Genomic DNA, 130933 nt, shown 5'->3' on the forward strand with positions numbered 1-130933 from the left:
AACGACAGCGAGTGCGAGAGCAATTTCAGCCTCCCTGCTCGAGAGTCAAAACCCCACTCAGATGCTCCTGTGGTAAGATTCTTAAATTCTGATTTCTCTTCTAGTTTCTGTGCATTGGTGAGACATGATGTTCAAACCTATTTATTTTACCTGAGTTGTGTTTTTTCCTTTTGCCTAATTTATAACTTTTCTTCTGTTTGCTCTGCAGTTTGGACAGCACATGTTAAAATCAACTGGAAAGAAAAAACTCGTCTAGGTGGTGGACAGGTTAGCTGCTATACAGTGTGGTGATGTCACTCACAGATATGCCTTATCCTCTGAACTGAATGCTAAAGCAGTGTCTTGTGTGTAAATACGAACCGGCACATAGCTAGCAAAACACTAAGTGGTCAGTCTGTTTTTTTTTTTTTTCTTCGTTTCTTTGCTGCATAAAACACCAGCAGCATAGCATATCTATGTAATCTGTGGGTATTATACTGTCAAAGTAGGCTATGTATCAGTGTACTAGTTCTTTGTAGTACTTTTTCTTATTTATGCCAAGTCTTTCCAAAGTTTTGACCAAGAGTGTTTGATGTACTTTTATGTACATTTGTATGTACTTTTGTGATTTTATTTGTGTTTTATGTTTTATCTGTTCAGTCACAGTTCAGATTAAGGTTAAGGGAAAGTAATGACAGAACACCTACCAAAGTGTGTGGATTGTGCTGATGAACACCCTTGGTGTATATATAAAAATGGAACTATGAAACTAACACTATGGAACATGTTGCCTCTTGATTTAGTTATGTGGCAGAGAATGAGCACTTTCTACAATTTTGTTTGCTACAGTTCAGAGCTGTTTGTAAGCTTAGTCTTAATTTATGTTGGGATTTTATTTATATTTTAGTTATTAATAATTTAGTCTTTTATTAAGTTGTCACTTGAATTATGTAGTAGCTGCTTGTTTCAAGTTGGGAAAATTGTTCCTTTTAAATGCTTTAAATTAGGATAATTATTTTGTACTGTGTTATTTACACTAACAATAACATCTAGCATCACAAGTTAATGAGATTTGTATGTTCTTTTATTTTTTGTTTTGCCTTGTTTTCTCAGTATAGCAGATGTGCACGTCTTGTAGAGGTTTAGGTTGATTATGTAATTACAACATGCTATTGGTATGCTATAAATCATTCATTGTCTCAGACAGTTCCTTTGTGGCTGAATGCTGAAGACCCCAGTGTGTTATAGTAAACAAGATGGGTAAAATTATTAATGCCATCTTTGCATTAAAAACTAAAATATAAATCCCTAGATAATATATAGAGCAATAAGTTCATGTGCACACATCAGAAAAAATGCTCCAATTCTGTTTTCTTGCCAAATCCAATATATATTTTTTTAAATCATTTATTTAAATATATAATATTAATATAATATAATATTATAATAATAATATTACATTGGCAAATATAATAATATTTGCCAATGTGTCTTAGCAGTTCATGCTCCTATACTGATGTGCATAAAATTAAAAAAAGGGCAAGACAGGACAACCATATTCCCACACAGATGAAATGTTGTCTCTGCCTTTAACTCATTTATGCAGTGAACAAACACACATGCACACTAGTGAACATGCACCCAGGGAGCACTGAGGGAGCAGGGCCCAACAGTGGCAGTTTGCCAAATCCAGGCATCAGACCCACAACTTCATCTTCTGTGGCACTGTGCTCTAAGTGTTGAGTCACTACTGCTCCAGTTTGTCGTTTGTGTAAAGTTTTGATTTTTATCTTTATTAGCATTACTGGAGTAATCAGGGAGTTCCAGAAGCACAACTTGCTATTTAAAAGGCACATAGTTCTACCCAGAAATTTTGTTTGTGTCTTTACTTTCTTTAAACTTTTTTTTTATATATATTTTCTTTTGATGCTGCAGCAATGTCCTGTGACCCCGATCAGGCATTATACTGGGCATACATTATGGAAGTAGAGAAACAGTGCATTTTACTCAAGCCCTTCTATTTTTTGTTGAAAATAAATACCCTAAGTATTTGGGAAAGTTTTCCCCTTCAGACAAATTAAATACATTTTAGAATAAAGGCCCAAATCAGAATGAAAAATATCAGGTTCGGTTTGTTGTGATATTTACACTACCACACATGATGTCACAATATGATTGGATTTGTTTTTCATTGACTCCAATCAGGTGGGTCTCGTCAAGCCCCAGGTACTAAACTTTCTCTGGTCCTGTGGTGATTTTATTGCCCCTGGATGCAAGACTGTGACACAGAATGTGTCTTCAGTTATTAGGTTATTTTCAGACTACAGGCTATTCGGATTTGTTGCTGAAATCAGACCTGTTGCAATGACTGTCCACACTTGTTTGCAAGTGATCAGATCAGACTTGCATGTCCAGACCACAACTTTTGATGCTCGTTTTGGATGCCCGAACTTCCACCTGTCTGGATTTGGTGTACTTGTGTTTGTCCTGTTGTGACGGACTCAAAAGACACATTTAAAGTTCGATTTAAGAAGCCAAACAGGATGCATCTGTAGAAATCACATTATAGTCGATAGTAGATTTCAAATCACCTTTAAAGGTTTTGCAAATATTACATTTTATCTGGTTTCTGGCTGTCCAAACATTTTTTTTAAATCAATCTGTATAAAATCCAAATATACCAAAAATTCGATTCTGTAGCACCATAGCCTGGTAGTTGAGCATGTGTGCATGCAGTAAATGTGCAGTGTGCTATGTCTCTAAAAAGGAGAGTTTTAAAGTGTATGTGAATGAATTTCCATGGGGACATTAAGGAGTTTGGCTGTTTGCTGCAGTCATCGTGAAGAAGGCCAGTCCTGAAACAAGCCCAGTAAAGCTGCACAGCCTGCTGCTCTCATCACTGAAGCATTAAAGAGCAAGTTTGCACCACCTCAGTCCTCACCGATGTGTATTTAATACTCCCTGTGTTTGTTTGCTTGTCTGTTATGCTTTCATGCACTCACATGTGGACTGCTGTTTGTCTTGTTACTGTTGCTTATGCCTGTATGTGTTCCCTTTCTTTTGATTGTTTTTTTTTCAGTTTTTACATCCCTCTTCTTCCACTTTATAAAAACAATTTGAGATAAATAATTACGCTGTAGTACATTGTAATATAATTATGCAATTGGTACTTTCAGAACTGTTATTGTAAAACTGCAAAATGATCCGGTACTTAAGAGTGTGTTTGATGCCTTAGTAATTCATTAGACTAACCTGAGGAACAAAGAGGAGAATTAAGGGTAACAAGTTGTTTTGGTTAAATGCATGTTTAATGTATGAAACTACATGGACATATATATTTCTTGTTAGTCAATGCTGTCAAACTGGAAGATTTTTAGATTTTTGTTTGTTTTTTTTGTAAATAAATTTGATAAATGTTTGTTTGTAAACCGAGTATTGATTACCATGTGTTTACATGTTTGTTTTAGGTTGTACATCTATTATTTGCCAGTAGAGGGAAAACTCATGTCTGGGTAAGAGGTACAACCTACATCATCCAATTGCACACTCGGAGAGCCAACCGCAGTTTTAGACCTGCAGTTCTAGACAAGCCGCAATTTTAGACATGCGCCACTGGCATCCCATGATCAGAGATTTATCATATTAAGAATTTAAATGTGCTTCAAGATGTTTAAAGTATTTTATGTTTTTTGTTGTTTGCCTAATTTATTTTGAGAAACCACATATTCAAATTCAAAATGGCAGCTTTACATAAAAAGACCTAACTTTGTTTTCAGTGGAAGTCAAGGTAAAGATTTTTTCAGCATGTTTTGTCCGGGGTTTGATGAATGTCTGGAAAACTTCACCTGCCTGACAGCACTGTGCCAGCGAGTTTCGAGGAGGAGGAAGAATGCTACATGGTTGTTTTTCAGGGGTTGGCATAGTTTGGATTATATTTGGATTATGCAGTGGATTATAATGCACACTTCAGTAAACGTTTATTTTCTGGTCTATTTTCATACACAAGGTGCACTTAATTATAAGGTGATTATAATGCTAATACTGCTGGAGAACTAAACTGAAACTCTTTTGTAACGCTGTACAGAATGTCTTTACTGCTCCTGCAAAAAATACGGTAGTTCCAGTGAAGGAAAATCTTCGGCTCAGAGTGGAAACAAACTTGATTTGTTTTTTAGATCTGTTTTGTTTATGTGACTTTCCACAAAGGATCAGAATAAATTTGCATGTGCAGACCTCATCAACATATCTGCATGGTTTGCTGTAGTTAGGTCAGTAATTAACCTTTGGCCCTCTTATTGGACCCCCACAAAATTGAGACTGAGGTGCATCTGTACAAAACTAATGATCACATTTCAACATCCTTTAAATAATGTTCGGATTTAGTTGGCAGTAATTGCATCTTGTATGGTTTGTAGCTGTGAAAACTTCCAAAAATCAACCTAATTTCAGATTTAGGCTGGTAGTCTGAACATAGCCTAAAATGCTTTAGCATGTCAAGACCTTTTGAACAGTTGCAGGCATCCAACTTCTGGAAAGTTTAGGGAAGGCCTGTTTTTGTTCTAGACTGACTGGATCCCATGCACCAGGCATGGTCCATAAAGATGTGGGTCTGTTCCTGAAGTACTTGTTATTTCCACATGTCGATGTCTAGCTGTCCCAATACATTTGTCCATATAAGGTAGACACACCTCTGACAGCCTGATGTAACTGTGTAAGAAGTTGGCACCAGATCTTTACACCTCTGTAAAGTGTAGTTACCTCTGTTATTTGAAGTTGCTGTCAATCAGAGTTGATGTATGTATCACATCCAACAGATGATCGATTGGGTTTAGAGCTGTGACATTTGGCCTAAGCAACACTTTAAATTCTTATGTTTCTAAAACCATGGTCAAGCATTGTGTGCAGTGTGACAGGGAGAATTATCCTGCTGAGGGAGTGTGCCTTTTCTGCCTGTATTGTTTAGATAGGTGGCAAGTGTCTAATTGAAGTCCAAATGTGCACACTCGCTCTACTGGTTTATCTTCTTCTTGATAATTGCTGCACAGAATCCAGTGCTACACAGTGTTGTCTTGGTATGTTACATTTGTAAGACAAAAATTAGAGTGCTTGAATGTGTCTAGGTGTTGCACCATACACACAGCTGTGTATATGTGTTGCTCAGTAGAATGTTTAATTCCACTGATCAATAATAAAAAAAAGAGACAGTCTAGAACTTACATCCTGTAAAACACAGATTCAATTGGCTTTGCTTTACTTTTCAGGGCCAATAGGATCTAACAAAATGTGACAATAAATGGTTAAATGTGAATTTATTATTGTCCACCATAATTATTTGGTAAAAGGGAGCTAAAATAAGCCATTCGCGAGTATCTTGTTCAAAAGTTCCAGTTACAGGTTAAATACAGCAGCTTCAGTAACGGCAGTTGCATCATTTAAGGTGAAATTAAACATTTAGTAGCTTCCAAGGTGTACTTTTAGCAATTTCTATGCTTGATGTGAAGAAAAGGGCCATGTTACAGGGCTGCGAAATGTTAGATAAATCTGACTTTGTAATACATCTTCTTTTTCGTCATATAGACATAAAAACACAAACATTTTGACCACATTTTACTGTATGTATATTCAATCTGCGTGTGAAAGATTAATGTGTTTATGAAAATAACATTTGGTTGAAATGTTAGAAAAACTAAACAAAATGAAACACAAGAACAGGTTTTTATTCTCTTTGACACATTTTCACCATTGCATAATTAAATAAACTAAATGTATTTTTTCTTGCTTCTCTAAGAAAACATATTTTTTTGGTATTCGAATGTGACTATTGTGTATATGCAGATATTGTGACTAAGATGCTGAAATGATATTTTGTGTAGTATACAATATATTGTGATATGCTGTGGCAATTTGTAACCAAGTTTAACCATCCCCTCAGTCCCAACAATAATAAGGACACCGTACATAAAATGAAGAGGTGGGGCTAAATAGTAGGGGCAAGGGGTAAAATGTGATGGGGCCATAAAGTACATCTTGTAACTGGGTTTCTGGGTATTTTGGATGAATCTGGTTTGCACTTAACATGTCTATATTTGAGGAGCATTATGGAATAAATAAGGACTGTATAAGAAACATTCACACACTTTATAAGGAAAAGCATATGGTAATGAAACGTGTCAGTGTTCTTCATGCATGTGTAATTTGCTTTCTAATTTTAAACTTGTGTTATAGTAAGTGCACTGGACAGCTCTTACTACAGAAGCAGAACCTTTAAGTCAGGTATAGCAAGCATTCTTTCACTCAATTTACCCTGAAGGGAAGGAAAGCGTGAGCAGAAACTGAATGTGTCGCTTGTATTTTCCTGGAACAATTTAAAAAATATGAAATTGCATGGTTGTTTATTATTCTGAGAATGAAAGAATGCAGTACCTACAATTGTGGGCATAAATGTCATGGCAATAATGGACTTTCAGTACTTTTACCATTTGTGAAAGGAAAAAGTGTACAAGTTTTTATTTGTGTTATATGTCTAGGTTCATTATACAAATATTGTCAACAAATAAAAGGTACATGAAATATTCAGTCATTTGTCACTTAGCACCTTGACCAGAGATGTGGCAGAATTCTGGTTGGAAATTCATGTATTGGTAGAATAGCTATAGTTCAATTTAATTAGTTTGTTTCTACTTGGAGTCATAAATGAATAAATTCTGAGGTAATTATCCTTATTCCATTGACATTGTGCAATGCACTATTTTTTTTACTGGCAGAAAAACAGCTCCAGACCATGTTGCTAGCACCCCCGTGCTTAACAGCTGGCACAGTGTTCTTGGCAGTTGAATGTCTAGCCTTCACCTCATCTGACCATATCTTTTCTCCACAAAGCCTTTTCTTTAAAATTCTTACAATTCTTTATTGTTTTTTGTTTAAGATATTGGCATCGTTGTTCCTAATCCCAGAAAAAGAACAAAGAAATTACTGGAAGCCCAATGTTCATGTTAACATCCGACCAAACAAAATTACTGCTGATGTCCACTTCGAGGGGTGGGGCTTCCTCTCTAGCATGCTGAGCCTCCTCCTTTTCTCTTGGCAAAGCCTAGAAACTGATTGGCTCTTTTTACTGATCTGTACATGGACAATAGGTTGAATATTACAAGAACTCCTATTCATTTTTAGTCAATGAATGATTATAAAACATGTTTGGAATCAAATGCAACAGATCACAGATTATTGTCTCCGACATCTCTATACATTCAATTAAAGATTTATATGTAAAATTAGTTATCTACACCAACCCAAATACCACTGAAGCACACATTTTACTACATGAGTTCAGATCACTTTAAGAAAGGACAGCCCATAACCAAAGAGCATCCTCATAAATAGAAAGGAATTCTAAACTGTGGGACTGTTTCTTTTACTTTTGATTTGATCGATTTGAAAAAGGGCATCACATCTTCACAGCAAAATGCATCTAAAAATGTAAGTTATATAATGTATTTCTAATCATTTCTGTTAAAATTGTTTAGTCTTTTGATGATCTTAGATAAAACTGGTTTATTGTACTGTGTTTAGCAAATACATTTTAGTGGAGTGTTGGATGTGTTGAACACAGGGTTACAGAGTGTGCACACAACAGAAGGATGTTTTTTGCTTTTTTATTATTTTATTGAGTATTATATTATTAATGCACCCATTGGTTGACAAAGTGCACAAATTAGGATAATTACAATAACTGAATTAAAGTAAAGATACTGAAGCACTAAATCCTCCCTTTAGATCTCCACTTGCATAAAAGTGCAAAATGATTTTTCTTTCTGTAAATACAGTGTAAGGCAACATTTTGGGCACCCCTGGTTACAACTAATGATACTGTAAACACTTAAGCAAGTTGAAGATGGATTTGTCTACTAAAATCATTAGGGTAAGAATGGCAAGTTTGAAAATTTGAGGTTGTCATTGTGAATTATGCGGTAATTTTATGGATTTTGAGGTAGTTATTGTGGGTTTTGAGGTAGATATTGTGGATTTTAAGGTAGTCTTTTGTTGGTTGTGAGGTAGTGTATTGTGGATTTTGAGATTGTTATTGTGTATTTTCAGGCAGCCTTTTGTGGATTTTAAGAAAGTATATTGTGAATTTCGAGGTTGTTATTGTGTATTTTTGGGCAGTTTTTATGGATTTTAAGGTAGACTTGTGTGGGGATTGAGGTAGTATATTGTGGATTTTAAGGTAGTATATTGTGGGTTTTGAGGTAGTGTATTGTGGGGATTGAGGTAGTATATTGTGGGGATTGAGGTAGTATATTGTGGGGATTGAGGTAGTATATTGTGGGGATTGAGGTAGTATATTGTGTATATTTGCTGGAATTTTATTGAATGTAATACTTCCTCTATGCTTAAAACAGGTCTGAGACTTCAAAGGAATCAGAGCCGATACTTTTCAAGATACTCCTCTTCCTTTGTCACTCTAAAAGTGTACAAAATCTGCCTCTTTGAGATGTTTTCATCTTCAACTTGATTAACTGTTCACAGTAACAGTGATTTTGACCAGTGATGCCCACACTTTTTCATGCCACCATATATGTGTGCTTCTGTTAATACATTACAACGACAGTTACTATTACCTTACTAACCTGTTTCATTTACAATACCTTTACAGGGACGGAGTTTCCTTTACAATCGCAGGTTTTAATGTGAAAGCAGATACGATGACTTTCTCTGCAATTGGTCTTGCATTAGTCATTGGGGCCTTTTTAATCCATGCGTTAATGGAGAAGTGTAAGTATATATGTAAATATTAAGCAGCCCACTGGCAGCAGATTTCATTTCTGTGCACATTTGAGTTTAATGGAAGGTGTGCAAGTAAGAAACCCCGCTGTTAAATGAATAAAAATAAACATTAATAAATCTAGTAATAAACAATAGTGATTTATTTGGGCAAATATTTGAATGCATCTGTCCAAAGTGCATTGTTCCAGAAATCTGGCAAATTTTAATCTTGTCCTGATATTTAACATGCCCTGGCCCGTCAACAACCAATATGCCATTTTAAAGCTTAGAATCTCTGCTTTTCAGTTATCTAGCCTATTCAGCTGTATTTCCTTTAATAAAATAAACATTTAGGGCGAAATATGCCTTGTTTATTAGAATTATGATTCATAATTTCCCTATTTGCGTTTTTCATACGGTTCCTGAATTAGAGCCGAAAGAGTGCTTATACTTTTAGCGCAGCTTTAAAAACAAACTCTTTGATCAGCCGGGGTCACTTCAGGACACGCGCTTACAAGCCCAGCCCCCACCCCGCGCTCACCTTACACTCCTGTCTTAAACACACCTCTCCACAAACCAGCAGATCCAACAAACCAGTCACCAGTAATTCTCATTTATCTCCAATCAGTGATTGAAGAAATTTAACAACTTCTCTTTAAGCTACCTGTATATAACTTATATAGATGGAAAGCTTAAAGTCTTGTCTGATCAAATATTTGTCGGCCGACTCTGTCGGCCAATCAGCCAATCAGGCGGCGAGTTCTGCAGGGGGAGAATGGAGGTGGGGGCTTATTACCCGACACTCAGAGAGAGAAGAGCTGACTTCTGGAGGGAAGTAGGGGCCTTTTAAAGAAACAATATGCACAATATCTCTTCTTTAGGAGTAAAATATACAAAAACACCTTCTTTGCTGCAAAATAAGTTATAAAATTAGTAGTTTTCATTCCTAGAAAGTTTCCAGTCCTTCGGAGAAAAATAAAGTACCATTCCAGGTTTAAATGTCTACATTATCTGACCAGTAAAAGGGAGCAGTTTCAAATTTAACATGGTGATTCTAAACACTTTATAGCAAAATATTAAGCTGCAAAAAAACTTTATCCATATACATATTTTATTTTATGCATCTGAAAATAAAAAATAAAAATAGAAAATCTGAAAAGCGCCTAAAAATGTTCCTGTTTTTTTTTACCATATTTTGACCACTACATGTTCAATTGAATAATTTTAAGTGTTTTCAATTAATTCTGTAAAGGCTTACAAGTAATATTAATTCATACAATTGCCTCTGAATTATTTAACATTAGAATAAAAAGCCTTAAAATTTGAGTATGTAATTTCAGGCGAAAATTGGTAAAATTAGGCTTGGAGCTTAAGAGGTTAAGGGCAGTAAAGTTTTCCTCCTTAAACACTTGTTTGATCTCTTTCTGATAGTAGATGCTGTACTTGGCATCATCTAAGGCAAGAGCTTTATTGCTTAGAAAAAATGTGGCCCCTTACAGCTAATTTTAATATCAGACAAAGATAACCTGAGTAAAAATTAAAAGCAGTTTTTGTATTTAGAGACTGATGAGACCCAAGTTGATCTATTTACGTCAATAACTAAGAGAAAACCAATCTAAAGTCAGAGATTTAATAAAAGACTCTTTCATCATCTGCACCTGATTCTAGTTTAGTCATTTCAAGTAGTAATATATGTGGGGTTGTCCTATGTTTTTTTGGTTATATTTCAGTTATATTTGTGTAGTATTATAATATGTATAAATCCATCTCATTTTTTTATGATCAGGGTGGCATGGTACCACTGAGCACGAGACAAAAACAACTTCTGGACAGGATGCCAGTCCAACTCAGGGTAAAGCAAACACAACTTCCTATTTACATATTCACATTCTATATTCCAGTATTAAATTTGGTAAATACAATATACACAATTAATTAACATCTACTATAAGAGCTTTAACTGACTGCCTCCCACCTCTAATCCTCAGATCCAAAATCTGCAGACAATTCGGCAAGATCTGTAACTTCAATTTTCATAATTATTCTTATGTACCCTGTGAAGCTGTGTACATCAGCATGTCATGCCACTAAGAAGTAAGTGACACTTTATACACCTATACATGTTCATACATCGCAGATATCAGATACTATGCCCAAGTGCTTGTTTCAGGAAAAAAGTTACATTTTAGTCCCAAGTAATAATACAGCCTAAAGATTGAACCGATTCAGTGACATCCACAAATATTAGCAGCTTTGTAAAAAAAAAAAAAAAGCTAAAAATCACCAAAAAAAAAAGTTCTTATTAGTTTTGTACTTGTGTGCTCTCAGTCTAAGAATTGTAAATTATCCTAACCCTGACACAAAACATGGAAAAGGTTAAAAAGTGATCAGAATGATTTTTAAAGTAAGTTTCTGCAGATAAAGAAAGTTGTTGGCAAATGTTTCAGCACTCCATGTCAAATATAATACTGTCAAAGTTTCACATACAGGTGTATGCACTTTAAAGAGTGGTTCTCTTTCTAAATGTTTCTCTTCCAGCTTGTTTGTCCACAGAGAGAACCTTAACCCAGCAGACGAGGTCATCAGAGAACTGAAGACGAAGCTCCCGAAATTTTACAAATCATAACTGTGTGCCTCATTTGATCACTTGCCTACTTGGCTGCCTCTGGGTGTAATGCTGTAATGTGGGACAGCTATACACCATTAAGTGATGGTCTTTCTCAAATAAATGAAAGCCAATAAAACAATGGCTTAAGACAAGCAAAGCAAAAGTGTTACTGATTTTTCCGTTGTCATTGCATTGGAACAATGATGATCTCCAACAGCAAAAGTAACTCATTTATGCACATCGATTTACGTTAAAAAAACATTGAATAAATAATATGGTTTTATATGTAGGTCTGTCGCCTTTATTAAAATGGTACTTACATTGAAATATATCTTGCTTGTATTCTGTTCTTATAGTTTTTACTGTTTGTTCTGTGCTCTCTCTGTGTGTCTCTTTTTTATGCCCCATTGTTACAAACAGATAGATTAAAGATTTAAACAGACAATAGATACTATTTCCCATGGTCTACGTGTATTTTGGAGGGGCTAAAAACATTAACAATAAGAGTACATTCATTTACAGTACTTAGAACATCTAAAATGTCTAAACTAATTAATAATTGGCACAAGTTAAGACAATTCTCTATACAAAATGACAGTTATTACAACATTGTTTATTAATGTCAATTTTATTTAACTAGTGTCAATTAATAATTAGTTAAGACATTACTTAACCAGTTAACAATGTTTATTGCTGTCATAAGCACTGTTATTTGTGACCCTTTTTATAAAGTGTTACCGGATGTTTAGTGGGATCTACAGCCCCTCTAAACAACTCTATGGCCAATAGCCAGAGCCTGGTAAGAAAACTCTTCTCTGCTGGTAAACCTTCATAAGACTCTCTACAGGACCTTTAGCAATGATTCTGTGTAACACTAAACAGAGCTACAATCACTAAACTAGATTTGTTTTGACACCGGTCAGTGTACATGTAAACACATAAGAGTATAAATATAATATAAATATAAATCCCAAAAGCTAAAGAAACCTCACACAAGTTTTTACATACAAAATGGTGTGCTTTTACGCACATAGTCACAGAAAGTGACAGCAAGAGATCTGAAAATACCTTTTAAAAAATAAATAAAAGAAATAAAAAGAAAACAAAAAAATAACAAACACATTTAAGATAAATGTATGTATAGAATAATTGATCACAAATTGTTTTTCCAATCCATTAAAACATCAGAAATGCACACATTTGTCCCTCCATCTTCCACAGCAGATAAAACTTCCACTTCAACTGCTTGGAGATGCTGTTCATGATTCTCCTTGTAACAGCGAGTAGGAGAGAAACTCTGATATATCTATACACAAGTTTTTACGCACGGAATGTGCTTTTACGCACGGCGCACATTTTTACGCACAGAATGTGCTTTTACGCAAAGCGCAAATTTTTACGCACAGAATGCGTTTTTACGCACGGCGCAAGTTTTATTAACGGAATGCGCTTTACGCATCTGGTGCGTTTTTACATTTAGAACTAATCTCTATTTTATCTTTGTGTGGTAGTATGCTGATAAACGTGTTGATACATGCTTCCCCAGCAACAAGTGGAGAGTCTTACATTACCTAAGATCTAATGCATCAGTTGCATCAGATTAATGGTGTTGAATTTATATATTTATTTATAGACGACATGTTTTAGTCAATGAATCTAATTTGGATATCATTGTAGCTATGGAAAAAAAATATACAAAGTAGAAACTTCCCATCCCTTCTTCACATTTCAGTGGGAGCCACTGTGAAAAATGTGTGGCATTTCTATTGCTCAGTTTATCACAAAATGTGATGCAATTTATTACAAAACTGATACAGCGTAAAGAATATGGAAGCCCATTTCCGCCACCTGAAGAAAAAAAAACGTCCTCAACTAAGTCATAATTATGAGATAGAAAAGTCATAATTATGAGATAGAAAAGTCATAATTATGAGATACTAAGTCATAAATATGAGATAGTAAGTCATATTTATGAGATAAAGTCATAATTATGAGATACTAAGTCATAATGAGATAGAGTCATAATTATGAGATAGTAAGTCATAATTATGAGATAGAAAGTCATAATTATGAGATAGAAAGTCATAATTATGAGATAGAAAGTCATAATTATGAGATGACTTTTTATCTCATAAATGACTTACTATCTCATAATTATGACTTTTTATCTCATAATTATGACTTACTATCTCATAATTATGACTTACTATCCCATAATTATGACTTAGTTGAGGACGTTTTTTTTTTTCTTCAGGTGGCGGAAATGGGCTTCCATATGAAGAACTACTGTCAGATGTCAAAAATAAACAAGCAGCTTTAACCACACTGTCTTAGCTAAAACATCTCATCACTCAACACTTTTTGTCTAAACATTACCTCCTTAAATCTGCTTTCACACTGAACGTGGAATTTCCTGCTGGCTTTCAAACAGGTTTTCAATAAAGATGCGCAGCGCAGACGCAGAACTCCTCTGCCTGAATCTGCGCACGAGGCACAGCGCTAAATGGAGTCATGCAGGTTGTTCTGTCGAGTTGTGCTACTTAGCGGCTCTGCGCATGCGCAAAACTCTATTTATTGTTGTTTTTTTTCATGTATTTTTCTTGTAGAGGTGAGTAACCTAGGTCCAGACAGTAAAAACCCATCCCAGGCTTTTGTTTCAACTGCCTGGGCGGCTCTGCTGCAGCTCAGCTTATATCTCAGAGACGTCCAGGCAGTTAAAACAAAACCCTGGGATGGATTTTAACTTTTAGGACCTGGGTTACCCAACTCAAGTTTTTCCTGATAATTTAGTTTTTTTTTTTTTTTCTTTCCTGGGTGTATTGTACAATCTGGACACAGTCTTCGCTTGCTTGAGTGTTACAAGCTTGTAAAAAAAGTAATAAAACATATAATAAAAAAACTATAACATGTTTTTAATCACTTATATTACCTTAACTTTTTCCTGACACAGGATGATTTGGGCTATTCAAATATTTTCACTCCCTCCAGGAAATACACAACACTTTAGTTCTTCAGTCACTGATGGATTTAATGGAACTCTTTGGGCTTGCACTTTACTCCTCTTATTCCACCGTCGAACTGTTTAAATACACAGCGTACAAAAAACAAGCACACGTTACACTAAACATACAGCAGAAAACGAAAGTAAAAAATGCGCACGTCTGAATACACATTAATACACATACCTCGCTGGCTGCACACAACCAAGAGGGAATGAGTTGCCACAGAAACATCTGTACGTGTGATGTAGTGTCACCTTGAACCGTCTTTTAACTTTCTTTTACTCCCTTAACGGAGTTTGAGGAACTTCTGCAGACTCGCATGTGTCCAGTGTAGACTAACAGCATTAACATAAAGTCCGTGTGCAACACAGGTCGTAACTTAGTTCCTACTCCATGACTACAATAAAAAATATTAATTAAATAAAGAAATAAATATTTTAACAAAACAGAACAAACAAATGACGTAAACTATATTTATGGCAGTTAAACTCCCACCAAATCACTATTTTGTGATTTTCTTCTTTTAAACATTACTTTAACACAGTTTAAAGTACTTACAAAGAACTTAAAGTACTTAAGTTCAAGTTTACATAAACTACATATAAGTATTTATGATCATCTGTGCCACTTCACATCATCTAGGACTCTGCTTCAAGCAATACAACAATCTTTTGCACAGGTCTATCAAGATAGACTGGCTTAGAAGTGCGCTTTCCCTGACCATCTAAGGTAGAGTCACTAATCAACAGTTTGACCTTTCTGACCCTTTCGTCAGTGCTTGGGTACACTTCTGTTACTTTAGCCAATCTCCATTGGTTTCGTGGAGAATTGTCCTCTTGAAGGATAACTATGTCATTAACCTTAGTATTTCTCCTCTCCTTTTGCCATATTAGTCTTTGCTGAAGATTAAGGAGATACTCCTTCCTCCACCTTGTCCAGAATTCGTTTGACAAGAATTGCACTTGGCGCCATCTCTTGCGGAGGTATAGATCCTGACTTACAAATTGACCAGGAGGGGGTGCTATTATGTCAGACTTCATCATGAGAATGTGATTTGGCGTAAGAGGTTCAAGACTTCTTGGATCATTTAAGTGCTCTGTAGTCAGAGGTCTGCTGTTCACAATGGCCATCACTTCATATAGGAAAGTTCTCAGTGAAGTACTGTCAAGTCTCTTAGCAGACTGATCAAGGATTCCTGTTAGGACATTTCTTATTGTTCTTATTTGTCTCTCCCATACACCTCCCATATGGCTTGATGATGGGACATTCATTATGAACTCACATCCATGTGTCTTCAACTGTTCATGGTTCAAGTCCTTCATTGCATTCAGGAACTCTCTTTTAGCTCCAACAAAGTTGGTCCCCTGATCACATCTCAGTTGTCTGACATGTCCGCGGATTGCAATAAATGTGCGCAATGCATTGATAAATGCATCCGTGGTAAGGTCATCAATCATTTCAATATGTATGGCTCTGGAACACATACAAGTAAAGAGAAGGCCATACTTCTTCAGCTCCTTTCTGGCTTCCTTCACATAGAATGGTCCAAAGCAGTCTATTCCACAGTATGTGAAAGGAGGTGTCATTTCCATCCTTTCTTCTGGCAAATCTGCCATCTTAGGATCTTGTGTGCTCCTTCTATACCTTCTGCATGATACACACTTGTAGATGTGTGAGGCAACTGCATTGCTGCATCCAATGACCCATATTCCATTGGATCGCAACTCATTGATAGTTATTCCTCTACCTTGATGGTGCACCTTCTCATGGTAGTGCTTGATAAGTAAAGAGGACACATGGCTTGTTTTTGGCAGTATAGCAGGGTGCTTAACATGAGGATGGAGGCTCGATCTTGTCAACCGTCCTCCAACCCTGAGAACACCATTTTCATCCAAAAATGGACTCAATGTGTAGAGCTTGTTTGCTTTGTCTTTGGGTTTTATTTCTTTGCTTTGCTGTATACTGTAGATTTCACTGCTGAATGCTTCTTTTTGGACCAACTTGATTATGAACTGTTCAGCTTCATGTCTTTCCTCAACACTTGTAGTTTCATTTAGTTTAGGTTTGAGACCCTTGATGTGTTTAGCGAGGCGCTTAAGACAAGCAATGGCCTTAACAGCTCTTCTCCATTCAGAAAACTTTGACAGGCGGCCTAACAATGTCCTAACTTCCTCTGCCTTTGTGTTTAGAACTTGGTGTTGAGTCCTTCGAAGTTCTGGATCATTGTCGTTGACCTCTCCCACCTTTCCATCTCCTAAAGGTAGCTCTCTTTTCCACAGAAAGTTTGGTCCAGTGAACCAGTTTGAAGTCACAAGCTGATCTGCTGCTAGGCCTCTCGAAGCATAATCCGCAGGATTGTTTTCTGAACATACAAAGTGCCATTGCTTGGGATCTGTAACAGACTTGATACTTTGGATTCTGTTTGCTACAAACACATGGAAACGTCTGGCATCGTTGTTTATATATCCAAGAATGACCTTTGAGTCAGTCCAGAAATATTCTTGCAGATTATCTATTTCAAGCTCATTTCTGAGCATGGCACTTGTTCTTGCTGCTACCACGGCTGCAGATAACTCAAGCCGTGGTATTGTAGTTATCTTTGTGGGGGCAACACGTGCCTTTCCCATAACTAGTGAGCAGTGGACGTCTCCATTGGTGTTAACTGCTCTGAGATAAGTGCACTCCCCGTAAGCTTTGAGGCTGGCGTCGGAGAAGTGGTGAAGCTCGTACTGCATGACATTTGTGAAGTTTGCTGGTATGAAGCACCTTCTAATTGTTACATTAGACAGTTTTTGAAGATCTTGCAACCATGCTTCCCACTGTTGTTTGAGCTTGTCTGGAAGTGACTCGTCCCAGTCAACCTTGTCTCTGCAGAGTTGTTGTAGGATCTGCTTTCCACCAAGAATAAAGGGGGCTACAAACCCTAATGGGTCATAGATGGAAGCTACTGTAGCTAGCACACCTCTTCTGGTCATAGGGTGTTCCTTGATAGTGACTCTGAACTGGAATTCGTCAGAGGATACGCACCAGTGAACGCCCAGAGCTCTTTCCATGAGCGGTTCTCCCAAAGTCATGTTGAGATCCTTGACTCCTTCAGCACGCTCTTCCTCTGGTATCGATTCCAACACTTTCTGGCTGTTTGAAATGAATTTATGCAGCCTAAGCTTGCCTTTGCTGCAGAGCGATCTAGCTTCTCTGACAAGCTGGATTGCTTCAGCATCAGACGATAAACTTCCAAGACCATCGTCAACATAAAAATTCCTTTGGATGAATTTAAAGGTACTTGGGTGAAACTGATCCTGACCTTCAGTGGCTAGATGTTTAAGACCAAAATTAGCACAGCCAGGTGAGGAGGCTGCACCAAAAAGATGGACTTTCATCCGAAAAATTGATGGTGGAGACCCTAAATCCCCGTTCTCCCACCATAAGAACCTCAGGTAGTCTTGGTCTTCAGGCGTTACATGAAATTGATGGAACATTCGTTCTATATCACACATAACAGCAACTGTTCCCTTGCGAAATCTACAAAGTACTCCGACTAAGGTGTTTGTGAGATCTGGCCCAGTAAGAAGGTGGTCATTCAGCGATGTATCTTGGAACCTTGCAGAACAATCGAAGACCACACGTATCTTTCCGGGCTTTTGAGGGTGGTACACCCCATGGTGTGGAATGTACCAGACTGGTTGATTGTTGAGCTCTTCTTTAGGAACCTTTTCTGCATCACCATGAGCAATGATGTCTTTCATGAAGTTCACATAGTCTGAACAGTATCTCTGGTCTCTTTTGAGCTTCCGTTCTAAGCCCATTAGACGCCGGACAGCACACAGTTTGTTGTCGGGTAGATTTGGTCTGTCTTGTTTAAAGGGTAAGGGCATTTCATAATGACCATCTTGTTTATGCCTGATTCCTTTCTTCAGTTTAGCTAAGAAGTGGAGATCTTCCTGCGAGAGTGTTGCGTCTTCTCCACTTCTTTCACTGAAATCAGATTCCAGCATCTTCATTACATCACTGGGAGTGATAAGCTCCTTAATTTGTGTCTTGCAGACATGGTGAACTTCACGTTTGAGCTTGACCTGAGGTTTGAGTTCAGGGATCACTTGCCTTACAATGATGCGATGACTCACTCCAATTGCATCTCTGTACTGCTCATATGGGTCACCGTAACCCACTATGCTCCAACCTAAGTCGGTTTTCTGTGCAAAGGGTTGGTTTTCTTCCCCACATACAACTTCTCTTGGCATTAGAGCTTGTGGACAATTGTATCCAATCAGCATACCAATTTCACATTCTCTTTCCGGAGCAATGTGTTCTGCGAGATGTTCCAGGTGAGGCCATGCCTTGGCAGTCTCTGGAGTTGGTATGTGTGTTCGATGAGCAGGGATGAATTCACGTGTGTACATTGTTGGCACTGTGATCTTCCTAGAGGAAAACAAACCTCTTATTTGCAGGCCTTTGAGTCTTTTACAGGATATGATCGTCCCCTTTGACGACATTGTAGATAGTTTCAGTTTCACTTGTTCTGTGTTTGTCTTTAGAGCATCTGCCACATCCTCAAGAATGAACGAAGAATCACTTTGTGAATCTAGCAAAGCATATACCAGAACCTCCTTGTCTGAATCACTTGGTGCTGACACATAGACTGGCACTATTGCTGAAGTCTGGGTGCTACTGCCATCTTGTACAACTCTGTTGGACGTGGTTTCCTTGACGATGTCTTGTACTTGTTTCGGGTGTGACTTTCTTTCTTTACTGTAACGTGTTTCCTTACAATGATCTCTGTTTGGTTCTTTTTCTTGTTTTGAACGGTCTTCATGTAGACATGTGGGGTGTCTTTTTGAACAGGAGTCACAGACCATCCGGTTACTGCAGCTCTTGGATTGATGTCCAGGGCTTAAATAGCCTCAGCCAACACTTTCACAAATTTCCCCATATCATCTTGGAGCACACCTTTTGGGTTCTCTTCTCTTAGTTGTTGTGGGTGCTGCTCCACAGGGTTCTCCTTGTTAATATCTCACACCACTGTAGGTAGTTCCGAGTTCTGTGGTGCATGGACTGAACAGTCATTTTCATCATAGACTTGAAGCCTTGCTCTGGCTGCTTTCAACCTTTTCAGCTCCTCCAAGCGCTCAAGCTCTCTTTTTAGGCTTTCTACAGACTGTTTTCTTAAAACATTCTCTTCTTGTTGTTTCTTTAAGAGCGCAGCTTCTTTTCTCTCTATTTCTGTTCTGCGCTCAGTTTCTTCCTTTTCTACTTGAAGACGTCGGTTTAATGCAGCTGCTTCTTGCTCTGCAACTATCAACTTATCCTCAGCTTCAAGTTTTTGCAGTTTCTCTTGGTGATAATTTTGCTCAGCCATAATTTCCAATACAGCACGTGTAGCTTCATACTCAGCAGCAGCATCTTGTCTTTTGATTGATGACACATTAGAGGGAGTGGACTTTGATTTAGAACAATTAGAAGCAGAGGGTGAAACACTTGAAGTAGAAGACGCAAATACAGATTTAGAATCGGGCCAAGTCAGTTTCTCCTCTGTTCCTTGAATTTGAGACTGAGCGTTATGTACTACAATTTGGGTGAGTGATGTACAATTATCCATCCTGCGACGCATGTCATGAGAAGGGCTATCAATCCTACTGTGTTCATCATAAATAGTGTTCAGCACAGATAATTCCCTTTGTATACTACTGACGTGTTCTTTTAGGATGTAACTGGGATCCTGGTTTATTACAGACCTTTTAGCTACCTTAGCTAAAGCCTTCCAGCGTTCATAAATGCTGTCAAAGCGAAGTTGTAGCTCTTTCAATTTTTCTTTGTGAAAGTCTTTTCCTTTTTCTGTTAATGTGCGATCTCTGTCACCCCTACGGTGCTCTGCAGGCTGTTCCACATGTTCTACACTAGCTACCACACTTTGACTTTCTTTACTTGCTTGTGACATCGTAAATTACTTGAAAACTACCAGTACATAATCACAGTAAGCAGTGTAGTTACCCTTTGAATATGTGCAAGTGAACTATTCAGACTAAATTAGGTCACTATTTTTTTTGTAAAATAAGAAAAAAATTAAATATTACTGTCAGTTACACTAAACAAGGTGCTTACAATCAATAAACCTTCATGAAATAAAATGGATCATAAATAGAAACCTAAACCTTCTGAAAATTCAAATGTCAGCGTACTTAAATATGAAACGTTGACAAAATCCGTTTCACAGTAAATCAATAAACCTTCTTCAAGTGCATGCCAAAATAACTACATAATGTCCATTCACATGTGAAACACTGTATTGTCAATAGGCTACACACAGTTCCTTGTAGTTTCCAGCCTTGTGTCACTCTTCAGAACACAAACTTTAGTATCTGACTTACAGACATCTTCGCGGAGAAACTAATGAACTGGTGTCCATAACGTTAAACAGTGACTTATCGTTACGTAGCGGTCCGGCACGTGCTGGTTAGCGAAGCTTCACGCAGGGTCGAGTTCGACTTTCACTCCCTCCAGGAAATACACAACACTTTAGTTCTTCAGTCACTGATGGATTTAATGGAACTCTTTGGGCTTGCACTTTACTCCTCTTATTCCACCGTCGAACTGTTTAAATACACAGCGTACAAAAAACAAGCACACGTTACACTAAACATACAGCAGAAAACGAAAGTAAAAAATGCGCACGTCTGAATACACATTAATACACATACCTCGCTGGCTGCACACAACCAAGAGGGAATGAGTTGCCACAGAAACATCTGTACGTGTGATGTAGTGTCACCTTGAACCGTCTTTTAACTTTCTTTTACTCCCTTAACGGAGTTTGAGGAACTTCTGCAGACTCGCATGTGTCCAGTGTAGACTAACAGCATTAACATAAAGTCCGTGTGCAACACAGGTCGTAACTTAGTTCCTACTCCATGACTACAATAAAAAATATTAATTAAATAAAGAAATAAATATTTTAACAAAACAGAACAAACAAATTACGTAAACTATATTTATGGCAGTTAAAAATATCATAACGATACTGCTACTGCATGCAGCATGTTTTAGTAATGTGATTTTTTTACTCGACAGAGCACCGGAGCAGCAGGCGCATTTACATTATTTAAAAATGTATTAGAGACAGCAGCTAACGTGCTGTCTTATAGCAGTAGACATACATAGACGCTCCCGCGAGAGCACCTCCTACTTTTGCGCCCAACCAGCACAATATAAGCTGTTTTCACAATAAACACAACCGCATTTATTGTGGAAAAAAAACATTTTTTTTATTGTAGGTTTAATATATAATTAAAACTAACAGCAGTGTGGAATGTTCTAATGCATAAATAAAAAAGGGCCCCACATTTACATTGAACTGTCCAGCGTGTCAGAATTCAGATTTATTAATGTGTTTATCAACATACAACATACAACATATAAGTATATTATATAATACTTGCCCAAAAGGACACTTGAAAATCCACAAAGGGAGATGGAAATGTGGAAATGCCCCTCAAAAAAGTAACACTTGGAGTTGCACAAAAACACACACACAGACACTTGGTGATGCAAAAAAGGACATTTGAACATGGACAGTATAACACATGGAGATGCCCAAAAGAAACATATGGAGATGTCCAAAGGACACATTGAGATGCACAAAGGGACACATGGAGATGCACAAAAGGGCACATGGAGATGCCAAAAAACATACACTTGGATATGTCCAAAAACACACTTGGAGATGCCCAAAAAGGCACTTCGAGATGCCCAAAGGAAAACTTGGAGATGCCCAAAAAGGGACTTAGACATGCTCACTTGGAGAATTGGACACTCTGAGATGCCCAAAAGAACACTTTGAGATGCTCAAAGGAACACTTGGAGATGCCCAAAGGGACACTTGGAGATGCCCAAAGGGACACTTGGAGATGCCCAAAGGGACACTTGGAGATGCCCAAAGGGACACTTGGAGATGCCCAAAGGGACATTTGGAGATGCCCGAGCGGACATTTGGAAATGCCCAAAAGAACACTTTGAGATTCTCAAAGGAACACTTGGATATGTCCAAAATGACACTTAGAGATGTCCAAAAAGACACTTGGAGAAGCCCAAAGGGACACTTGGAGATGCCCAAAGGGACATTTGGAGATGCCCGAGCGGACATTTGGAAATGCCCAAAAGAACACTTTGAGATGCTGAAAGGAACACTTGGATATGTCCAAAATGACACTTGGAGATACACAAAGGGACACCTGGAGATGCCCAAAAAGACACTTGGAAATGTCCAAAAAGACACTTGGAGATACCCAAAGGAACACTTGGAGATGTCTAAGATGACACTTGGAGATGCCCAAAGGAACACTTGGAGATGCACAAAGGAACACTTGGAGATGCACAAAGGAACACATAGAGATGCCCAAAAAGGCACTTGGAGATGCCCAAAAAGGCACTTGGAGATGCCCAAAAAGGCACTTGGAGATGCCCAAAAAGGCACTTGGAGATGCTCAAAAGGACACTTGGGGATGCCAAAAGGGACACTTAGGGTGCTTTCACACCTGCCTCGTTTGGTCCGGACTTTTCAGTTTGGTCCGAACCAAAGTAGGTGTGAAAGGGGCCGCGAACCACGGTCCGGACCAAAGGACCAGATTTTGGTCCGACCAAGAGAAGTGGTCTCGGTCTGGATCTTCTGAACCATGGTCCGGTTAGCCTGCAGTGTGAAAGCGCTTTTCTGGATGGTTCAAACTTTTGGACTAATTACAGGAAGCTGAGCAGACGTTCCTCAACAACGGCAGCAGAAGAAGAAAAATAACCATCTACTACTGACTGCAGCCTGCGAGAAGGCGAAGTTGGAAGTCTAGCGCATCCAGTCCCACCCACTTTGTCCACGCCATGCCTTGTCAGTCTCGCAAGCTTGGAGTGTATAAACAGTATTTAAGCCGGACGACGCGACACATTATGGCCGTTTCTCAATACACAAGTACACAAGTCTGTACTCCCGTACTTGGCAAGTATGGACTTGGGAAGTTCGGATCGCGAGTGCGGACTCCCGAGGACGGGAGGAAGCGGGACGGTTCTTCTGTAATTGGAGAAGCTGTGTACTTGATGACGTCACCCTCTTAGAGAAGCAGAAAGCGTTGTTCCGCAAACAGAGGAGCACATTTTTACCACAGCCGCTTTCTTAACAAATAAACCACATATCTAAATTCTAAACCCCTACATTCTCGCCTAAAAATAACTTAAAACATTGTTTTAGCACACAGCAGTACTGTTTTGAAAACGTACAGGTGCTTACAGTTATGTACCTTCTCCTCCTGCATTACGCTGATACTCCTGCGAGGTGCATTCTGGGTTATCAGGCTGTAAGAAGTCCACACAAGTCACCTTCCATGCATCCTCGATAAAGTGGGAGGAGCAAGAACACATCCGGGTATTAGTTGTGTACTTGGCTAACTGCAATCTTCTGAATGGAACAGTAACGTTACTTGGGCTGCGACTGATGACGTTTCCCGAGTCCACAAGAACACAAGTACAGACAAGAACGCAGATTGAGAAACGGCCTATGTTTAAAGTCCGCTAACTGCCCTGTACATTGTTTACTTCCGTTCAGAGGCGGAGCTAAGACATGATGCTGACAAAGTGGGCGGGACTGGACGGCATGAAGCTAACAAAGCGGGCGGAGCTGGACGCACTGGACGTCCGCCTTCCTGCAGGCTGCAGTCAGTACCCTCTCAAAATAACCGGAAAAGCAGGAATAATGAGCCGTGGATACAGTTGCTTCAGGACAAGCACATTCGTTTGGCGAATTTAAACTAACCTGGAGTACTGTACCTGAAGTTGCTGCTGCTGGCATTAAAACCACAACAGCAGCAACACTACTATGGAGACGAAATGAATCATTTTATCCTGATCCTGGAAAGGCTTCCCACCGAATGAACCACCTGCTGAATTGTCAACACGCCAACGTCAGATGCATGTCCTTCTGAAGGTGCTTGCACACTGCACGCGGTAGGTGCGGCGCGGTACGCTGACCCCCATAGGATTCAATAGTGTCTAGAGCGGTAGAGCGGTGCGTCGCTGCCGCGGAGCAGAGCGGAAAGCGGCGCGTTTCCCCGCCCATAACCACGCCTCCACCGCGCTACCGCTTACCGCGGGCAAAGTTCAACATGGTTCAACTTTGACCTCGCGGCAAGCGGTACCTCGGCAGAAAACGCATGACGTGAACTCACGCGACTAGAGAGAAACTGTAGTCCAAACAACAATAAACGTGCGCGAGAGACTAATAATAGCGATTAGTGAATCCCCTCAGCTGTACATCACTTCCCTACACTCATATAGAGATAACAGGAGGAAGAGAAGAATCAGAGCTTTGTTCTGAGGCTGAGAAACATATACAGATCCACAGAGGCTGTAGAGACTCAAAACTACAAAACACCGCTCACAGAGGTGATGGGTTTTAGAAAACTCCGCCTATTATCAGCAGGAGACGCTTGGCGTCAGCAGCAGCGCAACGCACCCGCAACTGACCAGCGTAGAGCAGAGCGGCAGCACAGCGGAATGCCGCGCGGCATACCGCGTTCAGTGTGCAAGCACCTTGACGGTACGCGTCCACTGGCACTTTCTTCAACGCAGGTCGCCGTGCCGGATGTCTCGGCCTGCTGCGTGTGGACGTGTCTGTGACTACTACAAACTACTACAAAAACATACCAATAAGGTACTCATTCACACTCACCCGAGACCCCCACACACTCTGCAACCCTCCACCATGCAAAATTCCACCTATTAATTTCCTTGTAAATAACAAGTGAGGGGTCATAAAGCTCAGGGAAGCCAGAGACTGCTGTTATCAGCTTCTCCTCCATTTTGAATTGCGCCTTTTCTGTGTGTGACGCTCTACGTGACGTAGCCTACTCTGCTCTGATTGGCCGGACGCAGCGCGGCGGCCGGATTCATTTGAATAACATTTGATAACATTTGAAAGTTGAGATCTGATCAACTTTCCTGCCGGAGGGCGGGGCTGCTCTCAACGCAACGCAACCCAGCATGCATCGCGGCATGCGGCGGCTCTCTCCATTGAAATGAATAGGGTGCGTCGGTGCTTAAGTGCCAGTGGACGCGCGCCCAATACCAATCAGCGTCAAGTTAAGGAAAACGCAGCGATACGTAACGGTACGCGTCCACTGGCACTTAAGCCCCGACGCATCCCATTCATTTCAATGGAGAGAGCCGCCGCATGCCGCGGTGCATACTGGGTTGCGTTGCGTTGAGCGCAGCCCCCCCCTCCGGCAGGAAAGTTGAACAGATCTCAACTTTATTCAAATGAATCCGGCCGCCGCGCTGCGTCCAGCCAATCAAGGAACAGCAGGCTGCCACACCACACACAGACGAGCCTCACACACACAGAACAGGCGCCTTTTAAACACAGAAGAGAGGCTTAAAATGGCGGAATATGGATTTATACAACTATAGATCACAGTGAAGTTGACTAAAAAGGTAAAATATTAAACTTATGATTGACTACATCTGTTGCTTCATTTGAATTCAAAAACGTTACGGACACGCCCACACGCGGCGAGCCAAGAGATCCGGCACAGCGACCTGCGTTTAAGAAAAGTGCCAGTGGACACGTACTGATGATGAAAGGATGTAGGAGTATCACACAAGGGTCTTTGGTGCGCTCCCTAAACTGCAGTGTGAAAACAAAAATAAGCGGACCAAATATATACAATGTAGCAAATGTAGCGGACTTCAGATCGTCGCCACATAGAAGACACACACACACAGGGACTGGAGGTCTGAAGATTTATTTTCTGCACAAAATATAGCATGGGGCACAGTTAGCACATGCAGCAAGCAGCAGCTCTCTCATCAGCCCCCGTTCAAGCATCCACTATGCTTCTCCTCATAACAATTATATATATAAAATCACATAAGCATATATATATATATATATATATATATATATATATATATATATATATATATATATATATTCAAGACAAAAGAAATGCAAAATAGTTCAATAAAAAATTATAATATGACTAACACTGGGGTGTAATACTACATTAAACAGCACAGAGCAAAGATGCAGGACAGAGAACTTTGGAGTAATACTACACTGTGTTCCAAATTATTATGCAAATAATATTTTCTCAGATTTTCCAAAATTACCTATATGAATTGCAGTCATTGTCATTTTCTAGTCATCGACTATTAGAGTACAATTGAAAGGTTTTTGAACAAACTGCCAATGATAACAGTATATTTAAAAAAAAAATTAAACACTCAAAATGCACTCAAAATGCATGTTCCAAATTATTATGCACAGCAGAGTTTTCAACCTTTTTATTTTTATAAAGAACAAAAAATTGGTCATTTATGAAATTATAAGCATTAGCAGGTTATTACAAACTGAAATCAAACAGTTTTCCAGTCAAAACTTTATTCTAGGAGATGTTACAATTGCACATAGGACCCCTTGTTCGAAAGGATCTTCTGAACTCTCTTGTCCATTGAATTTGTCAGATTTTGGGTGGTATCTGCTTAAATTGTTTTGCATGCGGACAGAATACCCTCCCAGAGCTGTTGCTTAGATGTGAACTGCTTCCCGCATCATAGACACTCCTTTTGATGATGCTCCAGAGGTTCTCAATAGGGTTGAGGTCAGGGGAGCATGGCGGCCACACCATAAGTTTGTCCCCTTTTATGCCCACAGCAGCCAGAGATGCAGATGTGTTCTTTGCAGCATGAGACGGTGCATTATCATGCATGAAAATGATCTTTCTGCGGAATGCACGATTCTTCTTCTTGAACCATGGCAGGAAGTGCTGTTTGAGAAACTTCACATACATTATGGAGGTCATCTTTACCCCTTCAGGGATCCTAAAGGGCCCGACAATCTCTCTCCCCATGATTCCAGCCCAAAACATTACTCCACCTCCTCCTTTTTGGAGCCATAGCCTTTTTTGCATGGGGTGTCCATCAACCAGCCATCCACCACTCCATCCATCTGGACCATCGAGTGTTGCACGGCACTCATCGGTGAAAAAAACAGTTTTGAAGTCAGTCTTCATGTATTGTTTGGCCCACTGGAGCCATTTCTGATTGTGTGCATTGGGTAGAGGAGGTCGACAGGATGGAAGGACCCTGCATCTTGTTATTCGGGGGATGTTGGAGGCACCAGCAGCTTCAAAAACTTGTCTGCTGCAATGACAAGGCATTTTTGCAGCTGCTCGTTTAACTTGACAGAATTGCCTGTTGGAAAGAGTCCTCAATTTTCCTTTATCAGCACGCACACGTGTGTGCTCTAAATCAGCTACATACTTCTTGATTGTGCGATGATCACAATGAAGTGTCTTGGCAATGTTGATTTTAGTCATGCCTTGACCTAAACACTCCACAATTTGTTGCTTCTCAGCAGCCGACACATCCTTTTTCTTTCCCATTTTGGCTGAAAATGTAGGCTGCTTAATAATGTGGGACAGGATTCTTAAGTAGTCTTGCCTTTAATTGGACACACCTGCCAAACTAATTAGCACAGGTGTCTGCAATTGCTTTCAGTGATATAAAGAGCCCTGACACACATCACCATCGATGAGTTTAACTGACAAACAAAAAAAATCTTACCTTATCACTCCTAAACACTTTTTGCATAATAATTTGGAACACAGTGTATGTGATCCAGCACAGAGCTAGGATGCAGGACAGACAAGCTTGATTTTTTTTTACTCTAAACCTTATATATAGGATAAAAATATGTATATAGTATTTATAAAAATATATATAATATTAATATAAAATAGTTACTGTAAAAGGCTAAACATCTGATCGTATAGTGGCTTATTATAATATTTTAGAACCAACAAGACCTCAAAATATTCAGTAGAACTCATTAAATTGCACAAAACATGAACATACCTGCACAAAATATAACATGGGGCACAGTTAGCACATGCAGCAAGCAGCAGCTCTCTCATCAGCCCCTACATACACATAGTGGGGAAAAAAGGCTGAACTAAACTTCTCTAAAGTCACCAAAACTCGGTTTTCACACGTTTATATCAGCTCAGATTTCTTACACACAGTCCTAAGCACTTGCTTTATAGTACAGGTTTATAATTATTTCATTTTAGAGATTTATTAAAACTATGGGATCAGAGCCACAGAAACCCGTTCAAGCATCCACTATGCTTCTGCTAAAAATAGCGCGAAAGCTCGCATGTGCTTGCTGCAGGTGTAGCGCTAATTAGGGCCCCAGCTACAACAAGGTAAGGAGGAACCAAAATTATCTACTAATAAACAAACATACAACATATAAAACCTGTTTTTACCGCAATTTTGCTTCAGATAATTAGTTTCAGTTTAGTTCAAAAGGTTTTAGTGGAGTTCACATTAAAAATATATATATATTTTAATAAAAAAAAATACAAATAAAATAATTTATCAGTTACACAAACTCATGAACCTTGGTTCGGACCACGGTCCGGACTTTCAGGTGTGAAAGCACCCTAAGAGATGCCCAGAGGAACACTTGGAGATGCCCAAAAGACACACTTTGAGATGCCCAAAAAGACACTTGGAGATTCCCAAAAAAACCTCAGAGACGGCCAAAAAGACATTTGGAGATGCTCAAAAAGACACTTTCAGATGCCTAAAGAGACTTATATATAACATTTAATATTGCAAATTTAAATATCAGTCAAAGACAACACAATAAACATAAAATGCAGTTTTTAAAATGTTTTTTATTATTAAGGGAGAAAAAAAATCCAAATCTACATGGCCCTGTGTGAAAAAGTGTTTGTCCCCTAAACCTAATAACTGGTTGGGCCACTCTTAGCAACGAAAACTTATGTATTTAGGCTCCAATCATCTTTAGAGAATTATTGTAACTCAGCCACATTGGAGAGTTTTCGAAGATGAATCGCTTTTTTAGGGTCATGCCAAAGCCTCTCAGCAGGATTCAAGTCAGGACTAAGTATTCACAGACCATCACACTACCACCACTATGTTTTACTGAAGGTATGATCTTTTTCTGAAATGCGGTGTAACTTTTACGCCAGATGTATTGGGACACACCTTCCAAAAAAGTTAAACTTATGTCTCATCATGAATATTTAATAACACATTCTTTTCTAAAACGTCTTACTTGCATTGACAGAAGCAACACTGTCTTAAATAAGTAAGTTATAGTAATACAGCTCTGGAAAAAATGAGAGACCATTTAAAAATTTTAAAACCTCTGAAATACAATCAAGAGGAAGCTGGATAAGCCATCAAATCAAGCTGAAGTGCTTTAATTTTTGCACCAGGAGTGGCATAAAGTTATCCAAAGCAGTGTGTAAGACTGGTGGAGGAGAACATGCCAAGATGCTTTCTGAACTTAATATCTGAACTTTTAAAACTTTATGAATATGAACTTGTTTTCTTTGCATCATTCGAGGTCTGGATCATTTCTCATTTTCTGCAAATAAATGCTCTAAATGACAATATTTTTATTTGGAATTTGGGAGAAATATTGTCTGTAGTTTATAGAATAAAACAATAATGTTCATTTTACTCAAACATATACCTGTAAATAGTAAAATCAGAGAAACTGATTTAGAAACTGAAGTGGTCTCTTTAATTTTTTCCAGAGCTGTATGTAAGAAAAGTGGATGCTTGACTGAAGTATTACCACCAACTGCCCACAGGAGGCGGTATTAAACAAAGGCAACCTTTTAAAGAAAATGCAACATAACTCATTCATATCATTCAACAGCTTGAAACATCGTGTCAATTTTTATTCATCAAAAATGCAACTGAAACGAGCACGTATCAAAAGTCTGTACGACAAAAGCCTTTACAAAATGGCTTGACACTGAAGTCTTCTCCCCAAAATGGCTGTTACAACAAATTGTAAACAGTTTTGAATCAACAGTCTTACAGCACTTACAACAAAAATACAGATCAGCTAAAATAAGAAAAAAGCACCTGCTCTCTTTCAAACTAGAAAGAGGAGCACAAAAACACAACTGCGCCATCTGTACAGAGTAAAAAAAATACAATACACAATAAACAGAAACAATGGAATGTTCAATGTTAAAATGAAATCAACTCATCTTCTACTTATTAAAAAAAAGAACAAAATAAACCTTTTCATTTTTTTCCTCCCACAACAGAAGGCAAAGGGCTGAACTATGCATTAAACACATATGATGCACTTTAATGAAAAATACAAGCTGGTTTGGTCACTTAGCTTTGTGCATAGTTTTAAGGCATTGTTTTAGCAGTCTTCTGGATAGAGAAAGTGAGAGCAAGAGAGTGAGAGAGAGAGAGAGAGAGAGAGAGGACAAGAGAAAGAGCATGAGAGAGAAAAAGAGTGATTGCAGATTGAGAGACATTCTGAAAGGGAGTCTGTGTGTCTTATCTTTTACAAAATGATGGGGAAGGGGACAGCTACCTATAAAGGCACCTTTTAGCTTCCTCATTTCTCCCAGCTAATAGATAAACAGGTTGGCGAGACCCTGAGCGAAATCCATGGAGATTCTGGTCAGCTACATGTCCTGTGTCAGGATTCTTGTTCCAGGGTTCAGGAGGGTTTTCCCGTCGCAACGTGAAAGGAGTGGTGGTGGAGGGAAGCTGGTTCCTTTCACAGCGGAAGCTGCATGTCCAGAGTGGCACCTTTTTATTTCCTGGAGTGCAGGGAGAAAGAGAGGGAGAGAGAGGGGAAGAGAGAGGGGAAGAGAGAGACAGAGGGAGCAAGAGAAAGAGGAAGGGAGAGAGGGATAGAGAGACACAACAGAGCACAGAATGGCGTTTTATATGGCATCTGGTGTGTCAGACTGACGGAGGTTCAGTCCCATCGTTTTTTTTTTGTTGTTGTTGTTTTAGTTTTTTTGTGTTTTTTGTTCAATACATCAGCAGTAGGACAACAGTTCAAAAACATGTAAAAGTGGTTCTTCACATCTGTGCTTAAAGGCAAAAAAAAAAAAAAAAAAAAAAAGAAAAAAATCACAGAACCAACATGTTTCATTTATAACAATGACAACAAAAAAAGACATCTGTAAACAGTCTTCATAGAGGCAGCAAATCGACTGGGCTCTTCACATTTGTCTTTTTTCAGTTGTGTACACAAGGAGGAAGATTCATTTGCGGAAAAAATTAAACAAAAAACACTGACACATTCATCTTTGCACACACACTTATCGCACGCATACTTGTCGCACACACACAGTCTCTTGGTGCAGTCTTTAAAAATAAACAGCAAAAAATCCCACAACTCTCATGAATACTCTTGGTGTTTTCAAATCAAATGTGGTGAAAATGGCACTTTTAACCCAGCAGAAGGGATTCTTCCACTTTAGCTAATTCCCCAGTCTCTAGCAAAATGGCCAAGTTCTCGTTTTGCAGTTCGTAACACTCCCCCAGAAAAAAGTTAAATAAATAAAACTCAATAACATAAAAAAAAAAGAAGAAAAAAAAAAAAACGCAGCAGTAGCCAAATGAGGTATCCATGTATTGCTCTATGTCGAAGGGAAAATAAGGGAATAAAACTTAAATAAATTAAATAAATCAGTGGTTGGTTTGAGATGGGAGGCGAGCAACTCATATGTGGTTTAAGGTATCAGGCTGGGTGGGGGCAGCGGGAGTGGTCCTGTCCCCGCAGTGGGTGGGCGAGGGAGTGTCAGGATTGCAGGCTTCCCTGAGGTAAGGCTCTGGAGCTGGGCTCCGGTTCACTCTCCGGCTCCTCAGAGCTGCCCGACGCCTCGGGCTGCATGGCATTCCAGCTGGCTTTGTTCAGGCACAGGTGTCCCAGCATGGTCTGAGAGAGCCGCGTGTCCGAGAAACGAGCCCACTCGGCAAACAGAGGCTCCACCACGTAGGTCATGAAACCTGGAGGAGAGACGAGAGAAAGAGAAAGAAATTAAAGTATTTTTTAATCCACTTACACTGTGTCAGAAACTACACATGCAAGTTTGAGTGACCTAAGTGACATGTAGCACTATTAGATTTTACTAAGCTAACACATGTCTATAAGCTTCCGAAATGTTAGCTAAATTAGCTTCATAGCTCTAGTGAATGAAAAACTTTTTATTATTCTACTATATTTTAAAACAAGTGCCAGACTCAGAATAAGGACAAATGCTCTGTACAGACCGGTTTAAAATGTTTCTCAATCCTGGTCCTGGCACCCCCTGTCCCATACATACAGAATTAGGTTTTGTGGGTGAAGGAAAAGCAAAAAATCAGATAATTTACTAGCCTTCTTTCCGAGAAAAAGGGTGCGTTAAACCAGGGAACCAGAACCATGATTGAGAAACATTATTGCAAGAAATATTTGATAAATAGGGCTGACTACCAGCTCAGTTACGTAGAGTTATATCACTATACACATATTATCATTGCTCGGTAGCACCATTTTAACTACTTAAAACATACTCTTGCGTAGAAAACTGGCTTGTAGTCAAAAAATCCAGGGGCCTCATTTATAAAGCTTGGTGTAGCTTCTGAAGTGAAAGTGTGCATGCACAGGAAATTGCGTATGATTTTTAAAATTGTGCGTACGCATACCTGAACGCTGTTTCGTCTTTATAAATCACAACCTGCTTATAAATGAGCCTGCCTCCGTACCGCCCACATTTACCCACAAAAAGGTCTATGCAAATCACTCAATAAATATTTTAATGTGGGATTCCACATTCATCTTGGGCGGGATAACGGAGGAACGCACCGCAAAGAAGTGAACTAATAATAATAAACTACAATGATAATACAAACCAGAGATAAAACAAATCAGATAATACAAATAAAATTTAATTAAACTACAAGAGAAATACAAAAAATATATATGTAAACAAATATGTTTTATATTTTATTAGATTTTAACTTAATCTTTATTTTTGCAGTATTAATGAATATGCGTGAGGAAGGTTTACGCATTACCTGCAATTCCGTGCTTTACCACATGATGTCACTAATTCCCACTAATTCTCCACAATCTTCTGAAGGGATACGCACGCCTCAAACCTTGCGCTCGTTTTCACGCGTATTATTTTATAAGTCACAATTTTTGCGTCAGATCTTGCGCATGCACATTTCAGGCATGTTTTTATGTGTACGCACCCTTTATAAATGAGGCCCCAGGTCACTGATGATTGACATTAAAGTTTTGTTATGTCCATCCACAAGTCACCAAATCTGTAAGCTGACTCAAGCCCATATCTCTGAATACAAATGCAACTACAATCTGGTTGCTGCCATATATCCTTCTAAAATTATCTACACTGATTAACATTTGTGTTTATCTTTATAAACTCTGAACTGGCAACATATTCCTTACTCATTTCTTTTACTGTTGCTTTACGTTACTTCTTTTCTTGGCATATCCATTTTTGATAAGATCCCCAGACTTCAGAAATACATGTACAGTAAGAAGCCAAAACAAAAATGACAGCACAGAGAGCAGTGATAAATTATACAATCTCAGTTTATCATCACAGCTATATCTCTGGCCAGTCAGAAAACATCTGTAACATCTGACAATTACAGGGTTGGAGGTTTCAGACAGTTGGTGTGGGAGCCAAGTGCCTGATAAACAAGCCAGAGAAGAAGGTTATTTGGATCACAGGAGATAAGTTTAGTGAAGGACAGTGATACCACATCTCCTTGGCCTTAGGAAAGATCGTTTGCGGTTTGTCTCCATCAAAAAAAATTAAACCTTGGTGGAAATAGTTTGTGGCAATGTATTCCTGCACTCTGTCATGATGCTTGGGTTCACAGAGTGAAAACTCTTAACACAGCCAAGAACACTCTGCTTGTCCTGAATGTGTGAGAGTTGACACCAGTAGTCCAGGAAACCAGACTTACCAATCTGAACATCGGCTATGGAGTTGTTCTCGCTGTCACACAGTGGGCTGACTTCAAGTTTGTGCTTCTTCTCAATGTCTCCTGAACATGTGGAGAGACAAAGGAGAACACATTAGAATGATCATATTATCACATGATTTTACAGTTACCAAGAGAACAATGACTGTTACGTCATACCCAGTTCTATTTAAATATGGTCTATAAATCAAGAAAACTATTTACTGAGGCATAAATAAAATGCCCCCTGATCTGATCTGGGCACTTCGATACTGTTGGCAGATGCTAATTTAATCTCTGTGTTTCACATAACAGTCAAACAACTAGCAAACACAAATAAATATCACTTTATTTTAGTCAACACTTTATATAATGACTTAAAATAACATAGGGGTTCTACAGCTCAGCAGTCAGAGCACTGTGCCATCGACAACAACAAGGTTGCGGGTTCAATTCCTGGTTTTGGCGGGCCCTGGGTTAAGCGAGCCTCCACTGTTGGTCCACTGTGCCCACTGCTCTGGGCACGTATTCTCACAACATCACAATATCACTGTGTGTCTTCTGAGCGAGCTCACTAGTTTGTATGCATTTGCTCACTGCATGGATGGGTCCCCTTTTTTATGCAGCAGGTTAGTTCTGCTATTAAAATGTACACAACTGTGTAACTGCTGCACAATTGAAGGTATAATTAGAGAGTTAAAATTAAAAGCCAACTTTATACTTTTTTTGGATGCTAACTGGTAACATCACTTTGTTTGGTTTTCTCAAATAAATTCACAAATAAATACTGTTGAGGGCAGTTTTCAGAAAGCCTTTCCCTACTGTGGAAGATGGTAGCTAAGAATCTGTAAATGGTGCTTAGAGGAAGCCAGAGGCCACTCTGCTACAACAAAACCAAGGATTGAAAATAGTTGTGCTGTTAAAGTTGCTACCAAATGCATTTAAAAATGTCTGGATCTAATTTCATGTCTAATTTAATTTATTAGTCATTTACAATTTATTTATGGATTAAAAACATTCTACTAAAACTGCCATTGTGTTGTCTGGAATGCTTCTATAATGAAACAACCCATATAATTTTAATACACAGTCCAATCAGTTTCTACACTCATTTATTTTTATTATTTGTTTTTTAGCTTTACTGAGTATATAGGAGCACTGTCATTTTATAATAAGAGTACAGACCACCTCTTTCTCTGCATACTTTATTAGCCTCTTTTTAATCTGTGCTTCCATTGTCAAAACCACAGAACAAGGATTTTTGGGGTCGTTCTCAGCACACAAGGATGTAGTCATCATTTTCTGACTAGATTGTTTAGTATTTTAATGTACAACACTATTTAAGGCTGAAAGGTTTGTGACCACACTTTATTTTGATGGTTCTCTCTTGTTTCTTCACAAATGCTCAAATTGTTGAGAACCGTAGCTGGATTTTACTGAGAATTATGGAGTCAGGTGTTAATGTGTGCATGTGTATTTTAAAGTTACCTTGGTGAAAGAACTCCTCTGTCACCTTTTCACTCCACTGTTTGCTGAGCTCCCAAGGCCTACAGGGGTTACAAATATCGGCACACTTCAAGGCCATCTGCACAGAGATATCAAACAAACACACATAGATAAGCTGAAATAAGTGAATGACTTGGCAATTAGCAGAGAGAGAAACACATTCTCCTGCTGTTTGCCAGGATTGGCAGAAATTTAGAAAATAAATGTTGCATAATCTCAAAAAACAGCATGTGATAGTTTTGTCATGCTAGTAAGAGTCCTGCTGATGTTCCCCCACCTGTAGAATGAAGTGACGGTGTGAGGCGTTCCCCAGACACAGGTCCTCCTGGTCCAGGTGCGTCCTGAACTTGGATAGATATTCATTCTGTCTGCTGATATCTGTAGCCAGAATCAGAGAACCCAGCTGCCTCTCCATGGTCAGACTGAATAGAAATGATAAGGAAAAAAATATCATTAAGTGTCAATAACGTGCAGTGAGAAGCATGATCACTAGCAATGAGCCGGAGTGTTAGTCTCTGATTTCTCAACAACTTCCTACACTTCTTCACCCAGGGTCTGATTTGTCTGATTTAATACATACCGTTCACAGTTAGTGTTTTAAACAAACTTTGAATAAAGCAAATTGATGACTATTAAATTATTATGGACATGTTGGAGAGGGTTGTTAATTGATTAATGGCAATTTGCAACATTCTGTATTTGGTTACTATAATGTTTATTTACCAAAAGTCACCTGTTCCACCCCATTAATATACATTATTGTGACTTAGAAACAACCAAAAAATTAGCAAAATATTCTGATGATCTATTCGACTTTCACAATGCTTTTTAGCTTCTGGTACTGTGAGATGCGTGATGTGATACGCACCGGTCCTCTGCAGGAAGATGGGATAAGAGCTCGGTTTCTCTGAGCAAGCCCACTGCAGACCTCCAGTGATGATTCTCCAGAACTGAGGTATTCTACACAGCCAAACAAGAGCCAGTTAGACAGAGCAGGATAATGCTATAGGCATAAGAAATTAATTTACCCCAAACGTAGTTGATTCGTTAAAAATATACATACATAACTGGTGCTCAACTGTACCAACAGTCTGAATGGTACTACTACTTAGCCATGCTGCACACATTTGCCTATTTTTAAATATACATATAATATTATGTTGTACCAAAAAAGTCCATTTCTATCTAATCAGAATGGGCTCAGTTTCAAATCCATCGAAATGTTGTTAACTTCTTGTTAACGGTGTTGCTTGCTTGATCATTTTAAAAGCATATTTGTGCCAAGGTGGTTTCTATTCATGGTCCATTTGCTGTAAGGGGAAAATTGTGAGAATAAAAGCTGATTGAGTGTTGCTCTCACCCTGTACAAAACAGCTAGGTAATGGTTGGTTTTGATGAGGAAAGGCTGATTGACCCCTGGGTGGTCCAGGTCATGAGTGGCCGCTGCCAGAAGGCCCAAAAGTATATCACAGGAAGTGAGGGACTTGGCAAGCTGCAGGGAAAACAAACACACAGGCGTACACATGAAACACACTGTAAGCTTGATGAGGTAGAGGGTAAGAGTTCATGCAGGTAAGAGTGTGTCTGTTTCTCCTGCGATCTTACCTTGGGCTCTTTCAGGTAACAGTGCATCGCCTGGGTCACGTCTGCAGCGTGGACTGCATTATGGTAAGGATTATGATTGTGGTAGTCCTCTTGAACCAAAACTTGAAATGACAAAACAAAATGCACAATGAGTTCAGGTGGAACAAATACTCTTTTTCTGTGACTGTTTTGCCTGGAATCCAGACAACACTGAATAATGTATTAGACCTCTCCCTTGGCTTTAGTCATGCTGTATAATTAATATGGTAACAATTAGAACACACTATCCCTACAGATCAATTAACACTTAACTTTTTAAAACCTGACAAAATTTGGGCCACTTTTAATAAACAAACCAAGCTTACTACTGAGCTGAAATGTAACGCAAAATAAATATTTAAGAAAATATTTTAAAAATATCATATTGAGGTATCACATCTGCTACAAAAAGAATGTGAGTTCCAAAAAAAATGTGTATGGGTAACAGTTGAGGGAGTACAGAGCACAGTATAATGAAAATTATGCTACAAAAAGATTGTAATACTGATAATACACAATACAATAACAATACAAGCTATAGCAGTTAGCTGAAATATATTATTATTAGTAGTACATAATACAGCTCTGGAAAAAAAAATTAAAAGACCACTTTAGTTTCTGAATCAGTTTCTCTAATTTTGCTATAGGTATATGTTTGAGTAAAATGAACATTGTTGTTTTACTCTATAAACTATGCACAACATTTCTCCCAAATTCCAAATAAAAATATTGTAATTTAAAGCATTTATTTGCAGAAAATGGGAAATGGCTGAAATAACAAAAAGAGGCAGAGCTTTCAGACCTCAAATAATGCAAAGAAAGCAAGTTCATATTCATGAAATTTTAAGAGTTCAGAAATCAATATTTGGTGGAATAACCCTGGTATTTAATCAATGTTTTCATGCATCTTGGCATGTTCTCCTCCACCAGACTTACACACTGATTTTGGATAACTTTATGCCACTACTGGTGCAAAAATTCAAGCAGTTCAGCTTGGTTTGATGGCTTGTCATTATCCATCTTCCTCTAGATTATATCCCAGAGGTTTTCAATTTGGTAAAATCAAAGAAAGTCATAATTCTAAGTGTCCTTTCCAGAGCTGTATAGTACTTTAGTTATTAAATATTAATATTTTAATAAAATAATTTGTTATGGTTTTCATCATGACATAGCATTTTTATCACACTTGAATATGCATTTTTTAGGTATATCACCCAATCCTAAAATAAAAAATCGAGTGGCCATTTGCCATAGTTTAGCCATAAGTATAGTCACTTACCTAAAAAGCGATGCACTTTAACCATGTCTAACTGGAAGAGCTCAATTAAGCCATAATGACTCAGAAGGTATAATGTCAAGGTGACAAGACTGTTTCCTGAAAACAAGATACAAAAACAATCATTAAAAAAGTCACACATAGAATTAATTAATAATATAATTATTTAAATTATATTAAATTATGGTCCATGAAGCTCATTCACTTTTACATATTTTTCAAAATACAAGTAATAAAGTAAAGCATATGCAAATTAAAAAAAAGTATCAACAGTTTGCCTCATATTTTGCTAATCTCGTTCAGTTCAAATATAAAAAGCAAGATTACACAGCAGCATAATGCAGCCCAGCAGATGGCAGTGCTGAACACAAATACAACAGCAGATATCAGTCACGCTGAGCGCACAGTGACTCTTAAAAGGGGAATACCAGCACGATGCATGACACATACACACACACACACACACACACACAAACAGAATCACTCTGGCATGACAGCCCTGAACGCTCTTCAGAGACACTTTAAAATATTTACCATTCGTCAGCCTGTCGAAGAGGAAAATGTCAAAATTCCAGCTTCCAACCTTTTCCAACATGCACTGCAAAAAATGTATAAGAGGTCAAAAAAGGTACAGTATCTTACAAAAGTGAGTACACTCACATGTTTGTAAATATTTGATTATATCTTTTCATCAGACAACACTAAAAAATATGACATTTTGATTCAATGTAAAGTCGTCAGTGTGCAGCTATAATGTAACTGTAAATTTGCTGTCCTCAAAATATCTCAACATACAGCCGTTAATGTCCGAACTGCTGTCAACCTAACTTAACCTGCTGTACACCCCTATGTGAAAATGGGCTATTTGTGCAAAATTAGCCATTTTTCTTCCCCAGTGTCATGTGACTCGTTAGTGTTACAAGGTCTCAGGTGTAAATGGGGAGCAGGCCTGTTAAATCTGGTGTTTTGGGTATCATTTCTCCCATACTGATCACTGAATATTCAACATGGCACTTTATGGCAAGAAAACCCTCTGAGGATGTGAGAAACAACTGTTTGATGGCAATAAGAACACCCTAAAACTAAGATACAGCACAATGGGCAAGGTCATACAGCAGTTTTCCAGGATGCGAGCCACTCAGAACAGTCCTCCCCAAGGTCAACAACAAAGTTTAGTCCACAGGTTGCAAGGGTGCAGGGCTTAAAAAAGTGGGAAGTCAGCCTGCAAAGCTCAGACATTACGCTATATACTGTCTCTGTCTGCATGGCACTGTCCTAGAAGAAAACCTCTTCTGAAGCTGACATACATGAAAGCCTGCAAACAGTTAGCTGCATGCAGTCCAAGAGCAAGAAATACTGGAAGCATGTCCTGTGGTCTATAGAGACCAAGATGAACGTGTTTGGCTCAGATGATGTTTAGCATGTGTAGCAGTGTCCTGGTGAAGAGTACCAAGAAAACTGTGCCTTGCTTACAGTAAAGCATGGTGATGGTAGCATCATGGCCTGGGGCTAAATAAGTGCTTCGGGCACTGGGAAGCTGAATTCCAAAATGTACTGTGACATTCTGAAGCAGAGCATGATCTTCTACCTCTACCAGGAGATCCATTACCTCTACAAGTTATTTCCAGAGGAAATTGCATACTTAAAAACACTACACAAAACATGTGCAGTAGAACCTCTTTATACAACAGAATAAAGCACACAATTTTGCATAGTAGTGAATATATATTTTTTAGATAGAGGAGAACACACCTTGGCTTGGCCGCAGTAGTCCTCATCCAGGATGTGGAGGGGGTTGAGGTGTGGTGCTCCCCGGAGAAAGCGCGAGGACAGCAGGTGCCGCTGGAAACTGAAAAGTCTGCGGATCCTCCGGGCTGGAATCGATCCTGTCGACTCAGCATGGGCTGGACATACACAGGAGGACACTCATGAAATGCCCATGGTATAATTATACAACATGGCCTTTTAACAAGGCACCAAATATATATATATATTTCAAACTAATCTTCTCACAGAAGAAAGTTTCTCAATCACAACAAACAAACCTGTTGAATCTATGACCTGACCAGGTATAACCTCAAGTTCTTGGTGGATTAAAGTGAATGTAAAACAGTGATTGATTAACGACACTTTCTCATGTAGACTGAAATGTGCTGGTGCAGAATCAGACTGCTGACCAAGCAAACCGCTTTAAAGCTCCGCTGCCGGGGCACTTCAGCTCACTGAGTGCTTGCTGGGGCCACGCCTGGCTGGAGCTTCCAGGCTGGAACAGTCCAGACCAGTCAGGAGAAAAGCCTTCAAAATAGCCAGAGGCTAAAGCATAACCGTGACCTCAAGTAAAAGTGAATTCAACTGTAGATAGAATTATGTATGTCAGATGTCAAATGATTAAAATTGTGGGAGATGATTTATTTGATTTGATTTAAAAAATACTTGAAAATGACATTTTTTTTTTTAAATGACTACTTTCAAAACTTGAGGAGAACAACTTGACAATGTTTTCAATTAAAATGATCACTGTATTGCTAAAATACATTAAATATTTAGAATATCATCCAAAATACATGTGTTTACAATATTTAAGGCTTAATTAGGTTAGTAAATATAAAAACTAAAAATATTCATGAAACAAGTGATTTTTGACAAACTTCTGTGTTATCTACAATTTTCAAAAAGTGTCCTGTAGTTAACTGCAGTGATTTATAACTTAAGTATTTGAGATATCATGTGCACAATGTATTGCAGCAAAGATGTTTTTACACTTGCATTGTTTTGTGCATAAATCCAAAATCCTCATATTCAAAATTCATATTCAGTTTGGTATAGAGAAATGTGAAGTTGGTTGCTGTGGTGAGTTGTAAGGTGGCCTGAAGAGTAGGAGGTTAAACATATTTTTAAAGAGAACAAGGAGACTCCTATTGCACACTGTAAGAGACGAGCAAATGCAAAAGACGTAACGTGTTCTTTAAAACATTGCTACTCACCGTGCAAGGTCCGGAAATCAATACCTAGGTATGGGTGCGAGCCTCTTCGGTCAGGTTGAAAGCCTACCTGGCTCCTCACTCTCACATCTCCTAGAAGGCATCAACACAAAGGCCCTCAAGAGATTTGTTAGCACACCTAACTAGCACTTTTGTCTGAACCAAGGAGCAGGGCCTGAGCCTGGCAATGGAGGTACAGAAGGCACAGAGAAACACATGCACACACAGCCAAAACGAGGGGCGGAGGGGCTCGAGGGCAGAGGAAGGGAAGTGAGCATGCAGCTCCATGCCGGGAAGAGAAGGCATTAGTATTCAGACTGCCATGAGCGAGGTGGACACGGGAAAGAAAGACAAGCTTGTGCCTCAGTCCAGGTCAGAATGGAGAGGAAATCAGAGGGACTTCAATGAGGCTGGCCAAAGCTCTCAAGTCACATCTGTTAATTCTCATTCAATGGGCCTTTTCATGAGACTGTGTGTGCTGGGGAGAGGGAAGAATAACTGCACAGACTTCTATTGAGTAATGGCAGCCTCCAACATGTCAGTCACTACTGATTGGTGTACATGTGCAGAAGATAAGTGATAAACAAATGAATAAATTAACATAAAAAAAATAAGGACAGCCTCCCACCAGTACATTTACTTACTTGAAAACAGCTGTTTGAATATTACACAAGCCCCTATCAAAATACCAAAACTGTGAATTACAATTACATAAAAAACACTATAAAAATAATAATAATAATATAAACAAAGACAGACATGAGTGTAAAACAGCATTCAAAGATTTTTACAGAATGTCCAAAAGTGTAGTAGCACAACGTCACGCATGCAAACAGGAAGTACCACACATTAAAAACCAGACTGAAGCTCCTTGGACATGCAGTAGGAGGGAAGCTGCTGAGGTGGAGAAGCAAAGGGGAGGAGGCACATCCCGATTACGGAACTAAAGCGAGGCTTTGCGAACCGTTTTGTTAGCAGTGGAACCTGAATTCTACAGTTTGGCTCAGTTCGACTGACCAGCTCCATAGCTAAATAAATTCAGAGAATGTGTTTTTATTTCGTAGTTTAGTATTAGCAATCAGATACTGCTTGAATCAAATCATGTTTTTTCTATAAGGAAGAATGAATGTCATTCATACAAACATTATTGCACTATACATTTTTCCACCCCCTCGCCAGGCTCCCCCTTATCACACAGTTTATTCAAACTGGGAGGGTGAAGGATAGCATATGCTTCCTCTGGGTCACGTGAAGCTTCACAGCATTGTTTTCAGTGTTGGACAGATCATTTGCTAATTCTGTTATGTCAGCGAACAGACACCTGTGTTGGGACGGGGCAGAGAGGGTATGGCCAGCAATGCCCTATTTGGACTGTGACATCACCAGGGAATGAACTTGTGATCTCCTGATGATGGTGCCCACAACAACATTATTTAAAGTCAGTGTGTGTTATGTATTTTATGTAACTGTATTTGCACATCCATTTACACCCTAATCAGGTTGAAAATTAGACTATACAGAAAAGCATTCTTAACAGAAACATTGCTACACTTTTGCAAACTAGCAAGATTTAAAGTAAAGTAGAATTAGACCAGAAACTATAATTACCGACTTATTGCACAATATATGGACATAGTCTCAATAATTTTGCTGACCTCAATATTCAGTCAAAAAGAGTCCATTAACATGAATAGGCATGTGTTTTGATTTTGTCTGGAAAAATATATTTCATATATAAAAATGTTTTATTTTTTTTAATATCAATGTTCTTAATAAATAAAAGTTCAGTGCTCTTTAAAGGACATATTTACATTAATATGATGTATAATTGCATGTTTATGGCAATTATTTCTTGGCACAATATATAAAATTCACACAAAATCAGTTATCATGCTAGGTCTATGTAGGATAGCCTAACAACTATGGCTAGACAGGGCACTATACTACTGATGGCTATCAGTATTAGCATATATTGGAGGGGACAAAATAATAAATCTTGATTAATGCTGTAACAAATGGGACTAAATAATGTTTTTTGTTTAATCCTGTAACAAATCAAATTTGAAATGACACTCACAGTACAGTGTTTAAGAAGCTTGAGCAAGAGTCTATATTTAGATTAGTCTTGAATTTAAAAAGTGCTTGAATTTAAAATAGCTTATTTTTGCAAGGAAGAATATGGGATGAAAATTAAAAGGAAGAGAGAACTTGTAAAATTTCTATTTTTGTGTTAGAATGGCATTCATTTTTCCTACAGACAAAAACAACATGGCTTTATATTTCTTGTTTAGATGTATATTTAACCACAGAGTAAAGTCATGGAAGAAAAGACTGCATACACTTATTTACTCTGATGAAGCAAGTAAAGGGACATTGTTTATTAAAACTTTTTTAAATGGAATAAGGGTTTAACCATAGTATTTGTGAGCTGATGTTCCTCCATCAGCTCAGCTGAAGTGAGGGCATGTTCAATTTAGATATGAAATTCTATAGTATTAAGCCTAATGCTGGTGAATCCGCAGTAACAAAGGTTGGGATTAATCACTGGCCAGAGAATCAAACCACAGAATGCTATTGATGGGCTTAGTGTAGCTGTGGCAATGCATTACTGGGCAATGTGAGGGCCAATGAAATTGTACACATGTCCATGTTGTAAACAGCATCTCCATTTAGGCACTGGAACTATTGCATGAAAAAAACGACACCTCTAGATGCACAATCTGCAATTCCACATGTATTAATTTTTTTTATTTTTTATTTCTGACACAACGCAGATTCGAATCCAACATCACTGCTCGATTCTAAGAGGTCAATAGGTCACAAAAAATCTGGAAAGGTTCCAGGCTGTTGTGGGTGGTATCTATCTTAATCAAATCTATGCTAATCAAATCACATCAAATTTCAGGCAAAAAGCACAAGTACTCCTGGGTGGAGAAGGGACCTAAACTAAAGCACTGATGAGATTATTTGAGGCTGCATGATTGACATGTCTTAAACAATCTTCCTTGTTCGAGTAATCTAGTGGAACAGATTATACCCAGAGTGTGAACCACAATGTACAGTAGTTAGTTTAGAATGACAGTGTTGTTGTAGATGTGTTTGTGTAAGAGTGAGGGTATCAACAGAGATGGTGCTTACCTAGCATACGAATGTAAAGAGCAGTTTGATCAGAACTGTCGTAAGAGATCGCGCCGCGTCTCTGTGGAGGAAGAAGAGTACTGGTGTAAGCATTCACATCCAATATAAACAACAACCACAACAACATAATATACCATTACTGCTAACCGAAAACAAAGACTTTGGGAATGTAATTTAATATAAAGAAAATTATATACACTGACTGGCCTAAAAAAATAAATAAATAAAATTAACTGGATTTAACTAAGCAAATGATCTGGGGTTGCTGCTGTTGGTCAAGTCTAGGTTCAACAATGGATTTTTTTCTTCCCTGATGGCACGGGCATATTTCAAGATGATAATGCTAGTATTCACCAAGCCGTGACATTGCAGCAGCTTATCGAAACAATGCCACAGTGAATGCGTGCCGCAATCTAAGGCAGTCCAATCAAATATTACGTGTGACCTTTTTTTTTGTGGCGATTTTTATTTTTGGCAGACAGTAAAGTTATCTGCACATTACAAACAGACAGATTTAAACAATATTTATAATCAATTAATTCAAAAAAGATATTTAATGTATTTTCTCCAGAATATCATAACATTAATTTGCTGTTTTAGAATCATAGCATTACTTTATTGTATTTTAAATGTAAAAATATCCTCACAGCAAAGCTCCAAATGTAATAGAAAGTCTTCTCTGGACAATAGAGACAGTTTTTCCAACAAAATTTAGATAATTCTAGACTCCAAAAACATTAAATAAACTAAATAATCTTAATTAATTCAGCATGTTAATAGCTAGATTAAATATATGGGAGCACTTTTCACACTGTTTGTAACATGAAAAGGCTGGGCTATACCTTATTTTAATAGTTTCTAAGAGCATTATGATAACCATGCCTAAAGCACAGACCATCCAGTTCCAATGTATGTCACTGAGGTCCATAATTAAAAATATAGCAGGGACAAAAATACTGAAATTACTCTTGAAAACAATCACATGAACAACAAATAGACAACAATCACCACAAAACCTAAATAAAACCTTGATGTTCTACCAAAATATTTACAAAATAAAAGCATGTGTCTTTCTCACATTGTTATACAATTAATCGATTGGGTGTTTGTTTAAACAGTCAGAGAATGGCTACCATGGATGTATACACATACATGATGTTTTTTTAATTATATACATATTTGTATGCTGTAACATTATCTTAATACAAAAGCCTACATTTACCTGAAACTTAACAGATCATAAGTTTGTAAAAACTATTTACAAATGTCAAAGAATCCCTTGGACCTCTTGTACAAAAGTTTATAAAGGTTCTTACAATGTCTGCACATTTTGTGCTGCAAATGTATAAGGCACACACACACACACACACACACACACACACACACACACACACACACAAACACACTTCAATCCAACAGAAGCACACTGGCAGCTGAATTAAGCATGCCTCATCTCTCCCATTTAATCTACTCGCCTCTTTCTTGCCCTACTACACTGAGCCATTCAGTGATTAACGCGAGAACAGCAAACTCACACCTCCACTGATGAAGCCCACAGAGCACGCGACAGGCCCAGTGAGACAGGGAGAGAGAGGGAGAGAGGGAGAGAGAGAGAGAGAGAGAGAGAGAGAGAGAGAGTTCTACCATGCAACAACCACAGCTAGTACCAGTTCAAGCACTTTTTCATTTTATGAAAAGCTCTAACAAAAAGACACCCAGAGTGTGTTACGAAAGGGTTGCTTTAATTTTGTAAATTCTCTGCTGCATCGAAAAAGAGGGTTACCTGTAATGAATGGAAATAAAGGTTTATTGACTGAATGACTGTGTTTATTCTATTGCTATCCCATTTTTTTTACACACATAAGTCTGATAAGAAGTGAGTGGTATGGCTTTATCTATTTCGAGTATTTTGCTGTGGATGTCATAAGTACTTACAAACACTGATGAACAAGAATGTTTAATTACAAAATGCATAACTAGTCCTGTTCATATTTAGAGGTTTTTGGATATCAGTTTTTTTAATGACACTGCTACTGCATTTTGTCTGTATTAACATATTGTGATACACAAGGTGAAATTATATAAGCACTCTCCCCTCAGTCAGAGGGTAGGTTCTTCCATAAATATTTATTGTTTCTCTGTATTTTGTTAAAATAGGACACATATAGCTAAAATCAATATCAATGGCCATCAATAAACTTAGTAAAAGTGTTGCACAAGTATAGTCTATGTATTGAAGGACCTGGATCAATACTAAAATTAGGCAACAATACACAAAGCAATATAAATATATAATAGTATAGAAACAAACAAACAAACAAACAAACAAATAAATAAATGCTCATTGTGAAATTTGCTTTCACATTCTTATACTCTGTATTCTGTACCAACTCCCTGTGAAAAGACAAAAAGTTTACTCTATTTAATATGTGTGTTTAATTCAGAAATAACCATTCACATTAAGACAAAACCTCTTTGCATGGTGCAGCCGAGAAAGCTCTGAGGATGGAGCTCTTCACTGAATCACACAACGCTCAAGACTGGGCTTGCTTTCTGCTGGCTTACTTCTTCATCTACAAATCACACACACACTACATGCACTCACACACACACACCCACCCCAGTACAGCTTTTAGATTGCTGTCCACAGTGTCCCCAGATGGCATTCAATTCAGTGTTTGACGTCAATGGACTGAACCAATTTGCATACTTGATTTTTAGCCATTATCAGTCCTCCTCTTGCTCCAGGCTTCTCTCGAATAAAATTACAAAACACTTTGAAGCAATGCATCTTTTTTTGCAGAGAAAAAAAAAAAATACTGAAATATAGTGAGGAGTGTAGCTCAGTAAAGAAATGTTGTGCAATATAATTATATATACAATCTTTGCAACACAGATATCTAATACTGCAATGTGCTCTCTCTGTCTCTATTACACACACACACACACACACACACACGTGTGTGTAGTAAACATATTTTTAAAAGAGATTACTACATTACAGCAAAAAATGTTTAGGTGATACTAGACTACAACTGAACTATGTAAAGTTGTATGTAAATATCTGTTAATGAATTTCATTAATTACCGGTAGTTCTGATATTTCCTCCTTCGAGTCGTTAACTCACCAGTTAAAATCAGGTACTACTGCTGCTGAATATGGTCAGCTCCAGTCTCAGAAAATCTAAAAATGGTGTGCTGTAAAATTGCACCTTATGTATTGTGATGTTACCCACAAAATACATCAGAGAGTTATGCTGAAGCACAAGTAGATCAGAAACTTTAACGTTGCCTGCTTCCAGTCTGAGAGGCCCCAGTCTGTTTGTGACTCCAGTTAATTACCAGTGCAAAAGATAAACCCTAAAAATTGCTTGCCAAAGATAAACAGTGAGGTGTGTCCACTCCCTGCCAATACAAACCAGCACCCTGCAATAACCTCATGTGACATCTGACATCACCGCCTGCAACCGCCAGACTTCAACTGACGAGCAAAGCGCGATCTGCATGGCTGTATTTCGCCATCAACAACCACAGTGTTTACACACATCCCTTGGCATTGGGGGGTGTGAGTAATTTCTAGCAGGGGGCGTCGAGAAGAGTGTGGCCCATATGGCCTCTGCTCCAGGCTGGCACGGGTACGGACGCACGAGGATGGCAGAGATGAGGGCTGGAGGGAACCAGAAAGAGCTCAGCGCTAGCACAAAAACTCAAATGCTCCCAGCAGGGCTTGGACACCAACTGACGAGGACGCACCTGTGACTTTCCGAGGTCTGGCTGGTGCTTCACAAAGAAAAGAAAAATAATGTCCCATTTTTAACACTACAAAAGATCACTCTCCGTACACCACTAATTCACATGTAGCACAGCGTGATATATTATCCACATTGGCAAATTGGTATTGCGGTCAAAAACTGTTTAGTTTTGAAATGTCAAACCCTAGTCACATTGTCTTACAAACTAAATACTATAAATTTCAACTATATGCCTGATATATAGTACAACTAACACACATGTATGTATATATTTACATTTAAATCTCACAATGACAAAGACACAGAATGCTACAAAAGAAAAGCATAAGTACTACTTTTTATAAAGCTCATGGGGAATTTCAGCTGTGCTTTGAGCTGTGCTCTATTTGAACAGGTTAACCCAGTGCTACTTTGCAGCCCCGCATGCTAATTGCTACACAACGTTTGGATGTGAAGCATGTTGGAAGCCCTTGTGAAAAGATTTCCATTGGTACAGAGTCAGCACCCAATGCAAGCAAACAATTCAGTACAGGTCCACAGGTCCATATACAGCTCTGCAAAAAAATAAGTGACCACTTCAATTTCTGAATCAATTTCTCTGATTTTGCCATTTATAGGTAAATGTTTGAGTAAAATGAACATTGTTGTTCCCAAATTCCAATTCCAAATATCGTAATTTAGAGCGTATATTTGCAGAAAATGAGAAATGGCTGGAATAGCAAAACGATACAGAGCTTTCAGAGCTCAAATAATGCAAAGAAAACATGTTTATATTCATTAAGTTTTAAGAGTTCAGAAATCAATATTTGGTGGAATAACCCTGGTTTTTAATCACAGTTTTCATACATCTTGGCATGTTCTCCTCCATCAGTCCTACACACTGCTTTTTGGATTATGCCACTCCTGGTGCAAAAGTTCAAGTAGGTTAGAATTGTTTGATGGCTTCATCCATCCTCTTCCTCTTGATTTTCAAAAAGGTAAAATCAAAGAAACTAAATTTGTAAGTGGTCTCTTATAAAGGACCAGAATAATGGCCATGCTAATAGTTCCTGTGAGTGAGGATCATTTTGATGCATTTTGATTGACTCCTCCTGTATTTTGTGGAAATTTAAGGGTGCTTTCACACCTACTATGTTTTGTACAGACCTCTAAAATGGTAAAAAAGGCTGCAAAAACATGAAAACACTTTTTAGAAGATTCAGACTTTCAGACCAATTACAAAAATCTGAGGCAGGCTATTGCCACCTATTAAACAACTAGTGATGTGCTGAAATTTGACTCCCACTCTACTATAACTGTAGACAAACTCCAATTTACAAACACAAATAAAAGGAATAAAAGGTAATCTGTTAAACTCATTCTGCCGCAGTATGTAAGACACAGACTCTGGCAGGCAGGCAGAATTCAGCATAACACCTGGAAAGACAACTCGCTAAACTGACAAAATTCCACAATCAACAATCAGCATATAGGGATATGGATCCACATCCCACGTAGAAGGTGACCAAAGGACATAGAGAAGTTCATCAAGCCGCTCACTAAACTGCAGTGTGAAACCAAAACTAACCAAAAAGAACACAATGTAACAAACAACATGAAACTTGGTTTGAACTCTGGTCTGGACTTTCAGGTGGGAAAATGCTCTCAGTTACGTTGGTTAACTCAATATTACACAACAAAGTAACAAAATAACAGTGAATCCTTTATCAAATTTAAAGCACAGATTACTGACAGATAAGCCCTTCAAACACTGAGCAACACTGTCATGGTTGCTTAAGACTCACAAATTTAACAAAATGAAAAAACTTGAGTGAGATAAACATTTACTGAAAATGAGACCTGTCTTGTTTAAACAGTCTAGCAGGCTTGGGGGACACTAAGTGAGTTGGAAGAATAGAAACTGTGGCTAATGCGAGCTTGGCTTAAACTACGGCTTATTTTGGAACTGCTTGCCGAACAGTGGAATTTAAGGTAAAAGTGAAAACTCAGAGCGAAAATGCTACGGCTAACTTGTTTGCTAAACGTAAGTAAGATATAAATATACTAAAAATGAGACTTGTTTAACTACTTTAGCAGGCTCTAGGAACATTGAGTAAAAGAAAAACACTGTTCATTAAAGGCGTTAATTAAAGTCCTCCCATATTTTTGACAACTTGGGTCATACAGTTTTCTCTCTGCTAGTGCTAACATTATCCTCTGCTGTAACCGCCTCTGCAATTTTTCAAACGGCTCTTTCAGAGTTCGACACGTGTGCTTCACACGGCAATAGCACTGGTTCCCTTCTTTTTTTTAAAGCGGTCAGCATCCAGCTTAATGCTGTGTTACTTTTAACGACAATGGTTGGTTTAATGTCCCTCATTAGGGATAGCCACTGCACTTATGTGTATAATAATGCAGACCCAACAAATCGATTATTAAATTAGTCAACTTTATTAATAATTGATTTTGATCAATTGGTTGCTGCATCCCTAAAATAAATACATTTTGATACAGTTAAACAAGTAATGGCTAAAAATGTAACTTACATTAATGATTTTGTGTTCTTATTATAAAGCCAGACACACACATAGCACTTGGTACCATTGCACAGCACATGTTAAAATACAATAAAATACAAATTCAATTTGTTGTTGTATTTTTACATTCATACTAGATAATAAGTCTGGATGAGTCTACAAATAATTATCACAGTGTTTAACCTTAAAAGCTCTGCGGTTAGGCTTCCATGTTTCACTTTCACTTAAGGAAGCTGTTTGCTTGTCCAGATGTCCAGATGTATATGACAATAAGAAGGTGCTCCTCTTGTAACATCAGTATTTGTTTTAGGGTTTAAGGTGTTTGTTAGGGTCCTTTATAACTTTTAACTAAGGTGCTCTCTCTGAACACCAACATTAAGAAAAAAACTGACCCATAATGACACACACATACAGAAACACGGCAATGTTAATACTATTCTTTTAGTCACTCTTCTCAGAGGGAGGCAAAAAAACATTAGAGGTCACACTAATAACAAGAATGTTTTCGCAGTTAAAAAAAATAATAGAATCACTTAAAGGATCCTGCAGTCTTTTACATGGTGTGATCATTTTACGATGAATGGACCAATAGAAATAGTCCAAAACTGATGTGGAACATAGTCTTATCACATTAAGAACTTTTTCTTCTTCTTCAGAGACAGTGACGTTCTGTAACCTGACAAAACCTACCTTGTAGAAAATCCATCTGACGAGAATGGCAATTACAGACCAGATTAGAGCTATTCCCATTGGACCTTGCGGACACAGCGGATCATAGTCTTTCGGTCCGTTTGAGTGTGAGTGTTACTGTCGATGTACGTGTGTACTTGTGTGTGTGTGTGTGTATGGGTGAGAGAGATTCTGGGCAGCCAAAACTGAGCTCAAGGCCCAGACAGTGTGCGCACTGAGCTTAGTGCAGCTGTCTTAGCAGTGCTGCCGTCACCTGACCCTACAATCATGGGATAGGCGCCATGGACGGACACAGACATACACAAACCAGCTGCCCATGATAGCCCTGAACGCCTCTCGTACTCTCCGACTGTCCCACGCTCTTACGTGCATGCATACTCACTCTCACTCACACTCACACACACACACACACGCACACGCACACGCACACACACACACACACACACACACACACACACACACACACAAACACACACACACACACACACAGAGTCTTATAAACTATCTTTGTGGGGATTTTCACTGACAGTATTACTACCATTAAACACTGTAAGGCCTACATACAGAGAAGAAAACACATGAAAAAGCCTAGAAACTACCTAGCATCAATAAAATGCTTTAATTTTTGTAAAAATAACTAACTAAATAAAAATAATGTCAACCCTGCATACACCTAAAATAATCTTCCATTAAGAAACTAACATTATTCTTTTTAATCTTTTAGCTTTTTTGTGCTTTGTTTTTAGTGAATGTCTTTTTTACAGACTGTAAATATCCTCACAATTTCAAAAATGTGCTATCATGGAAAGATTTTGTACTCAGAAAGAGATAAATGCATGCGTACACTCACACACACACACACACACTCTACAACCCCCCCCAACCCCCCACCTCGCCTAGCGACAGCCAACCACATCAGCAGCCCCATTGACGCACGCAGTGGGAGGGGTTGGTAGAGAAAGAGCACGCTAGAGTCTCCTTATCAGCACAGCTCAAGTGCATACTGTACACTCTATTTACTAAATAAAAGACTGCCGGCACTTCAACTACTTCATAATGAAAAATTGGGCTCAAGAACATGGAGCATATTTATTTTTCATTTACCCTTCTGCAACCTCAGCGACCAACCGCTTTCGATACAATCCAGGTCCACTGCAGCAGGGCTTTCCACTATAGTTCCTTAAATATCACAGTTTCAAAGAGAAATTTACCAAATTCTGAAAAGAAAACAGCACCTTTTGATATGTTTGCTGTAAACAACATCATTCAGAGGGAGCTGCCATGAACTGCTCCTCTGGATACAATGTACAGAGACTTACTGAGGCAGAACTACTCACAATAGTGGTGAACTGAACCAGATCCAGTATTATTGTTTAATACCTCTGAAAGTTACATCCTAGAAAATAACATTATATGTAAAGTTACAAATGCACTTAAATCTGACAGATATAGTTTTATGACAAACTTTCTAATATGGGGGGGGGGGGGGGGAGAAAAAGAAAATACAATTACACTGTTTCCAAATGTATATTACAATTGTGAACGTTGTTATCGCAATGTGTTATATTCTATTCACACCTCATAGCCATCGCTGACCAAGAATAATAAGGCTTTGCCACATTGTTTTCTCTAATACCCCGTTAGCTTAGCATTAAAGATAAAGCTGCTTATACTGGAGAAAAACCTGATTCTGCTCAAAATGGTAGTCATATTTCTTGTTGCATGTTTTTTTATTTTATTTCTTTTGTAAAAAAAAAAAGCCTGATTATTAAAAGCCTATTATTAATTTGTTATTACTAGGAGAACATCCAAATCATTAAACCAGGTTACGTTTTTACCAAGCTTTACACCCTTGGCAAACCAATTGGTCTTCCGTGTTTCTTATCCTTTTCAAGGTAAGACGTTTTGTGCAGTTTGAAAAGCTTCACTGATCACCACAATTGTACAAAAGTAGTAACTTATCTTACCTTAATACCTTAGATAAATGTAGCCTGTCAGGCCGTTTGGCACCCACAATCTCAGAAATCACAAATCCTGCCTATTCTGGTTTCTGTGAACATGACCACAAGCTGCTGGCCCATACCAGCATGATTCTATGCACTGCACTGCAGTTGGCTTATTAGATAACTACAGAAATATGTATGTGTACAAATGTTTCTCTTAAAGTGGTTAGAAAAAACACTCTAAATGAAATTACAGGGCAACAACACATTCCTTACTCATACATTAATAATAAGTAATTCTCACTGAATTATAACCGAAGGTTTAACAAGCACTCACAAAATAATGAATTACATGTTTCAAGACTATTTCATACTTGCTAAACAATTCTAATCTACCATAAAAACAACTTGTCTCTGTGGACTCATTTTCACTTCTGATACAATGTCTGCTGATTGCTGTCTAAAAAGATACAAGTTCAAAACCAGTTGTTTTAGCCTTGGCCTTGTAAAACAGACTCATTTTAAAAACAGGTGTGCAACTAACCCACAGACCAAATTAGGTCCCTGGCAACTCTGACATCACCACACATATCTGTGGAGGAGCATTTCCACAAATAGCCCCACAGTAAGTTAACCAAGCATGGCTCTGAACACCACAGCGCGAGCCCACGACACAGAAAACTTCTCGCTGCTTCCAAAGGCCCACAAGGCCAGTTGTGCATACAGTTGATTCATTTTATGTACAAGGTTCACGTTAACACTGCTCTGACAGTTACTATCTGGAAATAATCATTTTCTACACCCACCTACTACTACCACCACCACCACCACCGCTGCTGACCATGCCATACGTGTTCATCTCTGACTGAAAAAAGGTTACATGCTCAACCACATGCTTAAAAAACGCACACAGTTGAGGCAAACAAAGGTGGGAGTCCTGTACTTTGAGGACATGCACAATACACTTTAGTTGCAAGAAGCCTCATTAAAAGTATTTATGTAGAGTAACACTCAACAAAGAATTTGCTAAAGAATATACAGTTCTGGAATAATTTTCAAACCCAGGAAATAAATTGGACACATTGTCTAAACTGAAATAAATAAGATTTAGTAGACTAAATAAAAAATTAGACTTCTAAGAGTCGTAACTGAACTAAATAATTGAGAGGGTCAACGATTAACACCATTAACGCATTGTTGCATCAAGTCTAGCATGTTAGCTTGTGGCTAAAAGCTGTTGAAATGTGGTAAGTTTTACAGAAAATTTATGTAGCCTTTTATTTTAGTTTGTTTAGATGCATTCTAGTCTAAACAAGTTCATAAAATACTATAGCTTTCCACACTAACGAGCACGTGTGGAGCATGTGTGTAGTAAAAAGTGCAAAAGTGTACAGTGAAAAAGAAAAGAGTGGACATTTATGGGGAGACTTGAAGTTTCCAGCCCATTTACAGAGCAAAAACTTCTTCAGACTCATCTATATTTAGGCTATGTCTGCATAAACTCGTATTTTACACATTGTGATTAAAAACTATAAAACAGTCATTGAAAAAGACACAATACATATTTGAACACTGGTCCTGTTTGTCCACCTTTGCCTAATCTGCCACGTAACTGTACACTTGACCAAAAACACAAATCACAAGTGTGTACTTTGGAAAAGGGTGCTAGTGCACACAGGTGCAGATTCCCAAAGTCGGACTCAGAAAGCATGAGTATGAAGTGCTGCTGAGCACTTCCAGACCTGTGCCAAGCAAAATCCCTGACAACGGTCAACAGAACAGCCTCACAACACCCTTCCATTAGAGTCACGTCATCAGTCACAAGCCATCCCAGGAGTTTCACCTCTCTCTGCAAGCTACTCGATAAGTCTCGGACACATGCCTGCTGGTCATTAGCAGCACTGTGGAAGGAGACCAGCCACAGCTGTGGTCGAAAGAGGACGTCACCGGTCAGCGCTCGCTGCTTTAGGAGCCCCTGGCTGAGAATCAAATGGATGAGGATTCTGTGCCCAGCACAGTCCATTAGAGCAGAAACCTTAATCATCAAAGCACTCCTCAGCGAATGAGTAAGCTGTTTAAAATAAGCCCTATGCCTGTCACAAGGATCACACTACTTATTACAGCTATAAAGTAGGCCTCAGCGCCAGAGTCCAGCCACAAGACTGGATTAACAGCTGTACAGTGCCAAGATTGTGACTTTCCTAGTAAACTCCTAAACAGAGGTCAGGTAGTTGTCTTAAGACTTATTAGTGTCATCAGAGAAGATATAAACATGATTGACATACATAAACGGGATATGATTGGTCAATTTATTTGTAACTAAATATTTGTATACATTTATGTTTCTATAGAAATTACTCCATACAACATGTATCTAAATTGTAAAGCTTGGACACTTAGGTAAGAGTTAAGACGAGAGTTTAAAACATTTCCGAAATACAAAAACTTAAATGAATGAACTTTTTATTTATTTTAGAAAAGCTAAGCATGGTGTACTTTTCCTAAGGAAAGTCCAAGTTTAAAGATTCTGACTTCTTTAATACCTTTATTAATTATCAAAAGAATTGGCTAATTACTACAGTAAATGAAAAGGAAAGCCCTAGACTTAAACCAACTTTCGAGACTGCACTTTTGCCAATGTGTCACCAGTGTGCTCTTCAAAGTAAGATGAATTTACATTAAGCAGCTCGGCAAAAAGGATAGCACTATCCTGCTAAGGTCATGTCAGGCGGGTCACATCCCTTCCTTTAAGAAAGTTCCTGCTGCTTTTTCCCCCGCTTAGACCGATAACGGACAGTTTATCAGCAGTTCTAACTTGTTTCTTCCTCATGTCTAATTGTAGGCATGCTAAAAAGGGAAAGTGTTCCTGACAATACCGGCAAACAAAAGAGGAAGCCAGACTGATTCCCATTCATTCTTATCCCTAAGTCGCAGAGATTAAAGTGACAGTGCTCGGCGTGGCCTCATAAATTCAGAGCTTCCTCATGAGTTATAACACTGCGCTGCGAGATGCTGAACAACGGGAGCAAGCATTCTTGTAAGTGCCTAAGCGTAACCTAAATAAACTCACATTTTTATACCAAACACAATTTAGAATATGCAAGCAATTAGTGGGCTTGTATAACATTACTGTCTAGAGAGACACTACTCGAGAGGAACGGCATGGCAGGTTAATGCCAAAACACACTCTACTACTAACATCAGAACTGTCAAACCTTTTTGAAAACTTCTCTAAAGAAATATCCTGGGACTTCTGTATTACGCAACGAGACATCCGACAGATACACTGCAGTCCTAACAGCCATGTAATTAATCGCTTGTCACGTCCTGCAGCCATCGCAAAGCAAGCCTTAGGCCAAATAAACCAGACTCTGCCAATCTAGCAATGAAAAATTCTGGCAGATACAACAACTGGTTCTTCCAAGCCCATGTCATCTGAAAGATTTCTGAATTCTGTGCGTAATTACATACCATAATCGTCCAACTTAAACAACTTGGCTATAACAATAAATATTGGTCAGACTGTCTTGGGTTTTACTGAAGAAAGGTTACATGACTTAAGCCTATAGGTCAGTAAAATCAGCTTATCTTTTTAAATAACAAATAAATCTTATCAGTGAGATAATCGGTCAATAAAATTGTGGTGATATTGCAGAACCATGAGCCAGGATCTGGGCAGATCGAGGCATATGATAATTGATTGGGTATCATCTTTTTTTACCCCAATTCAAATGTTAACCACAGTGATCTGAGTGCCCTCAATGTGGACATTACTGACCAACTGGCAGTCCTGAGGGGAGTTCTCAGAAGGAAATGTGTATTTAGCCTGCAGTCACTATAAAACTAAATAACTCCATAATGCCTCATTATATATAAACTGTTAGTAAAAATAAAGTGATTTTCTAAACTGTTTTATATATGAAACGATCGACTGTTACTTAGCATTTACAGACTCAAATCAGACCAGGGAACAAAATAATCAGATTGGCACATCCCTGCATATTTCCACAAACTGGCTTAGTATCAATCAGATGTGATTGATCATTAAATAATGTTTCTTTAACCAGTTCTACGTTCTTCTAGAACAAGATCATGTGTCAAAGGATAACTGTATATCCCTCTAATTTGTGGTACAACAGGGTTTTTAATATGATATGTTAAATTACATCTGATGGTTAAATTTCCACTTTCTAAAGAAACATGTAGTTAGTCCTTAAGTATTGTTAAGGTCCACAATATACCCTAAATAAAGTTGTATTAGCTAAGCTACAAGTTAAAATTACCTTCTGTTCTACTTCTGTTTTTAAAATAATTTAAAACAAGACAACTCTGCCAAATCTGCCCCAAAGTTACTGTATATTCAGATCATTAGCTGAACAGACATGTTATGGGGAAGCTCATGAAGGAAATAGCATGCTAACTCTAAAATACATCTAATTATGCAGAAGTTAAGTAAAACTTTAAAGAAAGCATCTTTAAAAGCCAATGGAACTCTAGTAGGTGTGCATTTTTTTATATAGACATCTTATTATCTTACATTTCAGCAACTATGTATATTTTCAATATACATTTAAAATTATAACTTTATCATCTGTTACTGAATGAGGGAACTGAAGCAGAAGGTATTTTGCTAAAATATAGAAGGTTGTAGGTGATAGTTACATGAGTAAAATAGTCAACAGATAATCACAATGTCATCAGTCTCTGTATGATTATTATGTCAAGTGCGAACATTTTTTAGGCTCAAAGATCATTTAAGGTCATGGAAAACCCCCAGTCACACGTTAGATGGAGTGCTGCCGTCAAGCTCCACCAGGAACAGATGTCCTCCCCTGACCCTGAGTAACCTTTTTTTTTTTTTATAAAAAGTGCACAAAAAAAAAAAAAAAAAAAAAAGGAAAACAAGGAAAACTACTGACCTGTACAAGTCTTTAAAACTAAATTCATATTTAAACGAGCTAGTTCTTATAATAAAACACATTATGTACAGTATTACCAAAAAATAAAGCATAATACAGACATTAAAACTTAGGCAAGAGTATAGTGCATTTTGAATTCGATACAAAAAACAGTACTAAATTAAACGTCACGATCAACTTAATGCTCAGAATGTGGAAATGACCATAAAAATGTATTTATAAATATTAATTATAGCCCCTTCAATATCGCCTACTGTTTTAAAACCCATTAACGTGTGAATGACACCGAATATCAACTTTGTATTAACATTTTTTTTTGCTTCTCTTTGTTAAGGATATTTAAACAAGTTATATTCCTATGTCAAAATATTCTTATTATTAGAAAGGGAGCAACTGCATTAATATACTATAATATTATTGTCATATCAAAGGCATAAAATGACAAGAATATAATGATAATAGCACTTAGTACTTTTAATATTAATATTTTTGCGACAATATGTTGTCCAAACAAAAAAGGTTTTTCATGACAGATCAACATCTAATCCGCTGCCACTTTATTTCTTATTTATTTATATTATTTATAAACTTGTAAAAATTAAAATTAAGCAAAGCTTAAAAGTAAAAAAAAATAGCATACATTGTTCACCCTCCAATAGCCAACAAAAAGAAACGGCAGAGTTGACTGAGGAAAATGATCTAACTGTCTAGTTATTTATAAATTATATTACAGCATGCTTTCCTGAGAACATCACAGGTTTTGTGCAAGCCTGGTCTTTGTTGTAACTTATAAAGGTGTCTTTAAATAATACATTATTTGCAAAGTGAATTGATAAAATGCCAGTCAAATTTATTGTGAATCTTTACAAATTGTCAAAGAAATTCAAATGGATAAAAAAAGAAACACCACCAGAGAGATGAGTATATCAGCATGTTACGTGCAAGTGAGTAAGCTTTAACCTTACAGAGGCTGCAGTGCACACACACACACACACACACACACACACACACACACACACACACACACACACACACACACACACACACACACACACACACACACACACACACACACACACACACACACACACACACACAGACACACGCGCGCAACAACTTGTGAAACACTGAACAGCTCCTTCAGCATTCTTACCACATCCTGAAACTACGTCAATCCAACAACTCTGCATGAAAACCTTATCGCCTCAGTTAAGATAAACAAAGTCAAAAAGAACACCCTCCTCACTCACTGTACCCACATCACCAAACACAGCCCATCCAGCCTGCAACTCCACACCTCTGACTGACAATAGTGATAAATGTATGAAATGTCAAAAATTAGCCAAACAAATACCTTGATTGTAATCTGGTTCTGGGCGATACTGTGGCAGAAACTGTGGCAGTGGCTATATGGCATCTAGCACCATGACACAGAGGCTGCTTTTCCTCCCCAAAAAAGCACACTGTGTTACAATAGTAATTAAAAATTTATTAGTTATTCAAAATACTTTTAATATTTACATACTAACTTACAAATGTAATGCCAAGTAAAATTAAAACCATAGGAGTAGTCTACCCCCCCATTGTTTCAATTCGTACCCACAATATCTAGCACCCCCTGCACACTCTGTTTCAAGTAGGTCACATGAGGCCAACCAACCAACACAAACAAACAAGAAAGCAAACAAATAAACACAAGACAAAAATGTGTCATTAGGCTTGGGGTGCCCAAACCTTTGAGTAAAATACAAAACATCAAAATCAACCCTACATGTATTTTTAATACAGATATTTTAACCAAATATATAAATGATGCAACTATTATCCTGCAACAAGAATCTAAAAGCTACTGCACACTGAGTGAAACCACACTGTGTACCAAGTAGTACCAAAAGAGCATTCTATGAAATAATAAACATTGACCTCAAGCTAATTTTACACTCTTCTCAACAAGACTGAACAGAATGAGCAATGTCCACCATACTCCCCTTGTGCTAAATTTCCAAGTCATATGTAACCAACTCATATGCATCCTGAAATGTATTTATGCAAATCTCAGAGCGGTGACACAAGTCTTAATACTATTAAAAGTCATTTAGAATGTATTTAAACTAAATACATCACACCATTATCTCCTTGCAGTCCGACAGTCCAAAGGATAAAGATAGAGGCTAAAGCTAAAGACTGACTTATCACAATCATAAAGTAAGAAGCCTCAAAAGCAAACAAAGCAGATAGCATGGAAATTACACAAACAGCAGTGTTTTTTCTGATCCTCTGGGGAGATAAATCCATGATTATATATTCATCTCTGAGGGTGTCTTGTGATTTGTGGCATCAGTATGTTAGCAGCAGATCCTTTAAATCTTGTCCAGTACATTGTGGTGAAGTCACCACGATCACATCAATGATTCTTGGTGCTAGATTACTATTTGTATTTCCTTGCCAACTTTGGTAGATACTGACTAGGAATGTAAAGAAAACAGATACTTGGGTACCAAGTCAAATGCAAAATTCAACAGGCATTACAGAACTTTTATTACAATAGTTTAATGTAGCTTGCTGAGTTAAAAAAGGATGTACAAATTCATATATATATATATATATATATATAATATATATATATATATAATATATATATATATATATATATATATATATATATATATATATATATATATATATATGTGAATTTGCAGCAAGTCTCATTTTTCTTTGAGCCATTTTGTGGATCTCTGTGTACATGAAATAATTTCTATTCGCTATCTGGTCTCTGGGGATAAGCGGTTCAAGCATTTGCCAGAATCCATACTGAACTGAAAACTGAATCAGCACGAGGAGGATGCTGAGAAGGAGAGAGGTGTTAAAAGTATAGCTAGTTTTTTATATGCAAAGAAAATACGATAACTGACAGGAGGCAAGGAGACTGAACATGGCAGTGGCTAATTTTTATGCATGGATGAGGTTCCCATCTGCCCTGTGAAAAAGTGTGGATTCAAACAAATGCTTGAACAGTTCAACCCCAGATACCAGCTACCAAGATGGAATCAGTTAGTGTATGCAAAGATTTCCAAAATCTACAACTACAAATTTGCTCATTTTTATAGCTTGTTCTAAAAATCTAACACTTTACTATCTAAACAACAGACATCTCTAGTACTGACTTCTGCATGCTGCAACACCTCTCAAGACCTGCCGCTTTGGAGATTGCTGTTCATTATAGCCTACCACATTGTGCCACTGTAATAACATCTAACATTACTCTTTTAATTATTCTCGTCACTCAAGAGGTTTTAATGTAATGATTGAAACTTTCCCTTAATCTTAAACACATCTTCATACCTGTAAAATAATTCACATTCAGAACTTTACAGAACAAAGAACATCTGTTTAACATGCTATAATTTTTACACACATACTCTACAATGTCTTATATGCTTCATGTGTTAGCCAAGCAGAAATGTCTAAATATTACAAATGTTTTTTTTAACTTTAAGTTTTACTTGGTTTTATTGTATACAATACAGTGAGGTAACAGCAAATAAAGACTTTGTTACAAACAAAATTTCTTATATTTCTAAAAGGGTTGTTTAGCAAAAAGGTCAATTAGCATAATTGACCACTGACCCAGGATGCTGTATATATCATATACACTAGGACTAGGCTAGCTAGGCTAAAACTACCAACAAACACAGTACTTGTACTTCTCTGCATATCTGAAGAAGACAGACATATTTTAAGCTGCAAATCCAATTGAAGAACCAATATTATTTTATTTCAACAGTCCAATTATGAAAAGCTATGCTTATTTGCTTACTAGCTTTATGAGTAAGAAATGGACAGCAAAGCCAGAGAAAAAAGTAACAAGAATAGAACACCTCCCTGTTCCCTGTTTCTGGCCCTGCTATCTTATGAAAACTCTTTTTGTTCTTGTAAGCAGTGTTTGACAAAGATACCCAGTTCTTAACCAAAAAAGCAGACGTCATATAGCAAACATGTCCTGACTGCATCTGGGGCGAGTGATAAATCACGATAACTTGGTTTTTCACCAAACAACTTCATTAATCAGCAACACAGTGTTCCATGCTGTTTAACCCTGATTGTACATTTCTCCACATATCTACTGTTTGTGAAATTAGTTCAATTTCACACTCCCTCCTAAACTCTTTTTGGTGTCTCATTTACAAAATATCTTACATGCAAAACTGCACTATAAACATAAGTTCAGGAACTGTTACAAATACTTGTCTTCAGTACTTGTTGCAGTTGTTAAGCTACAACTGTACAACCAATATTTAGGAGTGGTAAGCAATAAGATGTAGCAATGTGTAGTATTTTCAAATTGAGGGGATTCATTTTATAACATTTTGATACCATTAAAAACAACAAATTGTACAGTGGATTAGTTCCATTGCAATTAATTGTGGTACCACTGATACACAAAATAAGTTTATTCATTTGTAAAAGTAAAAAAATTCCAAATATTTAAATTACAGAACTTTTTTTTTAAAGAGAGAAACTTCTAGAAAAGAAACTTTACCAAGAATTTTAAAGTATAACCAGACATACCACATTTACAGAAATGGATCTTGCAATTTGTTTAGCTCCAATATATTTAAATTTCTTCTTTATGAGCAAATGAGTGTAACCCTTTGATATTAACCAGTTCAAAGGAGAAGTTTATAAACCAAAACGTATTGGATTAAAATAAATATAAATATAAAAATAAAAACATATATTTGGATATTGGGATGAAATTGTACACTTTCCTGTGGGACACCAAACACATTCCAGAAAATATTATACATATTGCCCACAAGTACGCCAGAGTTAAGTAGTTCTGCACAATCATGGAAAAAAAACTGAAGTTGCATATTTTTTTTTATTTCTAATAAAAAAGTTTATTAAGTAAGTTGCATATGACATTCCACGTAACACTACACATCCTGTGATGGATTATTGCACATGTGCACACTGCAATTACAATGCTAAAATAATAAATATTCTGAAGCTCTATTATCAGTCATTTTGATATTGTGTTGTTGCCATATCATATAAACAAAAATACAGACTCAAACCCCTTTGTTTGGATATTTTACTCTGAAGCCTACATTTGCCCTTCCTCTACTGGGGAAACATACTGCCGAACACCCCCCACTTGTAAGGTGACCAGTTCTTTCACAAAAATGTGCCTGTTTAAGAAAAAAGGAGTGGGAGAAAAAGGGTTGAGGGAGGACAGAGTGATAGTAGCAGAGAAGCGTAAAGAATGTGGGAGAGAAAGAGAGAGAGAGGTGGCCATCTGTGATGTTGGCAGCTAGCCAAACCACTGCCCTAAAGCCCAAGCACATGTTTAACTGTCTCCCTCTGCAACGGTAGCCTACCTCAGCCCTCACAGCAGCATGGAGCAACCACACACACACACACACACACACACACACACACACACACAGTTTCTTGTGCTTTATGGCTGTGCACACACTCACCACTGCAACAGTCACTCACGTTTTATGACTGCGAAGACATGGAAACACAATGTTTACAAAAAAGATAATTGCTCCACACAGCTTGCAAAATAGACACTGTAGCCTTGGCTTAGCCTTGCTCAGATCTAAGCTTTTTTTTTTGCTTGTTTTTTTGCAGCACCAGTTAAGATTTGGTTACACTTGATGTCAGATATAAACATGCATACATGTTAGTGTTATCTTTCTGAAATACTTCTGTACAAAACTACATTCAAAACACCCTGCAAAATACAGAGCCTCTGGTACAAGCTAGCTTCACTAAGCCTTAAACAAACTCATCTGAGTTTAAAATCGGGCGACTGTTGCTCATATGCATGTTTTGCCATATACCTTTGTTAGAACAATTAAATCAGAATTAACTGCAGACTAAATGCTAATTTTTGCATAAATATTGATACAGATTAAAACAAAAGACATCTCCATAAACTCTGTGTCCATTGGCCGATATTTATGAAACGTCTCAAAGTAAGAATGCTGATTTATCACCAGTTCTATGAATTCTACCATACATACAGCTGATAAGAGGGGGTCTTAGATCTGTATTTTTACTCTGAGATGCTTGAGAAAAATTAAATGAGCATTAGTAAAGAGAGCAAAAGTGAACAGTGAGCAGAGAAAAAGACAGCTTATGAGGTTTCAACCCTGTTTAAAGAGCAGAGACTGCAAAATGCATCAGAGTCACAGTTCCACCACACCGAAAATATTGTATTTTGCATTAATAGGCCTTAATAATGGTCCTAGTGGTGTTTTTGTCTATAAAACATTACAATAATAATAACAAATAATCCTAAACCCAAATGTTGAACTGATTAATGAACCTGACCAGATTTAGCTCGAAACTGAGTTTCTACAGTGCCTAAAACCCTCAGTAACCTGCCAGAGTCACTGGAAACTAATTCACCAATTCCAACAATCTTGTCTTGTCATGTTGTTCTAATCTAACTGGTGGCTTTGAAGGCCAGTCACAGTGCACTGCCCACGAAAACAGGGCCTCTAATGTGACCTCAGAAAGGGCCCCTTTGCCACAACAGAACTACCGCACATGCATCATTTCCATATGGTGGGAGCACAAAGGCCTGGACGAGCCTGGACTTGGACTGAGGGCCGGAGAGTCACTCTGGGTTTACCCCACATTCCACTCACAGATGAAATTCCAGCTAAAAGCCAGGGAAAGCCTTGGATGCATTCCCATTTACAGTCCTGGCTTAGTGGGCCAGAAAGCACCATGTCTGTCATTTGGCATGTAGTGTCAGTGCTCTAGGAGCATGAGTGCCAAATAGTAGAAAGGTTCTTGCTTTTGACATCTTAATATGAGAGCGTCTTGATGGAGTAAAATACTCATACCTCCTACACTTCGACTGTGCTCATGTGTCACAGTCTCAAAAGCCTAACCAACTACTTTTAAAGTCTATAAAAGCTACTATACATAAACTTGAATTACCAAGAAGTAAAATTATTAAATTTGATCCTTCAAACACTTCTGGAGGTGTTTAGAGATGCATTTAAGCCACGTTATTATTGCATCATAAAACACATCTTTCTCTCAAAGTTACATTTGACAACCGAAACTCAAGTACAAAACACCAGTAATAACAGCTCTACGAACTGCAATCAAGGTACTAATCACATAAAGTAACCAGGTTTACATGAGGTCTTGTTTTGCTTGAATGAAGAAATGGGTAGAAGATATTGAAGAATGTAATTTTAACATACCATTTTATTGTAATAAGTGACACACAAGAACAAGCTGTACGAGTAGTATCTGACTATAAAACTGAATAAATACTAGTCCATATCTACAGCACTGATTATATTAAATATTTACTTTATATTAAATATTTAATATTTACAAATTGAACACAACTAATTTTACACTTTTTGTAAAGTAAATGTTGGTCACTGCTCTGTGTACAGATGATATTCGTTATAGGCTTAGAAAAGCAGATTGTGTAGCGTAATACTAACAGTAATACTACCAACCCTTTACATGCAGGATGTAAAAAAAAAAAAAAAAGCCTCAAACTAAACTTTATAAGCTATATATTGAAACTATATTGTATCAACCAGCATGCACAAAAACACTCAACAGAACAATAAATAACCGTTTTGATTAATGAAGAAAAAAGAGAATGTGTGTAGCAGACAAAGCATTATCTTGTCCCACAACCACCACTGTAAAGAATTCGGTAAGGAGTCTGTAAATTTCTCTACAATTACACATGTAACACCAAATCAAATCTTAATTTGGATACACATCTGAACAAAAGCAGAGATGTTGAAATGTACCTTAAGGGTATTGCAAAACTACAGAATGTTAGGCTTCATTCTGACATTAAACCTCAGAACACAAGTTCATCGGAGGTTCATTCAATGCTTCAGTGCCCTCACACAAACAGTTGCTTAATAACATGACTTCAGCTTCTTTATAGCTATTTTTCAACAGAGCATAAAAGTTTTCACAGAAAAATGAAAAATTATTTTAACCATAAGATAATGAACCATAAGATAACATGAACAAAATTAAACAGCAGTTGACCTCAAAGAAAGTTAGACAAATACAAGCTTGTAGAGGAAACTGTTCTGAGAGTGTTAATCTTAATTAACAATAAATTATGAATTCCTCAGATTTCTCAATATTTGCATAATCCAAGTTAGACATTGGTCTGGGCTAATGGTGGGCGATATGGTCCTTAAATAATATTAAAAATTTTCATGGTACTTTCACGATAAAGATTCTCTTGACGATATGACAAAACATTGATTTAAAAAATATTTCAAGAATGCACTACTGCAACAAATTGAAAATTACATTTTATTATTGCACCTAAGTGAGATATTAAAAAATACAAGAACGTTATGATTTGTAACACAAGTATCATGATCCAGAATATCATGATACTAATAATGCACTCCATATATCTCCATATACATAGGATTGAAGTAAAATGATACTGGAAATATATAATCTGTCTCTAGTAGATATATAATGGGAAATGAGGACAGTGTGATATTTTTTTTTTCTTTTGCTAAAAACTGAAAAAATTGTGATAATTAGGGGTGGGTAATATGCCACGATATTTCAAAGAACAATATTAGTCTAGGAAATTACGCAAAAACACCAGTGAACAAACACAGATTTCTAATTGTATTTACATATGAGAATAAAATAGTTCTAAATGTGAACAAGTCTAAAGTTTTTGACTTACAGCACCCTGCCTGTTTAAAAATGTGTTTAAAAAGCTTGTAAGAAATGTTGAAAAAAATATCTCACTAATCATGTAGTTTACTTTATTTTATAGCATTCTGTGACAATGCTTTTACATGCTTCAAACTTGGGTCTGGTTCATACCACCACCATGAACATGAATCAGAGTATGCAAAGTTTCTCCAAAGCTAAAAAGTATTTCACACTTTCAAACCACTCTGAAGCAGCATTGTTAACAATTTAACCAAATAGTCAAGTAGGAAAATCTATATAATTCACCTTCAAACCAACAGGGTCTGACAAATACAGTACACAGTACAGTAAGCGCAGTGCAGTTCAGTAGTACCTAATGGTTAGACTGGTCACATGTCTGCCATCTGTGCTGAGGAAATTCTGTTCCTCTCCTGACAGCAAACAACAACCTGCAAGCCTGCGAGAACACTTTCCAAACACAGGTGCCTCGTGCTGTGGGACACAGGCATTTAACTAAATCTCTAATACAGAAGATTTATACACTGACAAATCCACATTAACAGACCATGAAGAAAGCACCTGGGTCTCTAAATCCAAGTCATTTCTGCTACTAAAAGCCTATAAGCAAATACTATAAGGACTTTCTGCAAGAGAGCATGGAGAGAAATGACAAACCAGAAAAAACACACTCATTCTCTCACTCCCTCACTCACTCAATCACTCACACAGACACACATAGACACTTACACAGAGTGATGATGGCTTTACCTGCGCCAGCTGTCTTGGGTCTGGGGCACCAAAAAGAGAGGAGCTGGAGCTGAAACTGATGGCTCCCCTCCGGCTGAGGACATGCTTGGGAACCGGCCTGTCTAAAGGCAAAACCGGTAACTGATAACATACTTCCATTGAACACTATCAGCGCTGGATCCGGATCAGAAGTTTAAATGAAAGGGGAAAAAAGTAATAAATCAGTTAAAAAGGAGGAGAAATAGGAGGAGGAGGAATGGCATGGAACTTCCCAACGTCGTCCTGTTTCGAAAACCGGATTTTTTTTTCTTAAATACAAAGAAAAAAAAAAGAAAAAAGGAGAAACGAGATGTTCAAGACAAGTACTTCATTTTTTTGTTCGGGTGAGCGTGAAAGTCGCACGGCTTCTGTTCGTGTGGGTTCCCCGTTGTCGTCCCGCTCTCCATATTTTTTTCTCTCCTCCGCTCGGGGGTCGTCTATCGCTCTGTGGCTCTTTCTCGCTCTCTCGGGCTCACCAGGCTCGGGCCCCTTTCCTCCTTTTCTCACACGGCGGCTCGGGGCCTGCGGACGACGGGGAGGAGAAGGAGGAGAAGAAGGAGGAGGAGGCCTGTGTCTTTTTGATATCTTTTTTAAAAAAACGCTTCCTCATTTTTTACCCCCTCTTTCTTTCTCTGTGTTTTTTTTCTTGCTGTTTTCTTTCTCTCTTTCTAACTCTCCCCCCTCTCTCTCTTTTTCTCTCCTCTCAGCCGTGCTGCTTCATCGTGAAATGGCTCCTCGGCGTGTCAACAAACACAAAAGGCATGAGAGCACCGCACTGCACTTCACTTCATCGGCAGCAGCAGCACCACCAGAAGAAGCACCAGAAGCAGCAGCAGCAGCGATGCTTGAACGAGAATTAACCTAGCTAGGTTAACTAAGCTGGTTAGCTAGCTTAACCTAAAGCTAACAAAAATTACGAAGTGGCGTTAGCTTAACGTCAAGCTGATAACACAACAAAAACAAACCTAGAACCAGATCCGAACCGAGCTCACGAACACGACGGTTGTATGCTTTTCTCCCCCCCTTTTTTGTGTCTCTTTCCTTTTTCAACCTAACTAGCTACACTTCACGCCACAGGTCTGCAGTGCTCGTTCATTCAGTTCATTCAGTCCTTTCCCTCCTCCTCCTCTCTTCTCTTCGTCTTTTTCCTCTGCTTGTCTTTCTTTCCTCAATGCAGGCACGACGAGCTGCCGTACACCACCCCGCACCCAAGCTCACTCGATGCAGCAGCAGCACAGCGGCAGCGGTGGCGGCGGCAGTGCGCTGAGCAGGCGGCGGCAGCAGCAGCAGAGACGGCGTTGGTGGTGGTGGTGGGGGCTGGAGGGAAACAAAAGCACCGTGTGCCTCGGCCCAGGCACATACTGGCCGCCTCCAAAGAGAAATGAATGAAGGAAAACAAAAGCGCGGAGAAAAACCTCAGGCTAGCCAACTTAAGCTTTTCTCCCCAAAAAGAAAATAATAAATAAATAAACAACACTGCAAACACCGCTTCAGCACCTCGCCACAGATGGAGCTGTTGCCTGGAAGCGCAAATACAGCGAAAACCCAGCTCTGCTCCGCTCCAGCCAATAGCGACGCAGCTCTCCGCGCAAAGCCGCCTCTGATTGGACGAGGACGGTGAAGGGTTCTGCTGCGCGCCACCTCATTGGGCGGCTTCCGAGGGGCGATTCCAAGGCTTGATTTATGCTTTGAGTCTTTCAGCGACTGCATGGCTCTCCATGAGGGTATTCCACCACAACGGGGTTTGCCCTGCAGCCCGTCTGCATCACCGCCTGTGATTACCTTTCCTGCATGAGTCATCCGTGCTAGGTCGTGAGCAGCGAGCCTCACTTAACTGTAATACGTTTCATGCGAGGCTGTATAAAAATCCATGACCTGCCAGGTTCTTTGTTTTCACAGCTTAAAACGCGCAGGCCTTGAGCCCACCACTAACACCCACCAACGCATTCTGTCCAGGAGCATCCACAGACAGCTTCAAACCCAAAAGAACCCATAGTAACCCTGTAAAATCTGTGTAAAGTTACTTACAGCACTCCTTAGTGACACACACTGAAAATCCTGAGAGCATCACTACAGGACAATGAGTGAATCTGTGTTCGTTCATCTCATCTTGTTTACAGAAAGCAATAGAGCTGGGTTAATTCTGGAGACAAAACAAGCACCTTTTAAAAGTGTATTATTTGCTTCTACAGGTCTGTTCCAACCATTTACCCATTCAAAAGCTTAAATTAATGTTTTATGCTCCATAGAACAACTTTTGACCTGATTTCTAAAACAAATGTCAATAATAGGTAGGTAATTGTCATTTATGCACTGTCATATATCTCTTGAAAGCAGTGCTTCAGCAGGTATGTTCTTTTAATTGTCCATTGCAGAGCAGAAACCATTTAGCATTTTAGTTAGCCAAACACAGTGTGCTTCAGTACCAGCATCCTTCCCAAAAGTTCTGTGACCAAACATGGAGTAAAATCTGAATAAATACTGACAATGTTACAAAGTTTAATAACTGAAGACAGATTTGAGTCCATAAGGACTACAGAATTGATGCAAGCTGGTTAAAATAAATGTCCTCAACTTGGCAACCCATGTGAGCTTCATGTCTGGGGAGAAGGAAATGGAGCAGAGAGTTCCCTAGCTTTCTCGAAGTGTATTTAAATGTGACTGTATTAGACATTTTCCACACTTGGTGCTATTTAGTACACATTTTTTCTTTAATGGGCATCCACTACTAAAATGACTGCAGCACTGTAAAGCATTGCAACAGAATAGGATTCCCTGGAGCAGCTGCACAAATGCATCAGCTAGATAGATGTTAGACTCCCCTACACTGGAGTGATAAACCACTGAATATCTTTGATATTAAGTTGGAGAGGTCCAGAGATCATCACCCAAAATCAGAATCTGACCTTGTTAATGATAAACACAATAAACCGCTTTGCAATTTCTGTCACTGGGGGTTCTGTGTTTTACATTCAGTGTTTTGTCTGATTCTTTTTCCTGTAAAGCTGCTTTGTGAGAACATCAGTTGTAAAAAGCGCTATACAAATAAATTTGATTTGATTTGATATATCTATTTGGGAATCTTGCCAGAAGTATAGAGCATATTTTTGTACCAATACCCTTGATTTCAGATGAAATCAACTTTGTACATACAGTATACCCAAACATGAGTTGGCCACCAAAAAATAGCTGTAATCATATTAGCAAGGCATGCGTTTCAGGATGGATGTTAACAGACTGCATGCATTAGGCCTGCAGAGCTTATAACATTAAATCTGGCTTTGTGACATCTGGAGGCTTGCGTGCATCAGCTTTGAAATCACAGCTGAAGCCACATTTTTGATCTTTGGCATTATTGGCTGGATTTCATAAAGCCAAATCCTGAATGGCTGCATTGCTACACAGTCCTACTATTCTCACAGAACAAAAAAAAAGGGCACAATACTGAAAGGTATAATAGTGTGAACCTCCAGAAGTTTGATCAACTTTATCTAGGGGGCCATGGCTGTAGTATATTTAAAGGCCCATATAAAATATGTCCAAATATTCCACCCTGATTTATGGTGTTTTTTGGTGCCACACCAACCACCTCTAGCCCCACCCATCCTTGCTTAAGTTGGGGTGTTTGAGTCCAGACTGAGAGTACATACATAGCAGCCAATTAGATGAACAAAGATGGCATAAGCTTTCAATGGATTGACAAGTCAGAATTGGGACCCAATAATGCAACCCAATAATTGTAGGAAAGGCTGTACAGCACAGTGTCTCTCAGAAGTAAAGCCACCGCAGGTCTATCGCCTCTGTTGACATGCTGCAATATAATGTGTAGCTCAGCCAATAGTTAGCCAGTAAGAAGTAGAATAATGCCAGGGATCAGGAATGTTAGAGATAATTTAAAAAACGGGAACCCCTCCAGTCTTGCACACCTAAGCTAGCACATTTAAACAAGGGGCACAAATGTAACCTGTAGGTTTATATACTTGATACATTTGCAAGTTGGCCTATAGAACAAGTTTGTTTACACTGATGCAATGCTTATAATACAATGCTTAAATGCTACTTCAACTCAACACTTTGTGGAGGGGTCATTTCAGGTTCTAGTTAGAACTTGCCATTAGTCATGTTTCTTATAATGGACTGTTTGTACATTTTGACATATTAATTACAAGCAGACATTAGTGCAGCTATTGTTTGAGCACTCAAGTTGAATTTCATCTCAAGTTTCTTCATGGTTGGTTTATTGTTAAAGAATAAATTGAGCACACTATGCAGCTCTTTAATCTTCCCAACTTCCAGCAATGATATTGAATGAACAATACCCACTAACGTATTGTGTGCTCTTTGTGTGCCCAACAAATGCTCTGTGCACATAGTTACACTTCCCTTACAATATAACAATATAACAATGCCTTATTGTCCCATCTGGGATCTACGGTTAATTTGCCTTAACAAATTCATCTCCGTCGGGCCAGCCTGTGCTTTGAGCGCTCTTAAATGGAGCAGAAATGAGATATAGCTTCAGAACGTTTTAAGGTGAATTGCAGGAGACCGAGGGGACAATGTGCCATGGCAACAGTCAGGCTGTATGCCAGCAGTGGGTACAATGACTCCCTCCCACCTCCTCCCCAACAGCTTGGGAAGGAGGTGGGATGCAATTCAGCACAACCCAGCCCCCCTGCCATGCAATCCTAAGCCTTTTCCAGGCAACCTGGCAAAACAGTGCCAGGTCAATTTCACTCTGCCATAGAGCAAATCCTTAACCAGAACAAAGTTCAAAACAAATCAAACTATGCATACAATGTAAAACTAAAGTAAACATTTTTGCATAATAAAACTACTATAATCAATAAGTGTTATAAAACAAATTGAGCTAGAGTATATAAGGCTTAGAGATTTTACAGTAATCCCTTAACGATGAAACCCCATATGACTGAAACCTAAAATGGAACTGTCTTTCATTTCTGTGTTTTATTAATTTTACTTTTTTTACTTTTACTTTAAGGAACTTGTTTAATTTATGGAATCATTGAATTACACACAGAGTGCAGTTATCTCACAGTTACAATTTAACAAAGATAAAGTAGAGAATGCTAGATATATACTTAAGCAGTAATACGCGAGAAGGAGTATTATAATGTGTAAAATTGGTATGGTCATAGATCAGCACAGCATTGACAATATTACACGTTATAGCACAAACCTCAAGTGTATTATTGGGATTATACCACAGTTCCATTATTGCTGTTTATTGAAAGATTTTGAGTTAAAGAAGATGAAAAAATACGATCTGTTTGGTTATAAACACTCCGTGATTTAAAATAGTCCCATTGCTGCTTCATGTGGAAGAGTAATACATGGGGCTTAGGTTACAGTGCTTTACCGGCTGATAATAGAACGCCTCTCAGCCAATCACATTACAGGGTTGGAACTAACTGTGGTATAATATACTTATAATATACAGTTCTCTGTGTAATAAAAATAAGATTTTTAGCATTCCATGTCATATAGTAGTATCACTATTTGTTATGCCTCTCTTATGCCATTTCTTATCAAAATATGAGCGTTTTGGTCATATTGCCCAACTCTACAGCAGTGATGTGCTTATCACAAAGAAGGAGGAAAAAAAAACAATTATTACACAAAGAATTTTAGGTCAATATTCCCGCTTTAAACATGTCCAACTCTATGGCTTATTTATCAAAACATTTAAGTTGCCTGATGAGCCTGAAAAAATCAATGATACATGCTATTTTGATTTTCACTTTCAAAAAAACAGCTGGTTTTGAAGGCAATTATTTTCTGATGTCACAGACACACACATTTGCATAGCTTGCACCAATGTAGCTCCTCCCACTCCCGCTTAAGTGGCCTGCTTTTTATAAGGGGCACAATGCAGGTTTAGCCCAACAGAAATCATTTATACGTGTCATTCTTGTATCAAGATAATTAACACAGTCATGTGAACACTGATGATGGATAATTAAATCATTATATTTTAAATGAATTATTTTACATATACATGAAACAATATAATACAAACATCTTTAATATACCTCTGGTAATAATTATAAAGTGATAAATAGATAAAGAAAAGTGTAGGATATGGGCCCTTTAAGGCAGCCCACTGGTAACATTGTGATGATGATCAACGTCATCTGCTACAGTCTCCATGTGCTGCTGCTCATTTGGGATTTCTCTCATTTCCCAGGCAGGAGGAAACCATTTATTAATGATTTGTTTCTGAAGCAGTGTTTGCTGTACGCACTCGTCCTCTGAAAGACATGCTTTGCGAGATCAGTCCCCTGACGGGCTCTGAGGGGAATCTGACTGCGATGAGAGGAGCTAGGCAGCACACCTGCTAATTCCCCCCCGAGACAGCGAGTATCCACTTGCAATTCGACCTGCACTACGTGCTAGTCATCAGGAGACCATAAACACAGGGAGGAGTGCCGGCATAATTGATAGTGCTTGTTTTACGTCAGCAGTGGCACCGGGCCCAATCCCAATTCAGCCCCTATTCACTTCCCTCCGCTGCGTCCATTTAGGGGAATCTACAATTATAGGGGTCATCAAAAGCTCTTATATAAGTAGAAATTTAATACATTTAATAAACACATTATTTCCTTCATCAGCACATTACTGTGTGCTGCTCAGGCTTATACAATAGGCTTTATCCTAAATGTGCTGTTGGTCTACTCCCTGAAATAATACACTGCAGAGCACCCCTGCCTGTTGGACCTTTCCAACTTGAAATGAGTAGTGGCTGGATGAGAGGCACTTATGCTGAATGTGAGCAGAAAAGTTGAACACAAGAGGTCCTTTAATACAATGAAATCATTTTTACTCGTATAAAATGCTAATAAGTGAGAAGAAATGCATGTCCCTTTGTTTGTGCTGTTGCTTGATCTATTTCTCTATTTTTATTTCTATTTTATTTAATCTCGAAAACATTGTATAGCTGTGACGTGTTTGATGTAAATATAAATGTTTGCAAATAATGTTGGACGCTGTTATTCAATACACAGGCCATGAGTAGGCTGAATAAAAGCAGAACTGCATTTAAAATGCAAAAGAGGGGTTTCTCTGGTCCTGTTGGAGTAATCTGTGTTATTAGGTGCCATCTAGTGGTTAAACCGGCTAAACACATATTACTCATTTCTGCAAGGTGAACAAAACCAAACACAAAACAGTCACCATGTGGTTGTTGGTAGAATCGAGAGAAAATATTGAACTTTAATCTTAATCAATCAGTATTAATTATTTGATTTTCTTTTTATTGAAAAGGTAGATGATTTCAGAAAGGACCCATGTCATAAATTATATACAGCTCTGGAAAAAATAAGAGACAACTTGAAAAAGATGAGTTACTTTGATTTTACCAAATTAAAAACCTCTAGAATATAATCGAGAAGATGATGGATAATCACAAGCCATCAAACCAAGCTGAACTGCTTGAATTTTTGCACCAGGAGTGGAATAAAGTTATCCAAATGCAGTGTGTAAGACTGGTGGGGGAGAACATGCCAAGATGCATGAAACTGTGATTAAAAACCAGGGTTATTCCTCCAAATATTGAGTTCTGAACTCTTAAAGCTTTATGAATATGAATTTATGAATATAAAAGTGGTAGCTGTCAGCAACCAGTTTACTGATGTAACATGTAGCAGTCCTACTACATGCTCTGCAGCCCGGTGTCCCTCCACCGAAGGCGTTGCGCTCTCCTCGTTCACTTCTGTCACTGAGAACGAGACACTGGCTCTCCTAACACGTAGCCGTCCTTCTACGTGTCCGCTTGACCCAATTCCCTCAAACTTACTACAAACCATCGCACCTGCAATCATTCCGGCTATCACTCACACCATCAATGCCTCTTTAACTTCTGGTGTTTTCCCAACTGCTTTCAAACAAGCACATGTGACACCACTGCTTAAAAAGCCTTCTCTCAACCCCGCCCAGGTTGATAACTACAGACCGGTCTCACTACTACCCTTCTCTCTAAAACACTCGAGAGAGCAGTTTTAAATCAGGTCTCTGGCTTCCTCTCCCAGAATGACCTCCTGGACCAGAACCAATCTGGATTCAAAAAAGGACACTCTACCGAGACGGCTCTGTTGTCTGTGACTGAAGCGTCGAAAACTGCTAGAGCTGCAGGCCAGTCCTCAGCTCATTCTGCTGGACCTCTCGGCCGCCTTCGACACGGTCAACCACGACTTCCTCCTAACTATACTTTCAAACATGGGGATCTCAGACAATGTGCTGTCATGGTTTAGATCATACCTCACTGGGCGCTCGTTTAAGGTGTTGTGGCAAGGACAGCTGTCCTCAGCCCACTCCCTATCCACTGGGGTTCCCCAGGGTTCGGTACTGGGTCCCCTTCTCTTCTCAATATACACTGCCTCTCTTGGTCAGGTTATCCACTCACATGGCTTTTCCTACCATTGCTTTGCTGATGACACCCAGCTATACCTGTCATTCTCACCTGAAGATAACTCAATCTCTGCACGGATATCGTCGTGTCTCTCTGACATATCCTCTTGGATGAAGGAGCATCACCTTCAATTAAATCTCTCAAAGACTGAACTTCTGGTCATACCAGCAAAACCATCTTTTCAACACAACCTCTCTATAAGTATCGACTCTCTCTCTCTCTCTCACCGACAAAGGATGCTAGGAACCTGGGTGTTATGGTTGATGACCAGCTCTCCTTCACGCACCATGTGGCCTCGGTTGCTCGATCCTGCCGCTTCGCGCTTTATAACATCAGGAAAATTAGACAGTTTCTGACGCAACAGGCCACCCAACTCCTGGTACAAGCAGTCGTCATCTCACGCCTCGACTACTGCAATGCCCTGCTAACTGGCCTACCGGCCTGCGTAGTAAAACCACTCCAAATGATCCAGAATGCAGCAGCACGTCTGGTCTTCAACCAACCAAAACGGGCTCATGTCACCCCGCTGCTCATTGAGCTCCACTGGCTACCAGTTGATACTCGCATCAAATTCATAACTCTTACAATCGCCTACAAGGTGATGACAGAACAGGCTCCTTCTTACCTGCACTCACTCCTGAAGGCTTACGCTACCTCCCGGCCGCTGCGCTCCTCCAATGAACGTCGCCTCGCTTTGCCAAACACTCACACAAAGCAATCCAGACTGTTCTCATACAGAGTTCCCCAATGGTGGAACAAACTACCTTCCACTACCAGATCAGGAGAATCTCTCGCTATCTTTAAGAAACTCCTGAAGACAGAGCTCTTCAAAGAGCACTTACTCTCCTAACACCTCTAACACACTAACTACTTCTAACCCCATTTCCTTCTTCCCCTCCTTCACTTCTCTATCCCTTTATTTCCCTTCGACCTCCTTTAAGCCCTTTTAAAAATGGGTTATCTAAATTCCTATTACTTTTGTACTTCATTATTGTAAGTCGCTTTGGACAAAAGCGTCTGCCAAATGAAATGTAATGTAATGTAATGTAAAACTTGTTTTCTTAGCAATTTTTGAGAGGTCTGAAAGCTCTGCATTTTTTTGTTATCTCAGTCATTTCTCATTTTCTGAAATTATTTTTTTCCCATGTTATAGATTAAAACAACAATGTTCATTTTATTCAAACATATACAAATGAAAAATTTTCAATGGAAAATCTTCATTCAGACTGCTGTTGTGTAGTCTAGGCTAAGGTCTTATCCATTTTAGGGAAAGTGGCCCAAAGCATAAAAATTACAATCAGTTTTACAAAACATTTTGAATTAATAATACCCCAAGTACTAAAAGCACAACCATACATATATGATCTAGATAATTTACTTATTGTATGTGTATTTTCCTTACCATACTTAATGTATTTTAATGACATGGAAGGAGTTATAACAAGAAATTAACACAATATAATTATTGTGTATATAAAGTATTCAACATTTTCATTCAAAAGTCTCCAGTCTGCAACCTACAGACTAGAATAAGTAGCGAAATATTACACCACACACACTACCAACATTAAACAGAATACAGCACTTCCCAGACGACTGTGCATTGCATGCATATTGCATTGTAATTGCACTGTAATGTACTGAAATTATTTCTATGCATATGGGTAAATTATTACTAGTCATTTATATTTGAATGCAACTAAGTAAAAATAAAGGATAACCTCTGGCTTAATATGGTACAGAATTTTTTAAATATAATTTCTTTAAGAAAATAAAATAAAAAATAAACAAATTCACTGGGCTTAAATGAGTCCTGTTTATCTAAAAAGCACACTAGCGTTTCTTATATATTTATTATTTCTTGTTCCTATACATTCTGTTTCATATTGTTTAATTTGGGATTTTTTATATTTCTTGACAATGTATTTTTTCAGTCTATATTTTAATAGATCAGACCTTTTTTATTTTGTCTGTATGACCAAACAGTCAAAAATCATTTCACTGCTTGGTGTGCTGTGCTTTACATAGCTGTACATATTGAGAAGTCAGCAGGCTTGTTTTGTAGAAATAAAAAGCCTTCTGGAGGAACGATTTATGGTCAGATGAGACACAGATGTTTGAAGGGATCAGGGTGAGGCCACAAGAACACAAAAGCAATTGTTAGTAACCCTGCAGGCACATAGTTTAACAACTATTATTTTTTGTCATCTAACATCATGAGCAACATTCAACCTGATATTAACATCTACTGACATTGGTGGCCAGCTAGGAAAAGTGGTAGTAGCAACATATTCTTGGGATGATCACTACATTTTTGGAATGGGCTTTCATTTTTCAGTATTGACCTGAAATAGGAAGTGATCAAATATCCAACCTGAATTCTGCCAGAAGCTTGTTAACTTCCAAAACTGTCAATTATTTATATAAGTGACCAGGTATCACGGGCAACGCTTGTGAGAACTGTGTAAAGTTGTAGAGCCAGAATCACATAATTATGTAAAAGTCAAAATGTTAAAATGTTACTCCACCATGACAGCCCACATGCTTGTTTTACTTTTAGTGATGGTACTGTATTTCTCAGCTTGTCCAAAAAAACATGCCTTCTGTTTGGTGGCTCAATGTGCGAATTCCACTTAACAACTGTAAGGAAAAATGACTATTCTGCTTTTAATTTCATTTGCTTAAAAGAATCCCCCCTTTTCTACCCTGTCTGGAAGGCCCAGTCAATTACCCAGTCCTTCGTTTGAATCTCCTCATTAGCAATGCCCAACACTAGGAGGGAGAAGACTAGCACATGTTTTTTCTCTCAAACAACATCTATCATTGTCCTTTTTCCAACTGTTGCTGATGCAGAATTACTAGGCACTCAATATGCTCAAAGACATGCCATAAAAATGATAAGTGATCAATATATTTACAAACCTTACGTATACATATTTATAAATACATACATAACATACATAACATAGTACCCAAGTACTATGTTAAATATAGTGTTCTATGATAATAAATGCAACAAATATTTAGTTAATCGTGGTATGCACTGTTATTTGTTAAATGTTTACCCACATACAGTGCAGAGAAACAGTGTACACTAATACAAGAAACCACAAGATGGGGCTGTTGCATGTCTCTAATAAGCGCATTACCTCCAGAGCCTGTTCTGCAAACCGAGTACAAAACACTCAAGATGAAATGATGCTGATTGGATATAAAAAAAAAGATCAGATAGTACTCCTTATCATTATCATCATGCCTTTTTCCCTTTATCATAGCTCAGATACCGATCAAGGCACAGTGGTCAACCATACATCAGAGCCTTCTTCTATACTTCAATGATCATACACACTGAAACCCAATCAAGCCTGTTGGCAACCATGTTAGACAGGCCTAAAGTTACCTGAGCTCATGACTAGCTCCATGTATAATTCATTTCTCCAGTAATCTACTCACCTATAGAGGAGCAACCGGACTCCATTGACCTGTCTGCCTAGCCTTGGAAAGAACCGACGTCCGCAGTGTTTGAAGTTGAGTTTAACAGGTAAGATAGCTAATGGCTTTCTGTGGGATTGCTGCTGCTTCTAATGTACATTCTCTTATCTCATTTTCTTTTGTCTTTTTTTTCCCCTTGCATATGATTTGGACCGAGTTTTCTGTAGGTTGTATAATTTTGTGGATTATTAAATATTCAATACAGGCTCACTAACAGTGAAGGAATTATTCAGACAGGTGATTTGTAGAAATATGAATGCTTCTGAGAATTAATCTCAAGAAATGTTAATATAACCCCCCACAGTAACCTTCAGGGGGTCTGTTTTGTGAGATTTGCTATATTTCATTTGGCATACAATAAGAAATCGTGCACATGTTTATGTACATGTTCTTTCAGACAGATCTGATGGAAAACTGTCATACATGTCAGATATTGTTTAAGGTGCTGATTTACTAAATCAAATTCACATAGTTTTTTCTAACAACAACAAATGCCGTTGATTGTCTGAGGCTTCTTTGGTTTTGTAATCAGGTTCTGCAGGCTAATGTTTTCTTAAGCAACATTAATAGCATAGTAGCTCCAGCATAAAACTTACAAGGCAACCATATTATATTAAAGACTGTGATTTACAAACTAATATCATGTTTGATGTTAAGGTAATGGTCAATGAACATGACTGAACAAAGGCAACGAGCCCTGTCCACGTCAGGTGAGGCTTTATACCAGATACTCGGCCTTGACAAGAACTGCACCCATGACGACATCAAGAAATCGTACAGGTGAGTTTACCTGAATTCATTCCTGTTTACCTGTTCATTGGTTTAACGTGTCTACATATCTTATTGTCCATATAGTCTTTTAGTTAGTTCCTCTTCTTAGTTTATATCTTTTCTTCTCCCTATGGATTGTGCCAGTGCTCAGTCCTAAACAATACTTTATTTATTTGTAAAATTTAGATTGTAAATATTTCTAGTGTCTGATAAAGGTACTACAAATAAATGTAATTTTATTTTATTAATATTTGTAATGGTATAGAATAGAATAATAGGTGAAGAATGTAAAATTTAAAATCTTCTTTTATAACCATAGCCTTTGGTAACTGAACAGATGTATGAATAAAATGTGACTTTTGTGAGACTAAAAAATTCATAGTGAACAGATGGCATGTCTTACTTCACATATTATAATAGAATACTCTGTGTCATACTGTGTGTATGACTATCGCTTGGCTGAAACACACTGTCCTTGGTTAACAGTGGAATGGCTTTGATAAATAACTGCACAATGATTACTTCATAGAGCAAATTAATACAGCAAAGAAGGCCAGAAAAAGAGGATAAACACAGACAGAGGCGAATAATCCCTCTTTTCAGCCTTTCCTTCATTAACCAGTAGAAGCACTGTACTGTATCATCAGTGAAAATCAAGCTTATTTGACATTAATAAATGGTTATAGAGAATATGGTATTAGCAGAGTGTGCAATTTGCCTTTGTCTTACCGCCATGTACTCAGAGAGCTTTAGCTCGTCTCATCTAAAAATATCAAGAGCACTAAAGCAACACTGAAGCAACAAGTGGGCCGATTTCATAACAAGAGTTCACTCAAACCTGCAGTGATGCTCTAACAATTACAGTACTTACGTGCACTAATTCACACTGCCTTTAAGAGCCATTTAAATGGTAAGCATTTTAACAGTGCTTGTTTGCAGTTAATGAATATGTAATCATAGCAACTCTTTCAGAGGCCATTGGCTTAATCAAAAATTAATGAGTGTTCGTGCTTGGAGCATTATAAAATGTTGATGAGAAATGACAATTTTCTGCGTAGTGTGGCGAAAAATAAAGATGGCAATGTTTATTTAATGTATTTTAGGCCAAGGGTTTTAAAGAGTTTAATATGAGGACAAACGAACAATGGTCCCTCTGGGATGAACTGAGTCAGTTAGTTTAACTTTTAGATGTTTGTACTGAATTTTAGGAAAGAAGTAGTAGTTCACCAAATAATGGAATGTTCACTGTTTACTTCAAGTCTACTTCACTAATAAACACGTTTCCTTATTCTTATATGAGTCTCTTAGTTTTAGTTTAAAAACGAAAGAAGCAAACATCTATGACCCATTTCCTCAGTACACAGCAGAGATTTCCTCTATTTGCTGTTAAAAATCTACATTGGTTTCACTACCACTACTGGAAATTCAGCCTATATTGAGTTCAAAGATCCTGACATTGTAGACCTGAATTATAAATAGCATGTGAGGATTCTAATAGGGGAAATAACAGCAGTTGGTGATGCTCTCCTCACCCTCATGTGCTGACACACTGCCAGAGCTGCTAACAGGGTCTGCGCTCTGCACACACTCAGTTGGCAGGTAAAAGTCGGGTGTAAATAAGGGCATCTGATCCATAACAGACAAACATCTGTCTGAGATCCAAATGGTGCTCAGCTTTTCCCAAAGGACCCTACACAGCATTAACCCCAGCATATGCTGACAAATGTGTGAGCACAATGCTCATTTTCTATAACCTTAGCCTTCCCTCTTTTAACCGCCTGTTAAAAAAACATGCCTAAAATAGCCAAAGTTAACATAGATATTAACACAATTCAGTTTAATAATGCTGACACTGTGCATTCACTGTAACTCATTTACTGCAATTTTACATGGATTAGAGCCATTTTCAGAATTCTTTTAATTAGTATTCGGGAATCTGAGGACTTCATAAAGGTCAAAAGTTCTCTCAGATGAGCTAATTCTGTCACTTTCTATTTTAAAATATCGGCACTGTTCTGTAATTAATTGCAGATAATTAAATGATTATCTTGCAGTTTTAGTGAATGGACAGATTTAATTTCACAGCACCACACAGCGGCACTTAAAGGTCCTCACCCGCTGTTGAAAAATGTTCACTAAAAAAAGCAGGTGTGAGGTCATTCCACACTATCGTCATCGGCCTGATAATGAGTCAAACTAACACAGAAGGAGGTAACTACTGAGCCTCTGAGCTTTACAGCACATACAGAAGTTTACTGATGAGTAGTAATTTGCCTTAAAACTATATGTAAACCATGACTTCAGTGACATCATAAGCAACTGCAATTTACTGCATTGATGCACACATTTATATATCTAAATGCTTGTCAACATTGTGCACTTATCTAAATACTTTATCAATAAAGAATTCTAAGAAATAGATTTTAGAAATCTGATGGCTTGATAAATGTCATTTTTGTTCATATCTGCAGGAAACTTGCTCTAAAATATCACCCTGACAAGAACCCTGAGAACCCAGAGGCTGCTGAGAAATTCAAGGAGCTTAATAATGCACACTCTGTGCTGTCTGACGTCACGAAAAGGAACATTTACGACAAGTACGGCTCTTTGGGTCTGTACGTTTCGCAGCAGTTTGGAGAAGAGAATGTGAACACATATTTTATGCTCTCAAGCTGGTGGGCCAAGGTGAGATTTTTCAGCACAGCATCATACTGTCTCTGAGTTAACCCCTTATCTAATATATCATTGGCAACATGTTTAGAGATGTTGTCTGGGACTCCTTGTCCATTTAGATCTGGTGTGCTGCAAGTCAATATTGTTTATAGTAAAAACAGTGTGTCAGTGTGTGGAACTGAATCTTTTGTGTGTTCTGATTATATAACAGGTGTTCCATGCTGCCATGTATTCACTTGAATAGTTTAATAGTTTAATATTTTAAAAATATACATTTAAAAGGCAATTTATTCTGCTATTACTGATTTATTAGAGTAATAATAAATGCTGTCCACTGTGGGTGGACATCAATGCCTTATGCCCAGTACACATGTGACACTGTGGATTGAGGAATGTTAAATTGCCCACATTACTTCGGAAATGGAATGTCACATCCATCTAGCACCCACTATCACTAGAAATGCAATGATTCACGCCTTGCTATGTGCATGCTGGACAGTGTTTAACCTTACTCACAGAATAACACCTCATAAATTAAACAGCTGTAGGCATTTCCAAGCCTTTCCCGAGTTAACATTTCATGACTATTTTATATACCGGTGCTACTGGTATCTCATCAGTTTATCACTAAAAATGTTTTCATACTCAGAATGGTAGACTATTAAAAGGATGTAAAAACAGTGTTGCTTTATCGCTTTACTAATAACAATATATAAAACAGCCTGGAAATTAATATTTTATTTTTTTGCTTTACTATCAAAACTTTGATGCTATTGCTAGTGCTGTTGTATCTAAACGTACCTAAAATGTTTTTTTTGTGTACATGTTTACTTACAGGGTCTATTTGCAATCTGTGGCTTGCTGACGGGCTGCTATTTCTGCTGCTGTCTGTGCTGCTGCTTCAACTGCTGCTGTGGAAAGTGTAAGCCTCGCACTCCTGGAGAGGAAGACCCAGAGTGTTATGTGTCTCCTGAGGACCTGGAAGAGCAGATCCGCACAGATGTAGAGAGGGGTAAGTATTCACAGACACACAGTACCAGTCAAAAGTTTGGACACACCTTAAATTTAATGTTTTTCTATATTTAAAAATTCAGCATGGTAGAAAATATATATGGAATTATTTAGTAAATAAAAATCTGTCAAACAAACAGAATATGTTTTATATTTTAGATGACAACTTTGCACATCTTGGTATTTTCTCAGCCAGCTTTATAAGTCACCTGAAATGGCTTTCAGTTAACAGCTATACTGAATGTTTTGAGTTAATTGCTTGAATTTCTTGTCCTTTTAATGTGTTTGAGAGCATCAGTTGCGTTGTGAAGAGGTAGAGTTGGTATACAGTAAATAACCCTATTTGAGTAATGTTCTAATCCATATTATGGGAAGAACATTTGACAAAACATGTCCAAACCTTTGATTGGTACGGTACACAAACACACAAAAAATGTCATAAAGGCATCATACCACTTTTTTTTTACTGCTAACAATATTTATACTGAAAATATTGAAACTGACCTGGTACTTTAAAAACTACAAAGCGGAAAACGTTATTTAAGATGCCCCTTAAAAAAAGAAGAAATATTAAATAAACATTACCCAATAATTTTAGTATTCTTTTACTCACACGCAGTACAGTCATGTGCAATTCCACCTGCTAAGTTGTTCTGGCCATATCACATGATGCAAGCAAGCTAGCAAGATGAAGGCTAGCATGTGGTCCCTGTGACTCACATGCAGCACTGCCATATCTGTTCTCACACTGCTACTAATGCAACGACACTGGAGCTGAACACCCATGGAAGACAATTCTGTTCAGCTAACAGATGCCTGTTTTGGTTAGAACTGCACTGAGTGACCAGAGGAGACAGAGCCCACCCATAGAGAGGGAAGCCAATTATACTGACCTGGATTTCCGACCACACAGGGCTGTGGTATCACTGGAGGAGTAAACTTGCGAATGAGACTATATAAAAATAACACAACTTAAATTGTGAAAAGAAAATCTGATACATTACTAGTATCACCTCACCACACTATTACTGTAAGACTACATGTATCTGCTGCTACTGTTCTACTGGCCTTTTGACGTTTTGAAATGTTGCAAAATGGCATAGTATTTCAGGATTTTTTAAAGGTTTGGTTTCAGAAAATCTTTTTAAAACGTATATAATTTAATATTTTCTGATAGTATCAATATCATTTGGTATGGATAGTGTGTATCAGGTCAGGATCAACGCTGGTCTTAAACTGAGCATGTAACATGAAAACCACTCTGAAGATTTTATTTGCAACTTAACCCTGAAACGGTGATTTAAAAGCTGAAATGTTTGAGAGGTTTTGTGAGAACATCACCATACATGGGATGTAAGACTAAAGAAACTTGGTCAAATACTGAAAGCAAAATCATAAAATACTTTAAGGATTAAAAGACATATTTATATTTCTTTTAAAAATACATACTTCATACAAGCAGATCCATTTGTTTAGATCTTTAGCAATTTTGTTCCTAACAAGAATTTGGATATTTAGTGTTTTGCACACAGATCAGCTCAGGATGGGAAAAGCACATTCAATAAAGTTCAACAATAGTTAAAAATTAAATCACCCTTAATTGATTCATCATTGTTTTACAGAGCAAATGAAAAAGAAAGAGTTTTCAGTGGAGCTTTGATATTGGTCCACACAGCCCAGTGCTTAAAATACATCTTTTTCTAAACACAATTAGACACCCCGTTAGTGACAATAAATAGACTAGATACGTCTGAGCCAGATGTTTGGATATAAACCATTGTTTTTGTGCCAGATAGCTGTAGGAGGTTTTTTTCATGTCTGCTGAAGTCCCTCACAAAACTGATAATTACTGCCTCTGAGTCATTTCTCAAAGTGAGTTTGCATACCCGTTATTTTTAGTTATCACTCGATAATAGGAAACAATCTGTTTGTTTCTGCACTTTGAAAAATATCATGCGAGATTGAGACAACAAGAAACACTAGCCTTTATGAGTCCCTTTCATGTCATATTTGCCCACAGCTCTTCCAATCAAACACACCGCATTTGTGTATCCTATTCCAGCAGACAGGATGCTCTATGCTAGTTCTAAAAATATTGTTCAGGCTAACACCACAAAGGACAGTTTACATTGTGACTTACTCAAAAACTCTCCGAACATCCAGTGCCATGGCTTTAGCCTCAGAGAACTTTTTCTGGGCAGACAGCTTCAAACAACCTCGCCCACTGCAGGGTAAAAGCCAGCAAACAGTGGAATGCCCTTCAAACAGGGGGACATACTGTTCATTCCATGAGAAAAAATGGCAGACTGCTGGGGAAGACCAACAGTAAATCTCTGTACCGTCCTTGGACTGAACAAAACACTTTTCATTTTGTACAGGACGTGTAATTAGTAACTATTCTGTAATGTAACACTGCTCAGGGGGTATTGTTGATGTTGTTGATGATGATGATGATGATGATGATGATTACTGTCTTTACTTACTTTTTTATCCACAGATGGCGACACTCCTGTTATGCATCAGCCAACCAATGCCAGTGAGAAGACCCAATTGATCGGGGATGGACACAGAACGTACACCTGAGACAAAAACATGACAAAAACACATGATAGACAGCAATTTCTCACAAACTTAGATTTGATTAGTCGTTCAGTATCTTTTATCTCCTAACTTTTAATACAGGAATGTGATGCACACCTGACAATGCGTTAGTCTACTGTTGTCTTCAATCAATGCTGTCTGTAAATAACTTATAAATTACTATTCCAGTGATTTTTTTGTGCATATATAAATATTTAAGATTGATAATATTGTGATGTTGATGATAACGACTCATGTTCAGTACATTAAGGAATAAAATACACTAGTTTTCACATAAGTGCAGAATTTCATGACAATTTGTGCTACTTCTTTGTTAATCTTTTGTAAGATGACAAGAAAAAAAAGTACTATAAGTACTAAAAGTACTATTTGTAAAACCCATTACAATAGTATAATGTTATTGTAAAGTGTTTTAAATAATTTTGAGTGAATAAACAATCATTTGATTTCTAGACAAATAAAAAATGTTAAACATGATTAAGACTATAAAAAATAAGACCTTAGCATAAAGAGAACAAGGCACTACCAGCATTACTTTGGCCTAATGACTGTTACAGTAAAATGATACAACGTACAGGGATAATGGAATTATTTCGAGACAATAGGTCTATATTTTAAGGTAATATGTTTTAGAGATTGATAAAACTCAGGACAGTGTGTGAATCTGCATTTGTTAATTTCACCTTATTTACATAATGTAAGCTGGGTTAGTTCTGGAGATGAAATTAGCTTCTTTTAAAAAAGTATTATTTGCTTCTATATGTCTGTTTCAATCATTTGACCATTCAAATGCTTAAATTAATGTTTTGCCGCGTTCCATATAACAAGTTCTGGCCTGATTTTTAGAACTAAATGTTAAAATACATATAAAATATTTAAAGTAAGTGTTGTTTTAATTGCATACCAATTAGGAATTAGGAATTATTTCGAGACAATAGCTCTATAGTTTAAGATATGCTTTACAGATTGACACAGCTTTATTTGTGCCAAAGGACCTGCAGTGTTATAATAGCTATACAAACATTTAATAATAAGAAAAATACATTCCAGTAAAGAATCAGACATATTTCTACAAGGATTGAATCTATAAAATTAAGTTTTTGATATTTGTTTTGTCGTGTTAATCCAAAAGTATACATGGTGACTTGTAATCAATTTGATCGCACGTACGACCAAATTATTTATTTCTCAGTGGTTCGACTAAGAAAAATCTTTGGTTGTTCTTACAAAAAAAAAAAGGCTCCAGGACTCTGAAATGTTGCTTGTAGTTCAACAACAGACACACATTAGACACATTAGTTCCATATCTTGGTTTGAACAAGAGACAATGAAGGGCGGAACCCCGCGGTAATATAATTGTTTTTTCTATATTTCAGTATCACTCAGAACCTCTCCGAGGCGTGTTATCAGGGAATAATTTAGCTCCTAGTTACTTAGCAGTGTGTTAGCCTTGTAAGCATTGCCCCAGAAGCTGCATCCCGGTGTTGTGAGGGTAATAACAAAGGATTCAGGTAAACTATTCCCATAATCCACATATCATATCAAATCACAAAGCCCGCTGATCCTACCAGCGCAAACACATTAAGCCGTTATTAAAAACGGCGATAAAAACAGATCGGAAAGACAGTTAGCATCGCCAGTTGGCCGTTAGCCATTTCCATTGACAGTCTGTTAGCTTGTTAGCCTAGCCTAGCGACAGCTGCATTCCTGTTTTGTGAAGGTAATAACTAGTTAAATGCTAGAGTAACTATAGCCAGTGTCCACATATATCAAACCACAGAACCTAATAATATATTTAGCTCAGGGACTTTAATGTGTTAACTTATTAAAAAACAGTGATTAAAACAAATGGGAAAGACAGTTAGCATCGCCAGTTAGCCGTTAGCAATTGGTGCTAAGCTGTTGTTGACATAATAAGAGTCCTCAAATCAGATATTGTAGCAAGTTTAAATCAAATATTTACACTTGTATACTAAGAACAATAATGTATTTGGACATAAGCAAGTAATTATGAGCATGGCTAGTATTTATTATTACAGAACAATACATTTTACATATTAATGTAAAAATGCGTTAGAGTTCAATTACTTTTTAAGACATATTAAAGTAGTTTAGAATCTACTGATATTCTAGTAACATGAGGGATACTACATAAGCCATAAGATGTTCAGTTTAAAACATTTGCACTTTTAATGTGTAAATGTTTGCACTCAGATGTTTTAAGTGTAAATTTTAGCTCAATCACTTTAAGCCCCAACACCATGTTACATTTCTTGTAGAATTATGCTTCAAATACAGAAATGTATATTGACCAGATTGATTGTTAACCATTAACAAGCCAGTATTACCCATATGGACAGCATTACAAAAAAATAGGTGAACCTGAAAAACTGGATTTGAATGTACCTAACGTTTGTGCTGGTGCACCTAGAAAAAAATTAGGCACAGCTGTGAAACCAGCACAAAAAGTAAGTCTACAGCTCTGGACATATGTGTCACAGACCCTTTAAAAGCCGTGTAAAGTTCCTTACTGAGTTCTGTCCTTTACTTTAACTCATGAAGCCTCTACGTTACATATACTAAACATCCTTACTTTAACTCTGTCCTTTACTTTAACTCATGAAATATCTTAGTTACATATACTAAACATCCTCAGAGCATCATCACAGAACAGTGTGTAAATCTGTTTTCCTTCACCTCACCATATTTACAGAATGTATGTGTGCTGGGTTAGTGCTGGATATAAAACTAGCTCCTTTTTGTGTCTTTTTGTTTGTTTCTACAGATCTGTTTCAACCATTTTAACAAATCTAATGATTTAAGGAAATGTGTTATGATCTATTTAACTAGTTCTGACATAATTTCTAGACAAGAGTGTTAATAATAGTTGTGAAATTGTGAGAGGCAGTAAGAGCAAAAACTGTCCCTGTCCTGTTGCTGCTGTCTCGCGACACCCACCTACTGTCCCGTGACACTCACGTACTGTCTCGCGACACCCACCTACTGTCCCGCGACACTCAGGTACTGTCTCGCGACACTCACGTACTGTCTCGCGATACTCACGTACTGTCTCGCGACACTCACGTACTGTCTCGCGACACTCACGTACTGTCTCGCGACACTCACGTACTGTCCCGCGACACTCGCCTGCTGTCCTGCGGAGCTCTTTAACTGGCCTGAGAAGCTCAACGACTGTCCTGCGAAGCCTTTTAACTGTACCGTGGAGCTTTTTAACTGTCTTGCGAAGCCCTTTAACTGTCCTGTGGAGCTTTTAACTGTCCTGTGGAGCTTTTAACTGTCCTGTGGAGGTTTTTAACTGTCCTGTGGAGCTTTTAACTGTCCTGTGGAGCTTTTTAACTGTACCGTGGAGTTTTTTTAACTGTCCTGTGGAACTTTTAAACTGTCCTGCAGTTTTTTTGTAGACCTAATAAAGCAGATTAAATCAAATTATACAATGCAGACGTGGCAAGCAGTTATCCAACACTTATTAAACAAAGTTAAGTTATTACAATATTGTTGTAGATGTATCATGTCATTTTGCTTGACGTTTACTTTAGGAGTTCAGGGGAACATGTTTACCTCGGTGGATGAAATGCAGAGATGAGTGCAGGTGTTGCTGTGAATTCAGAGGATTTAAAATACAGTAATCATGCTGATAAACTGTGTGTCTTACTATTTCACCCAGTAACATTTGATCTCTCGCTATACCTCTTTAATTCTGAGAACACAGCAGGAAAAGTTTTAACCAGAACCTAAGAAAAGTGTTTTCCCCACTGTTTATTACAGCAGGAGAGGATTAAAAGCACAGTAGTTGCTCAGGTGACCAGCCAACGCCGCTATAGCCAAAAAAAAGTTTGATCAATAAAATACTAAAAATATTTAAAATGAATAAAAAAATAATTAATATAAAATAAAAACTCATTTAAAACACAATCAAAGGCTATCTAATAGTACGCAGAATGATATCTGTTTCAGTTTCAAATAATTGAAACAGCTCACCAAAACCTCAACCTATCCTTTATATTTGATTCAATTTATAGGTCCTCACTCATCTTAATTTATTTAACTAAACTGAGTTTTTATTTTTAGCCTCGCTCTGAATTCAGCTCCGCGCTGAGAGAGAGAGAGAGAGAGAGAGAGGCACGGCGCAGCGCATTTTGCCTGATATCTCTTGATTAAATATCAATAAATATGTGAATTATTTTTGTAATAATAATAGAAATCTAGCAGGCGTATTATATTTGTGTGAATAACATGAAATGTTTAAAATGAATACAGACATGTAGAAAAAAAACGAAGACAAGCTGTAACCTAGATATAAATAATTATATCTTAATAATAATATAATAATAATAAATAATATGATATTGTCCATCGGCACAACCCTAATTGTAACTAATACAAGTACACAGTGATGGGATTTTGATGGAATAGGCCAGTGTTTCTCAACCCTGGCCAAGGAGGCCCACTGTCCTGCAGTTTTTGGAGTTGTCCCTGCTTCCAATACACCAGACAATCAGCTGTCAATTATTGTGTTAATGTGGGGCTGTCAAAGTATGACAATTAATAAAATGTGCAGGGCAGTGGCCCTTAAAGACCAGGATTGAAAAACAGTGTAATAAGCAATAGAATAGGCTCTATCAAAAGACCACAAATTAAACGGTGTCACTGAAATCGTTTCATACCTACACTGCAAAAATCTAAATATCAGCAATTGAAATGATATTTTACATTATTTAAGTAATTCAGAGCCCAAAACAAGCACATACGTTTTTTTCCATGATGGTGATTTATGATGACTGATTTATGAATTTAAGTGTAACGCAAACACCTAGATTTTATTGATTATTTTTAAAGAAAATTTACCAAGAAAAAAATAAGCAAAATGCTGTGCAAATGCTTTAACTAAAATTTAGACTTTTAGACTTAATTTAGACTAATTTAGACTTTAATAGAATGTAGATAAACAATAATAAACGAGAATATAGCAAAAAAAAATAATTTATTAATTAGACTGTTCCAGGAACTTATATACAGACACACATAAGTACACACACATCAGAAAAAAATGAATAATAAAAAATATAATTATACCAGAATGTGATATAGAATATAAAAGAGATATATGAGTGTGATAACTGTGAGATTAGGCTAAATACACATGTAATGTGTGTGCAGACATGAACAAGGTCGTTACCTGTGTCCATATTAGTTATTAATTTAAAGTCATACTATTTTTGATATTTGATATTTTGTATTATGACACTGGAAATATTATATAATAGATTTGATGGTCAAATCTAGGGGAATTATCTCATAAGTCTTAAGTCGTCTCAAAAAAACTAAGATAAGACACAATGTATCACATTGCGGCACAGTTAAAAGCTCCACAGGACAGTTAAAAAGCTCTGCAGGACAGTTAAAACAGTTAAAAACCTCCGCGGTACAGTTAAAAAAACCTCCGCGGTACAGTTAAAAAACCTCCACGGTACAGTTAAAAACCTCCACGGTACAGTTAAAAACCTCCACGGTACAGTTAAAAACCTCCGCGGTACAGTTAAAGAGCTCTGCAGGACAGTAGAAGAGTGTCGCAAGACAGTAGGAGAGTGTCTCGGGACAGTAGGTGAGTGTCGCGAGACAGTAGGAGAGTGTCGCGGGACAGTAGGAGAGTGTCTCGGGACAGTAGGTGAGTGTCGCGAGACAGTAGGAGAGTGTCGCGGGACAGTAGGAGAGTGTCGCGGGACAGTAGGTGAGTGTCGCGGGACAGTAGGAGAGTGTCGCGGGACAGTAGCAACAGGACAGGGACAGTTTTTGCTCTTACTGCTGCTGGAAATTGTTGCGGTTTTATTTATGTTAGATCATAAAACATGAATGAGCTGCTTCCTAAAATTATCTGGTTTAACTTTGAATTGGGTATTAATATTAAGAAATGGGTCTGGGCTCTTGGGGGTAGTGCAAAAGATAATGACCTTCTCTTGGCTAACAGGAGAACAGTTCATTTTTAAAGTGATCAGGTTATAAAAGGGTGACTCCTTCGAGCCGGATTCGAACCAGCGACCTAAGGATTTCAGCCGTAGCCACTACAGTCCTCCGCTCTACCAACTGAGCTATCGAAGGGTCCTGAGGTATTAGCTCCTTATCGTGTCATTTAAATTATAAGCACAGATATAACACGTATTCGTAGCACACCAGGTAATAACGGAACTTACTGTAAGTTATAGTGTAGCCTTAATGCGCGTGTAAACGTAGAAGTCCACTAAAGTTCCTCATGTTTATTGTTTATAAGTGCTGTTAGCTCGGCTTGCTAACTAGCTAAGCTACTGTACCGCGGTTAATTAGTTCTTATACTAATTAACACTGGCTAACTAGTTAGCTACGTTAACCTAGCGTAGCTAACTTAGGTAGCTAGCCTAGCTAGTTCGGTTAAATAACTTTATAGCGTTAAATTACTAGATAGGTAGCTAGGTAATGTGGCTAATTTAGTGAAAGGCATGTTAGCGGGCTCGTTGTGACAAACGCTGAGCACTGTGCCTTCATGTTTTAGCTAGGACAAAACAGCGTTGGTAGGTTAACTAGTACGTTGGCTACGTTGTAAATAATGTAACAAGTAACCTAGCATAGTTTATCTAGCTTATTTCCCGTTTGTTGCTTTACCTCCGTTACGTAAACCTAGCTAACGTTAACGTTACCTACATGTCCTGCAGCCAACAGATACACACCACTAAGTTAGCTATGAAGCAACGTTTAAGAGGAATATTTGATCTCAACTCTTTATATAACGTTACAATTAAAAACCTAACCTAATGCCATTTTCTTGTGTATCCAGCTGCTGCTAGTGGTTTACAGCCAGGTACTGTAACATTATTTATTTGACATGAGTTATAGTTAATTAGCTAACTAACCTATAACTGTGCTGTTTTCACATTAATAACATACCTAACGTTAGCTATAATATTTTTGAGGTCGTTAACTACATTTTTATACAATTTTAGTAAGTTATCACAACTATTTACAAGATAGTTGGGTTATTTCTGCTCTGACAATCAGCTGAACAGTATGAGTAAAAAGGGAAAGTTTTAGCTAAAGTTGTGAGCGGAATAATAATACAACTACATACTGTAACCTAGTAAGTCAAATTTACAGATCCTTAAATATGTTGTTACAAAGCTATCTAGCTATCAACAAATATGTACTTTAAATATGGAGTAAGTTAACGTTACATGGCAGCACAAGAAGCAGTTTAGAATTAGGATCGTATTAGGATTGAGGCTAGGGTTTAGGGGGCGTTACTGTATAGGGGAATTAGCTCAAATGGTAGAGCGCTCGCTTAGCATGCGAGAGGTAGCGGGATCGATGCCCGCATTCTCCAGAGACACCTTTTTCTTATAAGTAAAGTTACAATGTACTAATTAACGATCGCTGTATGGCCAATAGTCTTTTTTCTTGACCTTATTAACACACTAAGCATCTTATGGTGAATTTCGGGCTTCATAGAGTTTGGGATAGTTCTAGGCATATGGAGTTGGAAGTGGTAGGGGAATTAGCTCAAATGGTAGAGCGCTCGCTTAGCATGCGAGAGGTAGCGGGATCGATGCCCGCATTCTCCAAAGATATCTATATTTTTGTAAAATTACATTGTGCCTAATAAGGATCTGTGTATGGCCAACAGTTTTTTTCCTGTACTACAGCTCTGAAAAAAAATAAGAGACCACTTCAGTTTCTGAATCAGTTTCTCTGATTTTGTTATTTATAGGTATATGTTTCAGTAAAATGGACACTGTTGTTTTATTTTATGAACTACAGACAACATTTCCCCCAAATTCCAAATAATTCTTTTCATTTAGCGCATTTATTTGCAGAAAATGAGAAATGGCTGAAATAACAATCAAAATGCAGAGCTTTCAGACTTCAAATAATGCAAAGAAAGCAAGTTCAAATTCATAAATTTTCAGTTCAGAAATCAATATTTGGTGGATTAACCATGGTTTTTAATCACAGTTTTGATTAATCTTGGCATGTTCTCCTCCACCAGTCTTACACTTCTTTTGCATAATTTTATGCCACTCCTGCTGCCAAAATACAAGCATGGTTTGATGGCTTGTGATCATCCATCTATCTCTTGAATATATTCAAGAGGTTATCAATTTGGTAATGTCAAGGAAACACATCATTTTTCAGTGTTTTCTTATTTTTTTCAGAGCTGTATATTAACATGCTGAACTGGTTAGGGTCAATTTTGGGCTTCATAGAGTTTGGGATGGGCCTAGGCCTATGTATGCAGTGGCTGTAGGGGAATTAGCTCAAATGGTAGAGCGCTCGCTTAGCATGCGAGAGGTAGCGGGATCGATGCCCGCATTCTCCAAAGATGTCTTTTTCTTATAAGTACAGTGTCCCTTAAAAGGGTCTCTGTATGGCAAAGTCTTTTTTTCTACTATTTTAACTTACAGAACGTATTAGGTTGTGTTGGGCTTCATAGAGTTTGAGATAGGTCTAGGCCTATGTATAGAGAAGATTGTAGGGGAATTAGCTCAAATGGTAGAGAGCTTGCTTAGCATGTGAGAGGTAGCGGGATCAAAGCCCGCATTCTCCAAGGATGCCTATTTTTTTTGTAAAATTATATTGTGCCTAATAAGGATCTCTGTATGGCCAACAGTTTTTTTCTGTACGTCAGCTCTGAAAAAAAGAGACCACTTTAGTTTCTGATTTTGCTATTTATAGGTATATGAGTAAATATACCTATATGTGACTAATTTCAAAAACACATTTTTTAAGTGTTCTCTTATTTTTTCAGAGCTGTATATTAACATGCTGAACTTGTTAGGGTAACTTTTGGGCTTCATAGAGTTTGGGATATGTCTAGGCCTATGTATGCAGATGCTGTAGGGGAATTAGCTCAAATGGTAGAGCGCTCGCTTAGCATGCGAGAGGTAGCGGGATCGATGCCCGCATTCTCCAAAGATGTATTTTTCTTGTAAGTACAGTGTACCTAATGAGGATCTCTGTATGGCCAATAGTATTTTTCTCTACTATTTCAAGTTACAGAACTTGTTAGGTCGAGTGTTGGGCTTCATAGAGTTTGGGATATGTCTAGGCCTATGTATGTAGAGGTTGAAGGGGAATTAGCTCAAATGGTAGAGCGCTTGCTTAGCATACGAGAGGTAGCGGGATCGATGCTTGCATTCTCCAAAGATGTATTTTTCTTATACCTACATTGTCCCGAATAAGGATCTCTGTATGACCAACAGTCTTTTTTTCTGCTCTGAATCAGTTTCTCTGATTTTGCTATTTATAGGTGTATGTTTGAGTAAAATGAACTTTTTTGTTTTATTCTATGAACTACAGACAACATTTCCCCCAATTTCCAAATAAAAATATTGTCATTTAGCGCATTTATTTGCAGCAAATGTGAAATGGCTAAAATAACAAAAAATAAGCAGAGCTTTCAGACCTTAAATAATGCAAAGAAAAAAAGTTCATATTCATAAGGTTTTAAGAGTTCAGAACTCAATATTTGGTGGAATAACCCTGGTTTCTAATCACAGTTTTCAGGCATATTGGCATGATCTCCTCCAGTCTTACACACTGCTTTTGCATGATTTTATGCCACTCCTGGTGCCAAAATTCAAGCAGTTCAGTTTGGCTTGATGGCTTGTGATCATCCATCTTCTTCTTGATTATATTCCAGAGGTTTTCAATTTGTTAAAATCACAGAAAAACATCATTAAGTGGTGTCTTGTTTTTTTCCAGAGCTGTATATTACAGTTTTTCTCAATTGGTTTGGCTCATTTCTTGAAACTGAGATGACATTCCTATAACTAAAAGGTAAATTGGCCAAACAGACTTACAGTTCTTCACAACACTTCAGATAACCAGCAAAATGTCATATGTCTCCCAAAACGTTCATTTTTGCTTCAAAATGAAGTCTTTCTCCCATATAAATAGTCAGTACCATAAAAATGGCATAGATCCTTCTCAATTGCTTTGGCACATTTTCATTAATTTTGTCCATCTGTCAAAATAAACTGGACGGTGCAGCAAAACTACATGGATCCTCATCACTGCTCATATCGCTCCAAAAACAGTTTACCCACGTGTCAAAACTGATTTCCTTTCTCACACAAATCATCAGTGCCCCCAAAATGCATTGTCCCTTTGGCATTGTGTAAGTACTGCAAGTCAAAATGCTTAGATGTTTTGTCTTTATGGCAGAGTTCTAGCTAAAGGAATACAATATTCACACCACACACACTGCACTCTTTCTGCTGAGGAAATTGTAACTATTTTTATTTACAAGTACATTTTTACACATTACTGTAGGTAGAAAGAAAAGAAAATACTAAGGAAAATGTATCAAATATACTATGTATACAAATTACAAAAACCTGCAAAAACAAAACAAAATACATTACAGTAGGTAAAAAAATAGTCAAGCATCACAAATGCAATACAGTAACATTCTGACTACTCTGTGTCACTCCCCTCTCTCCATCACCTTCCTGGCCATCCATCCGCTGCAGTCTGTTTGGCCATAAATTCTCATCAACATTGCATCTGATATGTTCTTTAGCAATGCACTGTGGGAAGAATGCCTGAGCCATCCTCTACACTGATCGCCACAGGACTATATAATCATTATATCATCACAGGACTATATCATCGTTATATAATCACAGGACTAGCATCAAAGAACTAGCACCAGGCCAAGATGTATACAGTGGATAGAAAAAGTCTACACACCCCTGTTCAAATGGTAGGTTTTTGTGATGTAAAAAAAATTACAATAAGACAAATAATTTCTACCTATAATGTGACCTATAACCTGTACAATGCAATTGAAAAACAAACAGAAATCTTTCAGGGAGGTGAAGTAAAAATAAACAACTGAGATATTGAGGTTGCATAAGTGTGCACACCCTTTTATAACTAGGGGTGTTGCTGTGTTCAAATTTAACCAATAACCTTCAAACTCACTTTAAATTGGAGTCAGCACACACCTGTCAACAATTAAAGTGCCTCTGATCAACTCCAAATAAAGTTTAACTGTTCTAGTAGGCTTGTCCTGATATTTTTGTAGCCACATCTTTCAGCACAAGCCATGGTCCACAAAGAGATGCCAGAGCATCAGAGGTATCTCATTATTCATAGATATCAGTCAAGTGAAGGCTACAAAAGTCATTAAATATACCATGGAACACTTTGAAGACTGTCATCATCAAGTGGAGAAAACATGGCACAACAAGACATTACCAAGAACAAGACATTTGACAAAAATTGATGATAAGACAAGAAGAAAATTGGTCAAGGAGGCTGCCAAGAGGCCGACAGCAGCACTGAAGGAGCTGCAAGAATTTCTGGCAAGTACTGGCTGTGTAGTACATGTGACAACAATCTGCCGACTTCTTCATATGTCTGTGCAAAACAAACATCCAGAAAACATCTAAGCTCTACTTAATTTTCCAAAAATTCATCTGATATCTACCAAACGCATGTGGGAAAATGTATTATGGTTTAATGAAACCAAAGTTAAACGTTTTGGACATAATTCCAAAAGGTATATTAGGCGCAAAAGCAACACTGCTCGTCACCAAAAGAACAGCATACCTACAGTGAAGCATGGTGGTGGCAGCATCATACTTTGGGGCTGTTTTTCTTCAGCTGGAACTGGGGCTTTATTCAGGGTGGACGGAATTTTGAACAGTTCCAAATACCAGTCAGTATTGGCAAAAACCTTCGGCCTCTGGTAGAAAACTGAAGATGAAAAGGAACTTCATCTTTCAGCACAACAATGACGCAAAGGACACATCTAAATCAACAAAAGAATGGCTTCAGCGGTATAAGATTAAGGCTTTGGAATGGCCCAGCCTGAATCCAGACCTGAATCCCATTGAACATCTGTGGGGTAATCTGAAGAGGGCTGGGCACAGAAGATGCCCTCACATTTTGTCAGATTTTGAGCAGTTATGCAAAGAAGAGTGGGCAAATTTTGCCACATCAAGATGTGTCACGCTGATAGGTTCCTACCCAAAAAGACTGAGTGCTGTAATAAATGCAAAAGATGTTGCAACAAAGTATTAGTTATATGTATTTAACCAGGTGATTTTAAGTTTTTTGTTTTATATTTTTTCGCTGTAAAAATTTATGTTTGTTTTTCAATTGCATTGTACAGGTTATAGGTCACATTAAATGTGAAAAAAGTTATGAAATTATTTGTCTTGCTTTAATTTTTTTACAACACAAAAACCTGGCATTTGAACAGGGGTGTGTAGACTTTTTATATCCACTGTATATAGAGCAATGCCAGCATTCAAAATAATAGACAACAAACTGATGGATTGGTCACCAGTAATGTGGGACACTCATTTTCGTCAAAACCTGCTTTCACCTGTTACCTACTCACCTGATTGTAATGAATTTATGAAATGTTCCAAAATATGTGTTCTGTATTGTATTACAATTTCTTAATTCATTTAGAGAATTGAGCAGACTATTCTGCAGATGATGACTTATATGATGAAATTGTGCTGACATGTTTTGAAGAGAACAACCATTACACTGAGAACCGACCAATTGGGATAGATCAACAAGATGCATTCTTTTGGAAAATGTACTAAATGTAGGATGATTGTGTTAAGTGTAGGCTACTTGTACAAAACCATTTGCAAAGATGTACTAAGTGCTTGAGACATGTACAAAGCATTTGAAATGTGATGAAAGCAATGAGAAATGCCATTCTGTTATGAGAAACTGCAAGTTAGTTTGGGAATTTATCCATGTTATTTTGAGAATGTCATCTCAGTTTCAAGAAATGAGCCAAACCAATGGAGAAAAACTGTAACATAATGAGTATGTTAGGGTGAATCTAGAGTTTGGGAGAGGTCTAGGCCTATGTGTACAGAAACTATACAGCATTAGGGGAATTAGCTCAAATGGTAGAGCGCTTGCTTAGCATGCGAGAGGTAGCGGGATTGATGCCCGCATTCTCCAATGATGTTTTTTTCTTATAAGTACAGTGTACTTATTAGGGTCACTGTATGAACAATTGAATTTTTTGTTACCTTACTGTATTAACATACTGAAAAAACATAAGTTTTCAGTATGTTAATACAGTAAAAAAAACAAAAAAGCAGTGCCCTTTAAAAACAATCTGCCTCCAGACTAGCTGGTCATCCAGAAAAAAAGTATACCCTGTGCCAGTTGACTAGCTCCTTAACTAGCTCTATGCCAGGCCTAACATTTAACCTAACAAGCTAGTTAACAAGCTCAATATGTTAATAAAGTAGAGAATAAAAGTTCAAGTACTGGTCATACACTACACAGATTCTTAATAAATAACCTGTTGCTTGTGAGACGATGTAGTAGAGATTATTGATTATTGGTCAATCAGAGATGGTACTTAAAAAGAAGATATCATTGGAGAATGTGGGAATTGATCAAAGTACCCCTTCCATGCTAATTTCCCCACAACATAATTTAATCATTAGTGTAGGCCTAGACCTAGCCCTAATCATAGCCTTAACCCTATGTAAGTCTAACATTTAACCCAACAAGCTCAGCATTTTATTACATCGATCCCGCTACCTCTCGCATGCTAAGCGAGCGCTCTACCATTTGAGCTAATTCCCCTACTGGGAATCCCCAACCATGGTTGTGTGTTACTATGTTGTACATGTTCATGGAGCACATATCTGTACTCTTTTTGTTTCAGTATGTTAATACAGTAAAGTAATAAAAAATAAAATTGACTATACATAGATCCTTAATGAACAACCTTTTGCTTTTGAGGAAAAAAATACAACTTTGGAGAATGCAGGCATCGATCCCGCTACCTCTCGCATGCTAAGCGAGCGCTCTACCATTTGAGCTAATTCCCCTACTCCATGCCAACCCTCCAAACAACCACCAGCTCTCAACCTAGCCCTAGGCCTAACCCTAACCCTGGTTGTGTTCTGCCAGGTTCTACATAATTAAAAAAACATATCTGTACTCATGTTTTTTTCAGTATGTTCATACAGTAAAGTAATAAAAATGGTATTAACTATACATAGATTCTTAATGAACAACCTTTTGTTTTTGAGGAAAAAAAATACAACTTTGGAGAATGCGGGCATCGATCCCGCTACCTCTCGCATGCTAAGCGAGCGCTCTACCATTTGAGCTAATTCCCCTACACAGGACCAACCCTCCAAACAACCACCAGCCCTCAACCTAGCCCTAGCCCTAACCCTAACCCTGGTTGTGTTCTGCCATGTTCTACATATTTAAAAAACATATCTGTACTCATGTTTTTTTTTTCTTCAGTATGTAAAAAATGTGGGCAACAATCCCACTACCTCTTGCAAGCACTCTGCAATTTGAATTAATTCCCTTCTAGAAAGTTCAAATGCTTAGAATGTTATTAATAATAATAAGTTGTTCATTTAGTTAAACAATTTGAAATGATTAATGTCTTACTAGTGTCAATTAATAATGATAACACAAAATCTGTCATAAGTACTGTTAATTAATGTACCCTTGTTATAAAGGGTATCAGTTTTACTACTGAACATATGAACACCCATGTAAACATATATATGTACACATATGTGTACCCTAAATCTATAGAACATCACATCTAGGTGCACAACCAGGGTTAAGGTTGAGTTTGAATAGGGTCGGATTAAAAGTATATAGGGGAATTAGCTCAAATGGTAGAGCGCTCGCTTAGCATGTGAGAGGTAGCGGGATCAATGCCCGCATTCTCCAGAGATATTTTTTGTAATAGCACAGTGTATTCGTAAGGATCTGTGTATAATCAATATTTTTTTTATTATTCTACTTTATTAACATACTAGAAAAAAACATGAGAGCATGTTATGATGTGGCATCCAAAAATGTTCAATATTAATTTTGCTGCCTTTGCTTCATAGATGTGGGTCAACAAGCAAGGTCCAGTATTCATATATGGTAAAGTAAACATGGCAACTGAGGGGAGGGTTTCTAAAAACAGCACACGCTGATGAGAGGTCTGCACAGAGGGGCACATGATCTACCACAGCAATGGAGGAGGCCTGATTTCACCACTGCACCCACAGCCACCGGGAGACTAAATAACTGGATAATACAGACATAATTACTCGCGTTACTTTATTTTCCTTGTGTGTTTTTCATCTCCTCTTCCAACCATGGACAGTTTGGAGAAGCAGCTCATCTGTCCTATTTGCTTGGAAATATTTACGAAACCAGTAGTGATTCTTCCATGTCAACACAACCTCTGCCGGAAATGTGCAAATGACATATTTCAGGTACTTTCTTTATTTCTTTCTTTATTTTATACATAGAAGCTGGTCAGAGGATAAAGTCCTATAGTCAGTACATTGATATTTGAACTTTTAACAATTAAAAAAGGCTGTGGATGAGTTTGTTGATTAATAATTGTTTCATGTTCTAAATGCAAGTGTGGTCCATAATGTGGTATTTAATTTGGGATGCTGTAAGTATTCCATACTCATTCAGTTTTCATACTTATGAAGATAATCCTTGAATTAAAATTTACCTGTCAAATCTAACACTTAACTGAGGGGGTTAATGCAAATATATTTAATCAAGCAAAGGAGCACAGGGTGTCTCCTATGAATGACAGAATCTATATTTTATAAAATTGGCCCACTTAAGGGTTTTGAAGAAGAATATACTTGAATTGTCAGATTATATCAATTGCTTTTAGGTCATTTAGGACAGCTCTTAAGCACCAGCAGGTTTTCTATTCGCCAAATTTAAGCACATTTTAAAAATGTGTATTTAAAAAAAAATCTGCATGGAATATAGCCAAATTTAGAAAAAAAAACAAATATCAGGACAATATGACAGTTTAATTATTGCGAAGTTGCAAACCTCCAGTATGTATGATGTATTGTTTCAGTAGTGTAATTCATACTGCTTGGCATAAATATATGCAGTGCTCCTCCTTAAACAGCATAAAAAGACGATTCTGTTACAGGCAGCAAGCCTATATTCTAAATTAACTTAAGTGGATAAAAAATCTACTGTGTTATTGTAAAAGTTATGAATGGAAACCCAGCTTGTGTTACAGTCTTTAAATAATGAAGTGCTGTCAGTAAAGTGAATTAAACAAAACTGGTTACTGATAAGGTTCAAAAACTGTTTGAAATAGTTTTTAATTAATTGTTTTTTGTAATTTCATCAAATGTTCACTTCCTTTTTTAAATGTCCATAATGTCCATTCAGAAGAAGCAGAACAGTAGAACACTGGAGGTATAAAGCAGTGGTTCAGCCGGGTATTTAAGTGTTTTATGCATATTAAACATTAATTCATTAAATCACATTGGGTTATGACTGTTTTTAAATCAGTCAATTTTATTAGAGCAGTAGGAATTAGTTAGCATGAGTTTATTGACTTAATACATGATCACTGTTTTGGTAGTATTGCATAATCCTTTCTAATTCTGAGAAAAACACTGTTGGTAAATATTTATTTCCTGCTCTCTGCCCAGGCCTCTAACCCATACCTACCCACCAGAGGAGGAACAGTGTCTTCAGGTGGCCGTTTTAGATGTCCCTCCTGCAGACACGAGGTTGTGCTGGATCGACATGGAGTTTACGGACTGCAGAGGAATCTCTTAGTGGAAAACATCATTGACATGTACAAACAGGAGTCGACCAGGTCAGAGTGATTTAAGTTGGCAAGCTCAGAATCTGAAAACAAGATGTCCTTACCACATGACTAGAGCATCTTGGTGTAATGTTTCAGTGCCCCTGGGAATCAAAACAGGGTGTGAAAACATTAATGAAAGTCTTCCCTATAAAATTTACACCAACAGTTTTTAGTATTATGTTACAGTAAATGTACAGTACTGTGTAAAAACTTAGCTTGAGAACGTGTCTTTTTTTTGTTATATACTGTAAGTAATACACATTACTATTAGAATCAATTCAGCCTATAGTTTTGTATATTATATGTATACTATACATAGATCATTCATTTAGAAGAGAAAAAATGAACAAAATCCACTACAATTTTAATGATGAAGAAATGATTGCCAGCACTACTACTGTTTATGCAGACATGTGCTTTCCTGGCATGTGCTCAACCAGCAGCAGTACCCTGTTAAAAATAAAGATACTAAGATGCCAAATTGTAAAAAAAAAAAAAAGTTCTTCAACGCAATCCCCTAATAAACCACTAAGATATGCAGTTAGATTTGCATGAGATATAGCGTAAACGTTTATACCAATTACTAAGATTTCTTTATTTTATTTAGATAGGTCTTTTAATAAATTAAATACAAATTGTTAAACAGTTTGAACTGGTTGCATGTTAGGGTTATGTTTAGGATCAGGGTTAGGTCCAGGACCAGGGTTATAGTAAGTTTTAAGGACAATTAAAGGAAACATAAAATATATTTTACTGAAAGTAAGGTAAAGGTATACATTTAAGTAAGCTTTAATTACAGAGTTTGTTTTATGCACATAAAGCATTACCACTATTTTTTTATCTATATGTTTGTTCATTGTAGGCTGTTTACTTTTACACTGACTTACAGATGTGACTATTCACAATATTCCAAATTAGATTTGATACAGTGGTGTAACAATACACCTTCATGTATTTTATGTTATCCTGATCTGGGTGCAAGCTAAAATATTACATATATAAAATATTATATATATATATATATTTCTTTTTTTTTTTTTTTTCCTTACTGCCAATCCCATGGAGCAGCCTGGTCCTATTCTGTTTGTGTATTTTCGCAAACCCTCCCCCTCAGACACATTTGCTATGCAGACTCTGTGTGTTTAGTTCTATTGCTTTTAATGCCGTGTTCAAAAGAGTGTTTTTCTTTCCCTTGCTTTTTTCTCCCGCCTTCAATAATTCGAGTACAAAACACGTTGCTTTTAAGAACAGAAATCCCTAGGGCCGTACAATTTAGCCCACATACAGTGCTTTCAGGCTGCCACTCAGTTTGGGTTTGTTTATGAGTCAACACTCTTTCTAAACGAGATGAAGACTTCAGGATTTGAGGGGATGACGCTATGTAACCTGACAATGCCCTGAACTGTACTGTGTTTTTTTGGAGACCCCTTGAAAAAACTCACAATTGCTTTTAAAATTTGTAATCAGAAATATTATGTCAATGAATTAAATATTCTATTTTGTGCTAGTAGAACATATACATTAAAATTAACCTTCCCATATTTTATTTCTTCATCAGTGTTCACAAAATGTGGATATCATTTCTGCTGGAGTTGCTTGTCTGTTTGTACAGACAATTTTAGCCATGTTCATAATCACCCACTGCACTGTCCACTGTGGGTGGTAATGCCTTCTATGATGTATTTCCAATACACACTTTCCACTGTGGATCAGGAAAAGTAATGTTAAATGCCTGTACAAATTAAGAAACAAATGTCCTATCTATCTGGAACCCACTATTGGCCTCACTTGAACTCAAGATTCACGTCACCTTTCCATGAGCATGCTGGCAAGTGTTTAACCTCACTCACAAATAACACCTCCCAACTTATACAGGTGTGGGTATCCAAGCTGTCCCCTGTGGTAACACTTCATGATATATTTACATAATGCTGTCCCATAATTGTAGGTATGTAAATGTAGTTATCTGAGATAAAGAAAGAAGGACAGAAGATGAACAGAAATGGGAAAAATAAGGGAAACAGAGCAGATATCAGAAAACTCTTAGAGAGTTTTAAAAAAGACCATGTGAAATAAATTATGATTGTTTTTGTTGCATAGTCTCGATGCACATCACAAGATAAACTTGGGGGAAATTAAAATACAAAAAAATTATCTCGGGCTGGGAATAGTAGCATCAGTAACATGTTAAAACAGACAGAGAATCCTAAGCTGGAGTGGCCTGAGGATTGAAGCTTTTTAAAGCAAAGGGCCAGAGAGCAAATGTGGTCTGTGATCAAGACTTGAGGGCATTTCAACAGTATGCAAGCCACAACCCACCCCCACCAATCAGGTAAACACAGTGCGATTAATGCTTCTGCTCTTACCTGACGGCACAGAGGGAATTCTCTGCTTGTGGATTCCATAGCAGAGCACGAAGGGTACACATTTTGATTAGGCAGGTCACCTTTTGGCTTACAGCTTTAATAAGTGCCTTATTGATGTTCCACAGCAGCAAACCTGCTCCACAGAGGACCGATGATCAGCCCATGTGTGAGGTGCATGAAGATGAGAAGATAAACATCTACTGTGTGACGTGTGCCAAACCTACATGCTCCCTATGCAAGGTGTTTGGTGAGCACAAGGACTGTGAAGTGGCCCCTCTCAAAAGTGTGTATCAGACTCAAAAGGTACAGTACTCTTACTTTACTCCTTATTAATACCATATTTTAAGCACTATAAGGCTCACTTTCTATCTATTTTCATACACGAGCCGCACTGGATTATAAGGTGCATTAGGCAACACTAGTAAGGAACAGGGATGTAGTCATGTTTTTTTTCCAATTCAGCCAGTCTTGCTGCTTTGGCCCTGAGTGTTCTGGTAAGCCAGGGCGATAGGCGCAGGCTACAGTCCAATATACTCACCTCTGTACAGCGAAAGAGCTAGCGTTTAGCGCGGTTAGTGATTAATGCTGCTCCAGCTGTGCTAGCCGGGGTAAGCAGCACACTACATGTCGATATACTCACTTCTGAACAGTTAGCAGGTAATGCTAATACTGCTCCAGTCTCAGTGCTTTGGGCTAAACTAAATCTCCTTTATAATGCTGTACTTCAGCAGAGTGGCTTTACTGCTCCTTACAACCTGACTGATAAAATTCATACTTAACCCGCATCATATTATAAGGCGCACTGACGATTCTTGGGAAAATTAAAGGATTTTAAGTGTGCCTTATAGTGCAAAAAATACAGTTCTCTTTATTTTAATGTTTTTAAACTGTTCTTATACACTAGTTTGATTTTTTACCCATACTTGCTTGCAAAATTATTCATTTTGCAGTGAATCAGTTAATTTTATTTAGGCTTTTAAGCAATGCTACAAGCAGCTCTCTCTGAACGTTTGGGCTGGGTGGGCTGCATCTCTCTACATTTGACACTTGATTGATTTGCAGAGATTTGTGTGTCAGGCAGCGGCATATTGTCAATTTGGTGAGTTGCCAGTGTTGTGGCAAATTCTGCATCCCCGCCAGAACCTGACTCCCTTTATGTGCACCCACATAACATAGGTCATAATCGTTCAGTTGATCCAGGCCAGAATCATCTCTTTTGCTCAGAATATTTAGTCCTTTGGTCTATAGTCTGTAGAACCTTTCACACCTGCTTTTTTGTTTAAGAACAAGGTCCGCAACAATCGAGATACATATAAAAGCACTCCCAGAAAAGCCCCCCCTCTTTTGCATGGTGCTACACAGTGGTCAGATACTAAGGCAGTAAGAGGAATTTTAACCACTGTGCCGACACTTTTGTCTGTCACTGTATAACAGCATCCATTAAATGTACCCTTAGATTTTATGTTGACATTTTTTAAGTTAAATTCAATCAAATCACACACCTTTCATTAAAAAAAATCAGTTTTCTAACAATTCCTGATATTTTTAGAAAGAACACATGTGTTTCGGTTACAAAGGAGGTTTTTGATTATTTTGATTTTTGTTGTTTCCAGAAAAAATTGCATGTATAATAATTACTTACTTTAAAATGCACCTACTCTAAAATTTCATTCACACCTAAAAACACACTTTAATTTATTCATTACAAGCCTCGTGTACCCAAACTTTTGACAGGAAGTGTACACCCATTCAAGTTAGTCTTCCTTATTGCTCATCTGTGCCATCATCTCCAGACAGAGCTGTCGGATGGAATAGCCATGATGGTGGGCAACAATGACAGGATCCAGGGCATCATCAGTCAGCTGGAGGAGACCTGCCGGGCTATAGAGGTGAGTTGCCCAGTGTGTGGGTCAGTTCCTCTGATAAAGCGGGTGAGGGAAGCCGGGTTATTGATAGAGAGAGTGAGAACGGCCCCTCAGACAAACCTGCGCTGGAGCTAATGAGACAGGCAGGTAGGAAGCTGGAGCGCTTCCAGGCCCCCACAGCCGCTTCCTCAGAGGCTCCGTGACTGACAAGCAAACAAAAGTGAGCTGTCACGATTGCGCATATGGCTGACCACAATCCGTCGTAAGAAAGATTGAAGGTTGGAGACAGTCAAGGGCAAATCGGAATCTGTCAAGCTTTTTTGTTGTTTTTTTATTTATTTATTTACTTTTGAATACATTTGAACAGTGTTTTTTTCTGTTTCTTTCTATATAGATCTATGGGCTGTACAAAACATGTTCATAAAGTTGAGCCGTTTAAGGGCTCTGTCACTTTTATGCAAATAAGCTGGGGCTGGCCACAACATATATTCATAGCAGTATATTCGTAGCATCTACCATATGTTAGTTTTAGCTTGTGCTAAATGACTAAACACGAACAAGCTATTTCCTGCCTAACTGCAATAGAAACACAAAACTCATTATTTAAAAGCACTTACAACTCCCTCATTTGCTGTGTTGCCACAAACCGTAGGTATAGATCCCTCCTTCAAACAAAGTCTGCTGGTTAACCCTTCTGTTTACTGTCTGAGGTTCTCAACCAGAATGACTGAAATGTTGTTTTGATCTTGTGGATATTGACTGTTGACTGTTAGGGATGTTAGGGATATTGCCAGGGTGGTTCTATGCAGGTTTCCTATTGTAACATCACAATAAGATTGATTTTTGACACCAAACTCTTTCAACTGATTTACAGAAATGTATGGATGTCTTTTTGCACGTCTGGATTGTTTATAGGGGCAGCCAAGACCCAAGTGAAAATATAAAAGCATGCAACAAGTGAGTTATATAATTATTATAATTCCCATTTAATATATCAGGCTGTGAATAGGGCTGTAATCTCAAATCTGTTTTGCTGTTAGCTAAAGGTTTCTACATGGATTTACTACTGGTTATTACAAACAACCTGTTTCTCATTTCTCATTCTGAACTACACAACACAAACATCAGCATGGCACCTTGGCTAATATAATAAACATATTCAAACATAACCTTTAGCATGAAGATAGCATATTAGAACTGCGAATAGGGTCACATGTGTTCTAAGAACCCCTTGCCACCCTTTACAACTACAAGCCACACACATAAAACAAAATTACTTACATCTTACATTTACTGCAACTGGGATGTCATAATAAATCAGGTATTGAAGTAAAATAAGGAATAATCTTACTGAAAATGTCGGGTCAAGCAGCTATTGACCTTTTCATCAGTGTGTTGCAATAGGATTGTGAGTTTGATCCGTGCTGCAGACTCTGTGAGGAGTCTGGTGTGTTCGGCGCACTAGAACAATCTGTACGTGAGTCAACAAAAAGGCACATCTTAAGATTAAACAATAACAAGACTATCTTTTGTACATATTTACAAGAATGCTAGCTAAACTTAAAACCAACAGTGTTACTGTAACTTTGGAAATAGATGAAAAATTCTCAAAGGTCTAAAGTGTTGGCGCAGCTTGACTGAGATTTTGCATACTGTAACTAAGAGGACCTTTGGCAGCTATTTTCTTGTCAATAACTTTGAAACAGAAGTCCCCAGAATGCGCATCCAAAGTAACTCAATTGCTTATACAGCTAAGTCAAATTTTCACTGTCCCAAAATAATTGCAATGAATTATATTATAATTTTGCCACTCATATAATGATAATATAATTATATAAAATATCTGTTACAGATCAACTAAAGAATGTTAATTATAAAGAACATTCTTCAATTGAAACTAAAGTTAAAATATTATATATATAAATATATTTATATATATATTTCTAGCTTTTTCCCATTTTCTCCCAATTAAGCTAGGACAATTGTGCCATCCATTTAGCTGATACTAAACTGCATATCCCCAATCACTAAAAACACCAGGAGGGTGAAGACTAGCGCGTGACTCCTCCGATACGTGTGCTCTTTTCCAACTGCTGCTGAAGCAGCATTGCTGAGTAGCATCACAGCGCACTCGGAGGAAAGCACAGCGACTCAGTTCTGATACATCAGCTCACAGACGTCCTGTGCTGATCAACATCACCCTAGGAGTGATGAGGGAAAAGAGCGCCATCTACCCATTCAGAGAGAGCAAGGCTAATTGTGCTCTCTCAGAGCTCCAGCAGCTGATGGCAAGCTACATGACGGGGAATCAAACCAACTCCCAATCATAGTGGCAGCGCTTTAGACTGCTGGACCACTTGGAGCCTATTTTTAAATATTTGTAAATATAAATAATACATACATAAAGATAGTGGGTACTGTATGTTATCTGGCTCTCTTTGCTAAAAAAAAAAACACACACACACAATAAACAAAATAAATAATGTTTTGTGACAGGTCTACCAATACTACATTTCTACTCCAAGTTTTTCCTCAAAAGTTAGAACTTAGAAGTTTTCTATCTACCCATATTTTTATCAACTTCTTTCTGGCTAGGGTTGTGGTGGGTTTGAAGCCTAACCAATATCAATCAGGAACACAGATTCACTCACACAGAGGGGCAAATTAGCATGGCCAATTCAGGAATCGTAGGAAATCTGCACAGACATGAGGAAAACACACCAAACTTCACGCCGACAGCTATTGGAGCGTAGATCAAACCCACTACCTCAGTGACAAATGCACTACCTACTACACCACCATACCAATGGCAGGCTATGCCATATTCAATATACAGTGCCCTCCATAATTATTGGCACCCCTGGTTAAGATGTGTTCTTTAGCTTCTCATAAATTGAGTTTTGTTCAAAATAATATAGGACCACGATGGAAAAAAAGAGTAAAATACAACCTTTAACTCAAGTGAATTTATTCAGTAGGAAAAAAATCCCACATTAAGAAATAATTATTTAACATCAAATCATGTGTGCCACAATTATTAGCACCCCTGATGTTAATACTTTGTACAACCCCCTTTTGCCAACAAAACAGCACCTAATCTTCTCCTGTAATGTTTCACAAGATGGGAGAATACAGAAAGATGGATCTTTGACCATTCCTCTTTGCACATTCTCTCTAAATCATCCAACGACCTGGGTCCTCTCCTCTGCACTCTCCTCTTCAGCTCACCCCACAGGTTTTCAATGGGGTTGAGGTCTGGGGACTGAGATGGCCATGGGAGGAGCTTGATTCTGTGTGCGGTGAACCATTTCTGTGTAGATTTGGCCACATGTTTAGGGCCATTATCTTGCTGAAAGACCCAGTGACGACCCATCTTCAGCTTTCGGGCAGAAGCCACCAGATTTTGTTTTAAAATGTCCTGGTATTTTAGAGCATTCATGATGCCATGCACCCTAACAAGGTTCCCAGGGCCTTTAGAAGAGAAACAGGCCCACAGCATCACTGATCCCCCGCCGTATTTCACAGTGGGCATGAGGTGCTTTTCTGCATACTCAGCTCTTGTGTTACGCCAGACCCACTTAGAGCATTTGTTGCCAAAAAGCTCTATCTTTTTTTCATCTGACCAAAGCACACGGTCCCAGTTGAAGTCATAGTACCGCTTAGCAAACTCCAAACGTTTGCGTTTATGATTGTGAGTGAGAAATGGTTTCTTCCGTGCATGCCTCCCAAACAGCTTGTTGGCATGTAGATAGCGCCTGATGGTTGTTTTGGAGACTTTGTGACCCCAAGAAGCTACCATTTGTTGCAATTCTGTAACAGTGAGCTTTGGAGAACTTTTTATTTATCTTATCATCCTCCTCACTGTGCGTGGTGGCAAAATAAACTTGCGTCCTCGTCCAGGCTTGTTTACCACTGTTCCAGTTGTTTTAAACTTCTTAATAATTCCTCTGACAGTAGATATGGACAGGTGTAGGCGAGTAGCGATTTTCTTGTAGCCATTGCCTGACTTGTGAAGGTCAACACACATCTGCCTCACTTGAATGGTATGTTCCTTTGTCTTTCCCATGTTGAAGATAAATGGCCTCTGTGTCACGTCATATTTATACCCCAGGGAAACAGGAAGTTGTGAATTACTAATTAAATGTTCCTACATACTCTGATCAACTTCGTAAACTACTGTAGAAGTGACAGAAATACTTTTATTAAATTTATTTCCTAAGAATTGTTAGGGGTGCCAATAATTGTGGAACAGGTGATTTTATGAAGAATAATTATTTCTTAGTCAGGGATTTTATTTCCCCCTTAAAATTTACTTGAGTTAAAGGTTGGACTTTACTTTTTTCCCATCGTGGTCCTATATTATTTTGAACAAAACTCAATTTATGAGAAGCTAAAGAACACATCTTAACCAGGGGTGCCAATAATTATGGAGGGCACTGTAAATGTTACATCTGTCTCTTTTCTTTAATCTTCATTTTGTTGGGCCAGATTCTGGATGTTAATACTGGTTAAATGACTTGAAGCAGGCAGCCACGGTACTGCTACTTGTGAGTGCATCATGCTGCCAGGGTTTGGATGATATGTGAAGACCATATTCTTGCATGTTCAAGCGCTGATATTTGAAACCCCTTGCCTGAAAATAATTTCATTTCAGTAAGCTGATATCTCGTTCAGGTTCAAACAGCGACGTCTGCCAGGGTTAGGGTAGGGTTGTTTACATTGCTCTGGTTACACTACTATTAATTGCTATGTGGCCTGAAGCTTCTGCACACTTCTGTGAAGAATTGCAGTTGGGTTGTTCTAGCTTTTTACTAATGTTTTGAATCATGGTTAAAGATTAGAGATGGTGAATCAGTATGGGTGGGTTTTGGTATCTGTTCAAGCTCTGCAGAAAAAGCTGGATCGTAAATCAGGAGAAAAAAAGTACTGATTCTGATCTAAGCCTAACAAATCTGGTTTCTTCTTTGTGGGGATAAAAGAGAGTATATGTAGTTTTAGCTCCATGTCCTGATGCTCATGCTTAGTCTAGTGATTCAGTTAAAAGTAGCTCATTAAACATGAAACACTGAATCAGTATCAGGTACTGAATGATACTCAAGATTACCACATTAATATCAGTAGTGATGTGTGAAAAATACATTTTTATTATTTGCAATCAAGTTTATACTCCATTCAAGGGTATAAAGTTACTATCTTGCAGGAAAACGGCAGGAGGCAAAAATCGCAGGTGTGTGAGAAGTTTGACCATTTGTACGCCGTCCTGGAGGACAGAAAGATGGAGATGGGTCTAAAAGTGACGGCCGAGCAGGAGGAGAAGCTGAATTACATCCGTGGACTCAAGAGGAAATATGAGGATCACCTTGAAACTATGACCAAGATGGTGGAGTCAGGGATCCAAACTATGGAGGAACCGGAGATGGCGCTTTTCCTACAGGTACACATCTCCAGCCCTAGTTGAATTTATACATCGAATGATTGAACCGTGTTGGGATTCGTGAATTAGAACTTTTAAATGAATAGTTCTTAGTTTGTTATTTGTTCAATTTTAGTGCATCTAACCTTCTCTTTGTGACCTTTCAGACTGCCAAGCCTTTGTTACAAAAGTAAGTATATAAAAAAGTACATTATATATTGTCAGATTATTCACAGTAATGCTGCATGATACTATACTCAATACTATATATGATTTTTAACACCTCTGACCAATATTTAAGCTTATCTGTGTTTCTGCCACAAAATAATTGCTTCAGAATTGTATTAAATCGCAATTATAAAACTCTTGTTGATGGCTTTTAAATAAAAAGAAGAGGAAGACTAAAGAAGAGAGAGAAGTAGCATGATCAACCTAGCTATCATAAGTTCTACAGGCAAAAGAATATTCATTTAATGTAAAACTCATTGCGCACCAATATAGCATGTTGATGCACCAGGGACTTTATTCAGACTTTTGAGAACTTTTTATTCCTCAACATGTCACAATGAGACAAGCAGCATGTTGAATGTAATATATTACATTACAGGCATATTGAGACTGCAGCAAGTTACTGTAGGTTATGTAACTTTAGCTAACATTACGATCTTAGTCCTGTAAACCTTAAATCTTTTAGCTGGAATACAGATATTTTTAATGAGCTAGTAAACCGAGTAAACTGATATCAAAATTTAAAGTGATGTTTTAAATGCTTTATTTTCTTTTATTTATGCAAATAGAATGTAAACATTTAAACATGGCATTTAGATAAAACGTTTGTTTAGAATAAAAAAAATATTTATGTTGATTTCCATGTATTAAAAGTGATAATCTAATCTCAAAAAATCTCATGCAAAAACTTTTTGCATGAAGTGTTATAAAATGATCATCTCTGTACATAGTTATACTTATAGCTATATTTTATTCATTTTGGATGGTTCCAGAATGTTTAAATGAAGTGCTAGAGACTAATCTGCATATATTGATACTGGATAGACCAATGTTGTGAGAATGATTAAAAAGCTCAATAAATCAATGGTGAACAAAGATGCAATGTAAAATGCTCTGTCCTATAAAGATATTTTGGCCTAAAATATAGAGTCACTCAATTAAGCCCACCTTCTTGTACCAACAATGTCCGTTTTTAGCTCCACTCGCTATACAGCAGCACTTTGTAGTTTTGTAGTTGTATATCTCTTTTGATTCTCTGCATGCCAATTTTCACCCTGTTCTTCATTGTTCAGGACCTAGCAGGACCACAACAGAGCACGTATAGGGTTGCAGTGGTACACGTGGACTGACATTGAAATCGTTTTTCACTTTCACATTAAATACTTTTTTTATTTTTGATAAAATAGCCAAATAACAGCAAAAAAATGGAGAATAAAAGGGGTGAAAATATAGTTACATACATATATAAAAATAAGGTGGTAATTGTGTTGTGGACAACACTTTCAGATTGAGTCTGTACTCTCCTCATAACACTATTTCAAACCCTGTCAAATGTTCACATCTCAAACACAGACATTTTTACTAATCAATGTTTACTAACAACAGTTCAGCAGCAATATATACTGAGATACATAACAGTGACATGTCATATCAATGCTAATTTTGTTTTCTGATGCGTTAGGATTGGTGAGGCCTCTAAAGAGGCTCCGTTGGAGAAAGTGGAGCGTGGGTATGAGAACATGGATCACTACACAGTGAACTTTAGAAAAGAGTCCAGGGCCCTTCGCACTATAGACTTCATCAGAGGTACGGTTACAGCCAGTGAAAAAAAATCTAATTTTAGTTCTTTTTATACAAAAAACTTCCAAATAACTTCCATTCAGTGTTTTCTTGTGAGTGTGTTCTTGCAAAGTCAAGAACATTCTTCTCAAGAACACAAGTGTGTTCTGTGCATTTTTGGTATTGAGAAACACCCTGTATGTGTCTGCATATTTATCCAACCCCTGGCCATTTGCTAACAAAAGCAGCCCATGTGACTTACCACAGTCCAAAAAATGCCTAAACACCAATGTAAATAAACATATATTACGTCTTTTTTTATCCATCTAGAGAAGAAATCCTATTATTTTATATTGGTGTGATCAAGTGGACCAAATATTCTGAAAAGTTCAAAACAAATACACCACGAGAATTAAACAGTGTTGAATATATATATTTATATATATATATATATATATATATATATATATATATATATATATATATATATATATATATATATATATATATATATATATATTAATGTTTATTATTAGTTTGATGGTTTTAGGTGTATTTATCTCGCTTTCCCCCTACACAAACACATTGTCACGGTACTAGAAGTGCAGAGGCCTACATGAAGCCTTTCAGAAACATCCTAACCATCCCCAGTCTTTCAATGTTAGTTACAGTACAGCATTACAGGTAAAGTACATGTTTTTTATGCATTGTGAGGCTCATATTTATTTTCTCCATCCTGCTCCTTTTCCAGCACTGCTGTATCCTCTCCCAACATACAGTGAGTCACCTAGCTACAGTAATATCAACATTAACTGTTAGCTTAGCCTGCTACTTAGCCTGACCACAAACCTGACATTGTGGACGGCTTTAACAGGTGATGAGAACTCAAAAGTTCAGAAGATAAATAAATGATTATCCTTCAGTGTGACTGGAAATTTGATGTTCAGGTTGCTACAGTATGTATTTGATGGCACCCTGCTCTGAACTTCAGTGCAGCGCCCTCTTTAGGCCTGATTATTTACACTAAAAACACAGGAATACTCCATTTAGAGGTGATGGGGGATAAAATAAAATAAAATCTGCCCAATAAAATCTAAACAATTACATTTTACTGAGTTATTTTTGAGTGTCTGTATACATTTATGGATCATTCTAAATATGCATGGACATTTCACATTTTTCAGATAATCTTTTACGTTTTCTCAAAAATAACTCTTAATCATTAATAATGCTTAATAAATATTTTAGGCACAATTTGGACACAAATATTGAGTAAAGGTAACTGTTTTGTTTTTACCACTTCTTTACTAGAACAAATTAAAATATTCTGGAGTGCTGAAGGTAAATTTAGCCAGTAGATGCACATCAGCAAAGCATCTGTATTTCTGTGTATTTGATGTATATTGTAGGCACAATATGCACACAAATATGAACTAAAAGACTCCCTTAAATTGTACATTAAAAATAAAGTCAGCTTTATGAGCAAACTCAATTAAGAGTCAACTAAGCAGTTAAAAACATATATTTTAATATCAACTATTATATGAAACTGAATAAACTCTTCACCCAGTAAGATATTTTGAACTTCTAATGTCACTATTTTGTATAAAATGTAGTGAATATATAAAAAGTATTTATGTTGGTCAAATATTTTTATCCTACAGAGTAAATCTGTCATTTATTTTTTATTTTATGAGTATGTGTTTTACATGTGTGCTTAAAGTCTAGTTTGAGATTACAACATGAAGTCAAGGCACAGAAAGGTAGAAAATGTCAACTCTACCTTTTTTAATGATAATAGAGCTGACTGATGATTTACATATTTCCGTATTTAAAATGTAACCATATCTCTAGAATAACCCACATGTAGCTAATTTTTCAATAGAGTTTATGATCCCTTTGTACAATGACACATGATCTTCATAAGTAAATAAATAAATAAATCTGTTGTAGCAAGCTTAAATGTGAAAAATGTCTGCACGTTTTAGACGTAATTCCTATTTAGCTTTTAAAATAACACCCTAAAAAAAAAAAAAAAAAAAAAAAAAATATATATATATATATATATATATATATATATATATATATATATATATATATTATTTGCTATTACTTTTGTACAATCTATATTTAATGCTTTTTGACATGATAGATTAGGCTACTAATTAGATATTGTACTCAATGAGGACTCAGATACACAAATACACATGTGTTTTGACCAGGGGGGCTAGAACATTTGCATTAGCCTGTAAATATATTACCATAACATGCTTGTTAAGTTTGTTGTTTTGGGACTTTCCCAGAGTGTAGATTTGAGGCTTCCTGTGTTAATCAGAGGCTTGCCCACATGTTCTGTCCCTTGCCTCTAGCAGATGATCTGATGACTATGATGGTCTGTTTTGCTTATTAACACATTTTACTAAAACAAATTTAAATATTTTGTAATGCTGAAGTCGTTGGTGGGTTAAAGCTTGTGTACTAGGGATTTGGTATGCCAGTTTCATTTGGAATGTCTGTTACTTCTTAATTTGCTGAAAATATCTAAAAAGTATAGATATACTGTACAGCACTCAACTGTATATTCATCACATTATGGATATATAATGTTTAGATAATTTCCAAGGTATCCCAAATACCACCATGAATGTTTCCATATTCCATTCTCTTTCTGCAGATGAGGAGGAGGAAGAGGAGGAAGATGATGGGGCTGGAGCAGAGGAAGAAGGTCGCACAGAAACGGTTGCTTCAGGTGGAGCCAACATAGAGGATCTCCCTCCTCTAATTGCCCCTACCCCACTGCCCCAGCCTAATCCAAACACAGTCAAAAACACCAGCTCATCTTAGCTCTGAATCAACAGCTCTCATATAAAAAAAACACAAAAAAATCCATGCACATTGTTGCTGTTGTAACAAAACCACAAAATGGAAATGGAAAATGTTCTGTAGCGTAAATTATTGTAATGAATTTGTACTCCTAGTTATTCTGGACCATTTCTACAGGTCTGTTTCTCCTGACATGTCTAGCACACGTCTAGCTGGTGTTTTCAAATCCTGTAAAGTTGTGTTGTAAAGTTGTAAAGTTTTGATATGACAGTGATGATATGCATATAAACTCACCTAATGTAATTTTCTGTACACAACTGTAAAGAATCCAGAGATCTGTGTTGGTAGGACTTGGGACTTATACAGGGAAAGCTCAACACAAACAGCCAGATTCCCTTCTGCATTGCTTTTTTTTTTCCTTAGCAGCTGATTTAGAGATGTCACACAGTGAATGAATGGCTAAATATAAACACGGACGTTTTTGGAAACCCGTCCAAGATTGGTCATGTTGTTTTCTGCGTAGGGAGTGTTTTTGCGTGGTATTTTTGCTGAAGTTGGCACAGCCACAGTTTTTGGATTATGAATGACATGATCATCTCTGAATACATTCTTGGTCTCTTTTTTATGTTGTCGACACAGAAGATAACTGGTTATTAATAGAGAGGGCCTGAATGTATAAATATTGTATAGACTTAATTAATATTAATATCAAGATTTATATGATTGTGTTTAATTCAGCATTTTGTTAAATAATAAGTAATTATTACTGGAATTGATAATTAGCCCAGTAGAGAGAGTAGAGATACATTAATAGTCTCAAACTATAATTGCACAAATTAACATAAAGCAGCCATGAACATAGTAAACATTTTTCTATGTGATTGCTAGCAAGCCAGTTTTAATAAGTAAGACATGTAACCTATCACTGGTACATAAACAGTGATCAATAATCTTCAGTATTTAAGATAATTTATTCAATCAGTCATGCATCATGCATGCACTGTATACCCACTAATTGTATTTACTGATTTTCCAAGCCACACCATCTGATAACGTCCAGTAAGGTGTTCTCAAACCTGCACTTTTTAGTCTGGATAAATTGGGCTCAGTTTCATTTTCACCCTTAGTGTGATTCATTTGGGCAGGTGTGAGTTATTAGTAATCATTCTTGGAAAGCGACCAAAAACAACCACACAGAGACCCTTGAGATCTCAAATTAAATCTGCAGCAGTTAGTTTGAGGTAAGAACGTGATCTGACCTCAAACTGACCCAACTATCAGGTGCGGTCCACAAGTTTGAGAAAAACTGTATATATATACCCTCAACAACTCAGTTCACTGGTTCTGACCACACCTCTAAAGTCACCCCTAAAGGTGTGCACTTAACCCAACCGAACCTAGAGGCATTTAAAATGTATTGAACTTGTACCAGATACATTTATAATGCAAAAAGAATGCTGCATAACATGCTGCGGATTTCCAGTTTGGGATTTTTCCAGTTTTGTCTGGTAGTTCTTTGTTTCCATTGGTGTTTTTTTCCTGATCTTAAGACAGTAGGAAGACTGCAACATCATTTAAACATTCATAGTGAATGCTCTGGAACATTCCCTCCCTTATTCACATACAAGCCTAACTCGGACAGGGTCCGCACTTTTTGCTCTGGAGCCACCAAAAAGAAATCTGAGTGATTTCCAAGATAGTTGACATTTGTGTTTACATATGCCACTCAAAAATTAAGTATCCAAAAGGAATAAACCTACCTATTTGGGACATTTGTTTTTTTTACACTGTAAATTAATTATCCACTTAATTCCTTGTTAGGTCAAATTATGTTGTTAGCAGCAATCTATACAGACTGTCCCATCTGGCAGCAGTTTCTGTGCAAGAATGCCTGTGTGGGTGGAGCAAAGGTCAATTACTAGGCGTAATTAATATCAGCAATTAAAAGCACTTGTCTTCTGAGTAAGACCCATTACGTGGTGCACCTTCTGTGGTCTCCAGAGAGATGTGAATAAGGCTCATTACCATTCAGTGCAATAATGTCTTGTGTTGTTCTCGTCAAATGTGTAACCCTAATCTTTTTCGACAAACATCACACTCCGTGGACTGACGTGGAAGTAATTTATCATTTTTTGCACTCACAGAGCTGTCCTCTGGCTCTTAGCTGTAAACAAGTGCAGTTGACGTGTCTCGGTGGCTGAGCTGAAATAATGATGTCGGGGCTCTTGCGTAATCCATACATTCTGGCCCAGTGGAGGGTGTTGGGTGACAGGAAGGGGTGCACTGACTCCTTTCACACCGAACTACACCCAGCATAATGAGGTCCGGCCAGTGAAACTGCCCCCTCCATCAAAGTTCATTAATGCTGCCCAGCTTCTTCTGTACTATTCTGGTTGGTGTGAACATGAGGTGTGCTTAGTACTCGTGGTTTAGGGGGTAATTCACAGGGCAGCATTTCTGGGTTAGTTGGGTAAGTAACTAAGCAAAAAGCCAAAGAGAAAAAGGGAATAATAACTGACTATCCTAAAAGAAAGATAGATATGCTGTTTGTGGAGATCCCCTTTAATAAAGTTGCATCCATGGCAACAAATGCACTTAAACACAGCTTACCCAGTCCCTGTAGAGAAGTATTACCAACAGAATAGGACTCTCTGGAGCAGATAAACATGAACTTATTGGCACCATGCTTAATGCCATTGTGGGCTAGAGACGTAATGTAATGTTCCATAGAAATTCCATAGATTATAGGAGCATTTGAAAGTGACAAAGTGTGTCATATTTCGTTGGAGGCATTGTTCCCCATTCTTTTGTCTTGTTTTTATCGCAGCTGCATTTCTTATGTGCATGTTCAGTAGTGTGAAATAGTCAGAGATCACCTACATTTATTTAATTTACAGCCAAAATATACAATGCATGTAAGTTCAATATTTTAAGGATATATTTAATAGGAGTTTAGATACATATAAAAAGCAGACGGTCAAAGGAAAATAAATGAAAAACAAAATTGAATTTCTTTGAGGGAAATGAGAAAATCAGACTGCCTATTCTCTTTTGCTTGATCTATGAATAAATATGAAGACAGATTTTTCTGTTTGTCCTTCCACTGTGAGAAGAAAAATACTGTGGATCTGAGAGAATGTGGAGCTGATCAAGAAGCAAACAAACACAAAAGAATATCTGTTTTCTCAAAACAAGTTCAGAACAGTCCAAACCTAAACATCACTAAATCATTTCTATGACTAAACTTTATAGGTGTGGAAAAAATTCTAAAATCTGAAAGTAAGTCTCCTGAAAGAAGAATGGAAACTATAATACAGGACAGCGTGGTCGCAATAAAAATCAGGTCTTCTGTATAATTTTCCTTTAAATGCTTTTGGTTGGTAAGATAGACTATAGTTTTAGTGCTTTTGGTTCCATCAAGATCTCATGAAGTTCTAAAAACTGTACCCCAAGAAGTAAGAATGGTACAAGATATTACATGTATAATTAATGATTTACACTCCAGCCCCTCTCCACTGGAGGTGCTGTTTTGCCAAAAACACAACCTGTCTAACATGTATTACTCGAAGAATTGTGGGTGCATCCCAATTGCACACTAATTACTAAGCCTAACTAATATTTGAGTATGTAGTTTGTAATAAAGATAAAAGTGCAAAGTCAAATATCCAAAACCAATCGGTTTTCAGTGTGTTTATAATGGACACTGTGGTTATTATCCCACAATACAATGCGAAACAGAAAGGGTGGATCTGTTCACAAAAAAATGGTGGCCGATGATGAAAATGCAGTTCTTGTATAAAATGGGTTAATGTGTTAATATTTTGTGCACTACCCTGCCATATTTATTTATTTATTTATTTTGTATTACAGTGTTAATGGTTGGTAAACAATAGGGACACAGCCTGTCGCTATTGCTACAACGATTCTACTTTTCTGTATTATAGAGCTTGTAAAAATGATTAATGAATGGAAATGGTAAAAAATGTCCACATTTAGGGTTAGGGTGAATTATGTTTAGATGTAGTAGGAAAAATTAAGTTAGGGTGTAGGTCAGATATAGGTTCAGCTTGAGGTGTAGATACAAATTAGGTTTACGTTAAACGTTTAGATTGATAGGTTGGGGTTAAGTTTAAGTTCAAATGTATGTTAAATTTAGGTTGAGTTTAAGGTGTAGGTTAAGGTTAGGATAAGGTTAGAATTACAGTTATGGGTAGGATGTTAAACTTATTGATAGGTTAAAGATGTAGATTAATATTATGTTTAGGTTTATGTTGAGGTGTAGGCTATATATTGGGTCTGGGTTGAGGTGTAAGTTAGGTTTAGATGAAGTTTCATTTTGGGTTAAGGTGTAGGTTAAGTCTAGGTTTAGATTGTGGTGTAGGTGAAATGTAGGTGCATGCTATATTTAGGTGTATGTAAAGTTTAAGTTGACGTGTAGGTTAGGTTAAGATCGTAGTGTAGGTTAAACATGGGTTTATTTTAAGGTGTAGGCTAGATTTAGGTGCATGTAAAGCTTACGTTGAGGTGTAGGTTAGGTTTAGATTGTAGTGTATGTTAAATTTAGGTGTAGGTTAGATTTAGGTGTCTGTAAAGTTTAGGTTGAAGTTGAGGTATGGGTTAAGTTAAGTTTTGAATTATGGTTAGTAGTAGGGTGTAAAATTTGGACTTAGTTAAGGTGTAGATTAAGTGTAGGTTGAAGATGAGGTATGGGTTCGGTTAGAGTTTGAATTTTGGTTAGTAATAGGATGTTAAGTTTAGGTTTAGTTATGGTGTAGATTAAGTTTCAGTTGAAATGTAGAGTAGGTTTAAGTTTAGGCTGATGTGTATGTAAAGTTTAGGTTTTATGTTAAGGGTTAGGTTCGAGTAATAGTATTACACTGGTTGTTTCCAGCATTTTCTGTTAAAACTGTGTTTTCTGTCTGGATTGCATCCCATTTTAAATCTGTGCATTTGCTTACGTGTTAAGCTATATTTACTACACATTGTATAAACCCTGAAATTGTTTTTTGTCATATATGTATAAATTCCTACTGAGACCAGGATGTTTGGTTGATCACAATACAACATAATATCTGAGAGCAGTATGGAAATAGAAACTTTAATTTAGAAAAGGAAGAGAAGTGTATCTTTTCTATTGAGCACTCTCTTTACGTTTAGATTACGTTATTCAGCTCAGTGAGAGAACCTGCTTGGTGAACTAGCCTCCTGCATTGTGCACTGTAATGGCTTGTTGATCTTGTTAGCTCCGCTGGGATTTGCTCACTGGCTTAAGTTCTCTAGCCGTAGTGGAATGGATTGGCTGTGGCTCCATGATCTTCTGCTTCCAATCACTTTAAACACGGTTCAGTGCGACCTTACTTTCTGCCCCATTCGCCCCCAGAAGGTCTCGGGCTGCAGAGAAGTGTGGACAATGGAATGAGTCACAAGCAGCTGGTTTGATTGTTATGACCCTGGGTCAAGAAGCTCAATATAATCATACTATAATTACAATGCAGGTGTTATTTTGTACCTGTAATAACAAGGTGACATTTCTGGACCTTTATAGGGGTGACTTAAGTTCCCTGGAACAGAGTGTGCTGGAAGTTTGAGTTTGAGGGGCATAATCATGATATTATCCAATGTTATTATGGTAATAGTGTGATAATAGTGTGAATTTTTGTACACTTAGCGATTCAGTAGTATGTTCTTTACTTGCTGTGCATTTACATAGGTTTATTACTTCTTGAGCAGATCTGTTTGCATGCATGTCTGTAAGTATTTATGTATATTTCTCAGCCTTGGAGAATCTTTGAAGTCAATAACTTCAGACTGAGGCTCAATTGAATCTCAAAAATTGACTGCATCACACTGTCTGGGCCTGGTTGTGTTGTGTTGTGTATGTCTGCTCAAGTGGTATTGTTTCACCCCTCCATTGACCTCACATGAGCTGCAAGAGCAGCCAGAAGATACGCCTCAGATACTCATGTATACGTTGTATCATTTTCCGTTTATTTACAACACCTATTGCCGTACATCAATAATCTACACAAGGAGTGGAAAAAAATGTCTTTTAATGTTTTATTGAAAAATATAAATATAAGACATTCTCCTGCACAACAGAAAATTACTGCTTGCTCATTGTAGTTTATTAACAAACTGAAACAACGTACTGTAGAAGGTACAATGCAACTGGATAGTCTATCAGATAAAATATCACTTTCATAACTTCAGTACAGTACTCTGAAAATATCTTCTTCTTTTTTTTGAATGTGTGTCAGTGTGTGTATGTGTGTGTTTGTATGTTTTAAAAGAAAACCAATGCATCATTGCATTTATGCTACAGTTCTGATTCAGCACGTATACAACAATAATGCCAAAGTGAGGATCTTTGTTTGCTTTTCTTTTCTTTTTTTTCTTTTCTTTTTTATCTCTTCTTTTTTCACAACCCCTTCACACCTCTTTTTTTCTTTATTTCTCTCACTGGACTCTAGACGGATGGATTTAAGTACAGTAGTAGTATAAATGGATGGGGAGATGGTGAAAGCAGCGATGTGGCGTAAAAACGTTTCTTTGGCAGCTGGCGCTCGGCTCGCGCGTCCTACTTCCCAAAGATCTCCATCATCTTGCGGTTGCTGTGGGCTTGCTGCGCGAGCTGCTCGGCCCGGGCCATCTCCAGCACCTCCCGCAGGAGGTGGAAGGTGAGGTCCAGGGAGATCGGCGGCTCCTCGGAGCGCCTCGCCCGCTTCTCCTCTTCCTCCTGCTGCTCCTGCAGCCGCTGCTCCTCCTCCTCCTGCTGCCGCTCCTCGCGCTCCTGCAGACCTGGCCTCTGCTGCCTCTGCTGCTGCAGCTGCTCCTGCGCCTGCTCGTAGCTATCTGCGCCCACGTTGCCCTCCAGCTGCAGCTGCACTGCCCTCCTCAGCCACCGCCGGGGCTCCAGGTCGCGCTCCCTGTTGCCTACCCGGATGAAATACTCCTCCCCGAGCCTGGCGAGCACGGGGCGCGCGCGCCTGCTCCCCATCTCGCGCTCCGGCGCGCCGTGCGCGGCCACGAGCGCCAGGAGGAGCACGGCGGCGGCGGCGGAGAGGACGCGGAGCTTCATGCTGTAGATGGGCAGCAGCAGGAGTTGCCGGAGGAGGTGGGCTTGGATGTGAAATAACCTGAAAGCGGATAGAGAGAAGAGGAGAGAGAGAGAAAGAGAGGAGAGAGAGAGGTCAGCAGTTGCGTGCACTGGATCGGTCTGCGCGCTTTTGCGCACTGGATATACACAAGGGCTAAATAAAAAATAAGGATGAAAGTTAGTGGGCATGGTTAACTGCTAAACTATGTAATTACGCGCATGACAAGAGATAAAGTGCTCGTTTGTGATAAGAAAAAAACTGGAATGAGTCACACTTTGAGTAACAATTATGTTGTCGATAATTTTTACGCACAGACGCACAAGTTTGCACGCTTTCACGCACCGCACATAAGCAACATATCCACTACTGAATTAACACAAATGGAGATGGATGAACACAAAGTTACCTGTATTACCTGAAAAAAATTGAAAAATGACATATATTCCTATCATAACGAACCCAAAACTAGTAGGTTTTATATATTGTACCAGAAATTATTGAGATAAACGATATTATTTAGATTGTCAACCTATTATGCCATAGGTTAATAGAAAAGCATAATATTATTAGAAACTAGCTTAATAACGTCCGTACAAACTTTTAAAGAGCAAAAAAAAGTTTACACTATTACGAATATTCAGAGATTCGAATATATACGAATATAAAAAATGAATAAAGCATAAATAAAACTAAATAAAAAGTCAGTCGCCTTCACGTTAACGGGCTCGTCTTGCTAATTACTAATTGAGCAAAAAATATTGACAGTGTCCATAAATTGTACAATAATCAATAACTTAATTATCGTCACAGGCTCACCAGCATCGTTCGTTTTTCACCTTTGTTTCACAAAATACACGCAATTTAGCAGCGTTTAAAGCGTTCGTTTCAGTACGAACTTTTATTACATACAACCCTGTAGTCGTTAATTCTTTGGTAACCTACTTAATTTTTCCCATGTAGCCTTCATCCAGCATATTTAGCATTTTTAGAATGAAAGCTTTACTACACAGCAAAACATCAAAAAATAAAATAAAAGTAGCATACCTGTGCACGTGAAGTGGTAAATCCCTGGAAGAAGAAGAGTTTAGTTTCTCTAGTTTTGGCACTTTGGCTGAGTACTCTTCCCCCTGTTGTTGCCCTGATGTGGCGCGAGGAGCTGTGAGTTTCTTCAGCACTTTCTCCAGAGCAGGGATGGAGTATGGGGTTTATATAGGCAGGGGAGGCGACATGTGTCACGCAGTGTGGTGCCTCGAGTCTGCGCAGAGGAGGAACGAGTGGACCTGAATGAACGTAAGTGAACAGTTCTCTCGGAATCTGAATGAGTCATCGAGGTGTGTGTGCGCGCGCGCGCGTGTGTGTGAGAGAGAGAGTGAGAGAAGATAGATAGAAAGAATGAGAGAGGGATAGAAAGACAAGTATAGAAAGTGTCTTCACTCATTTTTATTCCAGAAACAGAGATAAAAACCTATAGAACAGACTCAAATCCCACATACTGATCTATACTCATCCATTGCGATGAATTACCCATTACCCTTCATCCACTAGCTTAACTCTGTCCTGCATTTAAAGAAGTTTCAAGTTTGAAGGCTATAGCCAGTTCATGTCTGATACCTGGCCATGCTGTAAACATCCCAAACAAATTACTCCACGACTTGTTTTGTGTTGTGACTCTAAAATCTTAATTGTGCAACCATGAATGAATATGCATCTCTAATTAGAAAAAGCACAATCTAAGTGGGTGTAATTGGAGTAATCAATTCCTTGCTGCAAAGTGAAGAAGCTGCAGTTTGCCAGCATGTAAACACAGTGTAATGGACTTTATTAAAACGCTGAGACAATGTAAGATGTAGATGCATGCAGATCTCTTAAGGAGATGATTTTGGCCCAATGTAGTCGATTTCTTTGCCAGACAAATATGCCCTCTGTACTACAGACGCATTAGAATAATATGCTACAATTAGTGTAGAGCAAGTGTTCAGCAATGGAGTTTATTATTATGCTTGGATTTCCTCCTAGTTTTGATGCACACTGATGTGCCACCAGCAACCAATTTAAACAGTTTAAGTTTTTTTTTAACTTATTTAATTCTATAGAGGAGCACATATCAAACTATTGCTGCTATTGCCTAGGGTGTTCCCCAAGGCTCCTATTCTTGGCCCCTTTTTTTTAATTGCTGACACTCAAACAGTCAAACCGACCTTAGCATCACACTCACAGAATAATTTCCACTTAAACTGAGTTAAAGTGCTCAATGTGTTTTAACTTTCTAAAGCTAAATACGAAAATAATTCATTCATCATCTTTGACTTGAACTTTTTTTATCATGCTAGATGTCCCTTTACACTGTGTCAAATGTTCATGTTTAATGGACAGATTCTGTGAAATTACTTGAAATATAATATTTTCAATCATTTGAAAGAAAATTCGTTTTTTTATTTTTTTCCTCTCATGTTTTGTGTGTGTGTGTTAGTGATGTTTCATTCTTTCATTCAGGTCTGTCTATCACCTGGTTTAGTCTGTCCACAGTTGGAGGCAGGTTACTTAGTGCTGCATTCCCCCTCTTCCTGAAAGTCTTTCCCTGCATCCTGTACCTCTCTTTCTACCTTTAAACCTCTGCTTACAACATTTCAATATATATTTACTTCCTCTCAACATCTGTTCTTGGCTAAAGCAATCCTTAGTTTATGATATGTAAGTCTAACATATTATTATTATTAGTAGTAGTAGTAGTAGTAGCAATAATAGGAGTATCAGTATTTTATATTTTAGTTTTTACAGTGTTTTGACATATATCAGGATATACTTAAGACAGATTTCTTTTTCAAGTATTTAAAAAAAAAACGATATCCCAGAGACTAGCTAACAAACAAAAATGAACTTTCCAATGTAAAAAACACAGTAACACATTCATTATATTAATTTTACTGCCAGTAACCTACTGTAAACATGGTTTCTCACTTGGTGCTGCCGTGTTTCACGCTGTCAAAAATGATAAGAAACCATTAGTGAATTCTCCACATCAGCAGGTAGTTATCCTCTCACCTGCTAGTCAGTGTTCAGCCGACGCTTTTCCTATTACATAATTGTGTGTGAATGCTGAAAGCACATTCTGTTCACACTTATGTTGAATGTGGCCTAGATGTGTCTATGACCACCTACAAATCCAATCACAATGCAGCCTGGATGTGTACATAGCTGGCTTTTCATGCCAGTGGAAAAAAATCTTTTTTTTTTTATTGGAGCACACAACTCAGGTTCTGGCCAAATACAGAACTCTAGAGAATTTTATTTCTAATTATGTTTATTTTACATGCAAATGAAATTGTACGCTCTTGGAATAGATCATATATACTAGTTCTATATGACAACACTTTCTACATTTTACCAAGCCTACCTTTTTTGAGGAACTAAAACACAGTTAAATCACTATATAATTACACCTCTTTGTTTTTACAATCACTGTCCATCTTGTCAGCTCAAATGATCATATAATAGCACTTTATAGTTCTGTAATTGCCGACTGTAGTCCTCCTGCACAGAGCAGGTATTAATTGGATGGTGGGTCATTCTTTGCACTGAAGTGACACTGGCAAGGTAATGGTGTATGACTTAATAGTGTGTGTTGTGCTGGTATGCATGCTTCAGAAACTGCAATACAGCATGCCTTTTGACAGATAACATTTGTTATCTGAAACATGAAATTAGGACACGCTTAGTTGACAAGACAATAGTTGGTCCATTCACACTTAATCTGTTCAGTCTTAGAATAGGGTTACACCATAGACTGTTTAGCCTGTTTACGCTCATTTCTGTGTTTTTTTAAGCCAAAAGATGGCTGAAACCATCTGCGGAAAATTGGAACACTGTCTTATGGTCATGTTAATATATATATATATATATATATATATATATATATATATATATATATATATATATTTTTTTTTTTTTTTTTTTTTTAATGAATCTCGTTGACATTTGGTTTCTTGTCTGCATTATATAGCTCGAAACCTGTATTTGTGGGTTGCACAGTGGGTTGCACAGTTCCACCTGTGAGCGGAAAGATCAACAGCATTCAATACTTTTTTGACACAGATTTTTTTGCAGATGTTTTGCCCATGCTTCTGAGAGACTCTGCTTATCTAAGATGTTGTTTTATATTTAGGTATGTGAGTTAGTTTTCTCTTATTGTACCCCTAACTTTACCAGCCTTCTGTAGCTCCATCTACATCCATTTATTTTAAGATGCTTTGCTGCCATCAAGGTTTAAATGAGCTAATTTCTTTTTAATAAAATGGTAAAATGTCAATTTTCAACCTTTGATATGTGTTTTACACTGACTGCCTGGCCAAAAAAAAGCCGTCACCAAAAAATGGTCACACACTGTAATATTATGTATTTAGTTGGAACACCTTTAGCTTTGATTGTGGCACGCATTCACTGTGGTAAGCTTCTACAATATCACAAGATTAATTTTATCCAGTGTTGCATACATATTTTTACCAAGATCTTTCATTGATGATAGTCGAGTCTGACCGCTGCACAAAGTCTTCTCCAGCACATCCCGAAGATTCTCAATGAGGTTAAGGTCTGGACTCTGTGGTGAACAATCCATGTGTGAAAATGATGGTCTCATGCTCCCTGAATCACTCTTTCACAATTCCAGCCCCCATGAATCCTGACAATGTCATCTTGGAATATGTTCTTTCCCCTTAGAGAAGAAAAAAATCCATTGATGGAATAACCTGGTTTATATTCAGTATATTCAGGTAGTCAGCTGACCTGATTCTTTCAGCACATACTGTTGCTGAACCTAGACCTGACCAACTGCAGCAACCCCACATCATTTACTTAGTTAAATCAAGGTGGCCAGACAGTGTATGTACTGTCAATAGAATATGTGTCTATGTGGTTTGAAAATCATTGCATTCTGTTTTGATTGACATTTCTTTGCATTTTATACAGCAACAAGAATCCCAACAAGAACTGGGATTGTAATTCTGAGTTCATTAGGCAAAAGAGATTCCAACATTTGCTATGAAAGAGCAGACCTTACTACCAGTTAACAGAAATCTGTATGTGTATGAAAAGGCACACTTTAAAGATAGTTTAGCAGAATGTTTTTTGTTTAGAGAATGAATGGCTCGATTAGGCACTGAAATGATGTTGACGACCAGTTGAGTCTGGAATGGTACAGGCTTTGGCGAACTTTGTGAACATGTCAGTCACTGACGCAAAGAATAGACAGGGCTGCAGAGATTCATTACAGATGCACAGCAGCAGGACGACGTCACCGCTGTCTGCTTCTGCCATCCTCTCTCTCTCTCTTTCTCTGCCTGGCCAGGAGGGAGGCATGAAGATGGAGCACTTCGACCCGAGCTCCTTCATAACTGCCCTCAGAATGCCAATCAGACCACGCTGTCCCACGAAGCCTTGCAGACCAAATACACAAAGGGCTAAAAGACGAAGGTGATCCTGTGCCAGACCTTTTTTTAACTCTTTAAACACTGAGTTTATTATTCATTTTATTAATCTTATGACTGATTAATTAGTCAAGTTTCAAAATAATAGGCAAAACTGGATCAAACATTATATTACTGCAAACTGAATGAGCTACAGTTTTCCAGCACAGGAACATAGCAGAATGAAAAGCTCTGAGACATTTATGTCATCTGACAGATGTTGTTATCCAGACTGACACACAATTAAATCATGTTACAGAGGTAAGCGAAAGTAGCGTTAGGAGGCACTCTTGCACTCTAAGTGCTCTGATTCCCTCATCATAGACCACAAAGAAGGCAGTGTGTTATCCACTATGACAACCATTCTAAAGTTAAGATGCAGATACACTGACATACCAAAAGGTGGGTTATAGCAGTATATAAATTTATCATAAAGTGTTCCCTCAGAGGACAGCTTCAGAACACACACCCCTGTATACGTTATATTGTATATGTTAT

General features: G+C 37.7%; 5 protein-coding genes and 1 non-coding gene across 26 annotated transcripts in view; 3 read left to right on the top strand and 3 right to left on the bottom strand.

Moving 5' to 3' along the window:
* The window catches only part of mtfr1 (mitochondrial fission regulator 1), a 9550-nt gene extending 6153 nt beyond the window's left edge, over positions 1-3397 (top strand). For both annotated transcript variants that reach the window (XM_007248947.4, XM_007248946.4), the window contains exons 7-8: positions 1-72; positions 209-3397. The exon at positions 1-72 is cut by the window's left edge and continues 103 nt beyond it. In XM_007248947.4, the coding sequence (XP_007249009.3) occupies positions 1-72; positions 209-256 (120 nt within the window). In that variant the 3' untranslated portion in view covers positions 257-3397. The remainder of the gene's footprint in view (positions 73-208) is intronic.
* Positions 3398-30069: 26672 nt separating this feature from the next.
* On the bottom strand, positions 30070-84317 carry pde7a (phosphodiesterase 7A). 17 transcript variants are annotated; one of them, XM_022682236.2, is made up of 14 exons: positions 84197-84317; positions 44692-44752; positions 42198-42230; positions 41557-41646; positions 40325-40476; positions 39107-39170; positions 38576-38671; positions 37279-37379; positions 37034-37165; positions 36542-36633; positions 35951-36095; positions 35656-35752; positions 34171-34251; positions 30070-32196 (listed from the first exon to the last, which is right to left on the bottom strand). In XM_022682236.2, exons 2-14 carry the CDS (start codon positions 44696-44698, stop codon positions 31988-31990), a joined length of 1299 nt encoding a protein of 432 aa, XP_022537957.1. In that variant the 5' UTR covers positions 44699-44752; positions 84197-84317; the 3' UTR covers positions 30070-31987. The 17 variants fall into 17 exon arrangements, with proteins under 17 accessions (XP_022537957.1, XP_007248993.2, XP_007248992.2 ...); XM_007248931.4 differs by lacking the exon at positions 84197-84317 and adding an exon at positions 67980-69512; XM_007248930.4 differs by lacking the exon at positions 84197-84317 and adding an exon at positions 67959-69512.
* On the top strand, positions 79782-87246 carry dnajc5b (DnaJ (Hsp40) homolog, subfamily C, member 5 beta). The gene is made up of 5 exons (XM_007248941.4): positions 79782-79966; positions 80575-80697; positions 83160-83373; positions 84199-84373; positions 86870-87246. The coding sequence occupies exons 2-5, from the start codon at positions 80585-80587 to the stop codon at positions 86953-86955; spliced, it is 588 nt and encodes a 195-aa protein (XP_007249003.2). The 5' UTR covers positions 79782-79966; positions 80575-80584; the 3' UTR covers positions 86956-87246.
* Positions 87247-88230: 984 nt separating this feature from the next.
* Positions 88231-118367, top strand: trim55b (tripartite motif containing 55b). 4 transcript variants are annotated; one of them, XM_007248943.4, is made up of 10 exons: positions 92984-93098; positions 93800-93823; positions 101880-102254; positions 103464-103633; positions 106116-106293; positions 107784-107879; positions 113056-113289; positions 113436-113458; positions 114959-115083; positions 117731-118367. In XM_007248943.4, exons 3-10 carry the CDS (start codon positions 102135-102137, stop codon positions 117898-117900), a joined length of 1116 nt encoding a protein of 371 aa, XP_007249005.1. In that variant the 5' UTR covers positions 92984-93098; positions 93800-93823; positions 101880-102134; the 3' UTR covers positions 117901-118367. The 4 variants fall into 4 exon arrangements, with proteins under 4 accessions (XP_022537981.1, XP_049342329.1, XP_007249005.1 ...); XM_022682260.2 differs by lacking the exons at positions 92984-93098; positions 93800-93823 and adding an exon at positions 88231-88484; XM_049486372.1 differs by lacking the exon at positions 93800-93823 and having other exon boundaries at positions 92979-93098; positions 106119-106293.
* trnay-gua (transfer RNA tyrosine (anticodon GUA)) lies at positions 93004-93090 on the bottom strand. The gene is given in 2 exon segments: positions 93004-93039; positions 93054-93090. It is a non-coding gene; the product is annotated as a tRNA-Tyr (tRNA).
* Positions 118368-123922: 5555 nt separating the features above from the next.
* Positions 123923-126167, bottom strand: crhb (corticotropin releasing hormone b). Its single transcript, XM_007248945.4, has 2 exons — positions 126021-126167; positions 123923-125015 (listed from the first exon to the last, which is right to left on the bottom strand). The coding sequence occupies exon 2, from the start codon at positions 124955-124957 to the stop codon at positions 124457-124459; it is 501 nt and encodes a 166-aa protein (XP_007249007.1). The 5' UTR covers positions 124958-125015; positions 126021-126167; the 3' UTR covers positions 123923-124456.
* Positions 126168-130933: the final 4766 nt, after the last annotated feature.

The sequence above is a fragment of the Astyanax mexicanus genome, chromosome 1 (assembly GCF_023375975.1).
Source record: "Astyanax mexicanus isolate ESR-SI-001 chromosome 1, AstMex3_surface, whole genome shotgun sequence".
Classification (NCBI taxonomy): domain Eukaryota; kingdom Metazoa; phylum Chordata; class Actinopteri; order Characiformes; family Acestrorhamphidae; genus Astyanax; species Astyanax mexicanus.

Bases quoted from the DNA above. Each gene is read 5' to 3' on its own strand.
- pde7a (XM_007248930.4), bottom strand. From the start codon at position 68,117: ATGGAAGTATGTTATCAGTTACCGGTTTTGCCTTTAGACAGGCCGGTT. The intron at 44,753-67,958 runs GTAAGTGTCTAT...CTTCCTCCACAG, and splicing joins TAAAGCCATCATCACTCTGT to AGACGCGGCGCGATCTCTTA. The intron at 40,477-41,556 runs GTGAGTAGCAAT...GTGTATGTCCAG, and splicing joins TGATTTCCGGACCTTGCACG to CCCATGCTGAGTCGACAGGA.
- dnajc5b (XM_007248941.4), top strand. From the start codon at position 80,585: ATGAACATGACTGAACAAAGGCAACGAGCCCTGTCCACGTCAGGTGAG. The intron at 80,698-83,159 runs GTGAGTTTACCT...TCATATCTGCAG, and splicing joins GACATCAAGAAATCGTACAG to GAAACTTGCTCTAAAATATC. The intron at 83,374-84,198 runs GTGAGATTTTTC...GTTTACTTACAG, and splicing joins TCTCAAGCTGGTGGGCCAAG to GGTCTATTTGCAATCTGTGG.
- trim55b (XM_022682260.2), top strand. From the start codon at position 102,135: ATGGACAGTTTGGAGAAGCAGCTCATCTGTCCTATTTGCTTGGAAATA. The intron at 113,290-113,435 runs GTACACATCTCC...GTGACCTTTCAG, and splicing joins AGATGGCGCTTTTCCTACAG to ACTGCCAAGCCTTTGTTACA. The intron at 115,084-117,730 runs GTACGGTTACAG...CTCTTTCTGCAG, and splicing joins CACTATAGACTTCATCAGAG to ATGAGGAGGAGGAAGAGGAG.
- crhb (XM_007248945.4), bottom strand. From the start codon at position 124,957: ATGAAGCTCCGCGTCCTCTCCGCCGCCGCCGCCGTGCTCCTCCTGGCG.